Source organism: Muntiacus reevesi, chromosome 15, assembly GCF_963930625.1.
Source record: "Muntiacus reevesi chromosome 15, mMunRee1.1, whole genome shotgun sequence".
NCBI lineage: Eukaryota > Metazoa > Chordata > Mammalia > Artiodactyla > Cervidae > Muntiacus > Muntiacus reevesi.
The window spans coordinates 46,363,872-46,465,804 of record NC_089263.1 but is presented as its reverse complement, the minus strand read 5'-3'; the positions used below and the strand labels follow the sequence as shown (position 1 = coordinate 46,465,804).

Sequence of the window (101,933 nt, the reverse complement as noted above, 5' to 3'; positions counted from 1 at the left end):
TAGACTATAGGAACTTACTTTTAAAAATTCTTCTACTGGATGAAAAGGAAAAAAAAAACCATTTCAGTATGCCAGTACTAAATAGATCTTAAACTTCTACACTGCTTTAGTTTGGCTTTGTAATCTCCACTCTTAGTTGTTAAGGCAAACAGCTGTCATTCCGTCTTCCTTCTCTAATCATTCCAGACACATGGAATAATCTGGGGTTCACAAAGAACTGTTATTACACCTATTGCTCCCTCATTTCATGGGTATATCTAACTCCTTTGGATGAATTAACATGTATTTAAAATACCAAAACAATACCTAAATACATGAAAAAATAAAGCCTATGAATATATACATATATGTAAAAGTGAAGTTGTATATAGTAAAGCACTAAACTGGGGGTGTTAACCCGTTTTCTCCACTAAGCTCTGACTAACGCTACGTGAGCAGAGCAGAGACTCTCGAGCCTCAGTTTCCTCATCTGTGAAATGAGGGATTCACCTAAAACTGATTCTTCATTGAAAGTTTGAGCTGATGTTAGTCTGACAGCTTATAGACAAATATTTATTTTCAAAACACAACTCACTAAACTAGATGAAATTTGTATATCTAAAATTACTTTCCTGTTTCTTCCAACCACCCTGGGAACAGAGAAGTTAGGGAGTTGGGAGGGTGGGGCTTGGGAAGGACAGTGTGCTTATGATTGAACGCATAGATTCAGCACCTAACTTGCTTGTGGCTTATCCAATAGTATGAACCAGACTGGGTTGTTATGAAGCTAGTAACATTAAATGGCACTAGTGGAGTAACATACAGTAGGTGTAAATAATACCCAACAGTCACACCACATTGTCTGTATCAAAGCTTCCTAAGCTTTTTCATATGCTGACACATAGAAAATATTAGGCAGCACACCGGTATAAACAGAAGGAATTGAAGCCAAAAAAAAAAAAAAAAAAAAAAATCATTGTTTTCATTACATAAACAGAAAACTGCAGAAGGTTGGCGGAAATCATTTTTTGTATAGAACTTTCAAATAAAATCTTTTCAAATATTTTAACTTATAACCAATTAAAATTTGATGTTCCCAAAAGAAACACCCCACAAGTGGATGCTAACTTTTTAAACCTTTCCGTCCACAACATCAAACATGTATGCAGTTGAAATTATCCTTATGAAATCTAACAGCTCTAAGTGTAATGGTAAGTGTAACATTGAGCTTTCTTACATAATGTAAATTAATTTTCAAATTCAAGTGATTTTTTTTTCACTACAAGTATTTAGAAACAATGATGAAGCTCTAATTTGTACATACATAACTCTGCTGCTAGTTGAGCCACTGTCAAGAGCACACATCAGCTACCAACACACAGCTACCAACAAATCAGAAATACCTGATTTACATGAAAGCAATTCAAGGCCTGCAGGAAGCCCCGCTCCCACTTCCAGCCCCCAACACCCCCCTCCTCACACTCACCAGCTACATCTGGAATTTCACACCTGGACTTCCTACCTGCTCTTCAAACACCTGGAGCATACTTCTTTCCCAGCTTCATAGGTCCCCACTGTCCGTGTGTGGACAGCAGAACACTGCATCTGGCAAGGGAGAAGTGGGTGCCTGGGTGCAATTACAAGTACACACCACTCTGGTAAATACAATACCATGGTGATTCCATACCTACTACCATTCATCTATTTTAAAAATGCAATAAGGTCTTGATCATTTGGAAATTTTACATCATTTTCCCCCTTAAACCTGTATATCATATATTAATTTGTTGCCTCAGCTCTGAATGCACCCTTCGATATACGCTCTCCAATAATGGAACTGCTTTGAGTAACACACCTTTAAAGTCAGAACAGTGTTCAGTAAGGGCCATGAGGGACACGGTAGAAGGCAAAGTTTATCATGTAGGTTCCAGGGTAGGCAGCCTGGCCATAAGACTCCCGGTGTAGCCTCCCCCAGCCGTGGTCCCTCTGCTACCTTGCAGCCTCCGCCTGACCACTCCCACAGGCTGTGAAGCTCACGTGCTTCCTGCCCGCACTGGACTCCCGTTCCCTGCCCTGCATGTCACGTGGCCCACACGCGCTCTGCACGCCTCTCCATCCCTGGTGTCCACACGCCCACTGCACACCCAGGGCAGTAGTTGCTGCAGGCCTCCTCCCCAGCTGCACCCTGCTCAGCCTATTGCTTGCTGAGCGTCTCCAGACTAGCTCAGGCCTTGAGCCAGTGATCTATCTCTGCTGTCCTGGGGGCTGAAACATAACCTTCACCAAAGAGGACTGAAGCCCATCTGAGTCTGTCCTACCATGAGGGCCCACCTCACTTTAAGGCGCCACAAACAGTTTCCTCACATTTTATAATTATTATCATAGTAATAATTCTTTATATTAAACTTTCCCTGCTCAAACTACTGTGTGCTTTGTCTTCTGATTTGATCCAGACTGCTACATATATCCTTTTCAACTATGCCACAGCTTTTTATGCAAATCTAATACTTTTGTTAGTTTTTCATTGATTAATTACGTATTTTCTGCAACAAAAGAGTTTAAAATGTGATTTTCTTAAAAGCCATTATATTTTTTGTCCTAGATGTCATACCTATTAAATATAATTGATCAAAAATACAAATATTATTACTTATTCCTGAAAATGAGTCAGGTTCATCATCCATTCAATTTTATTTTCATTTTTATAAACACAAATGGTAAAAAAAAATTTGTTTCACATATATAAGTAGATGAGAGTTTTGTTACAGCAATGTCACTCATTCTTCAACTTCTGAGTTTTCAGGACCAAACAAAGCACTGTCCAGAAGTTATTTTATATAGGTCAACAGTTGAAAACAATCATTAATTATTCACTTTCTCATCACTGACACCAATATCTCAAACTGCCTTTAGCTCCAAAGGTTTACACACCTTAGTTTGATGCATCATCATAAGACTAGAAGGTTAAAGGTATGTGCTCATTTTATACATGGGAGAAGGGTTACCTGCAAAATGAAGAAAAGAAAAGGAGAACCTGAACTTGTTCACAAGTTCTTTCTAGGCAGAAGAGCAGTTAAGCAGTATACAGATGGAAGGTGAATTCTGTGAATTTTCCTAGAGGCATACCCGCATTAACATTTGGAAATTGTTTCCTATACTCTGGGGGGCTGGTGGTGGGGTTTAGTCACTAAGTCGCGTCTGACTCTTGTCACCCCGTGGATTGTAGACCGCCAGGTCCCTCTCTCCCCCCGTGGGATTTCCTAGGCAAGAATGATAGAGTGGGTTGTCATTCCTTCAAAGCGTCTTCCTGACCCAAGAATTAAACCTGTGTCTCCTGCATTGGCAGGCAGATTCTTTACCACCAGGGAAGCCCCTCAGGGGGTGTACCCCAGTTTGAAAACTATAGCTTCTGTGACAAGAAATATTAACAGGCTTATTTCCACATTATTTACAATGAAAAATCAGCAGCAACCTAATGACCATTAATAACAGAATAGAGTTACTCTGGCAAAGCCACACAGTGGAATACCACACAGTGGTCAGAATGAACTAACCTGACCTCCATTTATTAACATGATGGATCTCCAAATAATGTTGAGGTAAAAAAAAGGCAACTTCTAAACGATATGTGTGTGTGTGTGTGTGTGTGTGTGTATATATAAAAACATTATTGATGTACATTTTTGAAAGGCAGGAAAAATAAACCTATATACTATACATAAACACATTTAACTGGAAAAACAAAAAAAAATTCACTCTCTTTTCACAAGAGTACTTACCTCTATAACATGAGGACAACTGTATCTGGAATTTTTTTTTTTCTTGAAAAAAATTAAGGCAAATGTTACATTTGCTCTCTAGGTAAAGGAGTATTCTTTACCTAATTGTTACAGAAAACAACCTCAGCTATTTGGAGTATGGCCAAGAATCCACAAGTAAATATAAATGGTTTGTGGGAGATTATTAGCTACTAAAAGGCATCAAATTCAGTAGAGCCACTTGTTTCCTTCCAGCTCATTTGTTCTTTTTTTTTTTTTTCATTTGTTCTTATGTTCAGCATAGTTCTAGTAAGTCTGTTTGTTTCTTTGTCTCCAGTAGATTAGAAGTGGAGAGAATAAATGACTGTGGAAGGCAGAAGTTTACAATCCTCAAAAAAGAATATAACTAATCTTAAGTCATTGTGAAGAAACTTGAAATAGACCTAAACAACCCCATAACAAGCTTTAAATACACTGTAATGATAAATGCCATGACTCTGAAACAATATAAAAATATATTCAAAATATCTCTGTAGTGAGTTAATAAAACACTTAATAATATCTTGGAAATCTTTTCACATAAGATGGTTAAAATAAATATTTGTGTTTAAAAGAATGGATTTTAATCAAGAAATACTTAAGTGAAATTTTCTAAGAAACACAGTTATTAGCTAAGAAATATCATGACTGATAGAAAGTGAATATTTACTGTGTACCAAGCATATTTTTAACTACTTCACAATAATGTATTTTATGTAGTTCTCATAGCAACCCTATAAAACAGGGTACTTGGGACAGGGGAGAAAGGATAATTCTTTAGGGATACACCTAAAATATAGAGAAAAGCCCACATAACAACAAAGACCCAGCATGACCAAAAATAAATAACTTAAAAAAGAGATATACTAATAGAGGTTTAAATACATTAAAAATTGCAAAAGCAACAATAGAAAACTTTAACTGGGATAAATATCAAACATGAAGAAGAAAGGAAAACAGGGATGAGAATAGTACAAGTGCATTAAGTCCCAATTTTTCATCTCAAGGAATCAATACACATACAAATTAATAAATGTAAGTTCATAGATTATATGTATATCTTCTAAAATTCTAAAATCACCAGAATTATAAAGGAAAAAAAAAATTAAAGGAGAAAATATCTAGAATGTATAACTGGGCATAAGGAATAAATGGGGAAAACTTGAAATTGATCCTTAAATCCTACTATTTGATTTATTCCCAGTTGTTTATATTACCTTAATAAAATGTATTTTTAAACTAATTATGTTTCTTTATTCTGGAATCCCAAAGTATTTTAGACCACTCAGCCCATATCAAGTCTCCTGCCTTCCACCATGCTCTCATCTGTCTTCTTGGTTTATTACCATTCTCTCTGTTATATTTGATTTGCTTTCTCCTCTCTCCTGTCTTAAGCCAAGGCAAGTCTTTCCTACCCCAGGGCAAAAAAATTTTATTTACTTGATTAGAACATTCCACATTACTCCTTTTACATTTCCCTTCTTTCCCTTTCCATCTCTAAAAAAAAATATATTCCTTATTTCCTACTGAAGGCTGCCTTTTAATACTGAATATAATGATGCTTTTTGGTCCTCATTCTACTTATTATTTTATCCAAGCATTTAACATGGAGCCTTTCTTTTTAGCCTTTTTCTATGGCAGGGGTAAGAATGAAGACAGAGTGTAAATGCTTCACAAGAACAGCATTTCAAAGAACATCTGGGGGAATGCTGGTATGAAGTGTTCTAATTATAATGCATCACTGCTTTGTTCAAGAATATTTAATCTTCAGTCTCTAGGCACTGAAGGAAAAAACCCAAGTAAACAACTGAAACCAATCAACTTTTCAATATAAATAGTGTAATATTAGCTATACTTAATTGCCTTTCCTTTCATAATCATATTAATGTGTAAGATGACTAACAACAGAATACAAACCCGAGTTACAGAGACATTCTAAAGATACTGAGCTCAAAGCTCAAAATGACACACTGCCTCAATACAGCTATCGTAGAGTAAATATCAACATTTCCCCACTAAAAACAGTAAATATCTTACAAATGAAGAGAAAAACAAGAAAAAAAATAAAGCTGTACAGGAAATCAGTGAATTAACTAAGAATATTCAAATTCTGAAATTTGCCATTAGACAATATCCTGGTTTTAAAATATGATATTTAAGTGTATTAACTTTTTGCACTGGGTCATTCATGTCTATTTATAAGAAAAGGGCACAGTTTTGGTTAAGATAACTGAATACGAAAGATCCAAAGTATTATTTTTAGCCTCAAAGCCATTGGTAGAAGTAAAAAAAAAACTAACTAATGGAGCCACATTTATGAAAAAACTAGCTGATTTTATTATTATCAATGCCAATCAAGTCTTTAAAGCAATCAAAATTTATTTAATTTGGCATAAAGTTACTTTCACATTTGTCTGCAACCATAGTAAATACAGTTCTTGGCATAAAGACGCACAGCCTTTGGAGTTTAAAATATCCCCAACTGCAAGATTACATATATAAAACTCTCTTTATTGTTTATGTTATAGTGGATGAATTAAATTAAAATAATTATACCATCTAGCACAAAATAAAATGGAAATAATTTACTCATAAGATTCATATTTAAATCATCTTTATTTACAAAATACTATCCTGAGAATTATAATTCCATTAAGCTTCAATTTGAGCAAAAGTATACTCACTTAAGTAACAGCAGTTACTTAAACTGAAAATGAGAGAGAAGTCAAAATCACTTTTGAAGAGAGACCAACAATATGGTCAAGTTTCTTGCGGTGGCTCTGGATGCTCAGTAGTAGGCTCATTTGAAGGTGGAATCAGCCCTAATGGGAACTCACTTCTACTTTCAGGATGTGGGGGTGGGGGGAAAAATCCAGCTCTCGGGAGAAGATAATGAGGAAAACCTCTTGGTGGATAGACATTTCTCACTGTTCAAAGAGATTGGTAAAAGACAGGTTTTAACTTTCAGCACCTGCACTGTGGCCCCAATAAATCATTAGCTTATAACATCTAGTACCTATCTTTATTCTCGAAAGATGACACCAGAATAATTACCTGATTTAACAAATGAATTCTTAAAACACTGAGAAAAACATATGCTCTTCAACTACACGTGATTAAAGGGAATATCACTAATTTTAGCTGCAGGTTTTTGTCCTATGAGAATCTAACATCTTAACACTTTTTAAAAAGGAGAAGAACTATTTCAAAATAGAGTAACTCAAAAAAGCTTTCATGTAATGTAATTTTCACCAGATTTAAAATTAAGATCAGTAATTCCCAAATCTAATTTGACAGTATCCTAAAATATTTACAGTTATATCAAAAACTGTCTTGAAATTCTTCAAATAAAATTCATTTTAGTTCACTCTAAACTTTAAAAAGAGGAGGAATGAGGGAAGGAATGACTCTATCAGGCAAATGATAGGCTTTTTCCTGGTATTTGTTAACCATGTATTTATCCTACTGAAACCTGTAGTTCTAAATGGAAATTAGTCATAAAAGCAATAATCATTTCTTTTCTCAAATGTGAGGCTATGAGGAATTTTAATAAATTCAACAATTAGTCCAAACATGATGATAAACACATTCTAGGTTTTAAATAAGTAGGATTACATGGGAGCTATTTATGAAAAAGGATTTTAAAAGATTTTCTAAAATACTTTAGTCAGTCATTTTAATGCAAAAATATAAACTGTAATTATTTTTACTAATTGACATAGTACCCAATTTCTGTCTAATAAGATACAAATAGTTTTAGTCTTAACATAAGACTGTTGCAAAAAGCCAATGATTTTCTTGATTACTGACACACAAGTAATTCTACATCTATTAAGATGAATCAAGTTGAAGCCTCATTACTGATAAGACCTCATTACTGATGGCTGGCAATCTTCCCAATTTGGAAAAATAATGGTATACTTACAGATGATGAGAAAAATTTTCCTCCATTGTATTACTACATGAATAGAAAGTAAAATTAATGTTTCTGATCTACTCTATAAGACATATATAACATTTATGAAGCATACTTGCGAATGGCGGAGGTGGTGGGCCAGGGAAATCCCTTGGTGGAAAATAATCTCGAGGAGCTCCATACATGCTTCCTGGAGGAGGTGGAGGAAAAGGAGGCCCTCTTCTTATGAAAGGACCCCTTGTATCCATGGGAAACAATGGAACTCTGACTGGAGGACGAGGTGGAGGAACAAAACCAGGTCTAGTTGCTTCATTTTCAATGGGAAGAGATGAATCAGGAACATTTAAATTCTACAACAAATTGACATACAGCAGTCACTGCAATAGCAAAGTTTGCAATAGCCTTCCTTATAAGCTTAGGCTTAGAAGAAGGTATCTAAGCACCTAGGCAGAAAGCAGTCTATGATACCGTAAAAGGCTCCAAAGAAAGATTCCGTTTTTTACATCAGATGGATTTTAGCTATCATTAATATTTTATTAACTCAACAGAAAACAGTGTTAACCAACAAAGTAATTGCCCAACTAAAAATAAAACATGAGAATAGCTCGAGTACCAAAATATACATTCTTTTATCAAGCATATACTAAAAAAAAATGCTTAAGTTAGTATTTTCAAGGTGACCAAAAACCAAGATTGTAAGCCAGTAAACAAAAAACATACTTTAAAATAGTCCTAGATTTAAAATAAAAGTCCAAGAGGGAATTCAAATTCTTGTTCAACTATACAAACTAAATCAAGCCTTGAGTCTGTACATTGTACTTTATCACCATGGGGTACAATCCAAAAAGGAAATAGCTATAATGCAAAGCATGAAGTACATTTGTCAAAAAGAAAGCAGCAGCTTTTAATCAAAAAACCAGATGCTGGCTAAATTACTATTCTAGTAAACCAAGAGATTAGAAAGATCCTGAATACATGGATACAATTCCACTTTGAATACTTACACCAAGATCATCTTTGCTTTCATTTCTACTGGATTCCATTTCTGAAGATACTGGCCCATCTAAAAATAAAAGTTAAACCATGAAAAATACTTGGTTTATCACACCATTCTTACAGCTTCAGATCACAAAGGACATTGATATCCCTACTCCCCTTGCCGGCACATAAGCCAGCTTGACACCAGTATCCTGTATTAGAGCCACAAGGACAGCTCGGGGTCCGTGGAGCTTTCGGCAGACTCGGAGTTCTGTCAAGGTGTATGTTTGTGGTTTCCCCACCACGTGCCTAGACAATCCTACAAGCTGCATCACTAAGGAAGCTTCCAGCAGACAGCATTCCTCTCCCTCTCCCCAGCTTCTTTCCTCCTGTCTTCCTTTCCTTTCCTTTCTTCCTCCCTTCTCTCTCATTTTTCCTTCCTTATTCCTCCATCACATGACATAGACTAGCAACTGAATTAGCCACTGTTTCTAAATAAATATGTCTGGGCTTTATCATCAAGAATTGCACAGGCTCTGAGAACATAAATTTAAACAACCCTCTCTCGGACTACAACTGCCTGTCCCCTCCCAGCCTTTTCATTTCATTACTCTCACTATACTTATCCTTGGGTATCACTGAAGCTTCCAGTCCTCTGATCTCTCAGTTTCCTCCTTTCTTCATTTCCCTCCCTAATTAGCTGATCTCGGAGACTCCATTGCTAACAGCCAGTCACTAGTGTCTTTATCCTATTGGCCATCTTTCACCTGCCTAGGATTCTTCTAGACAATCTAAGAGCCTGATTCTGTACTCAAGAGTCCCCTGCCTTGAGCTTCCGCTGGGATCTTCCATTCTGCTTCCTCCCTCCACCCTTTCTGCTAGACCCATCCTATCGACAGGTCTCTCCCAACTACTATTTTAAAATTATAAAGAAAAAGAGAACCCCCTTACAGCTATCGTTCCCCTTCACAGTCAAAAGTTCTTCTTCTTCAAAAAAAGTTTTTCTATATATATTATTCAGAATTCCTCCCATTTTGTCTCTCAATTGTACTCAATCTATGTGCAGCATACACTGTTTCCCTGAAATTATATCCCCCAAGATAAAATGTCTTTTTTTTCCTCTCAATTAAAATAGAACTTTCAGTTCTTATTTTTTGTGATTTCTCACGTAGTTGACTACTCCCCCCCTCCTTCACTCCTCTCCGCCTTCACCTTCCGGGAGGGCACCTTCTCTCTCTCCTTCCTAGCTCTCCTTCTCAGTCTCCTCCGTGGGCCCCATGACTCCTCAGGGGTGGTCTCTTCAGAGTTCCGCCCTCAGCCTCCTCTCCTCTCATCCTCTCCTTGAGAAATTTTACCCATTCTACAGCTCTAATTTAATGTATACTACTACTGAACTTCCAGATGTTTAAGTCAGATCTATATATTTCCCCCAGGACTTCCGAGCTTGAAGTGCCTACTTGAATAGCCTTGCAGTTGTATCATAGGAGCAGCTAAGTTCAAAGTTAACTTAAAATATTTCCCGTCAAACATCATACTGCTTCTTGCTCCTTGTCTCTGAACAATGAATGGCCCCAGCCCCACATGCCTTAGCCAAGAACCCGAGCATCAGCCAAGACTCTCCCTCCTCCCTCATTCCGTTCAATCTGAAGTCCTCCCAATTATATTATCTCTGTGTCTCTTCACATCTCTCTGTCTGCTCAGCTAAGTCACCACCATCATCCATGTAGATTTCTGTCACAATCTTCTAAAAAGTTACCCTCTCTCCAATCTCAACCACTCCCTCTAATCTATTCCCCGTAACACAACCAGAATAATTTCTCCAAAATGCAGGTCTGATCTGATTATTCTCCATTTAAAATCCTTTAACATGTTCCCATTATCCCACAAGTAGGTCCAAAATTTCTGAACAGGTTTGCAAGGCCTTGAAAACTATGCACTGCTTACTTCTACACTACTTGTTTCAATATTCTGACTTCCACTCCATGTTGCAGCCACATTTACAAGGCATTCCTACCTGTGTCTTTAAATATGCTATTCTCTCCTCCCAGAACATTATCAAACATCATTCTTGCCCAGCTAATTCCTCCTTTAATTCTCAGCTTATACATCATTTTCTCCAAAAAGACTTTCTCGACAACCCCACATTCAAAACATCACCACCTCTCATCTAGGTTAGTGGCTCGTGGCCCATAAGCTCCCATAACATTTTGCACTTGTTACTTTTGTCACTATATAGTGCAATTGCCTGCAGACCACAGGCATAAGGAATGCTGACCTCCTATTCACCGGTGAAACATAGCAGCTACCACAGTGCCTGTCAAACGGTAAACAGTCTATAGACATTTAGTGCATCGATGGCAGGGCTGAGGCACTAAACTGATCCACCATCCTCTCATTTCAGTAAAGCCTAAGGATCAAGACCATGGCTCTGGTGTCAGACAGGGTATCAAATCCTAGCTCTAACACTTCCTACCTAAGCTCTTTAGCACCTTTTTTGAGCCTTGATTTCTTCATCTGTAAAATAAGGGTAATAGTATCTACTCTACAGGTTTATTGTAAAGATGAAATGAGGTCATTCATTTCATTCAATAAATGTTTAATGAGCACTAGTGTTACTTAATGTATTTCCACCATTTCACACCACTTTCCTTCATGTAAACACCATACACTGATAAACCAATAACAAAACATTACACAGATATAGAAATTTTTCAGCTTACAAAATACTTCCACACACATTAACTCATTTAAACCTCATAAGATCAAGGGATTCATATGTCAGTTTTACAGGCATTATCCATCAATAACTCATGCTCTTTTCTTTATTTTTGCTTATACTCTTCATTATTACTGGCACAGACCTTTACCTTTTAACTAAATTTTCAAATTTCCTCAAAAGCAGCTCAAATGCCACCTCTTTCAAAGAGGTTTCCCTGATCCTTCAACTATATGGGCGTTTTCACTTTCTGTGAACCTAACATACTGTCTAATGGGACTTATCATCCTGGCTAGTATCAGTCAAGCATAAATATCTGTCTTTCTCCTCTATTAGTAATTATTAGCTCCTTAGAGCTAAAAACTGCACCTTACTATATAGTTATAGTCTACCATGTCATGCAGTGTACCCTCTAAAGTGAAAGAACATAAAAATTATTTGCTAAATTGAATAATGTTCAATTGCAAAAAAAATGAACAAAACTGTGAAAAATTTTAAATAGCATTAGTTTAGGAATAGATGTTTAATCACACATACTTTCATTCACATTAAGTTTGACTTAATGGGGGAAAACAATTTCAAACACCAAACAGAAATAATTATAATAACAGAAAACCAGGCCACAGGTCTCCTTCTTTGCTTAATATTCAAAGAAGAATGATTTTCCAGAATAATACATATTCCAACTGGATAATTTCCCTCTCCTAAAATATATACCCTTTCCTGAGGAAATTTTTTACCCATAAACTTTCATTTTCTACTTTTAATCTTTTGTTATGTACTTCTAAAATACATTGGGTGTATGTAATTCCCAATTTCAATGGGTTGCTATGAGGTGGTTTAAGAAAATGAGCCCAAGACAAATTGTTGGTTGCTCAGTAAATGTTAAATCTACCTAAGCATGAAAAATGTAAACAAGGTAACTGATTAACCCATCAACAGAACATGCACTCAAATTATTTCTCTGATTTTCACATATCATTCACACAGCCTAATTTCTCTGATTACTACACAGGATTTATGTAAGTGGACTGGAAAAACTAGAAAATTAATCATGGAACACAGTAAAATTTACCATGATAGGTACACAGAATAAAGTCATTGCACTAGTGCCCAAAACAACCACCGACGCATGTGCAGATGCCATGGATGTGCACAAAATAGCAAGAAACATAAAACCAGGAAGTTCCCAGGAAAGAAATTGTGACCTTAAGAGCTAAGCAGAAATCACAATTATATTAGTTCTTTATGCAGCTTCCAGTTCTTTAGTATGCCATCATTACTAAAAAACACATATATACCCAGAATATTTCTTACCTGTTTTATCCAAAGAAGGCATATTAAAACTTCTGAGTTCTGCTGGTCCAGAAAGTCTACCAGAATTAGAATAAAATCTATCTTGCCTTTGTGGAAGAAGAACTGGATCAGGATATGGCTGGCCTAGAAAACATGTTTTTAAAATATCTTCATTAAAGATAAAAATCAAGTTTCCTTAAATTTAATACATTGAACATAGAATTTTGCTCTCTAAAAGACTTTGACACATATTCTTGGTAGACGATAGTAAACAATTTTAGGAAAACTACACACTTAAGGCAATAATTTTGCTTTTTAGTTAACACAAATATGATGATACCTTGGAGTTTGAAAGTTTCCGCTACTACATGTACATCAGAATATATGAACAGAATTTAGTTATATATATATATTTATAGATAGATTTAACTTTAATTTTAATAATAGTGGAAGGAAGTGAATACATCAATAAATCAAAAAAAGGCTTCGAGGAGCTAGGTACTAGTAAACAAAGAAAAGACAGAATATGCTGTAAACATAGAAAGAAATTTAGCAGAACTGATGATAAAAGAAATGGGTCACCAGAGCAGAAATAGTATCAGTGAGGTCATCAAGTAATCAAATCTTCAATAACTTCAATATTTTAGAATTTAGCATCCCTCCAAAACTAAAGGGAAAAATCTCTGACTCAACAGATGAATGGTAGGTTCACAATGCTCAGATTAAGGACATCTGGGCAGACACAAATTTAGGCACAGACTCTGACTCAAGTACTTCTACAGTCAGCCTCCTTTGTCATTTATGAAGACAAAATGGTAATAATTCATGGATCCTTGTGGAACTCATCATTCTTGAAAAAATATAGGTAGTCTATCTCATCTGTTAGGTGATGGTAGACTTTGATTAAGCTTACTTTTGCCAATCTTCAAAAATATAGTAGAGAACATGACCAGCATCTGCCCATTTCCCCATCCCCAACCCCTGGTAGCCATTGGTCCACTCTTTCTATATGTTCCACATTTTCAGATGCCCACATACAAGTAAGGTCCTGCAGTATTTGTCTTCCTCTATCTGAATAATTAGGTGGAAGTTCTTAAAGACACTGCTACAGTGGGAAAGAAGGGCCAGAAGCTTCCTTAAGCAACCAGATTCTTGCAAAAGTTAATAAGTAAATAATACTATTAAAAAAAATATGGCAGGGGACAAAGGGGATAACTTTTTTTTACCCTGTTTCACTCTCTCCCATCCTAACCGATACGGTCTCATACTACCTTCCATGACTGTCCTAGGTGAACATAATGTGAACTCCATACATACTTGTTATATGACTCAGTCCCCTGGGACCTTATAGAGACATCTTTCCCACAAAAAGCCAAGGATACCACCTGCCATCAACTCAAGTCAATGATGAAAATTGTATTTAATGAGTGCTCAAGGGTCAAGTGGAGAAGGAAATGGCAACCCACTCCAGTATTCTTGCCTAGAGAATCCCGTGGACAGAGGAGCCCGGTGGGCTGCTGTCCATGGGGTCACATAGAGTCAGACACAACTGAAGCGACTTAGCAGCAACAGCAGCAGCAGCAGCAAGGGTCAAGGGATGTGACTTAGGAAAGAAAGATTCAGAGAGTCTTGAGGGCTCATTTCCTCCCTCTTTCAGAGTTGTAACCATCTGAATTAGCCCCATGGGAGAAAAGGCCAATACCAACCACTGAGGTCTAAACTGAGTTTTCCCTACTTTAAACACAGAATTAACTAAATGGCAGACTTTCTAACTCTTTCTTAAAATCTGGTCTCAAGATACCATATCATTATCTTGCTTCTAAAATATATCCCCACAATATCAATAACCTGAGAAATACAAGATTTTGTTATAAGTATTCTGTTTTACTGACCATATGTTACACATTGCCCTCCTCTAGGAAAATAATCCACTCTTTAAATCTACCAGCTCTTATGTGCCAGGCATCAGTGATACAAAGTTGGGTTTAATACAATCTGTGCCCTTATGGTGACAAAACAAAAACAAATCATATCTTAAATAAAAGGGCATACAAATAATATGAGAGATGGTCTATCTAATTCTGACTGGAGGAGTCAGAAACAGTGCCACAGAGAAGGTAAAGCTTGCCCTGAAAGAAAAATAAGGAAGGACAAACGAGTAAACAATGATATTCTAGTCAAATTCAAATATACATATACATGTATATGCACATGTACATACATAAACACACACATATACTTAATGTATTAAGATAAAACTATGTGGAAAGCATATGACCAATGAAAGACTAAAATACAAATAAGTACACGAAGGGTTCCTTTCTCTTTTACCTGCTTACCACCTTTGTTTTCTACCACCATTCTCAGAGAATAGATGATTAAAAAGAAAGAATGGGAGAAGGAAAAGAATCAGGGGAAAAAAATAGAAAAGGAGGAAGAAGCATACAGAGCACCGTGAAGCAATTTCATAAAATAAAAATTACAAAAAAATTCACAATGTCTAGTTTAAACAAAAATGTTACTCATCTCTTTTCATTCCAAAACAAATCTCAGCTTATAATAGTTCCTTCAGTAGCTTTAATAACTGGGGGTCTATCATATAACAAGAACACTAATGTGGATGAAAAGAGAATTATAAGGATGGATAAAGGATTTGCATTTTTTAACTCAATATTGTTCACTAATCAAGTACAATAAGCATCTTTACTCAGAATGTGAAAAAATAACTTAATGATTAAGGAATTAATGGAAAGTAAAACTTCCAGAAAGTAGCTGATAAAACCATCAATATGGATAGACCACGGCTCTGGAATAAAGAGGCCGATGGTGCAGAGAAAATGTCTAAGAAACATACGTATGCAAACATGGACATTTAAGATAAAAGTAATATTTCAAATTGATAAATAAATATATAGTATTAAAACAACTGTCTACCCATGGGGGAAAAAAAACTCTTCAACTAAACACGAAAACCAAAATAAAATCCATATTATTAAAGACTTAAAAAATCAAAACAAAATTTTAAATTTTTAGAAGAAAAGAGTATCTTTTTGATGTAGACAGGTTCTAAAGAAAAAAAATTCAGTAAAAATAAAAATGGATTAACTTCCCGTAACAAAAATAGAAAACTTCTGATTTTTGATATATAACAATAACATACATAACAATAAACCAAGAAAATATTTACAAAAGATAGAAGATTAGCATCCAAAGGATGCTAAGAATTACTATTAACCTAAAGAGAAATGGATCAGGCCATCTACAGAAGTAAATACAAATGACCAATAAACATGAAAAGAGGCTCAAGCTCACTAATAATGAAGGAACTGTAAAAAAAAAAAAGAAATCAAAGAAAAATGAGAAAAAATTTAACTCATATGGCTGGAAAAACTTTTAAAAAGTTTTACATCAGGTATTGAAGAAACAGCTACTCTCAAATACTTCACACATAACCACCCTTGAAGACCAAGGGCAACATCTATTAAAACCAAAACTGTATGTATCTTACTTCCCAGCAATTTCATAACCTGGACTCATCTCTAAAGAACATGTGTGCAAAAATAAAGTTTTAACTGCAGCACTGTTAGTAATGGTGAAACACTGAAAACACCCTGAATGTTCATCAGAGGAAAATGGATAAGATGAGATAAATATACTGTGGTATATTCATATACTTAAATACAGCAATTTAATAATAATTTTTATTAAAATGGAAAGAAATCAGGAACATACGCTGACAAAAACTTGATAAAATAGAAATTTTAAAAAAATCATATATAGACTATAAGTTTACAAACATTAAACTTATGAGTAACTGTCTCTGCAAAAGAAGGTAATAACCTTGGGAAAGGAAACAGAATAGTTTCCCCGGTGGCTCAGAGGGTAAAGAATCCACCTGCTGTGAAGGAAACAGAATAGACTTCAACTCATATAGTATGCTGTTTATATTTGTTTTATTTACCCATTCTCTTTCTCTGACACACAGCTACACATACACACACACACACATATATATATATGAAACAAATACTAATATGTAAATTCTGGTAGGTGATAGACAGGATTATGCTGTTTTTTAACTTATTTTTTTTTCTTCACCTGTAAAATGGGAATAATAAATTTAAGAGTGTTAGAATGATTAATATAAAGCTCTTAACATCTGGCACAAAGTAAGCATCCCAAAGTAGCTGTAATGATAAATTTTTTATAATTACAAACTATATTAAAATATAGTGTTGACTTGTGTGCTCAGTCATATTCAAGTCTATGTGACTACACAGACTATACTCCAGGCTTCTCTGTCCATGGGATTTTCCAGGCAAGACTATTGGAATGAGCTGCCATTTCTTCCTCCAGGGAATCTTCCTGACAAAGGGGTCGAACTCGTCCCTTGCATCTCCTGCACTGGCAGGCAGATTCTTTACCACTAGTACCACCTGGGAAGCCTATAGTATCAACTGGTCTCTTTCAAATCTAAGATCATAAACTTCAACTGGATCCTCAACATTGCCCTGTAATCATACCACATTTCACTTACATGTAAATTCTTTCACTCTCCTAAATGGCTACTGTGTAACTTTTTCTCCCTCCAAATTTCTGACAATCCCCTCCCTTTCTCTCCTATCCCAAGTTAATGATTTTACACATCAAGAAACTTGATGCAACTACACACACTCACTTAACCTCACTCAGCCTCTAATCTGTGCCCAGGTGCTCTGCCTTCCTTCCTTTCACAAAGTTATTCAAACACTATCTAATTTCCTAATTACCCTCTGGATCCCACTCTTTTTGTGTACTTTTATACCCTCTCCCATACATCATCAATTTCTCCTCTGATCTTAGATCATTCCCATCAGCAAATAAACATGTTGTAATGTTTTCTATCTTTAAAAACAAAAACATTTCTCCATCCAATTACCACCTCATCTCTCATTTTTATTAAAAGCAAATTTTTTCAAATACTGTTTACATTTGTCCCCACATCTTAATCTTTCCTCTATCTACTCTCTTCAGGAACACTGAAAAATTAAACATGGATTTTTCAAGTTTATATAACTACATATAGCAGTAAGTTAGCAACCAAATGCTAATCATTAGAATTTAAAAAGAATCATTACACAAGAAAGCTGAAGTGTCACAAGAAATATATACTCCCAAAAAAGTGACAATCTCAAAATTTGGAAACAACTTTAAAGTAAATCTCATCCTCTAATAGTAGAAAAGCATCACTATGGGTTTTAGTACACTTTTTCAGCTTATGAAGACTCCAAAATCTCAACAAGGAAATCAAGGTGAACCTCACTTGAGACAAACTATAATTCTATCAAATGCATCTTATCTGAAAGAATGTTTGCAATGCAGGGCAATGGTCTACACAAACATCTACAGATCAGAGCCAGTAATGTAAAAATCTATGCCTGTGTTTTCCAAACTGTTCTGATAAAGCTCTCCCAACTGTTCTGATCTGTTTTAGCCTGCTCTTCTCTCTCAAGGTAAAATTCAGAACTGTCCTCATCAAGTTGGCTGTATATGTCTTCTGCATAGCTCTTTAAAAAGAGAGATAAAAAGCAAGTTGTTTAAATATGCAAGGCTGAAGATCACACTTAATTCATGATAAAACCACTAAGAAATAACAGCTAAGTCTCTTTGCTATCCATTACATAAAATAAATTACCTAAATCAGTTAAAGATAAGCACTGACCAAAAAAAAAAAAAAAAAAAAATGGAATACCTACCTACATACATATTCCCTGCTCTTTGCTAAAGCTCAAAAAAGTACAAGGAGGAAAAATTATATAATTCACTATTAATGCATATCTCTAAAGTAGCATAAGATCTGCTGAGAATTAAGATTCTTATTCTTCTCTATTACTTCTCTATTCCGGGAAAAAGAAATTGTGAGGTAGCATAGAGGAATAAAAGGACACTGAAGTTGGAGCACTCAAAGATCAAGAGGGGCACTGAGAGATTAAGAATACCAAAGAGTGAGAAAAAAATGATAAAAACTGAAACTTTGTTTCATTAAAGTATCTGTGGTTTTATTTTCTTAACTTAAAATTTTACCAAAATATTTACATGAACTTAGACACAATTACTAACTTTCTTGTTAGATTCATGAATATAGTCATGTACATATGATGAATCATTACTGTGATTAATACCTACACTATAAATTACTTATGGATATAATTCTCAAGAATCAGTTAAAAGACTAAAAGTCAAGAATCCTGCAGATTCATACCCTGACAGTCAAAAAGCTATCATTTAAATTTTAGCATTTCTTTTCTTATTTGAATTATGTTAATAGTATCGTAGAAACACACAGTTACTAATTACAGTTTACAAAAAGCATAAGAACATTTTAAGAAGCATGTCTCTCAAATGTATTAATAACTACTAAATGTGGGAGCAGGAGATGCAGAAGATATGGGTTCAATCCCTAGGTTGGGAAAATCTACTGGAGTAGGAAATGGCAACCCTCTCCAGTATTCTCACCTAGAAAATTCCACGGACAGAGGATCCTTATGGGTTACAGTCCATGGCGTTGCAAATAAATGGACATGACTGAGTAACCCAGTGTACACACATGTGGGAGTTAGATCATATTTTAAGACTTTCTAAAAACTTGTTCAACCATTAGTCAAGATTGCTTACTATGCACAGCTTTGTAAATAAGAGCAACTACAAAGAAAACAAGGCAATTACTTAGGAACAACTTAACAGAAAAACCATATATTCCTTTCTTCCAAAAAGTAACTTTAAAACTTTAAAATTATATTACCTAAATATGTTTTTCAAAGCTAGTTATACAGTAAGTGAAAATACATCACAATAGTATTAATATAATCCCTCTAGCTAGATTGTATTCATGACCTCAATTATTTACCTTTCCTTGTATGCTTGTCCTTAAGAGGTAAAATACCTATCCTGCCCAATGATTCCAAATTCTGACATGTGACTTGCTTTGTCAACCAAATGTTAGCTGTTGTGATTCAGAGAGGCTTCAAAAAGCATTTTGATGTTTTTGCTTTTCTACTCCTGAACTTCAAGGATGAGATCCTCACAGAATAAAGTTCTACTTCTCACAGAATGAAACACTGAGCAAGGTAAGTAACACTGATGAAATTCGTGTTGCAGTTCAACAATTATTAAGAATTTATAATGGGCTTGTTAATTACGGGACATCTTCTTGTTAAAATTTTAATTCTGACTACTTATGACGTGATATTTCTACCTAAATTCATAAGACAAATAAAATAAACTGAAAACAGTTTCTTAACCTGAATGCTGGCTTACAGGTGTACTCAAATTTTGAAACAATCATCAGGTTATATGCTTAAAAACACTTGCACTTTATATGCACTGTATCCAGATAAGAAAGTTGTTTTGTTTTGTTTTTAACTGTTGATTTTAAAATAAAGATTCCCAGAGAGCTGCAAAAATACTGTAGAAAGTTCCTGCATACCCTTTACCCAGTTTCCCCAAATGTTTACATTTTTCATAACTATAGTTTAAAGTAATAACAGGAAACTAACATTATTACTAACTAACGTGTATAGTTCTTGCCATGGATAGATTTTATCATGAATAGATTTATGAAACCACCAGCACACTCAAGATACAGAACTATTCCATTTCCAAAAGGATCTCTCTCAGCCTTCCCTTTAATCACATCCACTCTTCTCCCTTCACCATCCCTAATTCATGGCATCCACTAATCTGTTTTCTAGTTCTATAATTTTGTCATTAAAGCATTATATACATAAAATCATATATTATCTGACCTTCTGAAATATTTTTCTCAGTCACTATCATGGCCTTATGTTAGTCACTCAGTTGTGTCTGTCTCTTCGAGACCCCATGGACTATAGCCGGTCAGGCTCCTCTGTTTATGGAGTTCTCCAGGCAAGAATACTGGAGTGGGTAGCCATTCCCTTCTCCAGGGGAGCTTCCCAAGCCAGGGATCAAACCCGGCTCTCCTGCGTTGCAGGCAGATTCTTCTCTTTAAGAAGAGTTTTTAGTGGTTGCTCTAGGTAGTACATAACTTATCACTGTTAACTGCTGAAAACATTTACCAGTTTGATTAAAAGGTAGCTTGACCTAGAACAGGAAGTCCCTCAATTAAGTTTTTAAACTGAAAAAGGTGTGTTCACAACTGGATTTAGGAAAGAATGCTGTAGTCTGGTTTTACTAGCATTGTATATTATATTATTTGCTCTGTCAACTACATTGAACATTATCTAGAACATCTCAACATTAACCATTAATACTGAACTAAATGTTCTATTACTCAGATAAACAGATTACATAGATCACTCAGTTCATCTCTCTCATTGTATAAAAGGACTGAACTCCAAAGAGATAAAACAAATTTCAAAAATCACATAAAAAGATTAAAGAGTGAAGATTAGAAATCAAATTTTTTAATTTCCAATCCAAATACTTTTTCACCTGCAGAATTCTGGACAAAGGCTACAGTCCATGGGGTTGTTTAGTTGCTCAGTCGTGTCCAACTCTTTGTGATCCTGTGGACTGTAGCCTGCCAGGCCCCTTGTCCATGGGATTTCCCAAGCAAGAATGCTAGAGTGGGTTGCCACTTCCTTCTCCAGGGGATCTTCCCAACCCAGGGATCGAATCCATGTCTCCTGTATTGGCAGGCAGATTCTTTACCACTAAGCCACCAGGAAAGCTCCAAATGTACCAGATGGACTTAACAGCAGAATGGAAGTAACATTGGAAAGAGTCAGTAAACTTGAAGATAGATCAACAGAAGTTATTCAACCATAAAAAGAAAGAATGGAAAAAAATTTGGCAATAAAATGAGGAGACAGAGATCCATGGGACAACATCAAAAGGTCTGAAAAATTATAGGTTTCAGGCAATTGTTAAACAACATGTCAAATATGTTCCAATTTTATGAATAACAGTCACTATTGTTTGGGTTCCAGCCTCAGCTCCTCATCTAGCTAACTGTTCTAACTGAAGACTGTCAGGGAAAATCCTTCTTCTGGGACTCAGTTCCCTTCTCTATTAAGTAAGGACACTGGGTAAATTAGTGGTTTTTAAATTTAGCTATTCCTCAGAACCTCCTAGAGAGGTTTTTTTGGGAAATACAGATCTTACCTCCAGAGATTATGTTCAGAAAGTGTAATGACAACATCGTACATCAACTATACTTCAGTGAAATTTACAGGAAAAACTAGGGCGGGGGAATGTGGTGAAACCCACGTATTTGCATTTTTTTAAGTCCCCTAGATTATTTCTGATGATAAGCCAAGTTTGAGCATCATCACACTAGCTAATACTTGGGGGGAGAGGCAGAGCATGTGACAGGGACTCTTGGTACTGACAGCTTGTAAATTCTCAAAAGGAACATCCTTTACAAAAATATGAGATTTCCCTGGTGGTTCAGTGGTTAAGAATCCACCTTGCAATGCAGGGGACATGAGTTTGATCCCTGATCAGGGAACTAAGATCCCACATACCGTGGAGCAACTAGCCCATGCACCACAGCTAGAGTCCGTGAGTCACAAAGAAAGATCCCGCTAAGGACTAATGCAGCCAAACAGAAAATTTTAAATATATATATATGTGTATGTGTATATACACACACACACACAGAGAAATACAATATATACGAAAAGCTTGAAATCAAACTCCTTATGAAAGGGGCTGTAAACTATTCATCTTTATTTTTATCACATCTAAAGTTTAAAATGAATGCTACTTAAGAAAAAAATCCTTGAAAGGAGGATTTCTATGCCACCTATTAACAGATTCTTAAGTCTGAAAGTCACAGCATATATAGTTCTAAACATAAAAACAGTAAGAAAAATATTCAGCTTTCTTAGAATTATCTGGGTATTCATTCATTCAACAAATATTTACTGGGCAAATACTATAGGCTCAGCACCGTCCTAGGTTCTGGAGATACAGCAGTGAACTAAAGTGACACAAATCTCTGTTTTTATGAAGCTGATACTCTAATGATATCAAACAAAAGAAAGTAACCTCAAACCAAAGAAATTACCACTTCATACAACATACACACACTAACAAAGCAAAGGCTAACTCTTGGAATTAAAGGGTTTTTTTAACCACAATATTCTTCCTTCTCCAACTCCTCAGGAAGCAATCTGAACTAGTATATTTTTTAAAATGTAACTAATTTATGCAAAGCAGGCATAGCTCACTTTACATAACAGTGTCTGTCCCTGAAACATTGTGCATAAATAAAAGTTTAGCAAACTGAATAATTTTAATAACGTTCCTTGGGCAAATAGAGGCTATAAGGGAATAGCCTTATAGTTATTGCCTTACTTCAGAATATTCTACTGTGAGTCTTCCAGTAAACATATTTATCTTGACAATTAATCTAAGATATATTGTTCAAGGGTAAAAAGACAATTATAAGGTGAATAGTATAACTGCACAGAAGTGATGAAGGAATGGGTATACCTATGTTTATGAAAACATATCAAAAAAGAACTCCCTAAAAGATATAAAACTACATTCTGGGAGGGGCATGCTTCAGATGACAAGGGGGATTTTTTCACTTTCCTAATCACACATTTCTCCATTGTTTGAATTTTCTAACATAAATATAAACATGTATCACTTCTATGAGGAACAAAAACTATAAAGACATTGCATGGTGGGGGTGGAGGGAGGACAGTTTTCTATAATGTGAATAATTATCCCTAATTACTCTCTTTGGAAATTTGTGTTACTACTGTTTTCTCATATGTATCATGGTTCTCCTTAAGACAGGGCACACATGTACTTCTCTATTCCTGTATGTTGCACACACACTGGATGCCTTTCAAATATACACACTAACTATACTCATTCCATACCTGATGGAGGAATCATCATCCTACGATCTTGTTCCCAGGGGGGTGAAAGGGAACCAGTGTCAGAAGACGCTCTGTGAGGATCAGTTAACCTATCAGAATTTGATTCTCCTCTTTCATTGGTAATCGGATGGTCCAGAGGATTCCCTGGGCCTCTTGAGCCTAATTAAAGAAGAAAGATACAACTGTTTTATCTAAAACAGCATTATAAGATTTCATCAAATAAAATCCAGGCCTTTTTTGAAAGGCAAAACAATCAGATTCTAACCAAGTTTTCCCAAGACACATTAGACTATAACTCTATCCTACCAAAGCCATTTCTAAAACAAAAGGAAATATTTTGTCATATACATAAATATTTGCCTATAAAACTCATTCTTAAATGTTATTACCATCATTATTTACATATAAAATCAGTGGTTAAATTGGAAATTATAAATACTAAGTCTGAAAAATAAGAGTAGAAAGTAAATAGCAAAGTAAAGGATTTCTATATCAGATGTAATAATTATGAGATTTTTGTTAATTAAACTAATATGCCAATAGTCAAAGAGTATGAAGCCTTTAAAACAGTCATCTTAGAGGCTATATATCTATTTTAATAATTCTGCAACTACTCAAAGTATATTTTAGAAATGTACTCAGATTAACTTAACAGCTACTCAAGAAATTGCATCTTACTATTGTAGTAAGTAGAGGCATGACTCTTCATGACTTCTGCCTCAGAAATGATTTTAGCCAGTCTGATTACAAAATTTATATATGCCAAATATATTTGGCTTTAAGCAACTTCTAGCAATTTTTAAATATCAAGTTCACCTCCAAAGAGAGCTCATAACAATGAAGTCAAGTCTAAAATAAAGAGTTTCAAAAGCAACAGCACTGCTGAAATAAACACTCTGAACAAGGTAACACTCATATGGGTAAGAAAATCTGACATGCTAACATTTATAAAGAAAGGGAATCATTCCAAAGTTCCCTTCCTATGACCACAGAAAGAATGGCACCTCAACTAATAACCCATACTCAATTAAAGTGAAAAACACAAATATAAAAAGTTTTAATATTAAATAACAAAATTAATTAATTAATATTTCATCTGTCATTGAGGGGAGAATGAGGTCTCCTCAAAATTACACTGCCCAGAAAACAAAAGCTTATTTAATTTTTCAAAGAACAACTTTAAAAAACAATTATTTTAATAGAAATCATTCTAAAATGCTCCCCACATTTCAGCACTTCCTTTAAGAGATAAAAGTAATATGACCTTTTCATGGTAACTGGTAGCAATCAGTATAAGCATTCTGTTTTTGTTTTTTTTTTAATTTTAGTAATTTTTTAAATTGTTCTATCTACTCTTGTTGTCAGGAAGCCAAGTGACTTTTATGTCAGGAGGTCTACTTATCCTTATTCCTTCTAGTTTGTTCATCCTTTTAATCAGTTCATCAGAAGGGAAAAAAAGGCTGGGATAGCAGAAAATTAAATCGGTGAAATATGTGCAAGAGTCAATTAGGCTGAGGTTGTCTAGAGTGAAAAACGGATCTTTAAAGGAGACATTCAAAGACTTTCTCCTGATTGCTTACTTCCAGAGGAAAAAAGTACAGGCAAGTGACTATTAGGTGAAAAACTGCCAACATGAACATGCTAAAGGTCAAGGTTTTTCATTCAGTCCACAAGTTACATACAATTTACTCTAAAAAGAAATTATTTTCCTTACACTCAACCTTACTCAAACCTTATCTCATCCAAACTTTCAAAAAAAAAAGTAAGAGGAAGGAAAAGAAAGGTCATTCTTCTTTTATGGGTCATAGAAACTTTCAGTTCAAAGCAACTCTTTTAAGGCCTACTGCTAACTTACCTAAAACTTCTGTAGCTTTTCTAACAGTAAAACACCCTTGCAAATGATCTAATCACATTGTATCTTCAAAGTTATTTAAAAAAGAAAGGAAAGTAACTTAAATAGGAGAGGAGAAATCAAAGGTAATTTTTACTGTTATTTCAAATATTCAATTAACTACAAGCAATCCTTGACTTATGTCATTCAATTTATAGTGATTCACATTGGCAATTTAGCTAGTTTATACCCTTACTTACAGGGCACTGTTTTTCAGGAGTGTTGGCTGCAACCCATTGTGGCATATGAAGTTAATCTTAACTGGTATTCCTTCTTAATGAAATGGAATAGAACTGAATAGAAGCTATCACAAAGCATCAAAGACAGTAAGGTAGTACTATTTCATGTGACTGGCTTCGATAACACTTATGTTCATGTGTAATCTGATATGATATAAACACAAATTCAGGGCTAAAAACCTAAGGCTCTCGATTTTGGAATAAATATGCTTGAATTTTGCCACAACGCAAGGGAAAGTTCTAAAGTAACTTGACAAACAAAATATAGTTGAGAGAGCAAAAGAGGAAAACTCCAGATCAAAAGAGGTATACAGGTAACATCAGTGCTGATGAGGTAACCGCAGAAAGATCAATAGCTAATGCTTGGGCTTGAATGGCTCTGGAAATTCTCAAAAACACATAAGGGGGTAACAAAGCACACGATCTTGGGTCAGTTTCTTAAAGTATTAACATACGATTTAGGGCTCTTTTGAGGTTCCCAACAAAACTATGTCTACAAGAGAGCACTTCTGAATTCCTTATTTCTTAAAAAAAAAAAAAAATAGCTCTTTCACTTTCTGATTTTCTACAATAAAAAGATCATGATAAGTAAAAAAAAGATTTTTAAAAAATTCTGTATTCCAATAATGCTCAATTAAAATACAATTTTATGCTAGGTTATACTGTTACTGTATTTCATGTATACTTTTATAAAGTTATATATTATGTAGTAAAAGATCCATCTTTTAAAAAGATTTTAAAAGATGATATATCAAGTCTCTGACCAAAATGTAATCCATCAGAAATAGGTTTCTAAGGGAAAAATATATTCAAATTAGATGTCACAGAGTTTCTTTTCCAAACAAAAATTAACCCAGAGTAAGTAAGTGCAAGGAATGCCCGTATTTTTCAAAGGTTTATTTTAAAGATCATTTTAAAGATAAGTTTAGATGAAAATATAAAGTCAGGAAGAAATCTAGAGCAATAAAGATGTTTAAACAATATACCTCTTCCTCCTCCCCCTGGAAGCAAAGGTGAGAGTCTGAGTGGCCCCTCCAACAAGGTTGGGGGGGAGAGAAAAGCTCTCACTTCAGGTGAAGGTCGGCCCAATGGTGAGGGACCGTATGGGGAATGCTCTGGAATAATTAAAACAGCATATTTAAATTCATAGTTTCAATTACCTACACTACAGATTAGAATCCTAACTCAGCAATTACCATCGGGTCACTCTATTGCCAATTTAAATTATTTAATCTCTGTCCTAAATACTAAAGGTGCCTTGGGTTTAGCTAATATGGGATAGAGCTATATATAGAACCATGTGTTTAAGTCTATCTACCAGACACTTCAGTCAATAAAAACATCACTCTTTTGGTAACTAATACACTCGAATGATCATACTCTATTAAGTAAAGGACACCATATTTTAGAGTTATAACAGGATTTGAGGGGCGTGAAGTTTGTTTGTTTTTGTTTTGTTTTTAGTGGCAGTATGCTTCCAGATAGTTCAGCTGGTGAGGGTTGTACCAATAGAAGGGCTCTGTTTAAATCAAGGCCAGACAGGGCCTGTATTGGGCTATGAATTACCCGAGTAAAGTTCAGATTTTCAAAAGCAGGAAAAAAAAAACCACAAAATACTCTGAACCATCAGAAATTACTTCTGATTTATCACCAGTGAAAACTCAGTTTTACACATCAAATAAATCACTTTATCTATAAACCATATAACCAAAAGTCTGATCATTTTACAAACTTCACCATTCTCAAATAATGGTTATTCTTCCAAAGATTGAAAATCAACAACATTATCAAAAAACAAACAAACTTCAATGCCACCCAAAATAACACTTTTCAAAACATGCTAAACTTTATTATGTAGCCAATATAATATTTGAATGCAGTTACAACAAAAGATCAAAGCATTATTTACCCTGAGACATTTTTGCATTAGATTCAGATAAAAATTCTTTCTGTATAACTCCCTCAACTCCAGACTTTGTTCCTATTTGAAACTCATAACAATCTGCTATTTCTTAATGTAGAAATACTTAATGAAACTGGACTCTCAAAGTGATTTTTATAACTTTTCAACAGTTATTAAAAGAGGGGTCTACCTACACAAGATAGGTTTGTTTTTACTACCCTAGAAGCTTAATTCCAATTCAAGCAAAATTATTTTGAAAAATGTAAACTATTTGGAATAGTATGAGATCATAAAGATGCTAACTCACTAATGAATGGACAGAAATATTAAATACATCTTCCAAATAACTGGTTCTTTTGGAGGTAATTAAAGCAATCAAAACTCAGATTAATAAAGTTTTCCCACCCTTTTAATGAAGTTTTAAATAATTTAAAACCAGCAGTTTTAATTCTTATTTTTAAAATTCAAGCAAATTCCAAAGAATGGTTAATATGTAAACAGTCACAATGCTATTCCATTTAAGCAATCTTTGCCCATTCACTCTCCAAAAAAATAATGAGTACCTTACTATGTACTTTGCTTCCCAAGGAGCTCAAGGTACTAAACATACATCATCCTACAAAATACCACTGAGAAAGCCATTACTCACATTATTGCTAGAGAACCAAACTCAGAAACTTGGGAGACCACAAGATAACTCAGATTAGAACCCTAGCTCCAAAATCTAAAAAATTCATAAGAAGTAGTGTTAATTCACACTAATATAAATGGTATGTACAAAATATATTAAGTATTTTTTAATGAGGGGTTAAAAAAAAAAAACTACCTCTGCCAAATGCTGTATTTGGAACATCAAGTGCATAAGGATCTTTTTCTAAAAGTTCAATTTTAAACTCTGTTTCAGTTAATCTGCAAATAAAGAACAAACATCACTAAGTTACTTATCTAAGAGAAGCACTCACATTTCAAGAAAAATGCCACTATTATAAACTATTTTTTATTATCTCAATATCTACATAAAAGAAACAGGTCCTTTAAAATTATTCTGACCAAAATATCTTTATATATCCCCATTTATTTTAGGGTAACAGGTTCCTTTTGCCTCATGATAGTGATGTTTTGTTGAGGTTTGGAAATGTTTTATTCTCTTTCAAAACTAGGCTACAAAGAATACCATATCACAGAATCCAACTTTTAGAAAGATCTTGAAGGGCCCTCCAAGGTCAATGAGTTCAAACCTATTATTTTACAACTAAGGAAAGTGAGGTTAGGAGTTTAAATCATTTATGCAAAATGAAAGTACTGGGGTTAAAACTCAGGGCTCCCAGCTCTGAGTCACATAAGCTTTCCGTTGTAGTATTACCCATACGATTCCAGTCATAACATAAAGTTGGAACCTGATTAATTCATCCTACTATTTTATTCCTTTCCAAACTTTTATCTGAAAAATATGACATTTTAAAAGAATCTTATTTCTAGTTCTAAACTATTAGATCTGAAATAAAACATTTAATCATATGGCTTTAATTTCTGAGTAGAAAAGACAAGTAAGAGACTAAAACTAATACTGGATAATGTTAATAGTACATTCTGTCAAGAAATTATAACACTATGGGAAGACTTTTACAGTCTTCATAGAAAACCATTTACTCTTCCCTTCAATTGTACACTGTACTCTTTTATCCTCTCATTCATTTTGTTATTGTAAAGCAATGCCATCCAATATAATAAAACCATGGAAAAAGAGAAATAATAAACATTCTATCCATTTATTCATTAAAAGATGTTAATACTCTGTGAATTACCATGTCAAAAAGATTTATCCTTTCTATCTTCATCTCTTATAATCTCTTTCTACCGACACTCTGATTTAAACAAAATTTTTTTAAGTTATACTTTTTACAAAAAAATCTATGAAAAGTTTCTCTCTGTTACAGTAACCTCTAGTCAAGCATTTCAAACAAAAAATCTAGTAAACTCTAATAGAACTAAGGTATACTTTATTACTAGATATGTTGGGTCATTGAAAGTCTGTTTATCCTTAGAAAAAATATTAACTACTTAATAAAATAAGTAAGAATAAAAGTCATAAGCAAAGTTTTTAAAGTATTCCTACTAAGATACTTACTTTTGTCTGTTGTGAGCATTTTCTTTCCTTAAATCATTGAGGTTTCTTTCAGCGGTCCGGGCTGCCAACTTAAGGAAAATAATATATTTTTAAAATAAATTTATGAAAACTTGAAATATAAGCATACATAAATATCTCAATAATTGCATACAAATATCACAATCACTTAAGTATGTAAGTAAGCATTTCAGTAAACTCAATGTAAAAAAAATTAATTTAGAAAATTATATCAAAAAGAAATGAGTTTCATACAACCAGATGAACCTAAGGCTGGAGTTTAATCACGTACTTGCCAAGAAATGCTTTCAGCTAGATGTGAAGTCAAGGATTAGAATTACTTGGTGTTGTAAATATCCAAATAACATGACAAGAGCTATGGAAGAGGACTCAAGCTTAGGAATGGAGACTCAGAATTATGCCTGGCAGCATTGGCAGTGGAACAAAGTAACTATCTCTGGAAAGAGATCATTGTAATTCTGTGAAACTATAAAGGTCTAAACATGCTGGTAAAGGCCATTTTTTTTTTTAAATGACTGAATATAATCAAAGAATGCTGCATGTTTATTAAGTACACAGCACTGTAGAGATACATTCCTTTAGTCTTTTACATCTATTTACAGACACTTTCATTTAATAAAAATCAGAGTACCAATACAGATGTTACAAGAAAAAAAAGCTTATACCAAGAATATGCAATAAACCCAAATAGCTGTGGGTAAAATTAAGCTTGCATAGAATACTACGTTTCCCTGTTATCCTGTGGACTCTCAGGGTAGAAGCAGCAGAGTGGGGAACACCACACCTGCCAGATCAATGCAGTTCACTAGGGCAAATGTGAGTCACCAAAAGGTAGGCGAATTAACGCAGTCTGTAATTGTGACCTGTACCTGGGAACTGACTTTAACTGGGCCAATAGTCACCAAAAATATAGCTTAACCACATGTTAGCACTCAATATCAAAAGATTCCAGGTGTGAATCTTTTTCCAAATTATATAATCAATTTTGTAATAACAAAAAAGAACACCATTGTAACAATTTTGTTAACAAAATACCAATTCATTTAACTTTTAATGATGCAGAACTAAAATCATTTCTAAATGTTTGCTAATGTGTAATATATTTACTCTTAAACATATGGCACAAAAACGTGTAGTTAAGTCAAAAGTAAGTTCTACTCTGATTATAGTATAGTATATATTAAAGATATACCTACAACAAAGAAATAAAAACAGACTGATGACAATGGTTCACATTTGAAAAATTTACAACCAGAAGTTAGCAGAAACTGTAATTTTAGTAAATAACCAACCATATTGTAATCTAAGACATTTATATTCAGATATTGAACACTTACAATATGCAAAAAAGATTCTATTAGGTACAGGTGTTAAGAAGGAAAACAAAACAGTCCCTATAAGCTTAAATCTGTAGTAAGAACAAATACAAATAACCACAGTACTTGCCACAGGATACAAAAAAAATACCCAAGTACTATGACAATTTAAAGGAAGATTAAATCTAACAGGATGGAGCAAAGAAATGCTCAACAGAGAAAGTAACACCTAAAATGAAGAAATTATTACAGTAAAATAGTGGAAACAAACTGAAAGTTTATAAAATGAAAAACTTCATAGAAAAGATAAAACTTCATAAAAAATATCTATGATATATTAAGAAAGGTTATAAAACATTAATATATGATCTTGTTTTTTTAAACATATATATGTGCTTTATGTCTCAATGTATCTATAAAAGTATGGAATAAATTAAAGTACTACTGCTGATTACTTCTTTGTACTTTTCTACATGGTATAACTTTTGTTCAACGAGTATATATTATTTTTATAAAATATCTTTTTAGTTTGAGACATGAAGGGCATATTTTCTGCATGTTTTAATTTAATGTCAATGTAATTATTTACTAAACAAGAATTTCAATGTATTGAAAAGAAAAAGTATAAGACTTGGAATCTTAAAAAAAAACATATAAGACTTAGAATCTAAAAGGTCAATGTTTCAATCTCCAATCTTAACTCTCTAATCACGTGACCTAGGGCTGTTTCCTCATCAGGAAGACCTGAATTACAATACCCATTTTCTTTTACAGCTATTGTGTAGACTGAGTGAGTAATATATGTAAAATGCCTTTGAGTACAGTGCCTAGAATATATGCAATACTAATAAACATCAGTTCCTCTCCATCTTTAAAAAATAATTTGCATCTGAGCATTTAGAAAGGAGTGAGGAAGATTAAACTCACTTCCAAGACCAGCATATTATTTCAATAACAAATATTATTTCAATAACAAATATTACAGAAGCATATACATAAAAGTTCAAAATTGGGAAGGATCCTGATATTCAACTTATCTAATTTCTTACTCTAAGCTGAAATCTCCATTCCAAGAAACATCCATGCCTAAAAACAAAAATATCTTCCAAGCTTCAGTACAACAGTGATAATTTAACAGTTAACATTTATTGAATGCCTACTATATGTCAGGTACTTGGCTATCAGAATTATCTTATTTAATGTCATCACAATAACTGTGAAATAGATACTAGCAATATCTCTGTCTTTAGGTAAGGAACAGGTGGTAAGTGATAGAGCCAGGATAGCAACCAAGACAGGATGACTCCAGACCCCTTATTCACCTACTGTGCAAATCACTTCCCCTTGAAGACTTTGAGGGGCAAGTCCTTCAAAGGCCAGCTGTTAACAACAGTTCTTCATGTTAGAGAGACCATCCTGATCATTACTCAAAATCTATATAGTTATCACTTTCTCATATAGTTCCTCCAAAACACTGACATGTGAAGGTCTTGTGAAGGTCTTTTTTTCAATATGTAACAAGTAATTAAAAATCAGAGAATCAGATACCTGATTTACATTAATATAACTTTTAGAACTAGGACGGGCTTTAGATTATTACTTCAGCTAGTCCCATTGTTTTACAGATGAGTAAACAAGCCCAGAGAATTTTAAAAATTTGTCCACAAGTAATTAGCTGGCAATCCACTGCCTGAAACAAGTCCATGAACGTTGCCTCACCTCCCCCAGAGTATAAGCCCCAAAGAGTAAAGCTCCTTGCAAAGAAGTAATGTGCTAAAAGCAGAGAAGGAAAAATCAGATTTTGTGAATAACTGTATCATAACAAAGTATTTAGTTCATAAGGGATGTAATTCCACTACTGGTGAAATTAAAAGAAACTGATTTCTTTATACACCACCTTTTTTCTTAGTTATAAAAGTGTACCTTTACACTGCTCATCTAAATTAGGAAAAAGAACAATTTGACAAAAAAGCCTAAGAAAATCTAATACTTACCCAATTATCATGTGCTTTTTTCTCATGAGAAATAATCTGAAAAAGAAAAGTCATTAAAATACTACTAATAACTATTTTTTTCTGTAAAAAACATTCATACCTACCACTATGATTTAATACAAAACTCATAAATTCAAAAATAACTCAATCATCTCTAAAAAGTCAGCAAGTATTATTTTAAAGCAAATTTTCATATATATATGATCTACTCTATTACACTTCTAAAACAAAAACAATGTTAAGACAACTGAAATTTTTGTCTAGCACATTTCTGTTTTACACAATAATCAATTACAATCAGTTCAGTTCAGTTCAGTTCACTCGCTCAGTCGTGTCCGACTCTTTGCGACCCCATGAATAGGAGGTACCAATTAAGAAACAACTAGCCAGACTGGTCATACATATATATATATATATATATGACCCTAATGCTGATATATGTTTGTTTATTTATGCAACTCAAATTCCCAAATCAGCAGTAGTTCACATAGCAACTTTAAACAATGTCTCTTGTCCCAGAATCTTTGCTCCCTAGAAATGTTCCGCCACCACATGCAAAACCTCAAGAGACTAACTATATTCCTGCATCAAAACAGATATGAATTCAAACAAATCACCACTGTTTTAAGTTACACATACACACACACATACCTGTCCTTGATAAGAATGAATAGTTCTCTCCAACTCTTCTTCTAGATCTTTGGCTCGCTTTCTATAAAGAACAAACAATCATTCTACTCTTAACATAAACTAAGAAATGACAGAACACACTCTCTCTACTGAAAATATTAAGTAATTTAACACCTAGACTGCTTTGTTTCATGTAATGCTAGAACTCCACATGTTCATCACCTTTGGTGTTGCTGGTTTAGTTGCAAGGTTGTAAAGCATATTTTTTTCCTGATATAATTTAAACATTAGGTAAGCTTTAGGAATACTACTACGTGAGTTTACCTAAAACAAAAATCATGACAAGATTTAGATGGAATACTGGCTCATTTTCATTTCTAAGAAGCATATTGGGAGATGTATTCAGATGTCTAGTGTCTTAATAGAACTCTAGGAAATTAAAGATCTGTGAGAAAGAAAATGCTATTACCTTTATAAGACTAAAAAGACTTAAGGTTCATAAGACTATAAAAAGACCTTAGAAGACTAAAAACTTTTGCATAAAATTCAAGCTTGCTCTTCCTAATGTAAAATGAAGTATCACAACTATTTGGAGTACTGCTGAATCTTGTCACTTATTTTCTCTAGGTTTTTATTATTTCTATTATTTTAGGATCGATTATTTCAGTAAGGATTGAGCTAAGGTAAAAACTAGATTTATGGTCTTATAAACACTTCTTCATAACTTTAATTAAGGCTTATTCTTTTTGCAGCATACTGCTCAAATTGATTAATATTATATACATTCTTCCCCATGTGAACCAAAGAGGAAAGACCTTAAAATTAGTCACATTAACAAAGTTCTTAACTTTAACATAATAGGATTGCCCATATTCAAATCCAACTACTCTAAGAGATTTTGAATTACATAAAGTAAAAGAAAAACTTTTTTCCTTTTTATATTTTCTGTATAATCGCATAAGAGCAAGACATCTAAATGAAAAATAATAAAATTATGGGGGATTTTTTTTGATTACTCTATTATTTTTTTCTGCTTTTGGGCTTTTGTATGGATACCCTTCCTACCTCAAAAAGAAAGGGGTGAAATATATTCATACCTATAGGTCTCCAGCTCTTCAGCTGCATGATTGACCTTTTCATCAGCTTTGGAAAGTTTCTCCTCTTTTTCTAACCGGTAATTTTCCTCCATTGTCAATTTCCTTAAAACAAAAAGTATTTTATTTCTGTTATTGTATGTCATAAAATAACCAATGGTATATTTTTAATTATATCACAACTGGTGATTTATTCTACTGCTTCCCATAAAGCAACCTGTAAATATCAATAAAAACATCACATGTAAGAAAAAAACAAATGTACCTGAGTGTGCAATTTAATATTATAGAATCAAATTGTAAAGCACCTTATCCAATACAGTACTACTAATACAGAAGCTTTAAGAGTTCACCATTATCATTTATATTTTCATCACTGAACAAAAAATGTTTCAAAATCAAATAACTTTCTTAAAAAAATAAATTGATGAGATGCAACCCAATCATAAATTAAGAACTTTGAATAACCACATAATGAAAGTTAAAGTCACTCAATGGTGTCCAACTCTGTGACCCCAAGGACTTTAGAGTCTGTGGAATTCTCTAGGTCAAAATACTGGAGTGGGTAGCCTTTCCCTTCTCCAGGGGATCTTCCCAACACAGGGATCGAACACAAGTCTCCCACATTGCAGGTGGATTCTTTACCAGCTGAACCACAAGGGAAGCCTAAATAATCACATAAGCTGAAAGCAAAATGTCTTTAAGCTATTTTATCTGCCACTCAATGGAGTGACCAACGTAATTTATTACCTGTGAAGTATCATTTCATTTTCTTGATATAGTTCAGTCATTACTTTAAGTTTCTGCTGAAGTTTTTGAGTTTCACTTTCGAACTGTGTATTTTCTGACTGTAAAGATGCTTGTTCAGTCTGGAGATTTTTAATACACTCTACAGAAAAATTTTTTAAATCACAATTAAGGGAGCAAATATTTTGAGCTACACATTAATATTTATAAAAATAAAAATTACAAAAACTAATTATTAATAAACTAAATTCTTTCTGACAGAAAATTGATATTTTGTTCGCCTAAATACCTTTTAACATGTTAAAGAGCTATATAAATTATAATTTTTTTTTATTATTTAAGGATTTCCTACAAAAAATTTCTAAAACCTTCAGTACTCTAATTCTAGCATCTAATTTTCAGTCTAGGAGACAAAAGTCACTAAAATTCTCAAAGTTTTGGTGATGAGGATTTTGAAGGCAAATACTTTAGCTTAATATTTCCTGTGAATCTCTCCCACATGATTAATAATGCATCCTTTTTACCCTAGTAAAGTTTACCCATTAATACTTCTACCCAGCCTCTTTTTAAGCCAAAATTTTTATACATGATAAAAATCAAGCCGGAAATTTGGATCTTCTCATAATGAATGCCCCAAAGTCCTGCTGGCTTACACCAGATCAAGACTGGAAAGGAAAGTAATAACTTTAGCTTTGTTTCAACCTACAAGAATCATCAATGAAAATTAAACAATTCTAATTAATTATGATTATAAAATAATTAGTGGATACACTAATTAGGCAAATTATTTCTCTTTCAACATAACATAATTCATAAGACTAAGGTGACATCTCCCAAAAAAATGTGCATGAATCATGATCATACCACAAATCTTGAAACAAGGCAAAACTCACTCTGCCTAAACAGGACAATTCCAAAACCATACTAACAATCATTAGAATTTTATTGATTTATGTAATGTTATATAATTATTCTAAAACATCTACTAATTAAATATACACACCAAAAAGACAGTTTAATATTAACATTAAATGATTAAATGTGCAGAAAATTGTCCACATCTGTCTTTCCAAGAAATTTTAAAATCTAGATCAGTAAAGTTTGCTGACCTTTGGCCTTAAGCCATTGCCATGTCATCTTAATAATTCTTAACAAGCCATTTTTAAGTCACTTAACTGACATTCATGTTGGATATTACTTCTTTTAAAATTGGATCATCTCTATTTAAAAAAAAAATTAAACCAACACTTAAACTTTCATTATATTTTTTCACTTCTACCGTAACTATTTTGTTTCAAATCCTCTGTATCTTAAAATAGCACTGTAAAGGATTACCAAAAACGACAGGGTCAGAGGAGAAATAATTCAGAAGAAAACCTTTCTGTTCTGAATAGAAGATCAATTATAGAAATTTATATTTCATGACTCCCTAAAATAAGAAAGATTTGCAAGAAGGGACACAAAGTCTCCAAATACTAGTTTTAGAAAAATAGTAATTTGCCAAGATACCATATTAAGTGATGGGGTAACTGGTGAGCAAATTCCTTACTATCCCAGCACTTACTACAGCTCCTCACTGACAGCCTGTTAATGTACTAAAATAGGGCTTCCTTGAAAGTAGGCTCCATATCTTTTCCTCTTGTAAATATCCCATGGCTTTTAGTACTATACATTAGCAAAACTTTAAGTTAATAGTAATGTTTTTCAAAATTCAAAAATAACCGAATTACCAGTACCATGTGAATAGGGCAATGATAATTTTTTAAATAATCTGTATCTTTGGTGGTTCAACCTTTTCAAAAAATGTCTTATTATAAACCCAGTTTACTTATTTTAGAAATTTTTGAAAATATAGATAAGTAAAAAGAAAACAGAAATCTGTCCATGACCCATATTCAAAGAGAATCATGGCTGACATTCGAGAATATCCTTCCATCGTTTTTTTATGCTAACAGTTATGCTGAATTTTTTTTTTTTTTACAATATGGAATGTTCCTTACATCAACTTTTAAAATTTTGGAACATAACAGTATTTGTTCACTTGAGGAAAAAAAACGCTATCAGCAAAATTAAAAAAACAATCTTTTCAATGAAAAAAAACATCTGTTCTACAGGTCTAACATCATTCCCATATATGTTAATATACTATGCAAGGACATTAGAGGAAAAAACTGTACCATAAAAAGATCTATAAAATATAGAAGTACCACTACTAAAAATCAAATTTGCAATTAACAAAGTTTTTTTTAACTAAGTTTTAATTTGTTACTTTTTAATAACTAAAACCATACCAAATATTTGACACTGAAATTGAAAGTACCGCTTTACGTTTTTTTAATAATGTCATTAATTTTATATAAATATGGGGGAAACGATATGACTTTACCAACAATAAAAACTCAGACTAACTTTTCACAAATAACAAACAAAAGTAAAAAAAAAAAATCAAATTGTATCTCCCCATAATTGATTCAATTAATGTTCTATTCTCTATAAGAAGACATATTTATTTAGAGAAACTTTGTAAGTCTATAGATTATCTACCTGTAAGCTCTTCTTTTGTTTTATCAACTTCAGATAATTGAGTGTAAATTTGGTTCCTTTCTCCTTCTAGGGTTTTTAAAGAAGCTCTTAACTTCAAAGAATGGGAGAAGGAGAAGAAAAAAAGCAACATTAAACAATTATACCAAAACAAACAAAAATCTCAATATACCATCCTAATCCTTTGAAGCTCTTTTACACTCCGATGAATTACTGCCCAGACTACAGAAGCCAACAATGGAGTTTCCATCTTAGAAAGTTAGCAAAGTCATCAACACATGTAAATCTCAAAATAGGAATAAAGAAGTCAGTGACCAATGCTTGAACAGCAGCTGTTTGCTTTCAGCACATAAATTTTGATCAAAGCAACCTTCAAGTTACATTACTGAAACTTCACATAGACCAATAAAGATCAAGATACCACTACTAGGATGAAACAGTGTAGGGATAAATCACAAGAAAATGAATCTAGTACCTACTTCTCAAGATAAGATATGGGGCAATAGAATATTAGAAAACACTGAGACCAGAGGATGAAGAACATTGAAAGAGGAAAAGTATGGGAAAATAGGTAGTAAACAATCTTAATATAGTCCTTATCCAAAGAAATGAGTGCACACCTTGAAAATTTTTATTACAATAAATTCTAAAAACTAACAATATGAATTTCTAGTTACCGTAAAAAAATTAAAAAGCAACTGAAGAAAATTCTGATCACTTCTAAAACTTCTGTCACTTATATGGTAACTATAAAATGGACATTTAAAACAGTTACTAGGATATATGGATTTAATCCATGCTTTATCTGTTTCTCTATATTCTTATGTAGTAATGCAAACCTTAGCAGCATGAATCAGTTTCTTCAAAGCTCCTTTTGGTTGATTATCTATAGTGAAAAACAAAAACATAATAACTTGATAAAACAGTACAATGCCACAACAGACAGCCAAATGATTTTATTAGTTCACTCAACTAGAGCTTTATAATCCCTTGCTACAATAAAGAATTTACTATAAGGCACAGTGGCCTCAGACCTGCTCCAAGGAAGCTAAACAAAAAAAGCAATGGAATTATCATAGTATCATGTAACAGGGTTCTTCACCACTAACTCTAAAAACAGAGTTAAAATAAGCATTTGGGAATCACCTAAATCTAGCCCACAGTCTCAATTACTCTTAGAATCCCTCATCAGACAAAATATGACCAGAATTATATTCCAAATTAAAATAACATTAAACATGAGTTTTCTCATTAGAAAAATAATTATTTCTAAAAAAAATAAAATTAAAAAAAAGAAAAATAATTATTTCTTACAAGATAAAGCAGAAGTAAAAAAGTACAAACAGAACTATATGTCTTTACTTTGGAGTGTACTTTTCTTCCAAGACATTAATGTTATCATCAAAGAAAATCTTTAAAAAAAAAATCACACCTTCTCCTTAACACATTTTTTACTGACACAGAGGATGGAGGGAGAGAAAAGAGAAAGGTTACAAAAGTCAGAGAAACTATCACTGGGGGGAACTCAAAGAAGATACCTGAGACCTCTCTGCACTGTTCTTATGATTTTCTGTGAGTCTACATCAAAACAAGATGTTCTCTTTCAAAGTCAAAAGAACTGATCTGAAAACACACTAAGTGGCTATAGGGAACCTAACTTCTGCTGAGTTTTCAAACTGCAACCAGCAATGGCAACAGAATTTGGGCTGGTAAAAATTAAAGTACTGTCACCATATGAACCATCTAAAGAAATGCATCTTAAGGCATTCATTTACATAACACTCAATTTTCCAACTACTCACCCATCCATTTGATCAGCTTACAGTACAGGGGGAAATAGGCATGGAAAGAATTATGATGCAATGTGAAGACTGCTGTGGTCGTGGTTGTGGTTTAGTCACTAACTCATGTATGACTCTTGCGACCCCTTGGATTGTAGCCCGCCAGGCTCCTCTGTCCATGGGATTTCCCAGGCAAGAATACTGGAGTGGGTTGCCATTTCCTTCTCCAGGGGATTTTCCTGACCCAGGGATCGAACACACATCTCCCGCCTTGCAGGTGGTCCCCTACATTACAGGCAGATTCTTTACCACTGAGCCACCAGGGAAGCCAAAGACTGCTATAATGTACAACACATAAAAAGAACAGAGATGAGGAAGGCTGAAAGTCTATCTGAGGCACTGAAGAAAGATTTACTGAAATGGAGCTATCTTAGCTGAAACAACCATAAGGGATAGTGAGAGACAAAAAGAATATTACATGAGTATATAAAGAGTATTATGCACATGGGGAACTAAAAGGATATACAAGAGCCAGTCATCATTTCCAGTAAAAGAAGATGAGTTATGACTTAATACCTAGGTATGCATCATTTTCTGAATCACTCTTCACTTCCCATTCCAAGTTATCATCATCTGTAATGTCTTCACCAAGTACAGCAGTCCAGTCTTTCATCTTTCGTAAGCGCTCTGTCAGAGACTTGACATTTACCAAAGGGGGGAGAAAAGAGGGTAATGCCTTATGCTGACTTTACAACCTCTGAATGCATAACTGTAGTCTAAAAATCAACCCACATAGATAAAAGTACATGAGCTCTTACTCTCTACCCAGCATAAAATATGTAAATACTCTCAAAAACTAACATTTATTTACTATTAAGGTCTACAAGTTAAAAGTAACAACTGGTTACTCTTAAATCAAACATGAAAAGTGAAAACGCAAAGTGTCAGTCGCTCAGTCAGGTACGACTCTTCATGACCCCATGGACTGTAGCCCACCAGGCACCTTTGTCCATGGAATTCTCCAGGCAAGAATACTGGTGTGGGTAGCCATTCATTTCTCTAGTGATCTTCCAACTCAGGGATCGAACCCAGGTCTCCTGCATTGCAGGTGGATTCCTTACCATCTGAGCCACCAAGGAAGCCCAAATCAAATAAATATAATCCCTAGTAATGGCCCATTTTTGCTAAATGTATCAATGACTATACAGTAACAAGATTTCTTACGTGGTATTTCTCACTGCCACAGTAAGAGCAGTCATTAACATGAGAACAAATTTTGTGTGAAGTCAAACAAATCCCCAGGTGAAGTACATGATATATGAAAAAAGAGATTTCACAGATTCAATTTATTCAAGTAAACAACTAGCTGAGGAGATCAACTGACATAAGTGACAAAAAGAAAAAGAAACTGTAAAAGAGAATCTGAGTTGCAACATTAGAGGCTTTGCTATAGTTCTTTTGGAATTTTCTTAAAGATTTTCTTACACTATAGAGAATAAAAGAGACTATTCCATGTATTTCTGTGGAAGGACACACCTAAAAGACTGATTCTGCTCTACAATTTCCACCCTTCAATCTCCTCCCTTTTGAGAGTTCCAGGCACAAATATCATGGCCTACAGCTCTGAATAGAGCTTGAGATTAACACCTCATTCTTCTTCTGTTAGGAAGAGTCCCAAGTCTTTTAGCAAAGTTTAGGAAAAAATAAAACAAAACAATATGCCAAATTACAAATACAAATCCTAATGATGGAACTGTGAAAACATCTTTGCAAGTATGCTAAGTCGCTTCAGTCGTGTCCAACTCTTTATGACCCCATGGACTGCAGCCCTCTAGGCTCCTCTGTCCATGGGATTCTCTAGGCAGGAACCCTGGAGTGGGCTGCCATGCCCTCCTCCAGGGACCGTCCCGACCCAGGGATCGAGCCCCCGTCTCCTGCACTGGCAGGTGGGTTCTTTACTGTTGAGACACTGAGGAAGCCCCCAAAACATCCTTAGTAGTGAAGTAAATAGTGTAAATGTATAGCTTTCAAGATGACATCATCCACTTCACTGTGCAGGTTACAGAATGTTAGTTGTACATCTTATTAGTTAATATTCACACTTGAGTATCTGTTTGCAGCTTAAAAATGTAAGATTTAAAAGTGTAGGCAGGAAAAACTGGTAGAAGGGAGAGATAAGAAGTAGGAAAAAAAATCAATAAATCTTAACAGTAATACCAATTATTTTATTCCTAATGGAGTTAAAGTGCAACTAGATTTACCTAAAATATTCATCTCTGTGAAAGTACATATACTGGTTAATCTAGGCATTAAAGATATTCATATTTATATTCAATGCATAGAACTTCATTTGTCCAATTTATAAAATTCTTTCTAACTCTTCTCATCAACAAAAAAAGATGGAAATCTTAAGATAAAAGCTAAAATCCAAAGTCTTTTGTCTTTCTTCATTAAATAGCTAGGCTAAAATAGAAGAGAGAAGAAAAAAGGACACGGGGAATACATATATGTGTGTATACATACACACACACACATATATATACACATATATATACATATATATATACACACACACTCTATAAATCTACAAGTTTTCAAAGAACATTTGGCAACAAGAATAAAAACACAGTACAACTAGCAATGTTTGCCAAAAAGTACATCTCCTCAAATCTCCTCAAAATAAAAGCTGTTAAAAACAAAATTTCTTATATTTCACAATTAAAGTTCTAGCTTAACTCAGTCATTAAACCAGCAGGGCCATTTACCTTAATCTGATTTTCTTTATCACACAGAACTTGTTCCACATGTACTTTGTAGTCTTCAAATGTTATTTTCTGTTTATTAAGCTCATTCACTTGTTCTTTCAATTCTTCAGCTTCTTGTAAAAGCTAAAATTTAAACCCCAAAGGAAAAGAAAAGCAAATCTTATTATCTCATCATATTTATGCACAGGTACACTTATTTATGGGGTTCCCTTGTGGTTCAGCTGGTTAAGAATACACCTGCAATGTGGGAGACCTGGGTTCCATCCCTGGGTTGGGAAGATCCCCTGGAGAAGGGAAAGGCTACCCACTCCAGTATTCTGGCCTGGAGAACTCCATGGACTGTATATCCATGGGGTCACAAAGAGTCGGACACGACTGAGCGACTTTCACTTTCACACTTACGTATGTAAGGTGTATCATTAATAGAACCTCATAAAAAGTAGAGTAACTCATATTCTTGTATCAAACTCAGGTGTAGATGCACTTATTTATATATACCTAGATGCACCACTAATAAAGAGGCTTCCCGGGTCACTCAGTGGTAAAGAATTCGCCTGCCAGCACAGGAGACCTGGGTTTGATCCCTGGGTTGAGAAGACCCCTTGGCGACAGGAATGGCAACTCACTCCAGTATTTTTGCCTGGGAAATCCCATGGACAGAAGAGCGTGGTGGGTTAGAGTCCACGGAGTTGCAAAGAGTCCAACACAACTTAGCAACTGAACACACATGCACCACTAATAAATATTATACAACACAATGTGTTGCTAAGAAAGGCGAGAAAAAAGGAGTGTAATGAGGAAAGAAGGGAAGGAAGGAAGGGCTCCCTTTTTCAAAGAACTTTTAAAACATGGGTTTTAAAGTAAAATAACAGACACTTTAACATTCTTCAACTACTTACATGATAAATTTATATCAAATTAAAAGCTTTCTGAGACAAACACACTTGTTAGATTTGGCCATTTTTTGCCATTCTTTATATCCCATATAACATGCCATACCTCATTTATATTAATCTTTTTTTTTTAATCATGGGCCATTTTGTGGCTAACTAACCTTCAGAAATACCCTTAATATAGAATAGATCAAATTCTGCATAAACAATCTTCTACTGTACAGACGTTTACAGAGGAGAATTTCTCAACATGAATAAATGGTAAAGATGGTCATATAAGATAAACTTAACTACATAATGCTTATTTTAAGGTTTTAAAAATCAAAAAATAACAAAAATAAAATTTAAAATTTAAAAACAAGCAAGTAACTAGAAAGAAATATTTATATATACCAAAGGGTTAATAACTGTAATATGCAAAAAGCTTTTAGAAGTCAGTAAGAAAAACAGGTCCTCTCCCCCAAAAAATAGAATCAGCAAGTAATTTACAAAACAATCAGCCTATGGAAAAAAGGCCAATTTTATTTAATCTTTAAAACTCTATTTTATTAAATAGTAATTACTGGGCTTCCCTGCAAAATTAAGGCTTCATCAGCATATTCCCTAGCACACAAAAAACTAGTCCTTCTCCACGTATGTTAGTAAAATAAGACAAATTTGACAGATTAAAAATAAATAAGAATTGAAGAATAAAACTTGGATTTGGTGACTGGCTGATCTTTAGTGAGTTACTAAGGAGACTGCATACAAAGCAAGCAGTCTTATTAGGTTAAAGAAGGAATGTGTTAGACCATGGAGTCAGTGCATACAGAATAGTTTATTTCAAAAACTCTGATGACCAAAAAGGAGTTAGATTAAAGCAGCTATAAAGAGTAAGACAATTTGGATGAAATATTTTCAATGTACAGAAGGTCATTTTTGACTATATTGATAACATGGCAAAATTAACACAGGATGTATTGATACCAGCCACTTTCTCCTAAAATCTACTAAGATGACAGTAAAGAGGTGTAAGGGGGGAAAAAAAGCATAAACCCACAAGGAAAAAGACAAATGTGATGAAGAAAAAGATAGTTCCAGAAGTGGAAAGTGATGGAAGCATAGTAATAGACCAGACAATTGAAATCTAAGGCAGAAGATGGTAGAGTCTAAAAGCAGTGTTGACTTGATACAAACCAGGAAGGCTCATGTACTAGTTTATAAGTGGAATGAAAAGAGAAGTACTGCTCAAAAGTCTGTATGAAAACCAGTTAGAGAAAACCCCACGTTCTCCCCACACATACAAACATTCTAATTCTCAGTTCATCCCTCTCTCCCTCTTTTACATGCACGAACACATGCATGTGCACACACACTTACACAGACATCTGGCAAAAGCCTGGAGGGTTTTATTCTCTGGAGAGCTAGAATCTGAAACTCTGGGACACCTGACCCAGGTAAAGGTGTGAGTAATAAGCTGTAAGCATAAAAGCATTAAGTGAAAACTGATTTACTGAACAGTGAGATACCAGCTCCTTACCTCACTAAGCTACTTACCTCAATGTTCACCAACAGCCCTATACCTCCCAAGTAGGAACTGTGGAGGACTCATCCCTGTGGAAAATTGTCTCTGAATACCAACATCTGGACACCCTCCAAAGAAAAACCCTAGCCAGATTACTATGCAGAAAGTCCCATAAGAAACACACACAGGGCTTCCAACTAGATTTGGAGACCCCTACTATTAAATAAATAGACACCCATGAATCACCAAACATCTAAAAAAAGAAACTCTTAGACAAAAGACATAGACTAAAACAGAAAACAAAGGAACTCAAAGAAAACAAGGCAACTCAGCCAAAAAAAAAAAAAAAAATCAAAAAAGAGTAGGGGGAAAAAAACATGACATCCTCAGCAAAGTAAGACATTGCATCCATGAAACCAGTAAAAAGCATAAGCAAAACAACAAAGAATTCTTACAAGTAAAAAATATCAAAGAATAAGTGAACAAAAGTTTCATAGTCATAAAGAAACCAAAAAAGACATTTTAAAATAATTTCATACATCATACAAAATACACCCCAAAATGAATGAAATAATTCCAGTAAATTTCCCAGAGCTGAATCAAGAGTTTCTAGACAGTGTGTATCCAACAAATATATGGAAAAAGACCCACACTAAGCCATATCATTGTGAAATTTCAGAGAAGTGGAAATAATGAAAGATACTAAAATTTTCCACAGAGGAAAAGAGTAGGTCACAAAAAAGGTTCAGTAATTCAAACAGCACTTGACTTCTTACAAGTGAGTCTGGAAAATGAAGACAATACAGCAATAATGTAAAAAGTTCAAGAAAAGAAAAACTGGAACCCAGAAGGTATCCAACCAAAATGTTAGCAGTATGAGAGAAGACATTCTAAGTCATGAAACTTCTTAAAAAGTTCCCTCCTATACTTTTCCTCAGGAAGATAATCAAGGGAATTTACCACATAAAGCACACACAGGACATAAGAAATAGAAGATCCAACACAGAAGACAGATAAGTCAAAGGATACGGGGAGAAGTGAAATCTCAGAATGGCAGAACTATAACAGACCTAGAGAACAAGTTCCTACTGAACTAGGATGGAAGACCCCAGAAAGTACTGCTTCAGGGAAAAAAATGAAATTAGTAGATTAACCAAAGCCTTTGCACACATAAACAAAATATTTACATAATCTCTAAAAGAGACATTTATGATGGAAATACAGATAAATTACAGATAGGTATAAAAGAAGCAAGACAATTATTAACTCTATGGCAAATAAAAAGTTGAGTGAAACAGAATACGTAATCAGAGCACATCATGTGACTTATCTGTGAACAAGTTTAGAAAATTATAAATAATGTTATAATTTTAAAAAATTTCCCACTGAAAAATTCTAACTGTATTGAGAGAACAGTAGGAGAGGAAATATGTTTGGGTATGTGGCAATGTCTACATGTGTGAGGAGGAAGAAGATAAAAGTTAAATCCTTACAATATCTGCCACCTTAAGTAACTGCTTCTGTCTTTAGGCCCCTAGCTGCAATAACTGTCATGGTTTTCTCTGCTCTCCTACAATCTGGCTTTGAAAATTTGTGCTAAACGCTATTTGCTATTATTATCAAAATGGTGAGTGTCCAGGCTTACTTTCACTCCTGGGGGAACACGGTTCCAGGAATATAGACCTTTGTATGCTATACAAAAGAGACACCATAGGATACATAGAAATTGCCCTGCTCCTGTGGTCTCCAGAAATAGCCTACTTTTGCCCCCAGCATGAGTCAGTCATGAGTATGCCTGGAACATTTATAACCATATACTCACAAGTCGAGGAGTCCCTTTTCAGTACAAACCTGTTTCTGGCTTTCCTGAAGTTGAGAATTTTCACTCAGAGCATCTTTTATAGCTATCTTAAGTCGTTCTTCATTCATCTGAAATATTTTGAAGGTTGTTTTGGCCTAAGTAAAATACAACATAGTGAGATTACAAGAATTGGTTTGATAGCCCTTTTTTATACACACTCCTTGAAACATGGGATTAAAATTTAAAATATGCCAATATTAATAGGAGAGGCAGCATGCTATAGCAGAAAAAAGGCTGACTTAAACTCACAGTCTAGTCCCTCAAGGTCTAGTTGCTCTGCCACTAACTTGCCACAGGACTCTGGACAAATGATTTAACCTCTCGTAACCTTCTATGTACTACCTGGCAAATTTCATTAACTTTCTATTGTCTCTCTTACTAGAACTTAAAATCCACAAGAGCCTTTCTGTCCATTTTGTCTAGTAAGTGCCAATCACCTTCAGCAGTGAACAGTACATACGGCTATGGCTCAATAAATACTACTCAATGAAAAAAAATGAACTCTCCTCAGATACTGTGTATTTTACAACTGTATCTAGGGCCTCCCTGGCAGCTCAGCGGTAAAGAAACTGCCTGCCAATGCAAAAGACACAGGTTCAATCCCTGATCCAGGAAAATTCCACATACCAAGGACCAACTAAGCCTGTTTGCTACAACTACTGAGCCTGTACTCTAGAGCCCAAGAGCCACAACTACTGAGCCCACGCGCCACAAGCACTGAGCCTCGCACACCTAGAGCCTGTGCTCAGTAGCGAGAGAAGTCACTGCACTGACAGGCCTGTGCATAGCTTCTAGAGTCAGCCCCCACTGCCCCCAACTAGAGAAAAAGCCCGCACGGCAACAAAGACACAACACAGCCACAAATAAATAAGATGTTTTAAAAACTATCTAAATTCTAATATTTAATTCTTTAATCATAAAAGTAATAGCAAAATGTAAATGATCTTTAAAGCAATAGATCTATTAAAATAATTCAACTTACTTCAGCTACTTGTGATTTGAGGGACTTGGATTCATCCTCTAGGGACTGGATCCTTTTTGAAATGTCCGACATCTAAAAAAGCAGTATCAATCAACAAGTATTTACTGAACTTGTCCAATTTTCAAGATGCTATTTCTATCAAGTATATTATTAACCTAACACTTTTGCTCCAAAAGGGAGGATTCAAATTAAGAAAACTTAACAGCTATATGCTTAAAGGGATTTTATATGAAAGTTATATAACAACAATATTTCAACTCATCTTTAATATTTCTTAACATTTAAGTTATATATAAGAAGGCTACTAGCATTATATCTTACTAAATAATCTCACACATTAAGATCATCCTTAAGACAGATTTTAATATAAAGACAAATAAAGGAAAGTTTAACTTCCTAAAACACTTTCTGACTAATAAAAAACAAAACTACTATGTATGTGATTATTCAACTTAAATGATTTATGTGAGCTATTCCATAGTGCAAACAGAAAATTTCTATAAGAATACGCAAGAAATGTAACATAGTAATGCTAACCTCTAACAAATGAAAAGAGCTAGAGGACCCAGAAAATTTTATTCTCCACTTTATAGCCTTCTCTATTCTTTGGACTTTTTTTTTTACAGTGCATGTAATACTTTAACCGAGATCATATAACTTTTCTTTAACTCAGTAACTTTCTTTTTCCTATAGTCTCCTCAAACACAAAAGACCTACCAACTCATCTTGCTTCGAATGTTTAGATTTCTCTTCTTTTAACTCTTTTTCTAGAATGAGTATTTCATCCTCAAGTTCAGATTTGAATCCGTTCAATTTTTCACAGAATGCCTGAAAGAGGAATAAAACTTTATAAGACAGTCATGGGAATATTTGGTCAAGATAAATCAGATGAATGTAATCAAATATACACACTGTAAGTTAAATAAAAAGTCTAGTTCAAATATTCGTTCATTTTTATAACACTGAAATAACAGCAATACTAGCAGGTGTTAGCAAACTTTTTCTATAAAGTGATAGCAAATATTTTAGGCTTGAAAGCCATGCAGTTTCTGTCCCAGCTAAAGTCATATACATGTGTAGCAAGAAAGCAAAAGCAATACATAAATGAATGAGCATGGCTGTGTCTCAATAAAATTTTATTTACAATAACAGGTGGAGAGCTCAGAGCCTAGTTTGCCAACTTCTGCTCTAAAGCATTATAAAAGAAGCAATGAGAAAAAACCCAATTTCATATAATACATAAAATCAAAAATAAACTCAAAAGACAATCAAGATAATATTCTACACTGAATTAAGACTTATTTTCTGTGGCCTTTTTAATTTAAAATGATTAGTTATTGGATTATCCAGTTGGAATTTAAATACTGTAATAAACATACCTCTGATATTTGTGATTCTTCAACAAACTTGTTAAAAGAAAAATAAACCAAAAGAATCAAAGAACTTAATGCAAGCCAAAATAAAACTAGAATAAGTACATACTATATCATACTGGTTAAAAAGCATATTTATATATATGCATATATTTCCCCAGATTTGACTATCTGATGATACGAGTTCTCTGACTTGAATCAAAATTACCCTGATATTTGGATTTTATCTACAGATTCAAACCGCAATTTTTTGTAACTATACCACATTATAGTTTATATTCAACTATGCTTACCAATCTTGAAAATAAACACTGTATATTTCAAAAAATTACTACAATTAGAGAAAAACTTCTAAAATATTCATTTTAAAGTAAAAATTCAATGCCTAAGAATAAATTGGTGTGCTTTATTTTATCCACAACACTGCAAAGCTTAAGGAAATATATTTGCGCTTCAGTTTTTGTTCTTTTGTCAGCATGCTAAATTCCGTGTGAAATTCTATTTTATTCAATCTAATAAGTTACTATCAGAACACTAGTTAAAACAGAGGGTCAACAAATAAAATATAATAATTTCAACAAGTTCTTGAGAATATTAATTGGTAAAATGAAGAAAGAAAAGGTTAAGAATTCAATTTTACTTGGAATTCAATTTATGATTTCCTTTGGACGCTACTAGGAAATTCTGATCCATATGCTTCGATGATTATAAACATCAGTGACGGAGAATTGCGAAGCTAAACTGAACATATATACCAAAGGTACAAAGTCCATCATTTTCTACTTTAACATTAGTATGCTTTTTACAACACTTCCATCTCTAAACAGTAGCAGGACACTCCTATTACAAACCCTTATCTGTCATACCTTGACATTTTCCTTCCTTACTATTAGCCAAAATCAAACCTGGCTCAGGAACGCCAACTCTGCATTTCTTCCAAACTCTACATTCTGTGGCATCATTTGGTACCTTGAAATTGGTCATAGTAGGAGTATATACACAACAGAACTCAGCAGGTGTTACAAATAAAGGCTCCTACTTTTTAGATACCAGCACATCACTGTCTGTAACATTCTAGTCAGCTCCTAACCCTCTGATGAGGTAAAGGCAAGAACTGCCTCAACTTACATAATTTACTATTTCAAATTACTCCTAAATTTATGAAAATGAATTCTATTTTTCCGTCCTGAAGCAAATTGAGCCAAAAAAGGAATGATTACCCTAATGCATTTCCCAGGAATGAAGAATTAAGAGCGTCTATACAACTCTAGATGACAATGAACTGAATGTACTCCACTCAAAACAAGTCATCAACAAAGGCTCAAAATTTTAAAATACCTTATGCTACTTACTAACTTTCTATTTCCTATATTTAACTTAAATTTTTTTAAGTTTTAATATCCATGAAATGTGAGTTTTGAGAAGATACATGACTTTTAAAGTTTGTCATTTAGTAAGAACCTTTCTTTTAACTTTTGTAAGTATCTATTTGTTCTTACCTCCAAACTTTGTGCTTCTGTTGACTCCTTTTCAAAGTTGGCATCCTTTAAAGATGACTCTAAGCCTTCATACTGAAAAAAAGCAACACTATAAGTTAAAGTACTATAAATTTTATTCCAAACCTGCCCTCTGACCCACCAATTCTATGAGAAGCAACAGTTAAGACCCGCACTGCAGAAAGACAGCATCATCCACAGCTTCAAATTTACCACAATAATTTTTATTATACTATTACTGATACTCAACATGGAAAAATCTGGCATTCAAGAAAATAAGATCTGAGTGGGAATCAAGAGAAAAAATGAATAAGAGAAAAAAACAATCTTAGAGGGTTCAGGTAACAGAGTTCTCCTTCAGACAACAAAATAAGTAAGCTTAATATATAAGAGGAACTAAAAGACAATCATTGAGCCAAAGAAAAAGAACTACAAAAAGAGCCACACAACCTTTAGAACCGAAAAAGGCAATAGATGAAATTAAGAAGGTTTAAAAGGTGATTAGGCATAGGTGAACACAATTAGTAAAATGGAAGCTAGAGCAGAAGAAAATATCCAGACTGAAGTGTGAACAAAAAGATAAGAAATCCAGAGAACATAACAGATATGTGGGATAGAGTAAAAGGCTAAAATACAAGTATTTGGAATCCTAGCAAGAGAAGAAAAAAAGAGCAAAAACAATATTTGAAAAGGTTATGATCAAGAGAATTACAAAACAAATAAGACATTAAGCCACAGATTCTGGAACATCATGAAGCCCAGGGATGAATAACAGAAGATACCACATCCACACAACTAATAACACTGCTGAAAATCAAAGATAAAAAGAAAATCATAAAAATAGGCACATAGTTTCTTATAAAGTTATACACTTCCTGCCATATGATCCATTAATTCTGAGATACTTACAAAAGAAAAATAAAAATATATACCCACACACAAAAAAAGGTAGAATGATCATAGCAACTTTATTCATAATAGCCAAAGATGGAAATAACCACATTAAGAGGTAAATGGATAAAAGAAAAAGTGGTATGTTGATATAAAGCAAATTTACTTTCAAGGTAAAAGAAAAAAAACTACTATATGCAACAACATAGTGAATCTCAAAAATACAATGCTACCTGAAAAAAAGCCAGACACAAAAAAGTATGATTTCATTTACAGAAACTCTAAAATAGACAAAAACTAATTTATGGAGATAAAAATATAAACAGTGGTTGCTGGCAGGGGTATGGGACTGAATGAAAATGAGGACAAGGGAATTACAGGGGTGATAGAAATGTTTTATGTATTAATGAGGGTGGTAGATTCCTGGGTGAATACACCTGTGAAAATTCACAGAACTGCGTATTTAGGAATGTCTATTTAACTACTGAAAACTATACTTCAAGTTTTTAAATTGAAAGAGAAAAATAATACAAAAAAAGACATAACACCAAATTTCAATAAAACTTAGAGCTGACTTTGACCCACAAACAACATGCCAAGAAAAAAGTAGTAAAATGAGGTGTCCCCAAAGTGCTTAAAGAAAATAACTCCCAACTCAGACTTCTATAAAGAACATTATACAAAACAGAGAAATAAAGACATGATCAGACAAAAACTAAGAGTTATCGACAGTATATTATAGAAAAAAAAGAACAGGAGCTCCTTCTATTCTTTAGAAAAATCACCCCAGATGGAAGCTGGAAAGGAAAGGAAGAATGAAGAGTAATGGAAAGAATAAATGTGTGGATTAATCCAAATGAATCTTGACTGTCAAAAAATAATAAAATTATTTGGGGGTTTATATAAATATAAAGGCAAAATATAATGCAATGGCATATACATGAAAGGGGGCAAGTGAAATTAAAGCATTCTAAGATCTTTGTACTATCAATTAAGCAGTATTATAATAGCACAAATTTATATTAGAACTCAATAAATTAAAAATATATGCTATAATCTTGAAGGTAACCATTAAAAAAAAATCCATAACTAACAAACCCACTGATGTAGAAAATATTGAATTAGTAAAAAAACTTTTCAACCCAAAAGTAAAAAAACAGAAGAGAAAAAGGCATGTGGAACAGATGGGTCAAATAGAAAATAGTTAAGATGGTAGATTTGACCCCTAATAAATTAGAAATTATATTAAATGCAAATAAACTAAATAGTCTAATTAAATAAAAAGATTTTTTAGACTGATTAAAAAAAGAAAACTCCATAAAAAAAAAAACACATAGCTAGTGTTCAAATCACTAGCTATGAGGGAAATGTACATTAAAACCTCACTGAACAACACTATAAATCAACTATAAAATTTAAAAAAACAAAAACCTCATTGAGCCAACACTTCACATCCATTAGGATGGCTATAACCAAAAAGACATAATAACAAGTGTTGGAAAAGATGTGGAGAAAATGTGGAAATATAAACTGGCACAGCCACTGTGAAACACAATATGGCAGTTCTTAAAAAAGTTAAATATAGATCCAACAATTCTACTCCTAGGTATATACCCAAAATAACTTAAACCATATATTCACACGAAAATTTGTACAAGAATGTCCACAGCAGAATCATTTATAACAGCCAAAAAGTACAATAACCCAAATGATCATCAATTGAAAAATGAATATGTCAGTTGTAGTAAGGAATATTATTTGGCAAAAAATATATATATATATATAGTATTGGTATTTGCTACAGCATGGATGAGTCTTAAAAACATTAAGCTAGGTTTAAAAAGCTAGTCACAATGAAGCACATGTTATATCATTCCATTTATGTGAAATGGAATCCAGAGTAGGCAAGTTTATAGAAACAGAAAGTAGGTAAGCTGTCTAGGGCTTGGGAATAGGGGAGATTGGGTGAAGGGTGACGGCTAAGAGGTGCAGGGCTCCTTTAAGGTGTAAAAAGTATGTTCAAAAACATTTTGTGGTAAATATACCAAAAGTATACTAAATATACTTAAGAATACTAAAAGTATACTAAAACATACTAATTATACAAAGAATCATTTGTATAACTTAAATGGGTGAACAGTACAGTATGTGAATTATATCCCAACAGAGCTGTTAAAAAAAATACTATAATAGTTTCAAAATCCTCAGATACCAGGGAATAAATCTAAGAAAAGATGTGCAAGACCTCAACACAAGAGTGTATAAACAATACTGAGAATTTAAAAAAAACATAACTAGAGGGATATATCATGGTCCATCGACAGATACTCAACATTGTAAAAATGTAAATTCTCTCCAAGTTAATGTATATATTCAATGTAATCCCAAATTCCTAGCAGGCTATGTGCATGTGTAAACTGATGAAGTGATTGAAAATTTATATGAAAAGACAAAATCGTGAAAAACAAGTCTGGAGATTTACACCGTCAGATGCCAAGACGTGCTAGATAGATTTTAAAAAGCATGGTACTGGTGCAAAAATATATACATATATATGTGTGTGTGTGTGTGTATATATATATATATATATATATATGTGTATATATATATATATATAATATACCAACAGAACAGAAAATATTATAGAAACAGACTCAGATATACACAGTCACAAGATTTAACAAGGCTTAACAACAACACTATATAACAAAGGGAAAAGATGGCCTTTTAATAAATGGTACTGGTAAATTCAACAGCCATATGAAAAATGTGAAATACTAACCACCAAATCACACATCACAGAGTCAATTCTAGATGGATTAAAGACTGATTAATTTGAGGCTGAACTGAGTTTCCCCTCAATATTTGTTTGTTGAAGCTCCAATACCTCAAAATGTGACTGTATTTGGAGACAGGCCTCTTAAAGGACATTAAGTTAAGATGAGCCCCTTGGATTAAAATAGGCTCTAATCCAATCTGACTGGTACCCTTACAAGAGAAGGAAATTTGGACACAGAGAAACGTCCGAAACACGCACCTGCACAGAGAAAAGATGATTTGACTAAGAGGTTGACCGGTTATGTCAAAGTGACAGGCCTCAGAACAAACCAAACCAGTTATCACCTTGATCCTGGACTTCCAACCTCCAAAACCATGAAAAATGTAATTTCTACGTAAGTCATCCAGTCTGTGGTATTGTGTTATGACAGTCCCATCAAACTAATAAAAAGACTAAATAAGAAAAGTAAAAAAGTTAAAAGTTTCTAAAAGATAACACAGATGAACATCTTCATGTTCTTGAGTAGACAAAAAAAAATTTAAGTAGGAAACAGACAGCAGTCATCATAAAGAAAAGACTGACAAATTAGACTGGTACAAATAAGAACTTCTGCTTACCAAGATACCACTTGAAATATAAAGGCAAACCACAGAGTAGAAGAAGATATTTGCAATACATGTATCTGACAAAGGACTTGTATCCAAAATACAGGAAAAATCTATATATCAAAAGGCAAAAGATAACCATACTTCTTCACATTTTAAAAATGTGAAAAAAATTAACTAGGCAACATGAAACAAAAAGGTTATATCCAAATGGCCAATAAAACATCAAAGGGTGCTCAACCTCATTGGTCAGGGAAACAAAAACTGAAATCACAATGAGACATCTCTATGCACCAACCACAATGGTTACAATTTAGATTGGTAATATGAAAGCAAGTGAACTCTCATACTTTGCAAACAAAGCATTAATAATCCTAAACTTATACAGAAATACCTGCTCTGAGAAGTAAGGATCCTAGAGGATCCTAACAATGAATGTCAACATTTTCAAAAATGTCTTACCTCCTTTTGAACAACGCTAAATTTTTCAAGCAGTTTACATTTTTCTTCAATTAGTGTAGAAAGTTCTACAGCAAGCTTTTTCTCTCTCCCTAAAAAAGAGTTAATGTTATCATGTTTTTAAGTTTATTCAATTACAAACAACAAAGATGTGATCTAAAATAGAAAAAAGAACTTACCCACATAAAGCCGGCTTCTAATCTGAAACAAATTTTTAACAAAAATTACATTAAAACAAACATACATTCAGGCAAATATTACTTATTTAACTGCTACTGACAACTTAAAGTGTTTCTTATTACCTTTAGTATAAATGTAAGCTAGCTAAAAAGTGGTCTATTTCCATTGAGAAAATAACACTGCATATTAAAGTCCCCCCATTGAAGATACACATTATTTATTAGCATAATAAAGGCTATGAAATAACTCTAGCTTAAAGATACCCATTTCATTTCATTTAGCCCACTGCTCCTCAAACATATTTGACCCCAAAACAAACTACTTAAAGAAGCCCCTACTATCATCTCCTCTAGTACTAATATCTAAAATAACAAAATTTGAAAATTGTTACCATGGGGCCATGGATCTGCTGACTTTAAAGTAAAAAAAAACTTTTTTCTTCTTTAACCTCTCTTTCAAACAATGAAGGAAAAATTTCAATTTGTAAGTGGGTCAGGCTTAGGACTAAAAAACAATGGGGACTTAGATAATCTACAGAAGATATACAGGAATAAAATTAAATGAAACAAGATTTAAAAGTCAAGGTACAGTATAATTAGTTAGATGAGGAACAACTAGTGAACTGAAACAGATTCAGAAACTATCTCAAAAAGTAACAGGAGGAGGAGGCGGCAGCGGCGAATCTCTTACAAATGGTGCCGAAGCAGGACCCGAAGCCTAAATTCCAGCAGGGTGAGAGGGTGCTGTGCTTCCATGGGCCTCTTCTTTCTGAAGCAAAGTGTGTAAAAGTTGCCATAAAGGATAAGCAAGACTTTCTACATTACAGTGGTTGGAAAAAAAATTGGGATGAGTGGGTTCCAGAAAGCAGGGTACTCAAGTACGTGGATGTCAATCTGCAGAAACGACGAGAACTTCAAAAAGCCAATCAGAAGCAGTATGCAGAGGGGAAGATGCGAGGGGCTGCCCCTGGAAAGAAGACTGCTGGGCTGCAGCAGAGAAACACTCCAGTGAAATAAAAAAGAACAAAGACACCTGGAAACGGAGATGGTGGCAGCACCAGTGAGACCCCTCAGTCTCCTTGCAAGAAAAGGGCTCGAGTAGATCCTACTGTTGAAAATGAGGCAACATTCATGAGCAGAGTTGAAGTTAAAGATTCCTGAAGAACTGAAACCATGGCTTGTTGATGACTGGGACTTAATTACATAGCAAAAACAGCTCTTCTATCTTCCTGCCAAGAAGAATGTGTATTCCATTCTAGAGGATTATGCAAATTACAAGAAATCTTGAGGAAACACAGATAATATAGAGTATGCAGTCAATGAGGTTGGGGCTGGGATACAGGAGTACTTCAGTGTGGTGCTGGGCACTCAACTGCTCTACAAATTTGAGAGGCCGCAGTACGCTGAGATCCTTGCAGACCGCCCTGATGCACCCACGTCCCAGCTGTACGGGCCACCATATCTCCTGAGACTGTTTTGTAAGAATTGGAGCAATGTTGGCCTATACACCTCTGGATAACAAGAGCTTTGCTTTATTACTGAATAATCTTCACGATTTCCTAAAATACCTGGCAAAGAACTCTGCAATTTTGTTCAGTGCCAGCAATTATGAAGTGGCTCCCTCTGAGTATCATCGGAAAGCCATGTGAGGTGTGTGCACCCACCCACATTTGATCTCTATAAACAGCTTTTTGTTTCTTAGTCCTTCTCTTATACAAAAAATGTACTTTGGAAATGTTCGTGTATAACAAAATTGATGTTTGTTTTCTGCTTGATTTTAACAGAGAAAATAAAACAGCTCCTTTTTTCTTTCCTTTTTTTCATTTCAAAGTTGCTGCCAGAGTATACAGTGATGGACAACAGAGAGACATACTGTAGAGTGTTTAATTGCTTAGTTGACAAAGCTGCTTTTGAATACTGGTGGTTTCTATTCCTTTGACACACGCACTTTTATAATATGTGTTAATGCCATATGACAGAATGCTCTGATTCCTAGTGCCAAAGGACCAACTCAGTGTATATAACTGAAGACATTCATCTATTTGTGCTCCCCTGTTTTTTATGGTGCTTAAAGTAAAGAGCCCATCCTTTGTGAGTCATCCATCCAAGTTGTTCCTTAGGCATTTTATCTTTGCTCAGATTGCTGAAGAAAGGTGGCTTGTTTCATGGGTTTTGTATTTGTGTCTAATGCACATTTTAACATGACAGACACAATGCATTGTATAACTACAGTTTTCTGGAAAAGGTAATCTTTTAGAAATTGTTTTTCAGATCTTCAATAAATTTTTTCTTTAAATTAAAAAAAAAAATAACAGTAAACCATTAAAAAAAAATGAAAAAAAATCATTAAAGAGATAGGGAAGTGAGAAAAGCCAACATCTTAAACAGCAACAGTCCCAAAGAGGAAAAAAAAAAGTAAAATACAGAAAAAACTTCTCAGAATTAAAAAATATAAAAGATTTCATATTTAAATATTTAAGATAATTCAAAGAAGAAATAAGAAAACAATCAAGCCTAAACAAAATATATTGAAATAAGGATATCAAATTAAAAGCCTCTACAGAGAACAGATCACTTACAAATGAATAAGAACCAAACTGACAAGAGACCTTTCAATAAGTAACACTAGATATAAAAAGACAAGGAAGTAAAGGATTTTAAAATATTAGCAGGATGAAACTTTAGACCCAGAATGCTTAAATCAGACAAACTGCTGTTCCAGCGTAAGGACTTAATTCAAACATCCTCAAGCATACAAAAGATTTGCCATACAAAGACCAATATTAAACACAATATAGAAAGAAGTATCCAAATATGAGAAGAATTAAATCCAGAAGACCCTACAAGAGATATGTCAATTATTGGTGATCAAATATCTTGGTAATATTTATTGTTCTCTTCAGGGATGGAGAAGGGGTGGAGAAGAACGTAAAAAAGAAAAGAGAAATATTTTTAGAACTAAAATTCTAGATTACACCAATATGAAAGTAGTTTGGAAAGTGAAAGAGACCAAGGGATGTGAGAGTACACTAAATAAGGTTCTTGTCTTTTCACTAGGAAAATCTACTTTACGAATGTAGAAAGAACTGAAAAGAAATATATAAAAAGTGGAACAAATTAATAAAGTATGCTAGGAGAAAGTGGTCCAAATACATCGGTAATCAATAATCATAGTATATGTAGATACAGTAAACTCAGTGAAAACACAGAGATTTTCGGATTAAATATAAAAAAAGTTCATACAGAACTGAATCACTTTGCTGTATGCCTGAAACTAACACAACACTGTAAATCAACTATGCTCCAATAAAATAAAAAGAGAAATTCATAGAGTATGTACATTAAGTAAAAGACCACAGAAAGACTGGAAAACATAAGGATGGAAAAAAGACACAATAAATATTACCAAAAAGAAAACTGGTCTAGCTGTATTAACATCAGAATAAGACAAAAGCATCAGTAGAGTTATAGAGGGTCACTAAATATTGGTTAAACAGTTAACCCACCAAGAAGAGATATAGCAATTCTAAACATATATCCACCTAACACAATATTCTCAAAATATGTAAATAAAGAATTGAAAAAACTATAGAAAGTAACTGATAAATCCATCATGACAGTGGAATTCAGTCAACTTGTCTATTCTTAATAGATGAAGGAAACAACAAAAAAGAGCAAAAATATGTGATACATGAACACTACAAATTAGTCAGTTAGCAAGACTGACCTAATAATGGATGAATATGGAATGATACATATGTATTTGTTTTCAATAATACTCAGTGGAATAGAAAAAAGAGCACAGAAAAGGTCCAAGTCCACGTGGCACTCTCATGCGTAGCATGGCAGACAAATGGGAAAAGGAAAGACTATTCAATAACCAAAGCTGGGAAAAAGGTTATTTGGGGGGTAGGGTGAGGAGGATGGGGAATTACAGACTTGCTACCCTACACCAACCAGCAAATTAACTCAAAATGAATCAAGCACTTCTGTGCTAAATGGAAATTATTTTAATTAAGAAATTCTACTCATCAGAAAACATCTTAAAGACAATGAAAAGATGTTTCATACTGGGACATCTGTAATAGACATAATCAACAAGGATATCATCAAGATTACATAAGGAGGGGATGGGAGGAGGGCTCAAGAGGGAGGAGACATATGTATACTTAGAGCTGATTCACCTTGATATACAGCAGAAACCAACACAACAGTGTAAGGCAATCAAACTCCAATTAAAAAAAAATTTTAAAGAAAACATAAGAAATTCCTACAAATAAAAAAGAAAAGAACTACTCAAAAGAAAAAGGGGCATAAGACATAAATAAAATATTTCCCTGAATAACAAATACATATGGCCAGTAAATTAAGTTTTTAATCTCCTTAGTGATCAAAGAGTATATCAGAACCATTGTAAGATGTCGTTCAAGTGGCAAAAATAAAGAATTTCAACAATAATAACTATTGGAGAGGACAGAGATCAAATGGATCTCTAGGACCTCTTATATATTGCTGTTGGGAGTATAAACTGGTACAGACAACTGGAAAAGAATCTAGCATTACCTTTTAAAAGTAGAACCTCCAGCATGCACTAAACCAAGTAAATCTCAGACCCAATATATTCCCAAGAGAAACTTACAAACACACAACAGGAGACAAGTATAAGAATTTACACAGCAGCATGATTTGTAATAGAAAAAACCTGGAAACTCAAAGGCCCAAGACCATAAAAAATATAAATTAACTGTAATATATTCTCATGATGTAATATTAAAACAATCAAAATGAGCCAAAAATATGGATGAATCTTAGCAATATAGGATGGAGTAAACAAGTTCCAAAACATGATATTTGGCATGCAACTAAGCAAAATTACTATACTTCTGAAGGATATATGTATTTAATACATATGACAAAAATTAATTTTTTTTGAGCCACTGGAATATCAACACAGGATCTTGAACAGGATTACCTCTACTTCAGGGAGGCAGGGGGATGAAATGAGGAGGAGCATCTAAATATAAGTGATGGTCAATGTCTTTGATTCCAGGTGGGTCATATATTCACAGATGTTTAGTAGACTATTAAAAACAAACACCACCCAAATAATAAATAAAAAATAAAGGCAGGGTTTTAGTGTTAGTATGGAATATTCGTGTAAAGAAATTTTTTTTAATTTCAGCACTTTAAAAAATTCCTCTAGAGATTTCCCTGGCAGTCCAGTGGTTAAGACTCCATGCTTCCACTGCAGTGGGGCATAGGTTCTATCCCTGGTCAGGGAACTAAGATCCTGCAAGCTGCATGGTGTGGCCAAAAAATGAAAGAAAAAAAAAAATTTCTTAAAATCTATATTCAGTTTCTACACATTAACATGAGTAGCCCACAAAACGATAACCTGTTTCCTTAAAACAAAAGATACGTTTCTCATATTACCTATTCAACGTGAAGACTGAATGAACATTCTCTTAGTATACCTAGCATTGGTTACTTACCGACCGAAAACTTCTCCACAAAAACAAGAGAACAGCAAAAAATCCAACAATAGTTGCACATATCACCAACTCCCATGGAAAACCATACAAGTTGGATTGTCTCATATCTTCAGGCAATGCTGCCACAGCCTTCAAGACAAAGAAAATTAACTTGTTAAAAAGTTTTGATCACCACACACCAGATCTGCAGCACCTTTATCATGGTGCTCCTGGCTCAGAGGTTAAAGCGTCTGCCTGGAATGTGGGAGACCCCAGTTCGATCCCTGAGTTGGGAAGGTCCCCTGGAGAAGGAAATCGCAACCCACTCCAGTACTCTTGCCTGGAAAATCCCATGGAGGGAGGAGCCTGGTAGGCTACAGTCCACGGGGTCACAAAGAGTCGGTGACGACTGAGCGACTTCACTTTCTTTCTTTCACTTTCCCAGCCCCTAGAACTATGATGAAAATGTTTGTTAAGTCACTCAGTCTACAGCATTTTTGTTATAGCAGCCCTGTCAGACTAAGACATAAACATAAGTACAAGTTTACATGTAAACACTACTAAAACCTGTTTTATAAAATGACCTGTTATTAACCACTATCACCAAGTGATGAAGGAAAACAGTAGGGTGAAATGTAATGATTTTTAAACCAGAGTTCTACAGAGATGCCTGAAAGTGAGAGTAAGAGGAGAGAAGGCCAAAGAAGCTGAATCAGATACTCTTATCCTGATTCAATCACTTTAGGTTTTTTCCATAGTGTATATTGGCTTCCATATAAGATTTACCTAGGGGGTAAAAAAAAGATCTGCTGGTTTATTAAAGTTTAAAAACTACTGATGAAATCTTGGCTTTAGGTTTCATCTGAATGATGAAATCCCTCTACCATCCCTTCTTGATCTGTAATGGGAATAATGCTGTTTGAACACGGAGGACAGGTGCCCAATAGAGGTAACTGTTTCTATTATTCCTCTTCCAAAGACCATGATACTGTAACCATGGCCTTTCCACATTACTTCTTTCCCTAGCAAGACTTCAGCGCAAAACAGCGGAAGGCTTTTGTAGCTCCTTCTGTATTTTACCTTTCTCTGGGTCAATTCGTCTTCACTGTCATCCAAGGAGGTTATTTTTTCTTTGTTACCAGGCCCCACATATTATTCAATCACATAAAAAGGTAAGAGGGGACTTCCCTAGTGGTTGAATGATTAGGAATCTGTCTGCCAATGCCAGGGTCACGGGTTCAATCCCTGGTCCTGGAAGATTCTACATGCCACGGGGCAACTAACCTCATTGTCCCATAACTACTGAGCCAGAGCACCTAGAGGTCCTCCTCCACAACAAGGGAGGTGTCCAGTGAGAAACCTGTGCACACTTAAGCGCTTGCTCCCTGCAACTAGAGAAAGCCATCACAAAGAAATGAAGATCCAGGGCCGTCGAAAATAAACAGGGTAAAAAAAAAAGGTAAAAGGTAGGGGAATAGTAGAAAAATATCCTTTTTTTAAGAACAATCTGAAGTTTGATCAAGTTTGAGACTTTCCAGACTTTAATCCAAAACCTCTATTGGCAAATCTTTCCTTTTTAGGCCATTTCTATCTAGAAAAACACCCTTCAATATCTACTCTCCTTTTTAAAATCTTTTTTATAACTCTGATCCATATATGCTATCTACAGTTCATTAAGCTGTATTAAATAAACCTTATTTTATACCTTTCCAAAAAACAAAAAAACACCCTTTACCCTGATCTTTACCTCTGCCTTTCCCTACATTACCCATTACCAGCTCACAGAACTATGACATCACTATATACAACTAATGATAATTTTTTTTAATTATTTCTGTTTCTGAGAAAAAGAAGTATTTGGATACACAATACTGGGAAGAAACAGATACATGTATATGTATGGCCACGTCCTATCTCACTGTACACCTGGAAATTCTCATAATATTGTCTGTTAATCAGCTATACCTCAATACAAGATAAAATTTTTTAAAACTTCAAAAAGAAGGTGTAGTGTATACACACACACACACAATGGAATGTTAGTCATATATAAAAAAGATACAATTTTGCTATTTGCAATATGAGTAAATCTGGAAGGTATTAGCTTAGCGAAATCAGTGAGACGAAGAAAGACAGACACTGGAATTATCACTATATGCGGGATCTAAGAAATAAAACAAATGAATGCAACAAAACAGAAAGTGACTCAAGGTTATAAAGAACAAATCTGTGGTTACTAGTGGGGAGAGGGAGACAGGAAAAGGCAAGATAAGGGGAGGCAGGTAAGAGGTACAAACTACTATGCATAAAGAAAACTACAAGCAGAAGATACTAGGAAGAGGTGGCAAGAATACACAGAAGAACTGTACAAAAAAGATCTTCACTAACCAGATAATCATGATGGTGTGATCACTCACACTCAACTACAACCAGACATCCTGGAATGTGAAGTCAAGGGGGCCTTAGGAAGCATCACTACGAACAAAGCTTGTGGAGGTGATGGAAGTCCAGTTGAGCTATTTCAAATCCTGAAAGATGATGCTGTGAAAGTGCTGCACTCAGTATGTCAGCAAATTTGAAAGACTCATCAGTGGCCACAGGACTGGAAAAGGTCAGTGTTCATTCCAATCCCAAAGAAATACAATGCCAAAGAATGCTCAAACTACCACACAATTGCACTCATCTCACATGCTAGTAAAGTAATGCTCAAAATTCTCCAAGCTAGGCTTCAGCAATACATGAACCGTGAACTTCCAGATGTTCAAGATGGTTTTGGAAAAGGCAGAGTAACCAGAGATCAAATTGCCAACATCCACTGGATCATCGAAAAAGCAAGAGAGTTCCAGAAAAATATCTATTTCTGCTTTATTGACTATGCCAAAGTCTTTGACTGTGTGGATCACAATAAACTGTGGAAAATTCTGAAAGAGATGGGAATACCAGGCCACCTGACCTGCCTTTTGAGAAACCTGTAGGCAGGTCAGGAAGCAACAGTTAACTGGACATGGAACAACAGACTGGTTCCAAATAGGTAAAGGAGTACGTCAAGGCTGTATATTGTCACCCTGCTTATTTAACTTATATGCAGAGTATATCATGAGAAATGCTGGGCTGGAAGAAGCACAAGCTGGAATCAAGATTGTTGAGAGAAATATCAGTAACCTCAGATATGCAGATGACACCACCCTTTTGGCAAAAAGCGAAGAAGAACTAAAAAAGTGAAACAGAAGAATGGAAAAGTTGTCTTAAAGCTCAACATTCAGAAAACTAAGATCATGGCATCTGGTCCCATCACTTCATGGCAAATAGATGGGGAAACAGTGGAAACAGTGTCAGACTTTATTTTTTTGGGTTCCAAAATCACTGCAGATGGTGAATGCAGCCATGAAATTAAAAGACACTTACTCCTTGGAAGGAAAGTTATGACCAACCTAGACCACATACTAAAAAACAGAGACCTTATTTTGTCAACAAAGGTCTGTCTAGTCAAAGCTATTGTTTTTCCAGTAATGTATGGATGTGAGAGTTGGACTATAAAGAAAGCTGAGCATAGAAGAATTGATGCTTTTGAACTGTGGTGTTGGAGAAGACTCTTGAGAGTCCCTTGGACTGCAAGGAGATCCAACCAGTCCATCCTAAAGGAGATCAGTCCTGGGTGTTCATTGGAGGGACTGATGTTGAAGCTGAAACTCCAATACTTTGGCCACCTGATGCAAAGAGCTGACTCTTTTGAAAAGACCCTGATGCTGGGAAAGATTGAGGGCCAGAGGAGAAGGGGACAACAGAGGATGAGATGGTTGGATGGCATCACCGACCTGATGGACATGAGTTTGAGCAAGTTTCAGGAGGTGGTGATGGAAGGGAAGCCTGGCGTGCTGCAGTCCATTGAGTTGCAAAGAGTTGGACACAAATGAGTAAACTGAACTGAACTGAAGGAATGAAGTGAGGCAAGAATTGGGACTGATTACTAACAAGGATAGGGTTTCTTTTTAGAATGATAAAAGTATTCCAAAATTGTGGTGATGGTTGCACAATGCAGTGAACATACGCCAAAAAAAAATCACTGAATTCAGCATTAAAAATGGGTAAATTTTATGTTATCTGATTTTATCTCAACAAATTATTTTTTTATCTAAAAAATTAAGTAGAGCAGTGCTGTGCAATCCTAGGCCCCAGGCTAGTTTTGTGAGAATAGTGTATTTAGCAAAAAAAAAAAAAAAAATCATCCAGGTGAAGATATTGTTCACACAGTAGAACAACTTACCCAAAATTTGGTTACCCTTCTCCATGTCTCTCTCCACTGACAGTCCCACAAAAATTAAGTTTTGATTATTGTTGTTTTTCATGAAGAAGGAAATATGTGCAACCTGAAATTATCTCTCATCCCACAAATCCTTCCCTTTCTACATATACTATCTCTTTGAATGAAAAAGCTGCCATAACCAGAAACCTGGGAGTCATTCTACATTATTTTTCTCTCTCTGATCCTTTGTGTCCAGTCAATAAATTCCTACCCACTACAGCACTTCGCTACTAAATATTTCCCATTCAGTACCCTCTTCTCTGCTTCCCAGGTGGCTCAGTGGTAAAGAATCCACCACCTACCAGTGCAGGAGATGCAGATTCAGTCCCTGGGTCGGGAAGATCCTCTGGAGAAGGAAATGGCAACCCACTCCATTATTCTTAACCTGGGAAATCCCATGGACAGAAGAGCCTGGCAGGTTATAGTCTATGGGGTCACAAAGAGTCGGACACGACTGAGCATGAGCACACCCTCTTCTCTATCCCTCTGTGACAAGTCTGTCACCTCTCCCGTACACTGTGCTCCTAGTTGGGTTGTTCTTACATCTGACCTACACCCTCCTAGCAGGAAGATCTATTTAAGCCAAAAGCCTAACCACTGAAATACTTTGAAGGCTCTCCAGCACCTACATCACTTGGAACCTACTTACGTCTCCAACAAGTATCACTGCATATTGCCCCCTGAGCCCGCTTTACACTCCAGTAACACGGCTTCTAGTCGGCTGGACACACCATGCTGTTTTCATTGCTCGCTTAGGCTATTCACTCAGTCTGCAGAGGCTTTCATAATCACTCAAGAAAATGTCCTCTCTCCCACCCCTCAACTTCCTCAGCACTTTGTATGTATGCTTCAGTAAGCACTTTATCCATTTCTACCTCGTACTGTTTCTGTCTCCTCCCCCGTAACTGACAGTATGACAGCGGTGGCCCAGCCCATGTCTTAGTCTATCTAGACGCTCCATGTAACTATCATCTGTGTTTACATCTATACATACACAGACACTAGACACACTGTGGTTGAGTAAGTGAATACCAGGGCAATAGAACTTTTTAATTTAGATATAAGAAACCAAAAATTGTAATTGCCCCAATATTTAAAGGCGCTTTTGACATTTCTAATGCAAATATTTTTTTTAAAAAATACGGTGACATAAATGCCCCTAAACATGTCAACAAAGACACTTGTAAAGTTACTGAGAAAAATCCCTGCAACCTGATTATAAACTGAATCTTAAAAAACGAAAGAGAAATTGTGAACACTGGGAGCTCATTATCTCCAGATCTTGACGTTAACACGACCGTTTACATTAACAAGACAGAAAGAAGCAACGAACAATCTCACTTATGGTAAAGCACCTCAAAAGAGCATTCTTTCTTAAAAGAAACCGCAGAAATAGAATCCAAATTCCCTATCCAGGCTTAGATGTCCTTTCAAGCAACGTGAAGTTTCAGTACTTAAAAGGAACTCATTTCAGAGGATCAGTCCTCAAGTTTCTCACAGTCGGGGAAACCACGTGTCATCAAAATAAATAACATGACCGAAAGGCTAACTGATTTTAGAAATCAGGAAATTCACTTTTCTAAAGTCCTGCTAAGCATAAGCAAATGCTCTCTTCACCTTCCGGATCTCCAGGTCCCCCTACACCACATCAGAACCCGCCCAAACACCCTAGGAACCTGGCTACTGCCCTGGACACAGGCCGCAGCCCGCCGGCAGGTGAGAACTGGCTTCAGGACCTCCGATCACTGCGGCTCAGACCCCAAAGTCAAAGTCTGCAGCTTCCTTCCCCGGGAGGCACCCGCGACCCCTGGGCCAAGTAACCCTGATCACGCCTGGACTCACCCAGCGAAGCTTTGCCAGGAGCAGCCCCAGGTACGGCGGAGGGGCACTCCCGGGCCCCTCCATAGCGCCAAGGCTGCTCTGGCAATCGGAGCCGTAGCCAGGGCCTGGCCGAGCCACAACAAATGAACAGAACACGCAGCGTTCGGTCCGGAACCCAAACCTGCACCCGGCAACCGGAGCAGACCACTGCGGAGCCGGCTACAGGGGGGTGCTGGAGATGAATGGCGCCGCCGTGCCTCGAGCGTCCATGCTGATCACCCGGGGAGCTTCGCCACCCACCCCAAGTTACGCTTTGCGTCCCGAAGATCGGAAGGTTCAAACCCGCCCGCGCGAGTCTGCGACCTACACTCGCCTTGCCGCCCTACCCCGCGGTTTGGTTTCGGCCGGGCCGCGGGTAGGCGGGGTCGCGGGGACTCTGTTAATTTCCCTTCCTTCTTCGCGCGAGGTTCGTAGACGTGTCCTTGTCTTTCTCTCTTAAAGGGGCCGGCCCTCTACCTAGAGAAGCTACCCATCCTTGGAAATCGAGGTGCTCAGGGCTGAGAGAGAAGGATTCGGCCTCCGGCCCTGAGTTGTAGCGCGGGCCCCAGACATCCCCACCGAAGGTCAAGACCACGGCCCAGAAATCCCCACCACCGGGCTGGCGGCTGCTAGACTTCTCCCGGAGGCCCCTTCGGGTCGCCCGGCTGGGTCAGCGCGACGCGCCTCCTCTGCCCGACTGCCGGCGCCTGGCCAAGCCCAGCCCCCAATGCTTTCATCTCGCAGCACTTCAAGAGCCTGCTGTCCGCACCCCACAGAAGCCTTGATGGCGTCGTACCCCGGGGGAGCTCGCCGGCCCAGGGAAACCGACCGCCGTCTTCATTCCAGTCACAAAATGGCTTGCGGGGCCCGGGCCTCTGCGTCCTGCCAACCGTGTCCGGACTTTGGACAGGAAGGCGTCTTGGGTCAGCTGTGATCTGGGCAAAGTTTAACCTCTCCCACGCAAGAGAACATCGATCGGGCCTTCGGTGCCCAGCGGAGGGTTCCAGGGGCTTACTCACTTTTACCTGAGTTACCTGGGCACTTGCTGCGCAAAACTCTTAAACTCCATGAGCTCCTAGTTACCCAGACGCCAAATCAAACCCATGTGAACCTCGGCTGAGCGCGTGTTCTCTGAAAACGGGAGCTAAAAGTAGCACCTTGCCCTCTAAATTTAGGACCCTATATTTAGGTCTGTTGAATAAAATACCCGGGGGTGGATCTGTTCTTAGAGATGGGTTTTATAGCCCATCTCTGCATTTTCCAACTGAAGTCCTCGTTGAAGCAACAAGAAAAGGAACGGAACGGATACGTCTTCCTTAACAAATCACCTCAGAGAACTCAGCAGTTGAACAATATGTTAGTTCCTTAGGAAACTTCCCTAATGTTGAGCTCCAGCAACAACAAAAGCATTGTGCCATAAAGAATCCAAAAATGGTCCAATTCACGATGGAAGATTTTCGGAACCAAAATGCCGCCTAGATTTTCGGAACTCTTATTTGCCACATCAGCCTAAGGAGTTTCAGGAACTATCGGTAGCAAAAAACAGCAGAAATTGCTTAATAATTCTCCATATTTAAGGTATTACACAACCTTCATATGTGTTGGACAGTATATACTCAAACTAAACTATATGCATAGCTTATTCAAACAGAAGCCAAACTAAAACTGTCTTTAAAATTTTAAAAAATCTTAGAACAAAGTATGCCTCAAAACATTGTGTTACTGAATGAAAATTCTTCAGTAAATCTGAACATTTTCAGAGAACTCCAGAATTACTTTCAGCTTTCAGGACTTATTTACAACCTAAAACATTTTTTTAAAGTCGCTTTGCTCTCCCAGAGACAGTCTGTGCTTTTTTCTAATTTAACAATAATTACCACCACAAATATTAAAAACATAGATCAGGGACAAAAGGATAAATGACATTTTTTAAAAATCTACAAATTTCCCATGGCAAAAACAGAAACCTTAAACTCAATGCCAGATCCGAACCTCATTTCTGTAGACACTTAATAGTCATATTGAAACTTACCTCTTCCTCTAGCTCTTTCAATTCCATTTTTTAAAAAGTTCATGTTAAAATATCCTAATATGTATGTAAAATTCTAGTAAGTACCTCATATCTTTGAGAAAGATTTCAGGCTCTAATACATCCTGCACTTTTCTGTTTCTACAATGACTGTGATCCTGTTTTGACACTTGTGTGGTAAAGGGGTGTTATAGGTGGAGTTGTGACTACCAACCCATAATCTAATTTCATGGACAAAACTCCTGGTCAGTTTTTGTCTTTAAATATCATGCAAGTACTTCTCTCTTAAAATCTACAATTGAAAAGAGAAATCCTGGATTAGGTAACTTTGATAAAAATAAAATTGAATGTTTTAACATATATTCATATAGAGTATATGATTTTTACCATATTTACATTCAAAGTTTGTTTTCCTTAAGTAGATATGGGATTTTGCCACTTATATAGGCCTAACTAAAAGGAAATGGAGAACACATGCAGTCAGTGTTTGTGACAGCTACAAGAACCCATACAAAACCACTGGAAACATGCTAACCAGTAAACTTTGTCTACAAGAAACTGATGTCCCTTATAAAGGGCCCTGTTGCTAAACTATAAATACTAGTTACTCCCTTTTGATTAAACAGTCAGTATCACTGGCTATAAGATCTAGTCTTTCAAAAGAAAGTCAAACATGCTGAGCCACATCTTCATTCACTAATGATGTAAGAGTTTGTTCTCAAAACATTTAAATCAGAAGCTACCTGTTGAACAAGAGTTGGGTAATTTCCATTGTTTATTCCATATATAAATGAAGCATTCTAATTAAGAATATATAAATGTTAGAACTCAAAGAGCCTCTTCAATTATAAAATAAAGTAGATAAAAGTAGTGTTGATTCCTATTCCTTATGCTTTTTTTTTTTTTTTTTTTTACAAAATCTAACTGAACTTATCAACAAATGGAAACAATTTAGGAAAGAAAAAAAGGAAACCCTTTCACCTAAATTTATTGGTGCTTATTAGACACATTAAGATTGTTGAAATTCCTGGTCTGACAGGAACGCTTCAGAATATTTAGTCCAAACATTATGAACTTAAAGCCATATAGAGGCCAAACAGTTGAAATAAGTGTAGGGAAATGAAAAATGCATGTCTACTCAGTACAAGCTCTATTCAGCTTGAACTTCTTGTTGCTGTAGAAGAATGGGAGACTATGTTTTACAGTCTTCTACTTTTTCAACAGAGTGCAGAAATCCAGATTTTTTTATTAATGCACATTTTAAGTGCAGGCAACTGATTCATAATGTTTTACACAAAGCTCAAGCCAGTCTATGACCAGTAGCCTGTCATCTAATCTCTGATATTAGAGTTTTAAACTGAGACTTCCCCAGAGAATAAGTGACTTTCCAGGGTCACAAGATAATTAATACATTTAAAGTCAATATTTTCATGTCTAAAGAATCTCAAACAAGATGTTCATATAAAATGTATTTGACAAAATTTACTGAGTCCACAAAAGTAAGCATACTTAGCACAGCCTATATTAAATAAGCACTTAACTGTATAGAAAGGTTAATATGGTGTAGCAATAAATTATTTTTTAATTTAGTAACTTCACTGATATAATTTATGGGGAGACGACAAGTAAGGGCTATGTCAATAGGACATACTAATAAATAGAATTAAATAAGCAGTTGAAAGTTTTATTACAACTATTTTAGAAACTACATCATCATTAGTTTTTATTCTCTCCTATGCTAGAGCAGATTTCTGAGGAATGTTTTTAACCAACATCTTCAACACCAAATCACACTGAGTAAATTAATCATTTCTCTGAGGTTATTTACTAGGTAATGTCAACTCTCTGGAACCCACCAAAGAAAGTGAGGAGGAAGCCTCTGAAAGCAAAACAATATGTGTCATTAAGCCTAGTTTTCACAAATACTCTTACAGTCAGTGGCACCTGGTCACCTTAGCTAGAAATCTCGTAAATTTTTCTGTTTTTCATTTTCTCCTTGCTACTTTCAATCAATCACTAAATCCAGTGGTCTATCTGCAAAAGGTCTATCTAGTTTGTTCTTCCAATCATTTTAATAACCATTATCAGATACTTAGGTCAGAGGTTAAAAAATATGGCTAGTAGCCCAAACTCAACCCACAGAACATTTTGTCTGACCTGCATGGTATTTTTTTTTTTAATCTGAATATTTGCCGGCAGTTTAAAATTGGGAGATTTCAAACTTCCCTGGTGGCTCAGGAGTAAAGAATCCACCTGCCATTTTTCACAGAACTAGAACAAAAAAATCTCACAATTCATATGGAAACACAAAAGACCCCAAATAGCCAAAACAATCTTGAGAAAGAAGAATGTAGCTAGAGGAAACAACTTTCCTGACTTCAGACTATATTACAAAGCTGTAGTCATCAAGAAGACAGTATGACACTGGCACAAAAACAGACATATAGACCAATGGAATAATATAAAAAGCCCAGAGATAAACCCATGCACCTATGGATACCTTATTTTTAACAAAGGAGGCAAAAATACACAGTGGGGCAAAGATAGCTTCTTCAGTAAGTGGTGCTGAGAAAAGTGGACAGCTACATGTAAAAGAATGAAAGTAGAACACTTCCTCGCACCATCTTAAGTCTCTTCAGTCATGTTCGACTCTTTGAGACCCCATGGACTATAGCCCACCAGGCTCCTCTGCCCATGGGGATATTCTAGGGAAGAATACTAGAGTGGGTTGCCTGAGCCCTCCTCCAGGGGATCTTCCCGACCAAGGGGTTGAACCCACATCCCTAACACCATACACAAAGATAAACTCAAAATGGATTACAGACCAAATGTAAGACCAGATACTATAAAATTCTTAGAGGAAAACATAGGCAGAACACTCTATGACATAAATCACAGCAAGATCCTCTATGACCCACCTCCTAGAGTAGTGGAAATAAAAACAAAAATAAGTGGAACCTAATTAAACTTAAAAATTTTACACAGCAAAGGAAACTATAAACAAAGTGAAAAGACACCCCTCAGAATGAGAGAAAATAATAGCAAATGAAACAACTGACAAAGGATTCATTTCCAAAATAAACAAGCAGCTCATATAAGTCAGTATCAGAAAAACAACCCAATCAAAAAGTGGGAAAAACCTCCAACTAATAAAAATAAATGGAAAAAAAAAGTGGGAAAAGACCTAAATAGACATTTCCCCAAAGAAGACATACAGATGCCTAACAAACACATGAAAAGATGCTCAACATTGCTCAATATTAGAGAAATGCAAATCAAAACTATACGATATCACCTCACACCAGTCAGAATGGCTGTCATCAAAATGTCTACAAAGAAATGCTGGAGAAGCTGCAGAGCAAACGGAACCCTCTTACATTACTGGTGGGAATATAAATTGATACAGTCAAGATGGAAGAGAGTGTGGAGATTAAAAAAAAAAAAACTGGGAATAAAACCACCATGTGTGTGCTTCCTAAGTTGCTTTAGTTGTGTCTAACTCTGCAACCCTATGGACTATAGCCCTCCAGGCTCCTCTGTCCATGGGATTTCCCAGGCAAGAGTACTGGAGTGGGTTGCCATTCCCTTCTCCAAAACCACTATATGACTCAGCAATCCCACTACTAGGCATATACACTGAGGAAACCGAAATTGAAAAAGACATATGTTCCCCAATGTTCACTGCAGTACTATTTACAATAGCTAGGACATGGAAGCAACCTAGATGTCCAGCAACATATGAACAAATAAAGAAGCCATGGTACATATATACAATAGAATATTAGTCAACCATAAAAAGGAGCACATTTGAGTCAGTTCTAATAAGATAGATGAACCTAGAGCCTATTACACAAAGTGAAGTAAATCAGAAAAAAGAAAAGTCAATATCGTATACTAACACATATATAAGGAATCTAGAAAGATAGTGGTGATAAAATTATTTGCAGGAGAGCAATGGAGACACAGACATGAAGAACAGACTTATGGACACAGGGCAGGGAAGGAAGGAGAGGGTGGGAGGTATGGAGAGAGTAACATAGAAACATACATTACCACATATAAAATAGATCGCTAATAGTAATTTGCTGTCTGACTCAGGGAACTCAAACCAGGACTCTGTAACAACCTAGAGGGGTGGGATGGGGAGGGAGGTGGGAGGGAGGTTCAAGAAGGAGGGGACATATGTATACTTATTGCCAATTCTTGTTTATGTTTGGCAGAAACCAACACAATACTGTAAAGCAATTATCCTTCAACTAAAAATAAATAAATTAAAAAAAAAAAAAAAAGAATCCACCTGCCAATGCAGGAGACACAGGTTCAATCCCTGGTCAGAGAAGATCCCATATACCGCGGCGCAACTAAACCCAAGTGCAACAACTCCTGAGCCCGTGCTCTCGGGCCCTCAGGCCACAACTGCTGAGCCCGTGCACTGTAACTGCCGAAGCCCCTGCACCCTGGAGCCTATGCTCCGTAACAGGAGCCACTGCAGTGAGAAGCCCTTGCACCACAGCTAGAGTAGCCCCCGCTCATTGAAGCTAGACAAAGCCTGTGCAGCAACAAAGACCCAACACAGCCATAAAAAAATAAATATTTTTAAATATTATTTTTAAAAAACAGGTTCTTTTTTAAAAATGGGAGATTTCACACACACAAAAAAATCTAGATTCAAAAAAAAAAAGAAAAAAAACCTAGATTTCCAATTTTTCTCGAAATATCAGAAAATCTGGGGAAAAAAAAACAAACTGAAGGACCTATATCCTTTGGAGAAGGTGTACAGTCTATAGTTGGCTACAATTCTCTCCTTTACCTGTGCTGCACTCATTTCATTTGAGTTTATAAACCCTAATGTAGACCTTCACGATTTATTTCCTGAACTCAAGTGATAACTTCTTGATTGGACTCCATTCCTCTGGTCTTCATTCAATTCTTATTAATATTGACAGTGTTGGTTGACAGACTTCATACATGAAACTTTTTCACTTTACTTAAAGCAATTATCTTCCAATTAAAAATAAATTTAAAAAATAGTGTCCCATTATTGAAAAGAATTCAACTTCCTATCACAAATGCAAAGCTAACCTTTCTCTTTAATCCCAGTATTCAACTTTAGTCTCACTTTATATTCAATCAGACTGAATTACTTATAAATTGCTTATAAATTTATTGCTTATAAATTCAATCAGACTGAATTGCTTAGAAATGCCAGAATCTCTCCCACTTCTGTACTTTCTAAAAATGCACTCTCAACTAGAATGTTCATCCTTTCTTGCCTGGCTAACTGCTACTCTTTCTTCAAGATCAGCTCAAGTAAGATCTCTTCTGGGACATTTTCCCAGGCTCCTCCTTCCCACTCTCTCTACCTACCATTCCCAGTCAGTCTCCCAGGCAGCTCCTCCTGTGTAGCAGTAGCATCCTGTGGCCATTACAGTGCATAGTACAATTATTGCTGTTTCTACTATGTCCAACGGGAATGAACTCCTTGAAGGCAACCACTGTTAAGTTTCATCTTAAAATGTAAATAAGAAGATACAAGTGCTTCCTCAATTATTTATATAATAGTAGTAAATGAGAAAAGGAACAAACACTTGCAAAAGACCTTATGTGCCAAATACTACAGCTAGGTCCTCTTGTAATATTTCATTTACAATAAATGAGATATAATTTAATAGAAGTTACAATAAATGAAAAACCAGACAGACTTTAGAATTTTAGTTATGACTTTGTTAAATTTTGAAGTACTAGTTGTTTTTGCAAGATTCTCACATTACATCATTTTGAGGTCACAGCTGTTATTCAAATATTAGTAATTTGCTTAAGATTAAGTTTCAGTTCATATTATTTCTGAGTTAAATCTTAGTATGATTTCCTCTGATTTAAAAAAAGAGAGAAGGAAAAAACCCTAATGCTCAAGATCAACAAAGCTTAAGGAAAGGTTTTTTAAAATACCTTTAAGAACATCCATGCAACAAAATATTCATGTAAGGGAAAAGCTTCATGTAAGGTTTTATGCAAAGAGAAATGTTATGCATCAGTAATATTTACATATGGAGGATTCACTCAAACATAATTTTCAGTTACTCCTATATTTAGTAAAATAGGTAAAATTATTGGGTGGCACTAGTGATAAAGAACCCACCTGCCAATGCAAAAGACATAGAAATTCAGGTTCAATCCCTTGGTCGGGAAGATCCCCTGAAGAAGGAAATGGCAACCCACTCCAATATTCTTGCCTACATCATCCCATAGGCAGAGGAACCTGGCAGGCTGCAGTTTATAGCCTCACAAAGAGTCAGACACAACTGACTCAACTTAGCACACACATAAAAGTATTGAAAAATATCTAAAATTTCAACTTACCCTTTCTATAAGAATTACAATTGGTGAAAATGCAGAATTCAGGAAATCATAAACATCAATTTGACATAAATATTCCAGAAGCTGACGCCAAGAAGCATCTTCTGCCAATTTATAAATTAAAATGTTAATACTTGATAAGATACAAATTTTGAGTTTAATTTCTTCCTTAATTGCTGCATTAGAGAACAAATAATTTGTTTCTTACCTTTTTTAGCAATGTAATTTTGAGGAGATAAAGAGTAATCAGTTAAAAGGATCTGACTGTTTGACAGGGTATTTTCTATAGATGTGTCCATTTCCACCTGAGTAGGCCTTTCAGTGTCTAGTGACGTTTTTAATTTTTCATCACTATTTTCAGAAGATAGAGTTTTGAAATGAGCTTCTTCATGAATTCCCATAGGGAACTCTATTTCAGAGTCCATATCTGCAAATAGAGAGAAATGTTTAGGGTTTCTAATAATGTTTACTTTGTTGTTGGCTTCCTATTTTTTTCTAGGCAGGTCATCCTTTGAATCTTTGTGGGCATTGTGATACTTCATTATGGAAAGAATTCATTGAAACAAATTTATAGTCTGTATTAGTTCCTAATGCAGATATAATAAATTAACACACACTTAATAGCTTAAACAACACAAATATATTTCTGGAAATCAGAAATCCTAAAACCAAGGCTTTGGCAGGGCTGTGTTCCTTCTGGAGGTCTAGAGGAGAATTCATATCTTTGCTTGTTCTGCCTTCTGGAGGCCATCTGCATCCTTTGGCTCATGGCCCTGTATATATGAAGATATATATATATATATATATATATATACACACACACACACACATATATATCTATATGCATATCTCGAGAAAATTCATTTTAAAGAGGATTGTTGTCATTGATGTTTAGTCATTAAGTTGTGTCCAACTTTTGTGATCCCATGGAATGTAGCCTGCCAGGCTTCTCTGTCCATGGGATATTCCAGGCAAGACTACTGGAACAGGTTGCCATTTCCTTCTTCAGGGGCTCTTCCGAACCCAGAGAGTGAACCCGACATGCATTGGCAAGCAGATTACAACTGAGCCATCTGGGAAGCCCTTAAAAAGGATTATCCTTCTCCAAAATTAAGAAAAAAATTTAATTTGAAATATATGTGTTATAATTTTCCATACTTGTAATGTTGCACCATATATTTATGTGCATGCCATGTCACACAGCCATCAATTCAATTGTCAAATATAGTTTAAACTGATCACTTGATTCAATGAACTAATCAAACAGGATTTTTTTTAAAAAAAAGGTTCTAACTAGTCCTAGCCTGAGGTATAGTAGTCAAGTAAATTGTGGAATTTATTTCTCAGTTACTTTTTAAGACAAAGATAGAAAACTATCATTGCAGTCCTGAAAAACAATATTAAAGAATAGTCCTAACTGAATTATTCAATATCTAACTTCACTCTTTGAGTTATGAATGTAACATATCATTTTCATGCTGACACTTAGTTAGCATTGTTTAAAAGAAGAAAGTCCCCAGTGAGCAAACAGATACCTGTAATTTAATAATATCACATGTGGACATCAAAATTTAAAATCAACAATCAATTCAGGAGTCTGAATATAATTGGACCGTTGTAAATACAGGATTCAAATAGTGATCTACAATGATGTTTAATGGCATAAGAGGAAAAAAGACTTATTCAACAATTGATTTCCCAAAATTTATGTGTGTCTAGATTGATTCTTTTTAAAATGTTATCTGATAATACACTTGAAATAAATATATGTAAAAAACCAAAACCTTCCTATATTATTTTCATATTTAATTACATTTCTGAGGTATTATTTTTACATGACTCAAACACAAGCCTTAGGATTTACATTAGAAGCCAAAGCAATCTTGAGAAAGAAGAACAGATCTGGAGGAATCATACTCCCTGACTTCAGCTTACACTACAAAGCTACAATCATGAGAACAATATGACACTGGAACAAAAATAGATACATGGATCAATTGAGTAGTCTAGAGAGCCCAGAAATAGGCCCACACACTTATGGTCAATTAATCTACAACAAAGTAGATAAGGATATACAATGTAGAAAAGATAGTTTCTTCAATAAGTGGTACAGGAAAAACTAGACAGCAACATGTAAAAGAATGCAATTAGAACATTCTCTAATACCATACACAAAAAATTTAAAGACCTAACTACAAGACTGGATACTATAAAACTCCTAGAGGAAAACAACGGTAGAACACTTTTTTATATAAATCACAGCAATATTTTGGGGAATCTGTCTCCTAGAGTAAAGAAAACAAAAACAAAAATAAATGGGACCTAATTAAACTAAAAATCTTTGCACAGCAAAAGAAACCATAAACAAAACAAAAAGACAGCCTATGAAATGGGAGAAAATATTTGCAAATGACGCTATGGACAAGGGATTGATTTTCAAAATATACAAACACCTCATACAGGTCAATATCAAAAAAGCAAACAACTCAATCAAAAATGAGTGGAAGACCTAAACAGACATTTCTTCAAAGAAGACATCCAGATGGCCAAGAAGAAGCTCATCGCTAATTATTAGAGAAATGTAAATCAAACCTACAGTGAGGTATCACACCAGTCAGAATGGCCATCATCAAAATGTCGACAAACAATGAATACTGAAGAGGGTGTGGAGAAAAGGAAAGCCTTCTGTACTCTGGTGGGAACATAAACTGGTGCAGCCACTAGGGAGAACAGCATGGAGGTCCCTTAAAAAACTAAAAAGAGAACTTCCATAGGATCGAACAACCCCACACCTGGCCGTATACTGGGAGAAAACTACAATTTGAAAACATACATGCATTATTTACAATAGCCAAGACATGGAAGCAATCTAAATGTCTATCAACAGATGAACAGAAAAAGAAGATTGTATGTATTAAATACATACAATGGACTACATGCCATAAAAAAGAATGAAATAATGCTATTTGCAGCATTGAATAGACCTAGAGATTATCATATTAGATGAAGTCAGATAGTGAATGACAAATATCATATGATATCACTTACATGTGGAATCTAGAAAAATTATACAAATGAACTTATTTACAAAACAGAAATAGACTCACAGGCAGAAAACAAACTTATAGTTACAAAGAGAAAGAAAGGAAGGGATAAATTAAGAATTTGGGATTAACATTTATATACTACTGTATATATGGGTGGAGAAGGCAATGGCACCCCACTCCAGTACTGTTGCCTGGAAAATCCCATGGATGGAGGAGCCTGGTAGGCTGCAGTCCATGGGGTCGCTAAGAGTCAGACACAACTGAGTGACTTCACTTTCACTTTTCACTTTCATGCATTGGAGAAGGAAATGGCAACCCACTCCAGTGTTCTTGCCTGGAGAATCCCAGGGATGGGGGAGCCTGGTGGGCTGCCATCTATGGGGTCGCACAGAGTCGGACATGACTGAAATGACTTAGCAGTAGCAGCAGCAGTATATATGGGGTCTCCAAGAGTCGGACACAACTGAGCGACTTAACTTTCACTTCATTTTCATGCATTGGAGAAGGAAGTGACAACCCACTCCAGTATTCTTGCCTGGAGAATCCCAGGGACAGAGGAGTCTGGTGGGCTGCTGTCTATGGGGTCGCACAGAGTCGGACACGACTGAAGCAACTTAGCAGCAGCAGCAGTATATAAAATAAACAACAAAGTCCTAATAATAGCACAGGAAACTATACTCAATATCTTATAACAACCTGTAATTGAAAACAATCTGAAAAATAATATATATTCTTATGTATGTACTCATATATGTTCTTATATGTACATATATTGTTATATATAACTGAATCACTTTGCTGTATACCTGAAATATTGTAAATAATTCAATTTTTTAAAAAGATTTACATTAGATACAGTTATGACTTTCTTACAATTGTTAATAAATTAATAAAGTTTTCATTCAAATAAAATAATGAATTTTCTTTCCTATTTAACTGTACTTGAAAAATTCATTATTTAAATAAGCTCAGTTGGAATCCTTTTGTAAAATAGCTATTAATATTGTAATATAAATAACTTATCTAATTAATTTATTTTGTAAATTCTTAGATCAGCAATATTGGCTTTTTGTCAATGTGTTACCTCAAGTCTCAGCTTTTCACAAATACTTATTCAAGATCAGTGGTTCATTTTTCTTATGCATTCTTTATAATTAAGTCCAGTTTTCACTTGTTATTCCCTAGAAGGGTTAGTGAAATTATCTGAAAATATTGGCTATTTTAGCTATTTCTCCAATATCCAGAAAATAGACTCTGTGGCATTAACTGAATCCTTCCTTTAGTATTCTCTTTTTTAATAGCAAACTTTGCATGACCCTAGTTTGCTTTTCATTTAGTTAATAGTGAAATGTTTGAAATATTTGTAGAGTAAGGCATCTTTTCTCTGAACCTTAAAAGAATTTTCTTAACACTTTTATAAAAATCCTTCAAAACTAGTTATAGCTGCATAAATGCACTGCTTGACTATTTACCAAGTTATTCTCCCAGCATCACTACATGAAATAAATTCTACTAAAATGATATTCAGAATGCCCTGAAGTTTCTATAAATAAGCTCTAAAATATTTTTATATATCTATAAAAATTTTTCGCCTATATTTCTGGGTTGGTATTGCTTTGTTTTAGTCTCTCTTCTTTCCAGTTACTCTCTTCTGCTTTTTCACAAATATCTCTTTAGGATCTAACAAGTTTAGAATAAAATGATTTCCTCTAGCCTTTGAAAATCTAGGTCTCTGAGAGGGAGGTGGGATGGGGGACCGGGATGGGGAATACGTGTAACTCTATGGCTGATTCATATCAATGTATGACAAAACCCACTGAAAAAAAAAAAAAAATCTAGGTCTCTAATGTTTTCAATCATGAAAATCACCATATCTACACCTTTCTTATTTAGAAAAGTGTTAGAAGTGGCTCAGAGGGCAAAGAATCTGCCTGCAATGCAGGAGACCCAAGTTCGATCCCTGGGTGAGGAAGATCCCCTAGAGAAGGGAATGGCTACCCACTCCAGTATTCTTGCCTGGAGAATTCCATGAACAGAAGAGCCTAGCCGGCTACAGTCCATGGGGTCTCAAAGAGTCTGACATGACTGAGCGACAAATGCTTCCACTTCACTTAGAATCTAAAGTCTATATTCTGGTTAAAGGATGTTGATCAAGTAAAGAACTCACATTTTGTAGAATATTAAGAAATAACATACAGTTCTTCTGGAAATTCAAGAAAATCAACTAGCTCCAAAGAAATGTGTTTCTTTCTGAGTTTGCATTATTGATCTCTTCTTGTGAAAGTTTTTCTGTCATTCTAAAGTTCAATTGTGTCTGTATTATTGGCCAATATTTGTTGAGTTTCTAATCTGTCCATCATAAAGACATCAGAATGGAGATGTGAGAAAGTCATGTTATATAACTTTACTTAAAATATAATCCACATGTTTTTAATCATAGGAGTCACTGATGCCTGGACACCTAGAAGTCTCCTCTGCTACTCTGCCCTCTTCTGTTGTCCTCTGTTGAGCTCTCAGAATTGAGAGACTTGAGGGAGAATGTGGAAAACTTTTTACATTGTTTTTGCTTGAGTTTCCATATTATCTTGTACACTTAAAGAAAACCCTTGTTATCACAGATCTTCTTAGGGGGGAGGTGAGGAACTATAGATCTAGAATAAAATATAATTTAGAAACCAAGACTATTTTAAATTAATGAAAGGTGTTTTTAGAATAACCTAATAAGCAAAAATTATCACCTAACAGAACAGGAAGTCAATGGACATTATCTAAAATAGGTTAGTCAAAGAAGAACAATATAAATATTTTATTTAGAAAATAGATAAATACTAAAATAAATTTTTTCTAAAAAATAAAAGAAATTATTATCTTTGGGAGAGAGGTGGAAGTAGAGATGGACAAAGGGAACAGAAATTGCTTTTGTTTAAAAAAAAAACAAAAAAGCCTTAGCACTACATATATTTTTAAACCTGTCTACGTATAGCAGTTTGATTAAGACTTATTGTAAAATACCTAGAGATCTCCTTGAAATATCCATATATATCCAATCATTCCTTGCCCCTTGAGATTTTATGATATTGAGATCTACTAAGGGCTTCCCTGGTGGCTCAGACAGTAAAGAATCCACTTGCAATGTGGGAGACCTGGGTTTGAACCCTGAGTTGGGAAGATCCCCTGGAGAATGGAATGGCAACCCACTCCAGTATTCTTGCTGCAGAATTCCATGAACAGAGGAGCCTGGCAGGTGCCTGTCCATGGGGTCGCAAAGAGTTGGACATGACTGACTGACTTTCACTTCACTTCAAGATCTACTAAGTCCCAGAGCAAACGAGATATACTGATAAAAGGGTGATTGATAAGGTTGTTGCTGATTATTGTTTATTTAGAAAAACAAGGATTCCTGGATTTTTCATGTGATTTGTATTTTTAAACGTAGGCTCAGACCGTAAAGAATCTGCCCATAATGCGGGAGACCCGGGTTTGACCCCTGGCTTGGGAAGATCCCCTGAAGAAGAGAATCTCTACCCACTCCGGTATTCTGGCCTGGAGAATTCATGGACAGAGGAGCCTGGCGGGCTACAGTCCATGGCACCTCAAAAAGTGAGACACGACTGAGCAACTAGCAATTTCACTTTTTCCTATGTTTAAAAAAGAAATCACATTATAGATATTTTATACTAACCTGGCTGACTGTAATCACTTTTCAACATATCTTCTATATTATCTGTGGGGTACTTTTCAGCTGAAAATTCTTCTGTTTTATCATTTTCACCTATATTACTTTCATCCAGAGTCTGTTTGGGAAATGTCAATTCCGTTTCCTTTGGAGTGCTTTGGAACCTCCAGCGATTGTCAAAATGATACAATAGCTTTTTAAAATATGGTACAGTATCAGAATCATCTGCTTTCTCTAAGACCCTTTCCTTGTCTATTTGATTTTCAGTTTCCGTAATTTTTATTAGTTTTATTTCTTGTTCCTTATGAGGGTCAAATTCACTTGTTGAAGGATGTCTATGTTTATCTCCCACACCTCCTTCTTCATTTATTCCATCATCTGATATCATTTTATCTTCATTAGCATATGCAAAGCCTAGCATAGCAAAACCAAAATCAAACCAGCTTGGCTTGAGAATTGAGCTGTTATTAGTGATTATGTCTTCTTTTTCTGTTAATATTTCTGTACACCGAACAGTGGGTTCTTCCTCAGAGGATACGGAACTAGGAATATCTTCTAAAGGTGGGTTGCTTTCTTTGGACAATAACTCAAGCTCTGTATCCTCACCTCCAAAACCCAAATAACTTGTAAATCCACCACCAAACCAACCAGTGTCGTGAGGATTGAAAATGTGCTCTGACTCAGATACTAGTTCAGACTGTTCCTTTGGCACTGAATCAAACTCTGATTCAAGTTCTTGCTTATGTTCTGTTTGGGGCTTACCACTGTTTAATTCCTCTAGGTCATTCCCATCTTCCACAGCTGTTTGTCTACTTTGACATGAGCTTTCTTCTTCAGGTTCAATAACTGATTCAAAAGTCTTTTCTTCAGTTTGGTCCTTTCCGAATCCAAACCATTCTTTCACTTCAGGCACAGTTGAAGACGGTGGGACATGATCCCCTTCTGGAATAAGATACTGCTCCATACTTCCAGCTTCTGCTTCCCAATCTTCTGATTGACTAGTACTTCTGATATCTTCAGGAGCCTCTGAAGCTGGAAATTGGTCTTCAAACAAACTACCTTCAGAAGTTGAATAAAAGCCAGGTTCTATCTGAAAATCATTTTCATATACACTAGATTTGGGGTCATTATCTTCCTCATATGGATACATATTTTCACTATTATCACTGTTTAACTCACTAGCTTCATTTTCAAATACGTAGTTTATTCCAAGAAGACAGAAAAAGTCAGATTCCTGAAAGGAAAAATATATATATGATTGACATTAATATACTGAAACTCCTTGTTTGTCCAAAATCATTCCAAGTGAGTGTCATTTTCCCAAGGCCACACAACTAGCTCAATAGCTGAGCAAAAACTCCTAATCGCAAACATTTGTATCCTAACTGACTTTTCAGGGTTAGTGATATAAACCTCAGTGAGATCCACTTGCATTAGGATTTGTGATCAAATAGTTGAAGAACTTTAGAAGAAAAGACAATCCAGTATTCAGTATATTCGGCAAAGAAACTCTAATGAAAAGGCATACATGGCCACAAAATCTTGCTCCTTGTAAGGGTACACTGAATGGACAGTTGGAGCTGTGCAATGGTTTCAGACCGGAATTTACAGCAGATGATCACAGCTCAGAAAAACCAGATTCCAAAGCATAATGGCCTGGTTAGAAGCTACACTAAAACACTCAGGCTTCTTTAACTGAGTTACTGTAAGCAGTCAATGGAGACAGGGATCCCCTTGCTCATTTCACAGAACAACCAAATTTTCAATAATAAAATGATAAAAGCTATTTTTTTTATCTGAAGGTATGAGACACTGACATGCACTGCTGTTTGGTAATCACCATTATAAAATGAGAATAAAACTCAGAATTTTACAAAAAAACCCCTCAGAATTGCAATTTCTACAGTATAATTTTGGCACTGCAACACTGTAGGTGATTAACAGACGTTGGAGCCAAACACTATGGATTGAAATCTTTTTTTTTTCATTTTTTATTTTTTATTTATTTATTTTTTCATTTATTTTTATTAGTTGGAGGCTAATACTTTACAATATTGTAGTGGTTTTTGCCATACATTGAAATGAATCAGCCATGGATTTACATGTGTTCCCCATCCCGATCCTCCCTCCCACCTCCCTCTCCATCCCATCCCTCTGGGTCTTCCCAGTGCACCAGCCCTGAGCACTTGTCTTATGCATCCAATCTGGGCTGGTGATCTGTTTCACCCTTGGATTGAAATCTTAATCCTGCTGTTTACTAGCTCTGTGACCTTGGGTGAATTAGATGACCTTTCTATGCCTCAGTCTCTTCATTTGCAAAATGAGAAAAATAATACCTTATAGGGCTGTTGTAAAAGATTAAATGAATCAAGTACTTAAAATAGAAACTGTCTCTACTAAATACTAGTCTAATGTAGCCCAAGGTTATACTACCCTAGATGAGCCAGTCGTGCAAGGATAAAAAGGCTCATCCCCTTGCCTCTATTCAGAACAAATCTGAAAAGTCATCTCAGCTTCTAAGTTCCTTATAGAATCACCTGAAATCATTGCTGCAACTGCATTATAGTTCAACTCTCTGTCTGTCCAATCCTGCATTTTCTGGTGTTTCTTTACAAGTGCTATTCCCAAGAGTACTCCCCAGTACCCTTCTTGGATGCAAAAGTTCATCTATTTCCCAGAGGACTTGACCTAATGTCCCAGAGGAAATTGCCTCCTATATGCCTAGAATGTCGACCTTCTAGGAATCAGCGAACTAAAATGGACTGGAATGGGTGAATTTAACTCAGATGACCATTATATCTACTAATGTGGGCAGGAATCCCTTAGAAGAAATGGAGTAGCCATCATGGTCAACAAAAGAGTCTGAAATGCAGTACTTGGATGCAATCTCAAAAATGACAGAATGATCTCTGTTCGTTTCCAAGGCAAACCATTCAGTATCACGGTAATCCAAGCCTATGTAAAACCAGTAATGCTGAAGAAGCTGAAGTTGAACGGTTCTATGAAGACCTACAAGATCTTTTAGAACTAACACCCAAAAAAGACGTCCTTTCCATTATAGAGGACTGGAATGCAAAAGTAGGAAGTCAAGAAACACCAGGAGTAACAGGCAAATTTGGCCTTGGAGTATGGAATGAAGCAGGGCAAAGGTTAATAGAGTTTTGCCAAGAGAACACACTGGTCATAGCAAACACCCTCTTCCAACAACACAAGAGAAGACTCTACACATGGACATCACCAGATGGTCAACACCAGATTGATTATATTCTTTGCAGCAAAGATGGAGAAGCTTTATACAGTCAGCAAAAACAAGACCAGGAGCTGACTCTGGCTCATATCATGAACTCTTTATTGCCAAATTCAGAATGAAATTGAAGAAAGTGGAGAAAACCACTAGACCACTCAGGTATGACCTAAATCAAATCCCTTATGACTATACAGTAGAAGTGAGAAATAGATTTAAGGAATTAGATCTGATAGACAGAGTGCCTGATGAACTATGGACAGAGGTCCGTGACACTATACAGAGACAGGGATCAAGACCATCCCCATGGAAAAGAAATGCAAAAGGGCAAAAGGGTTGTCTGAGGAGGCCTTACAAATAGCTGTGAAAAGAAAAGAAGCAAAAAGCAAAGGAGAAAAGGAAAGATATTCCCATTTGAATGCAGAGTTCCAAAGAATAGCAAGGAGAGATAAGAAAGCATTCCTCAGTGATCAATGGAAAGAAATAAGGAAAACAACAGAATGGGAAAGACGAGAGATCTCTTCAAGAAAATTAGAGATACCAAGGGAACATTTCATGCAAAGATGGATTTGATAAACGACAGAAATGGTATGGACCTAACAGAAGCAGAAGATATTAAGAGGTGGCAAGAATACAAAGAAGAACTATACAAAAAAGATCTTCACGACCCAGATAACCACAATGGTGTGATCACACACCTAGAACCAGACATCCTGGAATGTGAAGTCAGGTGGACCTTTTTTTTTTTTTCAGGTGGGCCTTAGAAAGCATCACTATGAACAAAGCTAGTGGAGGTGATGGAATTCCAGTTGAGCTATTTCAGATCCTGAAAGATGATGCTGTGAAAGTGCTGCACTCAATATGCCAGCAAATTTGGAAAACTCAGCAGTGGCCACAGGACTGGAAAAGGTCAGTTTTCATTCCAATCCCTAAGAAAGGCAATGCCAAAGAATGCTCAAACTATCACACAATTGCACTCATCTCACATGCTAGTAAAGTAAAGCTCAAAATTCTCCAAGCTAGGCTTCAGCAACATGTGAACCGTGAACTTGCAGATGTTCAAGCTGGTTTTAGAAAAGGCAGAGGAACCAGAGATCAAATTGCTAACATCTGCTGGATCATCGAAAAAGCAAGAGAGTTCCAGAAAAATATCTATTTCTGCTTTATTGACTATGTCAAAGCCTTTGACTGTGTGGATCACAATAAACTGGAAAATTCTGAAAGTGATGGGAATACCAGACCACCTGACCTGCCTCTTGAGAAACCTATATGCAGGTCAGGAAGCAACAGTTAGAACTGGACATGGAACAATGGACCGGTTCCAAATAGGAAAAGGAGTATGTCAAGGCTGTATATTGTCACCCTGCTTATTTAACTTATATGCAGAGTACATCATGAGAAATGCTGGGCTGGAAGAAGCACAAGATGGAATCAAGATTGCTGGGAAAAATATCAATAACCTCAGATATGCAGATGACACCACACTTATGGCAGAGAGTGAAGAGGAACTAAAAAGCCTCTTGATGAAAGTGAAAGAGGAGAGTGAAAAAGTTGGCTTAAAGCTCAACATTCAGAAAACTAAGATCATGGCATCTGGTCCCATCACTTCATGGGAAATAGATGAGGAAACAGTGGAAGCAGTGTCAGACTTTACTTTTTTGGGCTCCAAAATCACTGCAGGTGGTGAATGAAGCCATGAAATTAAAAGACACTTACTCCTTGGAAGGAAAGTTATGACCAATCTAGACAGCATATTAAAAAGCAGAGACATTACTTTGTCAGCAAATATCCATCTAGTCAAGGTTATGGTTTTTCTAGTGGTCATGTATGGATGTGAGAGTTGGACTGTGAAGAAAGCTGAGTGCCGAAAAATTGATGCTTTTGAACTATGGTGTTGGAGAAGACTCTTGAGAGTCCCTTGGACTGTGAGGAGATCCAACCAGTCCATCCTAAAGGAGAACAGTCCTGGGTGTTCATTGGAAGGACTGATGTTGAAGCTGAAACTCCAATACTTTGGCCACCTCATGAGAAGAATTGACTCATTGGAAAAGACCCTGATGCTAGGAGGGATTGGGGGCAGGAGGAGCAGGGGGTGACAGAGGATGAGATGGTTGGATGGCATCACTGACTCGATGGACATGAGTTTGAGTAAACTCTGGGAGTTTTTGATGGACAGGGAGGCCTGGCGTGCTGCGATTCATGGGGTCGCAAAAAGTCGGACATGACTGAGGGACTGAACTGAACTGACTGAAATGATATGCCTACTATGTGCTCTGCTCTGTGCCAAGTACTGAAATTCTACAGTAAATGATAGAAACAATAAATAATAGATTGTTATAAGTGCTATGCAGGAAATAGGAAGTTGTGGTTGAGAAGCATTAATACCTTTAGAATCATCATGGAAGAGCTCTCCGAGGCACTGATGTTTAAGCTGTGACCTACAGCTTAACGACTAAGCAATAACAGATACAACTTAAGGACTAAACAACAACAACAAAAGGATAAGGAGGGACTAACCAGGTGAAGAACTTAGGGAAAGCATTCCAAACAAAGGGAATGGCCAATTTGGGTTTCTAGGCGGGGAAAGGGCTTGGCATGGTCTAAGAACAGTCAATAGGCCAGCATGGCTAGGAGCATAATCGGGGCCAGAAGAAGGGCATAAGACAGGGTCAGCAGAGGGCAGGAACAGATCATGCAGAGCCAGGTAAGGAGTCAGGGCTTGATTCCAGATTCAACGCAAAGCCGGTAAAACGCTTTAAACCAAGTGAATGACAAGATCTGATTTTTTGGATTTTGATTCATAAATATAAGATTCATGGCTGTTTAGAGAATGAATTGGAAGAGGGCAAAAGTAAAGGTAAAAAGACCAGTTACTACTACAGGTTCTACTCAGGAGGTAATTATGCTTTGAGTCAGAGCTATAGGGAGAGTAAAAATGAAGAGAAGACAGATAGATATATTTTGGAGACAGAACTGGCAGGACCGATAGTTACACAGTGAATAGACAGGTAATCCCAGAATTTGTGCTGGGAAAGAGCCAGATAATAGACAGTTTACTTAACCAGGCAGAACTGACTTCACACTGACCTCATTTAAGGTAAACTGGCTTAACCTGCATGTGTGTGTGCTAAGTCACTTCAGTTGTGTCTGACTCTTTGTGATCCTATGGACCGTAGCCTTCCAGGCTCCTCTGTCCATGGGATTTTCCAGGCAAGAATTCTGGAGTTGGTGGCCATACTCTCCTCCAGAGGATCTTGCTGATCCAGGGATCGAACTCAGAATCTGAATTAAATGCACTAGTCAAATTCACATATTGAAGAGTCACCTTCTGATTCCCTTTCTCATTATCAAGCCCAGCATTATCAAACTCAGTTAAAGCTCCAACAGCAAAAGAAGTTTATAGATTGGAGACCTAGAGAGTATGATGGGAGATAAACTCTGTCTCGGGAGGACAATAACATTAGTAATAATATCTAACATTTACATAGCATTTAGTAAATGCTGTTTTATGTGCTTTCATATGCTCTTTTTTCCTCAATACATTTATGAGATAAGTTTATAATCATCATCCTCATTTTACAAATGAGAAAAAAGGCAGAAAGATCACATAACAACTCAGTGGCTAAGTCAGGCTTTGAACCCAGCCCATCTCCAGAATTTATGCTCTAAACTACTATATTCTACTGCCTGCTAATTTTTCAGTAAGCAAAATCTTTGTCATTAACCCTGTCTTACCTGATTTTATTCACATACTCAAACTATTCCTAGCGTGAGTTCTTAAAACTATTTTATGTATCCACTCTGTAAGATGTATAACCAATGGGCACTTACACCACAGAAAACTGTGTTAATCAAGAAATTTTAAATTCAACTAATAACCGATAAGGGAATGGCAACCCAGTCCAATATTCTTGCCTTGAGAATTCCATGGACAGAGAATCCTGGTGGGCTACTGTCCAAAGGGGTCACAAAGAGTCAGACATGAATGAATGACTAACACACATACACACACACACACATACACACACACACACACACAGAACAACTATACTCCAATATCAAATAATTAAAAAATAAAGTAAAGTAAATAAAGAATACATTCATTAAAAGGAGAAAGAAGAAAAAGAAAACGGGTAATTGGAAAAGAGAATTCTTGTTAGAGAAAAAATACATAAATTTACTTAAAAAAAATAAATCAGTTCAATTAACAACCAAAATCTGTTTACTCACTTTTGTTGGTATTTGAACTTCCTCAGATATGAATACTTGTTCAATCTGGACTGCATCTCTGGGAAAATATCCAAAGTCCTTTCCTTTCTATCAAAATGAAGAATAAATATTAACAAGAGTGATCAAAGCAATAGCTGTTGAGTCTAATTTTGTTCCATGTCCTTGACTTTCATGTATTTCAAATCACAAATATTTATTGGTTTTCATTTACTATCTAAAAGAAAGTCCAATTAAATCTTTTTCCATTTACTACTCAACAGAACAGGGTTAATTTGAGGGAACAAAGGGGCAAGCTATAAAATGGCACTTTTTCAGATTTCAGAGGGAAAACCACTCATTTTCTTCCTTTTTTTGTTCTTAATGACCTTTCTTGCCTAGTGGACCACAGATTTATACTAATAAACCTGGAATATGAAAAAACAAGGGAATGGTGACAGTAGCCAAGCTAGATGGAGTTGTGACATATTCAGCATTTTCAGGATGTCAAAATAAGATAAGATGTTTAAACTCTGAAGGGCCAACATGGATTCATCAAGATAGTAAAGATCTACGAGTCCTCCAGAGGGGATTGGTTTCCATTCAACTTCTGTACCTTGGTGACAGAGGTCCTCTCAATCTTATTTAAGTGCCTTCAAGATGTCCCCCAAGAGTGAAGGCTTCACACGGCCACTCAGTCCATTTCCTACCCCTGTCCAAGTTTAAAGAGTGTATTTCTTTTGGCCCTTTGATTTAGCACCATTACACCTCAATTCTGATTTTTCCAGCTCTTCAGTTGCCACAACTATTTGAAAACTGACAAAGCGAACTCCACAATGTGGCTTCTTTTCTATGGTGGCAAAACCTGGTTTACAGGATCTTAGTTCTTTTTTTTTTTTTTAAAAACATTTATTTTTATTTATTTGGCTGCATAGAGTCTTAGCTGTGGCATGTGGGATCTAGTTCCCTAACCAGGGATCGAACCCAGACCCCTGTATCAGGAGCGCAGAGTCTTAGCCACTGGACCACCAGGGAATTCCCAAGGATCTTAGTTCTTTAATGAGGGATTGAACCCAGGCCCTCAGCAACAAAAGCCCAGAGTCCTAATCACACAGTGTGGATTCTTCTAATTTTATTTATTCACTTATTTTTGGCTGTGCTATGTCTTTGTCGCCATGCAGGCTTTTCTCTGGTTGCAGCGAGCAGGGCCTATTCTCTAGTCACGGTGTGCAGGCTTCTCATTGCAGTGGCTTCTCTTGTTGCAGGGCATGGGCTCGAGGGCACATGGGCTTCGGAAGTCATGGCATGTGGGCTCAGTAGTTGTGACTCCCAGGCTCCAGAGTGCAGGTTCAGTAATTGTGGCCCACAGTCTCAGTGGCTTCGCAGCATTGGGATCTTCCCAGATCAGAGATCAAACCTGTGTCTCCTGCACTGGCAGGTGGATTCCTTACCACTGAGACACCAGGGAAGCCCACAGTGTGGCTGCTTAAATGGCTATCTGCCTGGACTAGACACCTAAAGCATAAAACTAAGTGTGCTTGAAACTTCACCCTGGCTCCACACATTACATGTTGCTTTGTGTGGAACCATCATTTTCACACAGAGTAGACAAGAAAGAAAGACGGAGAAGGCAATGGCACCCCACTCCAATACTGTTGCCTGGAAAATCCCATGGATGGAGGAGCCTGGTAGGCTGTGGTCCATGGGGTTTGCTAAGAGTCAGACATGACTGAGCGACTTCACTTTCACTTTTCACTTTCATGCATTGGAGAAGGAAATGGCAACCCACTCCAGTGTTCTTGCCTGGAGAATCCCAGGGATGGGGGAGCCTGGTGGGCTGCCATCTATGGGATTGCACAGAGTCAGACATGACTGAAGTGACTTAGCAGCAGTAGCAGCAGACAAGAAAGAACGCTTTCTTTTCTTATGATACCTACTGTTTAATTTTTCTTATAGTTGCATTAGATACCTCCAGTGCATTCAAGTCAGAGAAATAGTGTGTTTAAAGAACCATAAGCAGTAAGAAGTCTTGGGAGCTGCAAAGTCCAGGTAAACAATTCTGGACAACAATGTCTGAGGTTCAGTCATATAGCCTCTAATGCTAAGAAGCAGGATTGACCCACATAGAATCTGCACCTTCAAATAAAGATCAGAGGCTTCCTATGTAGATGCTATACAACAAAGAGATCTTATGCATATGCTATATGGAAATGATGTATGTTTCAGTTTGGACATGCTTGCTCAGCTTGGGAATAAAATCATGCATCATGGTATGTTTTCATTCTTAAACATAATGATATAATCTTAGATACCATTCTATTTTCAACTGAAAATATTAATCATTAATTTGTCTATGTTATGCACTCAGAAAGATTCAGGAGTCTAGGAATTTCAGTGTAATAGGACTTTGGGCCAAATAAAAGTGTCTCAGCTATTCTTTTTTTCCATGAAAAGTTCATATATCTCATTTCCTTAGGCTACTAATCTTTCAGAAGACCTCTTCAATAGCAACTCAGATCTTTATTTGCTCAGAAAGACATGTCTTTTTTATTTTTTTGGCCAAGTGAGATCTCAGTTTTCCCAGTTAGGAAATGGAACTGCACCCTTGGCAGTGAAAGGTGATATCATGGAGCTCTAACCACTGGACTGCCAGGGAAGTCCCAAGACATGTCTTTTAATCTGATTAACTAAAACTTCCCAGTCTCTCCTAAACCTTGGTAGCACCAAGGGATGGCTGGGCTTACTTAGTCACCCGGTAATTTCCATCAGTACCTCTAAAGTCTCTCCAAACAAATATAAAAGTTAAGTTAAAAAACTATGCATTCTATGTAAAATAACTTCAAGGCACTCTTAAGCCTTCATCCCAATCAGACTGGCTTCCCCAAAGCTACTTTTATAGAAATTCTGGAACCAACAGTGAACATGTCCATGTTGTTTGTTTAAATATATCAAAAGTTTTATATATATAAACAGTACTTTGAAATGTTTAAAGTTCTTTTAGAGATGAAAATCAGGCTTCTTCGTGCAAGCTGGTCATTTATTCTGTATTCGATTTATAAGGTTAGATACTTACACTTCCTGCCCACAAGTCTTCCCTTTTTCCTGAGAGTTTAACATAAACTGATATCTCTTCTCCCTTAGTGAAGTTCAGGTATCGACAGTCAGGTCCGCTGTAATCTCTTATGGCTGAGACTCTGCTTATTAAAGCTATGTAACATGCAAAGTAGAGAAGGGAAGGAAAAGATAATTAGTTTTCTTCCTAGCACCTACTATACTCCAGGCATCATGATAAGCTCTTTCATACCTTTTATCATTGTTATTATTAAATTCTCAAAACAGCCTATGAGGTAAATAATCTCATCTAAGACTAACAAATGAGCCTTTAATTAAGTCTCAAAGAGATGGTCACAAACCTGATAAATAGTGGAGCCAGATCTAAACTGACTTTCTTTTCACTGCAACATCCGCTTTCTATATTCTGAGCTTTTCTTTGTTTTTCCCTAAACCTTTCTAGAAATCCATCAGTCTCTCTTAATGGACAACTCATATCCTACTTCTTATATGAGATATCCCTAATTGTTCCAGCCTACTCTGCCCCTTCTCTGAATTTCAAAATTACTTATTATTCTTATGTTATATCCCTATCTACTTTTTCATATTGACCTGTCTTATCATCATTTACTAGAATGAAAATCCCTGGAGGAAGAGAAACTTATCTTACATTTTATTTTATTCTACTTAGATACACATCCCTCATCTTGCAGACCCAGCACATAACAGACCCTTAGATAACTATGAACGATTATATCCCCATGTGCTAGATTTAGCCCTTCAACATGTAAAATAATATACATATCATATTAACTATTATAATTATACTGACATATACAAAAAATTTGATTAAGTTATGCAATTAAAGTTAAAATAACTTTTATCAATTACTATAAATGTGAATGTTCTGTTTACATGATATGTGCCTAACCCTAAGGCAACTAAAATGAGGCTGTAAAGAAAGAAAAATTGTTTTAATTATTATTATATAATTAGATAATATTATTATATAATGGTTATATAATAATATTATTATTATTAACATCTAGTAAACATTCTCTCTAAATTACATATCCAAATTATTAAGGAAAATGTCTACACATAAAAATTAACTTCTAAATTATCTATGTTAATACTAATAATATTCTACATTTTTAATTTCCATGTTGCAAATTAGAAATAATTCTCACATACTGGAGGGAGAGAAGGTTTAAAGTGATTCTAATATATTGGGGTGAAAGATGCTATTCGTTCTGTACCATAATAAGTTCTTAAAGAACAAAATGAAAATTAATTTATCATTGTAGAAGAAAGCTTAATATTCAAATACATAAATAAAATTTTCAACTCCTAAAATTGATTTCATTATTTTTACATAATAAATTATGCAAAAATGATTAATGTTTGATAAAGTTTTAGACAATAAATCATGATGGCATGAAATAAAAACAGTCTTAGAAAACTCATGAGAGTCAGAAACTTCTGATTGTGAAACAGAAACTAAAAAATGTAAGAGCTTCATAAAAATAGCTATCAAATGGCTTATTTTTTTAATACAAATCATTTACATTTATCTTAAAAAGTAGTAAAAGTGCTAGTTTGTTTTTGAAAGCTGGACTAATATCCTTATAATTTCTGATATATTTATATATAAGGTTATCGTTACTCCTTTATATTTACATTAAAAACTATCACAAAATGTTTTGCTTCTAACATGTCCTTTATATAGTGGACTATACCTTATAACTACAAATAGTTCCCAATGATATTAATGTTCATTTTTTATCATACATGTCCACAATAACATTTTATATCATTTCAGAGCTTTAGTTTAAGAGGAAAAAAAGAAAAGCAACTTACTTTCACATTCCAAGTCACCACATTTTTTTAAGTCTGCCAGCAGTTTTGTGCTCTCCAAACATTTTGTCAGAGAAATAACCAAAAGGAAGATCCTGTGAACTTTAAGATCCGCCATGCTAAAATAAGCAGGAATCCCAAACAAGATTTAAACTGATCGTTTAGGCAGTATTTATGCCAGCCAAAACAGGAGATAACCCAGCCTATTTTCTAAATGTAAGAGGGAAAGGTTTGAGGTTTTTCAACCTCTTTATAACTACTTTTTCTATCGGTGTTTAGGCTTAACTTGAGGGACAAACACTCTCTGTTCTCAATCTTCAGTATCTGCAGTGTCAGGTATCCAGATTATACATAAAGGTTTAATAATTAACAGGGATTTTTAGCTGGAGTCATTTCTTATTAAGCCAGCCCATGGAAAATTCTCTTGCTTAAAGGCACCTTGTGTTTCACAGAACAATTCTTAAATGGCCTCCACAAAAGGTAGTTTCATCCCTTTCTGTTAAAGTCTTTGGGTAGATCAGTAAATAAGTACATAGTATTTGCTGCATGTAAATACCAGCGTCAGGGAAGATATAGTTAAATGTAGAAGCAATAATAATTTATATTAAAAGCATGGTTCAGGATTATCATGATGAAAGTTATTTTTAAAAAAATCCCACTTTCATATTATAACAACCTTCCATGTTACTCTGAGGTTGAAACTTGTATTCAGTTAAGATAGTTAAAAAGTATTAAGTACTTATTAAGATCCAGGTACTATCTTAAACAATTACACGATCTGATTTTACTTTCACATCAACTGTCTAAATAGGTGATATTATCATCCCTATTCTTGCACTGAGGAAACTGAGGTACATGCAGATGGGTTAACTCACTTGACCAACGTCACATAGTGCATGGAGAAGAAATTTAAACCTAGGTCCTGTGACTCATCCTTCTCACAACCACAGAAAGATGTCTATTCCATCTGCAAAAATACCATTCCAGAAACAGAAGGCAGTTTCATACAACACATACATACAGTATCATTTCATGTATTTAAAATCATATGTATATTTCTGTATGTAGAGGGTGAATGAGAAGAGGTCTGAAAGATTCCTCCCCCATATGGTGGGAATATATCGTTTGAGTTCCAGTTGTTTTCATTTTCCTCTTTGTACTTTCTATATGGTTTAACTTTCTTCTTAAAAATAAGTAAGCATATATCATTTTTAAATAACTGTAAGGTTATGGAAATTAAATTACTTGAATGACTTGTTTAGTCACTAAGTCACGTCTGACTCTTTTTGCAACCCCATGGAGTGTAGCCCTCCACGCTCCTTTGTCCATGGCATTTTCCAGGTACAAATACTGGAGTAGGTGGCCATTTCTTTCTCCAAATTGAATGATATTGTCCCTTAAAGGAGATCAAATCCCTATATTGGGAATTTTTGTGTAAAACACTAGGTCAAAGTAGACTTTTGGAAACTAAGTTTGTCCTGTTTCAATCTTAGGAAAATATTTTTCTTAGTCCTTCTTTGCTGTACCTCTTCCCAGTGTCTGGGCATGCCAACATATATGCACTTTGCAGAATGCAGCACTTGCAACACTTGTGTGACACCACACTCCCCTCTAGTGCCTGAGCAAGCTAAAGTGAAGGTCTGTTGCACTCAAAGTCCTAAATAAAAGGATGTGTGTTCTCTATTTGTTTTCCAGAACCAATAATTAGTAGGAAACCTGTTCTCTGAGATCAAAGATTTTTGCCTCTTCAGAAAGAATCTGACAGAGCGTGAGTTTGAGGGTCCTTTGGTTTACAATTAGAGCACTGCATAGCTGTACATGTGCACACTCAAAAAGGTGTAGGTTTGTTTCCTGAATACTTTTGCAAATCTGTAAACTATGTTTGTCAAAGATATTGAAGAAGCTCTTCAGCTTCAAATTGTGGCACAGAATTACTTACATAGTCTGTAGTATCAAATCAAGAATGTTCAGAAATTAATGTACTTCATCCTTTTCTGTATTCAGTATTAAAAATGTTAAAGCTAAATTCTTAACTAGTTAATTTAATTGTGTTCTGCATTATGAGACAGACGAACCCAGAGAAATTTGTCTGTTTGTTTGAGTCCAGAAAAACAAGAGAGAAATCCTTGCCTAAGATACCACCTTGCAGAGATTTACTCTTGCTAGAAATGCTCCCACTTTCTTACTACTTAATGCACTCAAATGATCTCATCTTATGTTCAAACTATTATTCAAATATATTTTAACAAGAAATCTGAAAATGTGGTAGCATAATGTCAACTGTCTCTAACAGATCCAGATGAAGAGGTGGTATATGAAAAGGATGAGAACATTTAGTTTAAAGAAACTGAAGAATCAATTTTCACTGCAAAAATAGTTATATTAACTTAGCCAGACATTATATAATGGCTGATGCATTTTGCAGCTCAAGTGTTGTGTCAATATTAAAATATAATACTGCTTCTGAGGAGGATTTCATAGTACGAGTCAGGAACACTGATTTGGAAGGCCTATCTTCCAAAAGATAGGCCTTTGGAAGGCTTTCTTCCAAATCAGAATTGGAATCAGTTTGCCAACAAAGGTCTGTATAGTCAAAGATATGGTTTTTCCAGTAATCATGTACGGCTATAAGAATTGTATCATAAAAAATGCTGAACACAGAAGAATTGATTATTTTGAATTGTAGTGTTGGAGAAGACTGTTGAGAGTCCCTTGGACTGCAAGGAAGTCAAACCAGTCAATCCCAAAGGAAATCAACCTTGAATATTCTTTGGAAGGACTGATTCTGAAGCTCCAATACTTTGGCCACCTGGTGCGAAGAGCTGACTCATGGAAAAAGCATGATGCTAGAAAAGATTGAGGGCAGGAGAAGGGGGCAGCAGAGGATGAGATGGTTAGATAGCATCAGTCAGTCAATGGACATGAATTTGAATAACTTCTGGGAGATGTGGAAGACAGGGGAGCCTGGTGTGCTGTAGTCCATAGGGTCTACATTTGAGTGATCAGACACAACTTAGTGACTGAGCAACAATAGCTTTCTTCAGAAACCACACAGGATGTAAGAGTAACTACTGCACTGAGCTAAAGAATCAATCCTCAAAGCCACGAATGTTCAGTATCTTAGAGGTAATATGACAAAGCAGACCTTCCCATGGGAATATACAGACATAATCATGAATGCTGCACTTCTACTGCTTGGTGATGTTATTTCTGATACTATGTGATACTACCTTTTCTCTTAGTACCTCAGATTTCCTAAAGTGGGAACATACTTCTTCAACTAGTTGCCTGTTACCTTGGCAGTTTATAAAATAGAGAAGCTTGATTACAGTGGTCCCATCTTATCCATATTTTCACTTTCCATGGATTCTGCTACCTGAGATCTGAGAACATTATATTGAAAATTCCAGAAATAAACAAGTCACAAGTTTTAAATTGTGCACTGTTCTGAGTGGTGTGATGAAATCTCCTGCTGTCCTTCTCCCTCCTGCTCAGAATCATCCCTTTGTCCAGTACATCCTGTCCATCAGTCACCTAGTAGCCACCTTGGTTATCAGATGGGTTGTCAAGGTATCACGGTGCTTGTGTTCAAGGAGCCTTTGGTTTACTTAAAAATGGCCCCAAACACAGGAGTAACGATGCTGGCAATTTGGATATGTCAAAGAGAAGCCATAAAGCACTTCCTTTAGGTGAAAATGGGAAAGTACTTGACTTAATAAGCAGAAAAAAATCATATGCTGAGATTGCTGAGATCTAAGGTAGAAGCAAATCTATCTGTGAAATTGTGAAGAAAGAAAAAGAAATTTGTGCTAGTTTTGCTATCACACTTCAAAATGCAAAAGTTACACCCACAATGTCTGGTAAATGCTTAGTTAAGATGGAAAGGGCATTAAATTTGTACAATAAGAAATGCTTGGAGAGAGAAGACATACAGATGGCCAAAAAAACACTTGAAAAGATACTCAATATCACTAATTTTTAGAGAAATGCAGAACAAAACTATTAATACAATTAGGTATCACCTCACACCAGTCAGAATAGATTTCATTAAAAGATATACAAATAATAAATGCTGGAAAGTGCCTAGAGAAAAGGGAACCCTCCTACCTTGTTGGTGGAAATGTGAATTGATACTGTCACTATGGAGAACAGTATGGAGATTCTTTAAAAAATATATAAAAATAAAGCTACCATATGATCCAACAATCCCACTCCTGGGCATATATACAGAAAAAAATCATTCAAAAGGATTCATGCACCCCAATATTCACTGAAGCACTGTTTTACAATAGCCAGGAGATGCAAGCAACCTAATTGTCCATTAAATGAGGAATGGATAAAGATGTGGTATATACATACAATGGAATATTACTCAGTCACAGAAAGGAATGAAATAATGCCACCTGTAGTGACAGGATGGACCTAGAGTCATACAGTCATAGAGTCAGTCAGTATGACATACAGATTGTCATACAGCCAGAGAAAGGCAAATAAGTGAACTCAGTCATGCACGATTGTTTGCAACCCCATGAATTGCCCGCCAGGCTCCTCTGTCCATGGAATTTTCCAGGCAAGAATATTGGAGTGGCTTGCCATTTCCGACGCCAGGGCATCTTTTTAAACTAGGGATCAAATCTGCCTCTCCCACGTCTCCTGCATTAGCAGGCAGATTCTTTACCACTGAGCCACCTGAGAAACCTCAAATACTGTATAATATCACTTATAGTGGACTTTTAAAAATGGTACAGACTTACGGATGAACTTATTTGCAAGGCAGAAATAGAGTCACAGATGTAGAAAATAATCTTGTGGTTACCAGTGGAGGAAATAGGGGTGGGATGAATTGGGAGACTTGGAATTGTGTATGAGATTGTGTATCTCCATATACACACTATTATATATAAATGCATAACTAATGAGAACCTACTGTATAGCACAGGAATCTCTACTGAATGCTCTGTGATGATCTAAATGGGAAGGGAATCCAAAGAAGAGTGGAGATATATATATATACACGCACATATATATAATACATGTATATATCTATTTAATTGATTCACTTTGTACAGCAGAAACTAACACAGTATTGTAAAGCAACTATGCTCCAATAAAAATTAATAACAAATAAAAGAAATGTTGAGAGAGAGACCACATTCATATGACTTCTAACAGTGCACCTATTTCCAGGTCTGCCTCAGCTGCAGAGTCACCTTACCCAAGATCACCCCTTCCTGGGTGATCTGATGAATGTCGTTAATAAATGACAAGTGAATACAAAAGCAGGATCATCTCAGTCTAAGGCAGGACACTCTGACAGGCATTCCCCACTACAGAGCTCCTTGTTGGGTTGACTGAAGTTTGTAGAGCCTGCATTGGAGTTTGACTTCCCTTTCTGCCCAATCCCTCCTTCTCTCCTCTCCTTTAGTAGGTGTTAATCTCTTGAACCCAAAACTCTGTCTCGGTATTTATTACCTAGAGGACCCAATCTCAGATGCTAGTGATCCGCAGATGCAAAAAGAGGAGAAAGTGCACATTTTGACTTGTCTTTGGTGCTAGTCACTCCATGGCTTGTGTTGTTTTGTGTTGCTGAAGGCCATGTTTTAATTCTGACCACTTCCTCTTATTCTATCAGTCAGAGTTCTACCAGGAGACAGATGAGTATTCCATTTTGAGGAAGGCACTCCTGAGTGATTGAGGAGTTTTTAATAACAAAGGTGGGGGCAGGGTTAAGAAAGACCAGCAGGGGATGTAACATCTCCAGGCCTGAAGCAACAGTAACCACAACCTGGAGAGAACTCCAGGAAGGACTGCCCAACACAAACTTGAAACCTTCAGTAAAGGAACTCAGTCAAGAGAATCTCCCTTTTTCTGATCTTATGATTTTATCTCCAATCCATCAAACCCAACCAGAAGCTAGCGAATAGGGAACACTTTGAAGCCATTCTAAAGTTCCGTATTCTAGAGATGCAAAGCAAAGTGGTAAAGAGTGGACTGGGAGGAGCAGAAGAGAATACCCTCCACGTTGTCATTATTCCTTTACTGTGTGTTTTTGAATGATAGTATGCAATATCCTCTATAGTCAAGATGGCATGTGTGTTGATATTTGCTGGTCAGGGGAGTGAATTGGTTAAGTGTCATCAGTGGGTAGGAAAGGAATTTAAAGTTTGTTGGACACCAGCTCTATATCAATAAGCTTAATATTTCACATGCAAATCTCACCTTCCAGGATGGGAATTATTCTTTGAGTGCCTGCGATGTGTCAGCCACCCTTCTAGGGACTGGAGGTGCAGGAATGAACAGGGCAAAGTCCTTGCTCTCAAGGACTTTGTATGCTAGTGAAGAGAGACAGACAAGAACAAACAAGCAAATAAATGAACAGGATAACTGAAAGTAGTGATAACTTGTTACGTAAGTTTGCTTAAGATAAAATTGCAAGGAAAGGCATTTCTGGACAGTGACGTTTGATTTAAGATGGGGGAGCAGGAAGGCAGAACATTGTGTGCAGAGGGGAGAATTAATGAGAAAGTCTACTTCATCGTCTGAAGTTTGATTGTGTGTGTGTGTATTAGTCACCCAGTCGTGTCCGACTCTTTGCAACCCCATGGACTGTAGCCCACCAGGCTTCTCTGTCCATGGAATTCTCCAGGCAAGAATAGTGGAGTAGATTGCCACTCCCTTCTCCAGAAGTTTGATTACCAAAGATGTAAAGAAAAAAAAAAATGAAAACGCCACATTGAATGCATTATAGTATGTCAGAAACAAGGCTCTAAAGTGGAAACTAACTGGGCATATATAATCAAGAAACATAAAGGCAGGTGGAGAGTGGTCAGAGATGAAGTAGGAGACACAGATCCAATCGTGTAGGGACTTTTGACTTTGGAAATGAATGAGCTTTGTTCTAAGTGCAGTGGGACGCCATAGGAAGTTTTAAGGAAGAGACTGACATTATTTGTGTTTATATATAACCTCACTTTTTTGCTTTACCAACTCCTACTTATTGTTCAAGTATCTTAAGTTAAATCACTTAATGAATATGTCACTCAATTTTTTATTAAGTGAATAAATTAACACATTCCTGAATGAGTAAACAAACTGATTTCTTTCCAGGGGCAAGATTCGTCATGCCCTATTGCTAAATGAAACTGTATCTTCAGGCGTGAGGCTCAACTGCTTCTTTCTCTCATTTCAATAAAAGTCAAGTGATCCTTTTAATTAAATTTGCATT

General features: G+C 35.6%; 1 protein-coding gene and 1 pseudogene across 11 annotated transcripts; one reads left to right on the top strand and one right to left on the bottom strand.

Moving 5' to 3' along the window:
* Positions 1-6,373: 6,373 nt before the first annotated feature.
* MIA2 (MIA SH3 domain ER export factor 2) lies at positions 6,374-95,013 on the bottom strand. 11 transcript variants are annotated; one of them, XM_065906983.1, is made up of 30 exons: positions 94,712-95,013; positions 92,874-93,007; positions 89,825-89,911; positions 82,357-83,584; positions 75,836-76,054; positions 75,631-75,731; positions 61,100-61,228; positions 55,608-55,629; positions 55,432-55,520; positions 50,698-50,769; positions 49,205-49,231; positions 48,543-48,653; positions 47,826-47,897; positions 46,834-46,938; positions 42,586-42,708; positions 40,397-40,517; positions 38,879-38,925; positions 38,043-38,133; positions 35,502-35,640; positions 34,755-34,856; positions 33,679-33,739; positions 33,028-33,063; positions 29,700-29,767; positions 28,398-28,480; positions 26,655-26,783; positions 23,539-23,697; positions 12,704-12,826; positions 8,697-8,755; positions 7,808-8,042; positions 6,374-6,703 (listed from the first exon to the last, which is right to left on the bottom strand). In XM_065906983.1, the coding sequence occupies exons 1-30, from the start codon at positions 94,824-94,826 to the stop codon at positions 6,537-6,539; spliced, it is 4,254 nt and encodes a 1,417-aa protein (XP_065763055.1). In that variant the 5' UTR covers positions 94,827-95,013; the 3' UTR covers positions 6,374-6,536. The 11 variants fall into 11 exon arrangements, 10 of the variants coding, with proteins under 10 accessions (XP_065763055.1, XP_065763057.1, XP_065763056.1 ...); XM_065906985.1 differs by lacking the exon at positions 26,655-26,783; XM_065906984.1 differs by lacking the exon at positions 49,205-49,231.
* LOC136147305 (mortality factor 4-like protein 1 pseudogene) lies at positions 56,301-57,256 on the top strand (annotated as a pseudogene).
* Positions 95,014-101,933: the final 6,920 nt, after the last annotated feature.

What these genes read in the sequence shown, in the direction of transcription:
- MIA2 (XM_065906983.1), bottom strand. Translation starts at nt 94,826, where the DNA reads ATGGCGGATCTTAAAGTTCACAGGATCTTCCTTTTGGTTATTTCTCTG. An exon ending in AGAAAATGATGCATACCTAG is followed by an intron (nt 38,926 to 40,396) that starts GTATTAAGTCAT and finishes TTTTCACTATAG; the next exon opens with ATAATCAACCAAAAGGAGCT. An exon ending in GAAGAGCTGGAGACCTATAG is followed by an intron (nt 33,740 to 34,754) that starts GTATGAATATAT and finishes TGTTCTTTATAG; the next exon opens with AAAGCGAGCCAAAGATCTAG.